The sequence below is a fragment of the Plecotus auritus genome (genome assembly GCF_963455305.1).
Source record: "Plecotus auritus genome assembly, chromosome: 7".
Taxonomy (NCBI): Eukaryota; Metazoa; Chordata; class Mammalia; order Chiroptera; family Vespertilionidae; genus Plecotus; species Plecotus auritus.
Window position 1 is genome coordinate 106,230,191 of NC_137774.1, and position 144,179 is coordinate 106,374,369.

Here is a 144,179-nt window from a genome sequence, read left to right on the forward strand (position 1 = left end):
GATGTAAGTGGAGTACTCCTACTCTACCACTTGGTGCCTGGACCCAGGTAGTCTACCTGTTGGAAACAGAGCACTATGTAAGGGTTGGTATCTGTTATATCCTGGAGAATGTTCCCCATCTTCACAGGGTATCTATCAACATGCGGGCCTTTTTAAAAGACCATTATATTGCTCTACCAGTCCAGCAGCTTCCGAGTTGGGAAGCAAATGACAAGATCACTTGATCTCTCTGTTCTGAATTCACTGCTGCACCTCTTTTGCTATGAGCCCTTTGTGATGCTATGTAGGATCCCAGGTAGGTGCTTGAATAGTGATGTTGGCTTGGCTATGCAGCCAGGAAAGAAAAGCTCATACCCAAATTGTATCAATTCCAGTAAGGATTAATTCATGACCCTTTCGAAGATGGAAGGGGTCCAAACTTACTTGCCACCAAGTGGCTGCTTGGTTTTCTCAAGGGAAGGTACTGTATCAGGGGCTCACCATTGATCTCTGTTATTGGTAGATAAAATACAAGGTGGAGCAAAAGTAGTTTAGAGTTGTAAGTACACAAAACAGTTTATTCTTGTATTATTATTTATTAATTGTGGAACTGAGGCTGCCACCCTGACTTTGCAGTTGGTTCATTAAGATAATTTACCTATACAAACAACTGTAAACCTACTTTTGCCCCACCCTGTATGACACAAGCAGTAGCTAAATCAGCTTTGATGAGTAGAAGACCCATGCCCTTACATATCTGGGCCTTGCCAATGCTATTTCCTCTGTCTGGATTACTCTTGCCCCACAAATCTCCACAACTCCCTCCTTACTTCCAGGTTTTTATTCATATATTACTTCATCAGCGATGCCTTCCCCTACCCACTCTATACATCACAGTAACAGACCAATTCACTCCCTACCTTGCTACTCCCTATGCCCTTTTCTCCAGCTTTATTTATCTCCACAGTACTTATCATCACCTGGCATATTATATATTTGTTTGTTTGTGGCCATTTAAATTTATGCTATAATATAAACTATTTTGTTCCCTGCTATATCCAAGTACCTAGAACAAGCCTGGCACATAGCTGATGCTCAGTAAGTATTTACTAAAGGAAAAAGGAAGGGGAAGAGGAGGAATATTGATTGGTTGTTTGAGCATTGTATTTCATAGAATATAATGGAAATAAAACCCTTTTGATTGTTTCTTTAAAGTATGATCTTGCCCAGAGGTTTCCCTAATTTGGGCACATCCGTAACAAACAAAACTTAATCTTTCCATAATTCCTTCCCCCCCCCCCCCCAAAAAAAAAAGACAAAGAAAAAAGAGAAAGGAGGAAATACTGCCAGGCTGCTAGGCACTGTGTGTGGTACTGTATATAGATCCATGAGAATGGGGACTTACTCACCTGGTACAGTAGGCACTTAAACATTTGTCAAATAATGAAGACCAGGGATCTCCCCAAATGTTGCTTTGTATAACTTTCCTTCTAAGACTTTTATACATCTTTGAATCGATGGAAATAATCACTGACTGAATTTCCTGTTGCCTCAACAGGAAGAGGCTTAGAGTCAGATTAATTTTATTTAGAAAAAAATAGTGACTTTGCTTACATCCCACAAATCTGACGAAATGTTTCAGAGAACATTTGGGAAGGGAAGAACTGTAAGGAAAAACTTGGTCTAATTGGAAAAGGAACCCCACCAATTGTTCACAAGGTAAGACCAAATAAGAAAATGTGGGCCAATTATGAGAAATCAAAATACGAGTGTTAGGACTTAGGAAAATAGTATAGCTTTGACTTTGGGATGGGCCAATCAAGAGGAGTTCCAAAGGGTTTTGCGTTCAAAAGAAACAAAGTATTTGCTAAAATTATTTTTCAACTGAGCAAGAAGAGATCAAATGCAAGGTTTAAACCTTTATGTATAAAATGGATTCTACAATTTTTAGAAAAAGATTTGTCATGTACCATTCCAAAACTCATCCTAGACAATGTGTTATGAGACACATTACTTTTGATTGTGAAATAATTGAGCTTTAGAATAATTCAGTGAGTTTCCCAATACATTGGAACTGCAGTTCTTGAACTTAATTCATGCCAGAAGGCTATTCGAGAAGCGATTTGTTTGAAAACCAAATCATTCCCCTCCCCCCAATTAGAAATAATGTAAATTGAATTCATTCATTCCAGACCCCCAAATGATTCCATTTTAACCTTTCTCAGTTGCATTGTTTTGTGAGCACTTCCATACTCTTAGCATTTTAAAATTGTGCTAATCGTAGATTTTGCCATGCCATATTCAGTAGCAAGATCAGACACCCAAACACCTCTATCATACCTTGCAATTATTTTTTTTAAGCTCTATTGTTGTACTCACAACTTTCCTTTTCACTTTGCTGCTATCACTAACCTCCTTAGGACCCATGGGGACTTACTGTAAGTATTTAATAATAATAAGCAGCAACAAAAGAAAACAAAAAATATTCTCAGCACAATTTCCTGAGATGTTAACAATGTGAGGTTTAGTGGTAAACTGACTCAGACTTGCACATTCTCTCCTTTGTTTGCCACCTGAGAAACACGTGACTGATTATACAGGTATCCGCATGAAAGGGTTGTCCAGTTGAGAATTAAAGTTTTGTTTGACAACCAAGACATTTTTTCTGTGAACAACTTGGTCAAGAATTGAATTGTTCGAGATGGGAGATGCTCGAGAACTGAGGTCTGAATGTATTAAAGACAGAAGTATAAATTTAACACATCGTCATTAACAACTGCTTAACAGTGATATAATACACTTTTATTTACTTTGTTGAGTAAGAGGGTCATAAAAAAATTATTGCTAAAGTAGATATCAGGCAAACAGAAAGGTGCTTTAAGAGTCCAGTTACCTTGGAGTTTATTTAAACTAAGAGGAAAAGGTCAAAATGTTTTCATGCAATACATACTTGATTCTTTAAATAACAGTTGTGACAAATAACAGAAAGAATTAAGGAATGCTATACTTGTGATCCATACAAAAAACACCACCAACACTTTGGGTTGTACATAATTTAAAGAAATGTTTCAAACACTTTCCAAAATACTGTTGTAGCCAATACATAGAAGCAAGCCTTAGGTGGGCATAGGAATGCAGTTTAGAAAAGAAATTTTTAAAAAATCATACTGAAACTACTCAATTTCTTTAAAATCACTGAACAAGAAAAACAACATTGAACCGCCATATTGATTTTACACAACTTCTATACAGTACCTTGACTTAAATCCAAGAGCAAAATGTAAGACTCTCCTCCTCTATTTTTGGTAAACAACTGCATGGTAAACTTAGATGACTTTTCCCCCTGGATTTTACCTGGGAGTGGCCTTTAAAATTTTTTTTTATTTAAAAGAGGGCAGGTTTGGCACTTTTATACTGATGTCACCAATGTTAATATTTCTTGGGATCTCAGGAAGATTCATATTCTTTACAGCTGAAACAGCACGGGCTGGAGCTCCTGCTAAGCCAGCCTGTATACAGAAGCAAATAAAAGAAAAAGATGAACAACTCAGGTGTAGCTCACCAAAAAACACTAAGAATGGAGGACAATAATAAAAGATTTTCATATAACAAGCTTAGAGACCAGATGGTAAGTTTGAATTGATATGGGATGGTTACATTGAAATACTAATCTAAAAAGAGAAAACAGTTGACACATTAAAAAATACAGTGAATACATGCGATGATAATGTAAAGATTTAAACACAAATTAAACTGTACCACTTGTATATTACACATCATATTCAAATGACTAAAAGCTAGATATCCATCTAGTATCTTGATATAACTGACATATGATATAAGCATGAAGCATATTTTACATTAGTTCTTTATTAAACATCTCATAACAATCATGATATATTTGGGGGTTTTGCTTTTAAAATGACATTTATTATCAATATATGCTGTGAAATAAAAACTAAAAGTAATAGATCATGCTTGTTTAGTTTTTTTACTTAGGGCTAATGCCTTAAAACAATAAAAAAATTAAAAAATTTTTTAAATTATGGAGGCTATTCTAAACTTTTAAATAAAGTTCTAGGACATTTAAAAAAAATCAGGCTTTTACAGTAAAGCCTAAATCCAAACAGAACAGGTCTGCCTAAAAATGAAACTGCAACAAGAGGATCATTCCAACCTTTGATGCATTAGTAAAGATATAGCAATTAAAAATATTCTGTCATATCAAGTAGATTCAACAACATATGTTTAGTTTACAAAATACAAATTTAAAAAATAGCATAAATGTAAAAGATAGCATATATATAATTTAAAATTTATAAATAAAATTTAAAATTCTCAGTACCATTATTGTATAATATTTGGCTTTTATCTTAGGAAAATTTATAATTTTTGTGAAGTAATTTTGAAAGAAAATATGCTTAAAAATAAAAGAAAAATTAACACATATCATTTTTCTCAAGTAGCTACATTAACAGAATTCATATTTTTTAAGGATTAATTTATATACCAATTTGATTTCATCAATTTTTAGTCATGCTATATAATAAAGCCAACAAACATCTCAATTATGTGGCATTATTGTCTTGCACAAAGATGACAATTAAGTAACACAAACAAATCTTCAACTTTGATTACATTACATATATACAGGGGTTGGCAAGAGTAGGTTTACAGTTGTCTGTATGGAAAATAATACAATAATTAATAAATAATAATACAAGAATAAACTCTGCTTTGCTTACAACTATAAACCTACTTTAGCCCACTCCTATATAAGAAACAATGCTCATGTTATTAGAGACACTAGTTTTAAAGTCCCATTTTGTAATTTTAGGTCATTTTTCTTATGTAATCCTACCTCTTTTGTTAATTAAAAAAATAATAATAAAGCTGTTACCTGAGAAAAATCTTGACTGATACAAAATAGGCCAGTGTAAACTATTTGCTGAATAAAGGATACAAACATTGTTAAGCAATGAAATAAAAGCCATGGATTATCAAGTCAGAATTGGAAATAATAGAAAAATCAGTAAACTAGTATTAATAGATGTGGTTCACACAGCAATGATAAGGGTGATATGGACGAAACACTACATACCCAATTAAAGACTTAATAGAGCTGGGACTTCAGTTTTTGTAATTAAATAGGGATTAGTTGTTTTGATGTATTATTAAAAATTTGATTGACCTCTACATTTATACCTACCTGAAGTAATGCAGTTTTTGTTACAACTTACTTCTCTCCCATTGCCCCCAAAGAAAAAGATATATATGAATATTACTTAGGGTAGCATAAATCATATTGAAAAGGGTCTTTAAGATGATCATTTCAAGAGAATCAAAGAATTAAGTCCAAATAATTTTACCATACTTTTAACAGAAGTATGTTGTCTGCCAAGGGAACAAAAATTATTTTATAAAATCACAGATATCCTGGAACCAGTATCATTTTTCCAGGTAGAATAAATTTTATAATTTTTCTAAATAACAAATCAATGTGCCACTATTTTTACTTTGAAATTTCTATACAGGGTACAAATGATGACTAGGCTATAGAAAAGTATTGATTAAGATATTTAAATATAAATATTTTAAAAGGTATAAATTATTAGAGGATTTTGTGAAAAAGAGAAAAGGTAGATATGTGTGTGTTTTACTGGATGCTATGATTTATATTATAAATAAAGTAATTGTTTTCAGTATTAAACTAAATATAATTGTCAAGAAGCCTTTTTTTCCATAATACCCTATACCATGAACAGCTAAACTGAACTTAAGCAAAGAAAATGAGAATAAAAGTGCAGTCTGTTAGGTTTCATTAGATTAAGTAATTTCTTTGTGACCAAAGATGGTGTCAACAGTTGGCTACTAATGAGAATATATAAAATCAATAGAGCAGTAGATTTAAATAGTATATATGTGCCAAGTTCTTATTATGTAAAACCAAAAGAAGTTTCTAAGTACAACAAATTACAATTCTTTTAAACATAAGCAGCAAGCCATAGACATGCAAAGGATGGTAACTACTCAGAACACGCAAATGGATTAAGAGAATCAAATTATTTCTCAAGCATGTTCAATACTTTCGTGTAGAATGTCATGAATTTATTAAATGTTATAAAATTTTAAAATTGTGATGTGTATGTCAATTAAGTTTTAATTAAAGAAACATTTTAAGAAAGCAGATTCTACAGAATATAAAATGTTAAGGAAAAATATAAGAAGGACTGTTGATTACTAAGTAGATGCTTATATGAGCTGTTAATGTTTATGTATAAAAACTTAGGGCTTAAAAAAAACACTTTATGTTATCAGGTAGTCAACATCCTAACTGAACTGCTATAAAATCAATTTCATTTTCAGACTTCCATGAAAGTGAAGTATGAAACATTTTATTAAAGAATAAATCATAATTTGTCATTAGAAAATCAATTTGCCAACACAGAAATGTAATTTTCATCTTAGTTTTCTTCTCAGTAAAGATATATTCAAAGCAACAAGACAAATTAAACTCAAATTTATAGAAATGAAGTTTACCTGACTTCTTAGTAATTTATACAATTTAAAATGTAAAATGACAGTACAACATAGTTCTTAAAGATTTAGGATAACATAGTTGACACAAGCAGAAAAAAAAGGAATGAAATCCTACTGGAGAAATAACTTGTTTCCATCTATGTTATTTTACTTGAGCACCACCATGGCACGTAAACTGCAGCAACTCCACTAACAAAAACAAATATATGAACCCAAAGCCGTTAGGAGTATGAATTAGATGAAGGAATGAAGTACAGTTTATAAAAGAATGGTCATGTTTTCTCTCCCATGAGATTAAATAAATTAACAGAATTAAGAGAAAGAAAACAAAATGAAGTCTGCAAGTATACCAAAATGAGGCCAAACAGATAGAAGACTTATACAGACATACTCTTGGAAATTTCAAGCACTGGAATCACAAAGATAATAATGGATGGATATGATTTTTTTTTAATTTTGTTTTTAAATTGCCAGACCCAAAAATAAACAAAATATGTGCAAGCAAAACTAAAAAAGCAGCATTACTAAAATATATTTTAAAAAATCTGAAAGCTCCCTTTTCCTCATGCAATAGCAATTAAATTTCTTGAAGGGAAAAGGAAAGAATCTAAATATTTATTTTATCTAAGATGTAAAATACCGACCTACCATCTTAAAATATTTTTTAAGCCTGAAATATAGCATAAGAAGATGGTAGTTGGAATAATTTGTACATACTAAAACCTTTACCCACCCTTCCTGCTGGAAGTTGGTATATGCACATTCAAAATTTTGACCTAACAGCAAAGTGAAAGAACATCAACATTAATAAACACAATATTAAATGGTTTCAGACACAAAATCATTGACAAATAATGGCAGATTTTTAAACATGTTTTGAATGAAATAGAAAATGCCAATATTTTAATTTCTGAATGTATGGTAAAATAACTTTTAATCTGGGAACTTATAAGAGGCTTGCTCTTTGCTTTAAAGGCAGTGCTTTAATACTGCAATTATAAACAAAGAGATGAGAAATACTAATGACAATCTTCTAGTGAGTAAGAATATAGTGTTTTATTTAAAATTTTATCAACATTAGAATATTTTATATAATCTTCATTTATAGTTTAATTTCTAGCACAGGAAGTGCCTGTGTGAAAATAATATAGTAGACTAATGCCATTCATGGATTTAATATAACTAGTCAGTTTTGACCTCAGGGGTCTCCACTGTAATTTTGTAGAACAGAATAACTGCATGTCAACATAGAGGGGCAGAACCAACTCACAGTCTGACTTCCCAACATCTGTTACTTAAGCCCCTTTTCTTATTCTGTACTCTTTAAAAATAGAAACTTGATTTGAAAAAGTAAAAAAGCTAATTACTAGTTCTAGGTATGGAAGTTAAAAGACCCCAGTGGTTGATGGTTCTTTGTTAGAAAATAGCAGTTTAACATAAATTAAAAACTAGAACATAGAAATTGGCAGTGATTTGGATCAATGGAATGATTTATTTACTTTCTATTGCTACGATAAAGTTATATGGATCTAGGGACCAAATGTGGTACACCCAGCTTCATGATATAGCTTATGAACCTGGGATAAGATCTCAGGAAATCACCTGTCTGATGCTGCTTCTCAAACACATCCAGAAAGCAATAATTTAGCGGCTAAATAGCTATGCCACATTCTCAGTGACATTTTCCTAATTATAAGGTAGATAATCTAACTTGTTAAGGTGATAGATTTTTTTTTCCTCCATAGGGCTCAAAGTATTTTTATTTTGAAGTTTTTAAATGGGGTCCTATAAACATTTTCATTTTTCCTGAAATGGCTTTGTACAAAAAAGTTGTTGCTCATCTACAGAGAAATGTTTAAAAAGTAATTCAAACAGTTTACTTATGGTGTAAAAAAATTTTTTTTTCAGAAAAATACCAGAGAAAATTTAGTTTTGTAAAGCTAGGAGTCTATTAAAAACATCTCTAATATTCGCCAATATGCTTCGCAAAAATACTCTAAGTTTATATTATTTTTTGTCTTATTACGACATGTTTGGATGTCAGAAGGTTCCTACAGTAGAAATCCATTTTATTTTGGTAAATATATTTAATTCCATTTTTTTAGAACATTTAATTCAATTTTAATAATTTCGGATCTTGTTTTTTATTGGCTACTTTTAATATGCACCTATTAGTCAAAACTAATAAGAGCAATTCTGTTAAGACTTTGGAACTGCAGTACTATTTAACAGTCACTGTTCTAAGCCTTCACTCCTTCCTACTTTGTATGCAAAACTTTGAAGGCTCAGCTTTTGGGTTTTAAATTTATAGTTTCCAAAACCTAGTAGGCAATTTTATGTTAGAATCCTAATTTAGAAAGATGAGGGAAAAAAATCTGTGAGTGTTAAAGTAAGATTGGTTCTGCCACATGATGCTCAAAATAAATTCTAAATTTAACATACAAAATAAATTGTCATTTCTACAAAATGTAATTTGTCAGTTAAATGACAATGTTCAAAAATAAGAACAAAAAACTTAACCTTTCCTTTCACAATGCAGGCAGACAAAACAGAACAAAGATGACATTGATGATATACTAGAAAAATACACTAAGTCCAATAAAAGATGAAGAAACTACAAGGAGAAACTAGAATGAAAAATAGGCTACAGGGACTATATGGGTTCATTAACACAAATAATTTTTGAGTCTGGCCTACATAATTAATTGCCTTTGACATCATTTTGCTTTCCCTTTTGTTAAAGTACATTTTTCTCAAAGTCAGCAATACCTTGTCTACCTGTCCTGTCTGGGAGATTGAAAGATAAAGGTCTGTAAAGAGAAGAATGGAAAGAGCTAGAAAGATCAGGATGTTCGGAAAAAAAGAGGACTAACTTTAAAAAAGTAGTAACTAAATTCAGAGTCATTTTTCATCTTAAAAATAACATGAAATACATAAAAACTACCAAGTCTCCCCAACCCATCCTCCTCCACCCACAGGGAGTCCTTTCATTCCTAGGCAGCTTCCTGGGTGCCTTTTAGATTTTCCCAAATCCCACCAACTTCCCAGCTTAACCCTCCTTTCACAAGATCCCAATGTTACAAGCAAACCATTTTTCTATCAAAGCAGGATAGCTGAAAATACACTGAAAGCATATCTTTGCTTCTTCTCTCTTTAACCAGTTAACTGCCACAATATTTTGAATTTAATTAAAAAGGTCCACTGCTTGCGTCTATAGAAGCTTATGGCGTACAAATGATTAAAGATCTGGGTGATCTTTGCTCCTACCTGTCTAGGTATTGGGAATTAAACTGGTTCACTTTTGATTGATACTACCATTAACCCAAAATAATAAAATCTTCGAAATCTGACAAAGTAAAGGCACCTAGATAGATCTATGTTATATTTTAAGAGCTGTATCTTACTTAATTAATCCCAGGCTGACTTTTAAAAGATAAATGTTTTCTAAATATCACTTAAATTAACTTTAAAAATAAGATAACCAGATCTTGTCATCAATTATGATACTATGGATTTTAATTAAGCCTTTCATGATAAGTTTTTGCTTACATAATAAATTGTAATTAAATTAGTAATTTGGGGGTTTTCTGCAGTCATGTATTTGGTAGATATAACCAATTTAAGTAACCTGGAAATAGAACTCACATGAAAATTTCTGACATTTCAGTGTGTCTAGAATAAAGCTGGTAGACTTCCAAACATACTTAAAATATATGAAAATTACTGAAAAATTATAAAAAGTCAACACAATTTCTTAAAATATGATCAGGACTAAATAGCCTCATTTTGACTTTTTTATAACTAAATATTAGCAGACATCACATATAGAGAAGCACTTACTAAACATATGTTGCGGTTTATCCCCAATCAGATTTAAAATATACTTTCTAGTAAAGGAGAAAAAGAAAAACTAATCTGGTAGCAGATAACAACTAACTGTATATTAAAAGATCATTAGTGGATGAAAAATGGGAGTATTCACTAATATTCAGAACCATTTAAAATAGTATTTATAGTATTCTTGTAACTTTCTATCAAAAATATAAATTCTGCATTTCACTGCTCTTTATAAATTAAAAAACTGCTTAACAAAATATCACTGAATAATCAAAAAACAAATATCCATTATGCAGTTATTATAGGTATTTTATGACTTTTGTCAATATTATATACATCACACTAAGGAGAAAAATAAAAAAAGAAAAAAAGGACACCACCAATGGAAAGGAATTTAAATACCTGGAAATTTTCAATGTGAAAATTCTAGGCAAGAAGTCTATATATTTTTACAGATGATTACACAGAATTGACAAATTAACACATCCATTCATTTTAGAGTGATTAATGGATTGTGTCACTGTCTGTCTCTTGGCATTTAAAATCTATAACCATCGTTTTGTAATGTAAAGTTTAACAGATTATATAAATTGGCGAGATGGATTAGAGGAGACATCTGCAATTTGAGTTGCGGCAGAGAGGGAGTGGAGGTATTTAGCCTCCTGCCCTATGGTGCCACTGAGAAGGGACAGGACCTTTTGGAGGTACCTGTGAAGAGAGGGGAGCAGGACCTCTCCCTCCTCCAGATTCCCACCCTCTAGTGCCAGCCCCCTGTGAACTTCATCCCAAAGTGGAGCCGGGATAGAGCACAGGTTTGGGTGCTAGACGAAAGACAAGGAGGTGATTTGTGAGTCTCATGTAAATTTGTACGTTGAAATATTTATGTTTGCATATATATTTGGTGTGCATGTATAATGAGCCAATAAACCTGATTGAATGTAAAAAGAAATTTTCAAATTATTATTTTAAGACTTTAAAAAACTACAGCTTAGAGTTTATAGAAAATCTTTTACTGTACATTATATATTGCAAACCAACCACACTAAATAATATTCTGAATTGTTTTCCTTGTCCTAGCTTAATCTAGTTTATATTTTCCCCTTTCAAAAACCAATACTTGAAAAATTGGCTATAGAACACAGAAAATACATACTTAAAAGAGCCATAATTTTAAGCTCTTCACTATTATAAGTCTCTCCTTTGGAAAACCAATAGGGATGGTAAATTGATAAGAAGAAATTTTAAATAAAACATTGGAAAATGTTTTTATCAGTTTCAACTGTTTCTAACCCTCAGATTTCATATTTATCCATCATCCTGTGTTTTACTCAGTTCTAATGAGCATAATATTTATTTGTATTAAACTGATCCTTTAAAGTACCAACAAAATAATAATTCTTCAGAACTCACCTGTTGTAAATTAATGCTAACATATTTTAGTATCTTGCTGCTTTTATAGTACTTTATACCAAACATCTGAACTTGTACTAATAATTATAAAATATATTTTCCTAATCTGAGTTATGACTATAAATACCAAAGGTAAGAGTATCCTCAAACAAGCATAGCACTGAATGAGATACTAAGACATTATCTATCTGAACTTCTGCTACAGTAATAAATAACCAAAATAATGTGAACTTGAGTTGCTCAGCTATAGCACCTGTCACTAATATTCAGCCTAGTACATGAGCGAGGAGTCACTAAATTCTAAAGTAGGGTTTTATACAATGCTAAAGTCCTGGCTGGTCCCCATTCACCCAATCTAACAGCACAAAGTTAGCACTGTATAACTAACCAAATCTTTCCCTTATAGAATGCAATAAAAGCCATGAATATATTTATCAACGAATAAAATATATGATTTAGCAAACTAGTCAGTGACCTTCGGGAAGGATCCAGAATTAAAAGATTAAGGCACTGAATTTCCTTTTTCAATATGTACTCAGGCTTGCTAAGCACCTACTATAACTTATTATTTCCTCATGAGAATTCCATTGCCTTTTCTCTCCTCTTCCAGAAATAGTTTTATAATGCTAAATTTATATATCTTTAAAATACAAGTTCTAAGATATCTTTGATAATTACTGACTAATGTTTTACAAAGCAAATATTTATTCCATTTTCAAGTAAATAATTTCTTTTTTAAGCAGTAAGAATCTGGAATTGTGTAATTACCCAAGGCAGGTATGACCATGGCTAAAAGAAGGATGCACAACTATTTGGTGAATAGTAGCCACAGAACATTTTGCATACTAAAATATGTATATTCCATTTAAAAACTGAATAAGCATACCAATTGTACCTAAAAGGTGATACTAAAGGACAAACAGTGAAAGCTACAAATCATGCATAATTTATGACCATGTTTACCACCTTCATTAACTAGAGCACTTTCCATTCTTACCTCAGATTTCTCCAGTTTATTTTGTGCATCAATTTGTGTAACGATCTCATTCATGTTGGTCTCCAATACCATTCCCCCCATCACCATTTCTGCAAGAATATTGTGAACCTAAAGAGAAAAAAATAATACATATTCATAAAGAAAATTCACTATAAAAACATTTCATAATTCCAGTAGTTTTTGGTTTAAATACTACTGTGTCTACTTTATAAGTATGAGCTGTATAATAAAACAATTTGGAATGAAGGCTTACAACCCACTTTCATCACTACTATAAAGCTTTAGGTAGTTATAAATAACCTTTTTAAGTTTTATTTTAATGGGCTATAAAACAGAGATAATAATAGTATCTCCTTCATAGATTGCTGAAAAAATTAAATGAGGTCATCCATGGAAGTACCCAAAACAAAGTAAATGATCAATAAATATTAGCTACCTAATGGTATTTTTAAGAGAGAGGAGAGAGATAGAAACATCAATGATGAGAGAGAATCATCGATCAGCTGTCTCCTGTACACCCCACAACCTGGTCATGTGCTCTGACCAGGAAACGAACTGCGACCTCTTGGTTCACAGGTCAATGCTCAACTGAGCCACACCAACCAGGCGAAAGGTAATTTTTTAAAATCACTTTTCTTGCTAAAAATTTATGCCACTTATTTTCAGACTATTTTATTCAATGGCTTAATAATTCAAAGCAATGTTAAATTACATGAACTTAATACAGAAAAAAATCTACATAGAGTAAAAATGGAATCTCTTCTAAATTCTGTATTACCAATACCCAATAATACTGATTAGAAAACTCAGTCATTCTTCCCTTCTCTCACCTCCAGCTTTTAACAGGCTAGCAGGGTCCTACTCTACTCTCTTTCATCCTTACTATACTGCCTTAGTTCATTTCTTTCTGGACTACTGCAACAGATTCCTAAATTGATTTCTCTGTCTTTAATCTCCCACCTAGCAATCCAACTTAAAAAAAAAATAGTCTTGCCCCCAAAATGTACAAACAAAGCAACAATGATGCCAATAAAAGCTTATTTAAAAAATTAAATTGATTCAGAACGAAGTCTAAAATCCATGGCACTAAAGGCACTTCAAAATTAGGCCTCTTGCCCAGCTGGGTGTGGCTCAGTGGTTGAGCATTGACCCAGGAACCAAGAGGTCACCGGTTCGATTCCCAGTCAGGGCATATGCCAGGGTTGCTGGCTCAATCCCCAGTGTGGGGCGTGCAGGAGGCAGCCAATCAATGCTTCTCTCTCACCATTGATGTTTCTATCTCTCTCTCCCTTCCTCTCTGAAATCAATAAGAATAAAAGAAAAAAATTAGGGCTCTTGATCAATAAAATCCCCCCTCACAAGAAGTGTGTATTTTATATCTATGCCTGTAAACCACCTCTCCTTTTCTGTCTGTGAAAATATCTACTAATCCTTAAAAATCCAGTTTAAATGTAATTTCCTCCATTCACACAATCCTAAGCAGAGAATAAAAATAGTATTCACTAAATCCATTTTTACTTTAACAACTAAAAATTAACATTTTTTCTCAGGTAAAAAGCTTAGAAGATTTGACAACATAGAAGTAGTACCTTGTCTACATGGAAAATTAAATCCAGTTCACAGACATTTTCAAAACACTTGTCTAATGTTTCCACAAATACCTAAGGAAAAAGAAAAGATAAAAAGTTAAAAGCTTTTGAGAACTGTGTAAGTTCATTCACATCTATTATTTACAAGGCAGACAATCTTGTGATAAAAACTTTTATAAATCTATTATTACATATCTCTTTTTTAATTAAAAATTATATTAAGTGCAAAAGGAGTAATTATAGACTATTCTTCATGTAAACTACTATTCAATACACTAATATATAAAACAAACTTTGCTGAAAATAAGAACTAGAAATTCTTAGCGCCTTTTACCTACAAAAGCACTGAAAAAATACTCAAATCAAGCTCCCTATCCTCATGTGAGGAAAAAGAAAGCTTATTAGTATTTTATCAGGCCTTGGTTGATGTGGCTCAGTTGGTTGAGCATCGTCCCATGCACCAAAAGGTCACTGTTTCGATTCCCAGACAGGGCACATGCCCAGGTTGCAGATTCAATCTCCAGTCAGGGTGTGTGCGGGAGGCAACCAATTGATATTTCTCCCTCACATTGAAGGCCAGCACTCCCTCCCTCCTTCCCTCCCTCATCAATAAAAACATATATATTTTTTTAATATATTTTATTGATTTTTTACAGAGAGGAAGGGAGGGAGATAGAGAGTTAGAAACATCAATGAGAGAGAAACATTGATCAGCTGCCTCCTGCACACCCCCTACTGGGGATGTGCCCGCAACCAAGATACGTGCCCTTGACTGGAATCGAACCTGCGACCTTTCAGTCTGCAGGCTGACGCTCTATCCACTGAGCCAAACCAGTTTCGGCAAAACATATATTTTTTTAAAGAAGTATTTTATCAGGATAGATGGGCATAGTACAAGTCGCTATCACATCTAATGTGGCCAGTAATTTCCAATTAGCAAATCAGTATAAAAGATCACTAAAAATTACTTATGGAAAGAACAGAGTCTTTGGAATCAGACTTCCTGGGTTCAAACTCTGGCTTGAACACCTTCTATGACCTTATATGAGAAAGGATTAACTCAGCCAACATGGCTTGCTGAAACCCTACACATTCCCCGAAATGGTCTGATTTCAGACCAGCCCTCAGCTAGCTCTTGGGAACTGAGCTCTTGGAAAGTTCTGTCTGACAAGAGTGTTTAATGTGCCTGTGGTCTTGGGCCACACTGTACCAGTATGAGCAGTTTATGCTACCAAAGTGATTTATGGCAAACATCTCTTTTTCTCTGAGGTTCAGGAACTTAAGTAATCAAGGTCAGTCACAGAGGTGCTACCTACCTATATGACTAACTCCCAATAAAAATTCTGGACACCCAGGCTAAGATGAGCTTCCCTGGTTGGGAACACTTTGCACATATCATCATTTATCACTTCTGGGGGAATTAAGCACATCTGTGTGACTCCAGGGGGAAGGGACACCTGGAAGCTTGCACCTCGTTCCATCAGACTTTCCCTCGGGTGTTTTTATGATTTTACTCTGTATCCTTTCACAATAAACCCTCACCATGAGCACAGCAACTTCTGAGTCCTGTGAATCCTAGTAAATCATTCAGATGACCCTGGGACCTCTGATATAAACAATCTCTAAAATTCCACCTATTTGTATTTCTATTCCCACTACCCTTCTGAATGGTAGCTTTCACTATTCAATTTATCATCCAAACTGAGGGGCGGGGGAGTATTAAGAGTAAAAAAGAGCAGCCATTAATTATTATTATCCTCTCTCTATATAAAGAACGAGGGTCGTAATATCCTCAACAACCGGAGGCTCGATCAAATGCCAGGCTACACGAGCAGCAGGAGAGCGAGCTGAACTGCTGACCTCTCAGAGAGAGAGAGAGGCGCAGCTGATCAGCAGTGGCAGCGGCTGCTGGCGAGGCTGGAGAGAGAAGCAGGATGATCAGATCCTGCTTCTCTCTCCCGGCCTCACCAGCAGCCAAGCCTCTCTCTCTCTCTCTCCCCCTCAGAGGTCAGCAGTTCAGCCCGCTCACCAGCAGCCTGAGGTGGCTGCTGATCAGCCCCACATCTATGATCAGGCCCAGAGATAGGCCCGGAGATGCTGACCGGCATAGAAACCAACCAATCATAACCAAATCTGGGTGAATTGCGAGGAGCCAATGGCTGCCTAGGAGGCGGACCTTTTGATGTTGACTGGCATAGAAACTGACCAATTAGAACCAAATCTGGGTGAATTGCGAGGAGCCAATGGCTTCCTAGGAGGAGGGGCTTTTGACGCTGACTGGCATAAAAACCAACCAATCAGAACCAAATCTGGGTGAATTGCGAGGAGCCAATGGCTGCCTAGGAGCTGGGGCTTTTGACACTGACTAGCATAGAAACAGACTAATCAGAACCAAATCTGGGTGAAGTGAGAAGAGCCAATGGCTGCCTAAGAGGCAGAGCTTTTGACACTGACTGGCATAGAAACCGACCAATCAGAACCTACTCTGAGTGAACTGTGAAGGCAGAACCTAAGGTGGGGGCTAAGGAGGGGTTTTAAGGGCAACAGCTATTTGGTGTAAGGTGTAAGAAAGTGATTCAATTTTTTAATGACCGGTTTGGCAGTATAGTGCACATGGCTGGCTATCAGTCCAGATACAGGAATTATGTGTTTTTGTCTGCCAAGAGCATCTCCTCCTGCTGAAAAAGGCTTCCCCACCCCCCATTTAAGTAATCCTATCCTATACAATCTATCTATACTAATAAAAGGGCAAGATGCTAATTAGACCGGGTCAACCAGCCATCTTCCAGACATCCGACTTCCTTCCGGACGAAGCCATAGTGGTGGGGGCCGAGGCAGAGGCAGTTAGGGGTGATCAGGCCGGCAGGGGAGTGCAGTTGGGGGCGAGATCAGGCTGGCAGGGGAGGGCAGTTGGGGGCGAGATCAGGCCAGCAGGGGAGGGCAGTTGGGGGTGACATCAGGCCTGCAGGGGAGGGCAGTTGGGGGCGAGATCAGGCTGGCAGGGGAGGGCAGTTAGGGGTGATCAGGCAGGCAGAGATAGTTAGGGGCAATCAGGCTGGCAGAGGAGAGCAGTTAGGGGCAAGATCAGGCCGACAGGGCAGGGCAGTTAGGGGCGATCAGGTAGGCAGGGGGGCAAGGTAGGGTCGATCAGGCCTGCAGGCAAAGGGGTTAGGGGTGGTCAGGCTGGCAGGCAGGTGAGTTGTTAGGAGCCAGTCATCCCGGATTGCGAGAGGGATGTCAGTTGGACATCCCCCGAGGGGTCCCAGATTGGAGAGGGTGCAGGCCAGGCTGAGAAACCCCCCTCCGTGCACAAATTTCATTCACCGGGTCTCTAGTATATAATAAAAGCCTAATATGCAAATTGTCCCCTTGGCGCCGAAACCGGTTTGGCTCGGTGGATAGAGCGTCGGCCTGCGGACTGAGAGGTCCCAGGTTCGATTCCGGTCAAGGGCATGTACCTTGGTTGCGGGCACATCCCCAGTGGGAGGTGTACAGGAGGCAGCTGATCGATGTTTCTCTCTCATCGATGTTTCTAACTCTCTATCCCTCTCCCTTCCTCTCTGTAAAAAATCAATAAAATATATTTTAAAAAAAAAAATTGTCCCCTTGGGCGGTCGTTTGGGAGTTCAGCCACTCACTATGACATGCACTGACTACCAAGGGGTGGTGCAGACATGGCGGCCGTCGGCAACGCGGTGCTGGCAGCGAGCGGCAGTAGAGGCACTGCCGGCACCGATAGGCCCCGACGAGAGTGGGACTGCAGCGGGATAGTGGAGCAGATGAGTGGGTGGTGCCAGGCCAAGGCAGGTGCGAGCGGGGGTCCAGGTGCTGCCCAGGGCCCAGAGGTCATCTGGAACCTGCCCTTCCACTCCAGATGCTTGTGCTTCGATCGCCGGCCAGGCATAGGAACTGTACCCATACAAGAATTTCGCACAATGGGCCTCTAGTTATCTATACTAATAATAGCCTAGGTGGTCGTCACGCCCTCATGCCATGATGCCCTCATGCCGTCACAATCTATCACCAGGAGGCTGTGTGTGCAGCAGGTGCACGCGGGTGGGCGGGGACTTGATGCTGCGTGCGCGGCGTGGAGACAGAGCCCGGCAGCTGCTCCACACAGCCAGGCCTGGGGGTCCCGTGGCCCCACATGATGCGGAGGCGGAACCACCGGCTCTGGCCTACCTCTTTGGGGCAATACATTGAGGAGCCCCGCATGGGTGGGTGGGGCCTACCATTTTGGGGCGATCGATTGTGGGGCTCCCACATTGTGAGAGGGCACAGGCCAGGCTGGGGGACCCCACCTGAGTGCATGAATTTCATGCACCAGGCCTCTAGTGTTATAATAATAGATGGGATGTTATCATAATAAAACAACAGCTTACAACAAGAGATATAAGCAGGACTGTTCAAAGCATAGTGAAATGTATGGTCACCCTATTCATAGGTGATCCAATGGGACAAAGAGTAAATTCTAAACAGCAGGTTTCTTGCTATAACTGCTCTTCAGTAAAATGTCATAATTACATGTTCTTAATTTTGGAAAATAATTCCTAAGACTTAATGCATTAAATGTTAAATTTGGCTTTAAAAAAATCAAAGACCCTCTTCAAAAAACTTTCTAATATGCATAACACGTGAACACAGACAGTAGGGTGGTGGAGGTATGGGTGGGAGGGAGGGGGCAGGCAATAAAGGGGTCAGTGGGAGAAAAAAGGGGACATATGTAATACTTTCAACAATAAATATTTTTAAAAAAACTTTCCATTACTTTTCATTTAGCAAAATTACTTAATATAATTAGAAATTGAGTGCCCCCCAAATAGCACACTGCCAATCTGTTACATGGACAAGGCCAATACAAAACTAATAATCTATAAACTGAAGTTAAAAAAAAAATAAGAAAATAAATTAATGGGTTCTAGCCAGAACCGATAAATAATAATAAAGTTGCTATTTCACAAGGAGAAATATTTTTTTAAAAGCAAAACACTAGTAGTGAATAGTAAATAGCACCCTCTTGTGTTTCATTTAAAAAATAATATAAAGTTTAAAGTCAATTTCAATATAACAATTATCTACTAAATAGCTACTCATTAATCTATGGCCTCAAGGAATTCAAAGACTGGTGGAAGAAAAATTATTTTTAATTTACTAAGAGAACTATGTTTTAAATTTTCCTTCATTTTAATAATATCTAGTTTAAAAAGTAAATAGCTATTTAACTCTAAGTCTCAGTTTCTTCATTTGGGCATATTCATGGCACCTATTCCATAGAGTTGTTTTAGTGATTAAATGAATAAATATAAACGGCTTCGAACAGTGTCTCACCAAAAAAAGCACTCCATATACATTAGCTAGTACTATAATACTATATACAATTTCTTTCTGTTTGGGGTCTTCCATTAAATTTCAGGAGGGCTTTATTCCTACTGTTTCTAAGCTATAATATTAAATGAAGTACATAAATGTAAAACTAACAAGTTATAATATAGAAAAGGTCTTAAGCCCAAGAATAGTAGGAATAAACTTAAGAATACTAATAGAATGGCAAATGGTCTAAAAAAATATTTTCTTAGCAGCAAAATATTCTAGAGAGATAACTGGTTTCACTCAAACCAAGAATAAAATATACCACTAAAAATATACCAATAATGCTAGGGAAGAGAGACTGAACTTAAAAATCAGATCAAGTACCTTTAAAGAAAAATTATGAATATAGCCTAGGTACACACTCCAATGTATACCACTGAATAATATTCATAACCTTAAAGGTATGACTGGATTCTACACTGGATTTGCACTAAACCCGACCTGGACATTAATGTGCCAATGATTATAATCCTAGTAAAAATAGAGACATTTATTGTGCATTTACTACAAGCAAGAGAGAGAGAGAGAGAGAGAGAGAGAGAGAGAGAGAGAGAGAGAGAGAGAGAGAGAGAAACAGTGATGTGAGAAACTTCAACCAGTTGCCTTCTCATATGCACCCCAACCAGAAATCAAATCCTCAACCTAGGTATGTGCCCTGACCAGAATTGAACCCACAACTTTTTGGTGTATAGGGCAATGCTCCAACCAACTGAGCCACACCAGCCAGGGCTAAATTTTCAATTTCAATTTCAATATGAAGGAATTAAGAGTTGATGAAGGGACCACCTGTATTTTATATTCATGTCATAATGATTCTGAAAGAGATCATATCAATGATTCTTTTTGTATGATTATTTCTCTTAGAAAAGGTTAGTAATGATAAACTAGCATTTATTCAGTCTATACTATTATGGCAGTGTTACTGTTCCAAGTGCTTTAAGTAGATTATTTTATTTAAACCTTCACAGTAATCCCATAAGGCAGGTACTTTTATTAACAACTATTTACTGAAGAGTAATCTAAAGCAAAAGTTAACTACTAACACAGTTATGTAGTAAAGTCTTTGTTAAATTCAGAAAGTCTCACTGCAGAACCAACATTCTTATTTACTAGGAATAATCCTTTCAACAACAATAAAAAACAGCACTTTGTTTTTAATGTAGTAGAAAGTAATTATTTAGAATATTTGGAAAATACAGAAGAGCATAAAGCAAATTTTTAAGTTTCCATATTTTTACCACCCACATTAACCTAGAATTGTGCAAAACTGCTTATACTACAGGAAATTACATTGTAGCTCCTGCATTAAAGTGATTTAATATGATTTGTATGTTGGATTTAGAAGTCTAAGGAAGAACTGGGGTTTTGAGTTTGTAAGGCTAATATATCAAATGTTAATTTTAAAAATGAAAGTAGCCTCTGATTATTTCTTTTTCTGCACAAAAGCCAATCATGAGAACATTTTAAAAAATATATTGATATAAATTATTAGAACTATATTTAAACTTCCAAGCAAAAGTTGATTTTAAAAATTATATATGGCCTTGAAAGATAGTCTACCTATAATTAAACATGCTACACTTGATGTTTTGAGCACTGATTTCAAACAAAATAAAATGAACAAAAATCTTAGAAAGTTTTCCACTATACAATTTCGACTAATAAGTACATAAGGCATGATGGGAAAAATCACTATTTGGCAAATACTACAATAATAATTCTTTCGGGCAAACGTTATCAATAGATGTTAAAATTAATGACCAAAAACATGATTAGGAAAAGAGTATTTATGTGGTCTCTAAATTATTCCCTAAAAAAATACTTTTAAGCACGAAGGGAAAATGAAAGATTACAGTAAACCTGACAGGTACTACCTTTAACCAAGAAATCAGAATAAATATCACAAGTAATAGGACAAAAATGATACCCTGTACCTCCTGATATGATGCATTAAAAAGGAAGTAACATCGCTTTTGTGGTATTCTTGCCAAAAATACGTAACCTGATTTAATTATTAAGAAATACCAAATAAATCCAAACTGAGGAATATTCTAAAAATAACTGGCCAGGACTCTTCAAAGAATCAAGGCATGAAAGACACAAATAAAAGTCAAAAATTGAAGAACTACTGCAGAGTAAAGGAGACATGAAAACTAAATGCAATATATGACCTGAATTAAAGTCTGAATGAAAAAAACATTATATTAATGGGACAATTGGCAAATTTTGTATAATGTCTTCAAGTTAGACAAGAATATTGTATCAGTGTTTACTTCCTGATTTTGATCACTGTGCTTTGGTTATATGGACAATGTTAAATTTGGGGAACCTGGATGAAGATAGAACAGGGAAGAATTATTTGTATTATATTTGCCATTCTTTTTTAAGTCTGAATTAATTTCTAAAAAAAATATTTAAGGAACCAAAAAACTTGAGGAACCAAGCTCAAAGGGAACTCTCCTGCTCTACATCTAATTCCTTCCCGAAAACCTACCATTCTACACTAGGAAATAAAGAATCCACCTTAAAGAGAAACACTATAAGCTCAGATGTTTCCTCTCTCTCAAACATATTTTGAAGGGAAAAATTAAATTTTAAGTTGCTTCCAGATCCAAAATTCAGACTTTAAGTACCTGAGTTCCAAAATACTTCCTTCACCACTATAAAGTGAATAATAACAATGTCTACTACATTCTAGGCTCAATGCCGTCAGCTATTATATATATATATATATATATATATATATATATATATATATATGTATGTATGTATTACCTCTAATTCTTACAATGCTGGCAAGGTAGGTATGAATATTAGCCCCTACAGATAAGAATATTTGGAATGGATAAGGTTAAGTAATTTATTCAAAGTCATATAACTGTTAGATGACAGAGCCAACAGTCAAATCTATACCATCTGATTCCAAACACCAATTTCACACTATGATGCCTCCCAAGAGAACTTTTGAGATGTCAACAAGACATGTAAATTACAATAGCAAGTATCATCAATTTGATTCCAGGATTTATCATGAAGTAGCAATGTAAATAACTGAAAATGTAAATTTTACATTTCTAATTATTGAAAATTAGACTTCTCAACAAGAAAAAAAGATTTAAAAAAATCTTAGAAATGCTGAATCAGTCTAACAGTCTCTAATTCAATTTTTTACACAAATATTATTTAGTTCCCCACATATATATATGAGAAAAATCTTACTGAAAATGAAAAGTTTTAATACTCTGGTAATACAGTATAGTGTAGCAAGCAGAATTTTCCTAAAATGATCTTGGGCACTCATTCTGGATTACCTGGAAAATAAACCAACTAGGCCAGGGCTCCCTCTTTCTCCAGCAGGAGGAACTGCACCAGAACTCACCTTCCCATGGGATTAGAGTTATATCCACCCTGCCCTCCCCGACAACAGCCCAATAAGAAAGCTGCAACCTCCCAAATGCTAGTCAGCTGAGTTTCCCAGATTACACTTAAAAACAGGTGGCAACTAAACCTATACAGCCTAAAGCTTAATTAGTATATATGTGTCACCCCACTGACAAGGGTGCTTTCAAGCCTACAGAATAATAATGTGGGGTGGGGTGGGGCAAGGCCTCCATTGGCACACCATTCTATGTTAGGTAGCACCTACCTCAGCACAATTTCCCATGCGATACTGGGAAGATTAGGTGATCTTTCTTCACCTAACTATTCTTGGCTTACAAACTAAGTCTATCTCTTATCATATAATTCTATCATCATGCAGAATTTGTCCAAAGCCATCACACACATATCCTATCTAATAAAAGAGTAATATGCAAATTAACTATCACTCTGTTACACCCACAAGCCACACCCACCAGCCAATCAGGAGCAAGTATGCAAATTAACCCAACCAAGATGGCTGCAGCAGGAGGCTTGGGTTTTCACACCAATGGAGGAAGCCAAGCTTTCCACACACCCTGGCCGGCCCAGGCCTCCACTCAAGGCTACAAAGTTTCAATGATAGAAGATAAATAAATCCCAACAAAAATGGCAGCAGCCATGGAGCTGGAGAGAGCAAGAGGCTTGGGTTGCCCCTGGTGATTGAGGAAGCCAAAGCTCCCACAGTCATGGCCTGCTTTGGCCTCCACTACAAAGTTTCAATTATAGAAGATAAATAAATCTCAACAAAAATGGCTGCAGCCTTGGAGCAAGCAGGAGGCTTGGCTCCGCTCAAGGCTACAAAGTTTCAATTGTAGAAGATAAATAAATCCTAGATACCAGGGCCTCCGCTTGGGTCGCCAGGGGGTGTAGCCGGCCTGCAAACCACCACAGGCCCCTTGCCCAGGCTGCCGCACGCCCCAAGGGAACCCCCACCCTGATCTGGGACACCCTTCAGGGCAAACCAGCTGGCCCCCACCCGTGCACCAGGCCTCTAGCCTATCTAATAAAAGAGTAATATGCAAATTGACCATCACTCCAACACACAAGATGGCGGCCCCTATGTGGTCAAAGATCCTGTCCCCATGTGGACACAAGATGACTGCCACAAGATGGCCAGCAGGGGAGGGCAGTTGGGAGGGAGCAGGCCTGCAAGGGAGGGCAGTTGGGGGTGATCAAGCCTGCAGGGGAGGGCAGTTAGGGGTGACCAGGCCGGCAGAAGAGGGAAGTTGGGGGCGACCGAGCCTGCAGGGAAGGACAGTTGGGGGGCACCCAGGCCTGCAGGGGAGAGCAGTTGGGGGGGACCAGGCCTGCAGGGGAGGGCAGTTAGGGGTGACCAGGCCTGCAGGTGAGAGCAGTTAGGGGTGACCAGGCCTGCAGGTGAGGGCAGTTAGGGGCAAACAGGCTGGCAGGGGAGCAGTTAGGCATCAATCAGACTGGCAGGGGAGTGGTTAGGGGGTGATCAGGCTGGCAGGCAGAAGCGGTTAGGGGCAATCAGGAAGGCAGGCAGGCGAGCAGTTGGGAGCCAGCAGTCCTGGATTGTGAGAGGGATGTCCGACTGCCCGTTTAGGCCCGATCCTACTGGGATCGGGCCTAAACAGGCAGTCGAACTGGAGAGGGTGCAGGCTGGGCTGAGGGACACACACCCCCATGCATGAATTTCGTGCACCGGGCCTCTAGTATAGAATAAAAAGATTCACAAATTCTTATAAAAGTGAAAAAAATAAAAGGACTTCTTATCCAATTCAATTTGTATACTAATAATACTTTATATGCCTTCCTTAAAAATATATGCTTTAATGATGTTAGCTAAAAATGACTGACAATTATGTCAGTCATTTATCCACAAGCTTCATGTACAATATCATTTTTTAAGTCCTCACCTGAAGACATGTTCTTTGATTTTTAGAGAAAGGAGACAGAGAAAGAGAAAGAGAAAAGAAGAGAGAAAGAAACATCGATGTGAGAAATAGTGATCACTTGCCTCCTGCATGCATGCTGATGGGAGCCAGGGATTAAACCAGCCGTGGGCAAACTACGGCCCGCGGGCCGGATTCGGCCCGTTCGGCTGTTCTATCCGGCCCGTGGAGCCGAAAGAGTGGAGGGTTCTCTTGCTCTCCCCTCCGCTCCTTTACTTTGAATTTATATTAGTTCACACAAACACTCCATCCATGCTTTTGTTCCGGCCCTCCGGTCCAGTTTAAGAACCCATTGTAGCCCTCAAGTCAAAAAGTTTGCCCACCCCTGGATTAAACCCACAACCTAGATATGTGCCCTGACTGGGAATTGAACTTGAGATTCGATGTACAGGACGACGGTCCTACTAACTGAACCACACCAGCCAGGGATACAATATCTTTTTTATACCTGTACCTATTCTATGAGTTGGTATTATCATTACCCCCATTTTGCAAATAAAAAAAATATGGTCAAAGAGGTTAAACAACTTGTCCAAAGTTATATACCAGTACAAAGTGGAGTCTGAATGATTTTAACCACTATTAGCTTGCTTTTATTCACTGATCTTTTAAACAATCTCATGAGGTCTGTAGACAGCAAATTGAAACAGGCATAGTTTACAGGTAAAAAAAAGTCAGGGTCTATAAAGATTAAATGATATGCTCAATCTCATACTAATTAGCAGCCATAACTAAAATAATTTCACAAAAGCTAGTCTAACACACTTGGTACCATAGTAATAACAAATGCTATACTTGGAGCTCTAGTTTGCATGTTTATTCTAACATAGCCAAAACTTATCTTTCTATATCTACAGAAAAGTTTAGCTGTTAGTTATCAATTATTTCTAAACTACAACTGAACAAGACTGATGGTAATTTAATTGCTACATGGGGTCCAGAAAACAATGACAGAATTTGGAATCATCTAGTGAATTTTTATGCCTCCATTATCAGCTTGGCATAACAAATTAATTGAGGACAATATGACTGCTTATAAATAACTCAAACAACCAAAATTAATATTTAATGAGCTTCTATTCTCACTCTGTAAATATTTTAACATTCTCAATGAAGATATGCTACAATAGAAAGGACTCTAAAAAAAGCTATCAACTCTGAAATTTGCTTATTTGGCAGTCAATATCACACTAAAATAGTACACATCAGATACAAATAAGATAACCTTTCTCCCCAACTTATAAAGAATTAAAAAAGGAATAAGAGAAAACAGAAGGTGATTATTCAATTTCAATTCAATTCAATGCCTTTCTCAGATTTTATATAGATATAAAGTCAAATCTGGGACAGCATGCATGTCTTAGAAGCATGAAATCTTTGCATAAAAATATGCTTCTACGATCATTTGAATGGTCATTTTTAATATTCAAAATACCAAAACTAAACATATATTTAGTAATTATATGTTGATGTTTAATAAGTTTTCTCAATCCGCTTTCTAAAGAACATGCAAAACCAAGAGATTTTGACCTAAACTCCCTTGGTTTATAATTTTCCACACTTTTTACATATCACTTGCCTTTCTCAAAACTAGAGGTTGGACAAAGCAAGAAAATCAGTTCTAAATAAGTTCTGAATAGCTGATTCATGAAAGAAGCAGAAACAATAAGCTACTTCTTTCCATCTTTGTTCCTCAATGTTTTTAAAGTGACCGACTCAGGCATGAGCATTCCCTCATGATAATCTTAACTCAATAAAATTATTTGTAGCAACTACATTTTTTTTACTGTTAGTTAATACGTTACATAGCAACCACTATATTTTATCTTTCTAACTAACTTTTCTCCTAATTAACCTTGGGTTTTGCTGTCACTTATTTTACAAAAAATTGTAAATATTAAGCATTAAATATTATATGCATTCATTCAACAATTACCTATTGAGGATCTACTATGTGCCTGGACCTTTGTACACACTAGGGATAAATAAGTGAACAAAATAAACAAAAATCCTGACCATCACAGAGCTTATATTCTTGTAAGGATAAATGACAATAAACAAGATAAAGTCAGTCAAATATATGGTATACTAAATAGTGGTAGGTACTAAGGAAAATAATACAGCAGAAAGGGGGTTAGAAAATATGAAAGAAAAGGGCTATGGAATACACAGAGAAGGTAACATCTGGGTCAAGACGTGAAAGAATGGAGCTAACCATGTAAATATCAAAAGGAAGAACAATCTAGGTAGAAAGATCAGCAAGCACAAATGCTCTGATGTAGAAGCATGCCAGTATGTTTGAGGAACAGCAAGGAGGTCAGTGTGGGTAGAGAAAAAGGAAAAGGAGTAGAAGACGAAGTAAGATAAGTAGCAGGGTATGGGGAGGGTAGTCTAATTATGTGGGGCCTCATAGGTCATTTGTAAGAAATTTGGCTTTTCCTTTACTCTAAGAAAGAAGAAAAGCCATTGAAGAATTCAGAATGGAAGAGTGTAAGATGTGACATATTTCAATAGTATCACTTTGGCTCTTTTACTGAGATAAGACCAAAAGGAAAAGACAGTGGAAGCAGAAAGACCAGTCAGGAAACTACTGTTATAATCCAGCAAGAGCTAGTGGTGGCTTGGATCAATGTAGTGGCAATGCAGAGTGTAGTAAGTGGTTATATTCTGTATATCCAACAGGATTTGCCAAAGAGATGGGAGAGGTCATAAAACCAAAACAAAGCAACTACAGACGTAGGATGAAAACCAGGCAAGTAAGGTGTCCTACAAGCCAAGTGAAGAAAAATTTCATGAAGAAGAGAGTGATCAACAATCTTAATCAAATAAAGGACTGATGAGACTGATCAGCAACTATAGAGCTTAAAACCTGATTGAAGTGTGTTCCAGACAAAAAGAAAAAGAAAAAATTGAGACATTTTATACAGACATCTTAAAAGTGTTTTTGCTGTAATGGATGGGGGGAGAAATGAGGCATTGGCTGGAGAAGGAAGTAGAGAGAGGACTTTTTTTTTTTTTTTTAAGATGGGAGAAAATATTATGGGCTAGTGGGAGTGATCTAAAAATAGAGGAAAAATGGAAGCAAGTTCAGTTGCACCAATATGGAAACCTAGGCGCAGATGGGGCATGTCCTTGGACTTAGAAAGCAGGACGTCTGGCTTGTGAGTGGGAACCTCTGTGTAACATGCGACCAAAGAGCAATTTAAAAATGAATGATGTTGAGAAGGGCAAGAAGATTTTTGTTCAAAAGTGTGCCTGGTGCCATACTATGGGAAAGGGAGGCAAGCACAAGACTGGGCCAAATCCCCATGGTCTATATGGGTGAAAGAAAGGTCGGATCCCTGGATTTTCTGCCAATAAGAACAAAGGCATCACCTGGGGAGAGATGGAGTATTTGGAGAATCGCAAGAAGTATATCCCTGGAACAAAAAATGATCTTCGCTGGCATTAAGAGGAGTGCAGAAAGGGCAGACTTGGTAGCTTATCTCAAAAAAAGCTACTAACGAATAATAGGTGGCCACTGCCTTATTACAACAAACGTCTTATGACATTTTTATTTGTACCATATTTAAATTGATCTCATACACCAGAATTCAGATCATGAACAGCTGGTAAAACATTTCTTTTGGGCAGTTCTGATTTAAATAAGATTAGCTTGGGGTTAAATTAATATAATCAGCATTTTGAACTTTGATGGTAATTTCGGTTCAGCAAGTGCTATCATTGTTTTCCCCTTCTAAAAATGTGATTGGCCTTGATTCATAATGTTTAATTTTTCATAGAGATGGTGAATGGCATTCTAAACCCTGTAGGAGATTGGTTTTATACTTAGATTTATATAACTGGTGTATTAATATGTTTAAATACTGAGGAAATCCCTTTACTATTTCTTAGAGCAGCAAGACTCACTTGTATTTCAAGTTGTGCTCATTAGCAAGGTCTGAAGATAAGCTGGCAGTGTCCACTTTATCATTTTGGTCCTAACTATGCCAATTCAATTAAAATTCCCTATCTAAACTGTTGCCTTTTTCTAAATAGTTGCCTTTTATTTAATAAAAGGCATTTCAGTGTGGTTTATGTATATCAAATAAAGAACACAACACTTCTCACATTTTATAGATGATCTATAGGGTCAGATGCTTTTAAAATTCAGCATGAGCCCTAGCCAATTTGGCTCAGTGGAATGAGTGTCAGCCCTCAGACTGAAGGGTCCCTGGTCCAAATCCAGTCAAGGGCATGTACCTCAGTTCCAGGCTTGATCCTCCGCTTGGGGAGGGCATGTACAGGAGGCAACCAATCGATGTGTCTCTTTCACATAGATGTTTCTTTCTCTCTGTCTCTCCCCCTCCCTTCCACTGTCTCTAAAAAGAAAAAAAAAGTCAATGGAAAAATATCCTCGGGTGAGGATTAACATAAAAAAAATTTCAGCCCTAACTGGTCTGGCTCAGTGGATAGAGTGTCAGCCTGCGGACTGAAGGGTCCCTGGTTCGATTCCGGTCAAGGGCATGTACCTTGGTTGCGGGCACATACCCGGTGGGGAGTGTGCAGGAGGCAGCTGATCGATGTTTCTCTCTCATCGATGTTTCTAACTCTCTATCCCTCTCCCTTCCTCTCTGTAAAAAATCAATAAAATGTTTAAAAAAAAAATTTCAGCATGACAATATATAGTAGCAAACTTTGCTTGTGAATTCTTTAAGTCAGACTAAGTCATAATTCAGGAATGCGTTGAACAGTTATTCAAAAACAACTATAAAATTACTGTATATATTTGTGATTGGGAATGGTACTTTTGCCAACTTACTAGAAGGATTAAAGTAGAGAATAGATTAGCAACACAAAATTGTGAATTATGTGATCATAAGGCTTAAGATAATTAAAAAAAAATCACAGACCAAGACATAAATAAAAGAGAGGAAAGATGACACAGAAGAGGGAGAACTGTTACAGCAATGAGGAGAAAACTAGTATATAAGTGGGTGAATTGGCCTTAGCTAGGAGTATAGTGAGTCCACCTCTCATAGAAGAGAGAATAGAGCACATGGACACAGATGTTCTCCTCTGATTGCTTCAATTTTCTCAGTGAACTAGAAAGCAAGATGCTAGAAGTGCTAGAGGTTTAAGGAGAAAGGAGAATGTATCAGTAGTTTAACCTAGAGTATGGACCAGTGAATGGACTGGATAGCATTAAGGACTCTTGGAGGTTAGGGATTATGAATTTAAAGTAAAGCCAATAAGTATGGTTATGTTTTTTTCCTCTCTATGTATGTTCACATGTATAGGTACAAGGAAGGAATTGAGTACTATATACAAGGCTATGATTATCATGATGACTATAGACTTTAAGCTGGGTAAGGAAAGTTAGACATCAGGAGGATCAGGGACAGTGAAAATAAAATAGGTTTAAAAGACTTAAGAACCCAACAGGCTCAAAGATTTGTAGGAGTAATAGAAATTGTGATATGAAAGGTAAGAGGTGGCAGAGAGTGCAAACTGTGAAGTTGAAATGATGGAGGAATTGAAGTTTGAATAAAGACAAGATCAAGAAGTAAGTAGTGAGGTAGGGTAGAGGGCAAAATTTATTGGAGAAGAGGAATTCCAATGTTTGAAGACACCAGTGTACTGAAAGAATTATCCACATGAACACTGAAATCACAAGCAGTATTGAAGTGAAGGCACTGAATAATTCTTCATGAGTCTCCCATATCTGGACATAATGTGAGCAGAGTTACTGACTGTCTTTATTGTGGACTATCTTTTCAAGCAAGCTTGTCTAACAAATAGCCTTAGAAAGTAGTGTCTCTCTCCAAAGCAAAGGGTAGGTTTACCCTTAGAAAATATTATCTTCCTCCACTTCAAGGGCAGACATGCTTAGTGTCCACTATCAAAGATTCAAGTTCCCTAAGCTTGTGGTTCCTCTGCTATCATTCAATCTACTGTGTATGCAGGTATCACATGGCTCTTTTCAAGTCACACTTTGGAAATTGGGACTTGAGGACCCAGTGTAAGCAAATGCTTTTACTTTGGCTACTGCTTTTGTTGTTAGTAATAAAGTCCTTTGTTTCTGGCCCAGAAAATCTCTCCTCTTCTGCCAACATCCATGAAACTGTGATAGTTAACTTGTTAGCTTGCAAGTAGGATAAAATCTCAGACCCTTGAAAGTTTTTCATAGAATCTTCAATGAATGGAAGGTGGGAATGAAAGATTACTGCAACAGGATGGGTAAAAGGTGGTATAGTTTAATAACGTGAGATAAAGTTTGGAGATGTTTTAGAAGAGATGATGATCTGGAAAAAGCAATGAGAAGAGAAGCAAGGAAAGATCTCCAGGATCAATGTTATAAAGAAAGCATGAGAGGCAATGTTACAGAAGAGGTTGAAGATAAAGAGAAATTTCCTAATGACTGACCTTGAGCTCCAGGGACATTATAAAAGATTTTCAGGAGTCAGAGAGGAGTGGGTTTTGGGGTCAAATCTGGATACACATGGTAAGTGACTCATGACTCTTGGGCTTCTTATGGTGACTTACATGAACAAGAAAAAAGGAGTGTGATGAAATTAGTTGTGGTTAGTCTTACTCAGATTAAGTGAGTCTATGTGTTTTTATATCCTTCCTCCCTCTTTTACCCACCCAATACTACTATGGAATGCTTCATTTCTTACCAAAAGAAACATCATTTTAGAAAATTTGCAACATACACATTTTTTTTAAATGTAAATGGCAAAATTGTTATTTAAGATAGAGGCAAATGTTAACTTACTTGAATTAGATCTAAAATGCCAAGTTCACTTTCTGAAGAATCCACACAGAAGACAAAATATAACGTTGCATAATGTCTATAAATTAGTTTGTTGTCAGATCCTCCAATTAATCTAAATGACAAAACAAAACAATTGGAAAATTATAAGAACAAAATGAAAAACATTTTCATTACCTCAAGCAAACTGATAATTTACTTAAAAACATTTTATAAAATAAAAGGTAACATTTACTGGCATAGCATTCAAGTGAACTTGTATTAGAGACTGAGTAAATTAAGGTGGTTGTTTCCTTAAAAAATGTCAAGTAAAAGACGTTGCTGCTTCATTTTAATTCATTCATTCACTAAACTATCTACTGAGTATATACTATGTGTCAGACACTGATAGTGGATAAGGAGCAATAAACAAACATTATCAGAATAGAAAGCACTACATAGAGAATTAAAATAGGATGATACCATATTGATGGGTTCATTAATTCAGATTAGATGTTAAGAGTGATATTTAGGCCAAGATCTAATAATAATGAGGCAGCAATGACAATTTAGAGACAAGCATTTCAGGCAGAGGTAACAACTAATAAAAAGACCACTTCATCAAGAACAAAGTATGGATGTTCAGGGAAGAGAAAGACGGTCTGTAGACAAAGAAAGATTAGTAAGAAATGAGGTCAGAAAGAGGGCAGAAATCAAGATGCCAGGGCATTTGAAAGTGCTTACTAAGTTTAATTACATAAGCCACAAGCTTAAGACTGATTAGAATCGAGGGGAGAAAAGAAAAAGAATGACATTTCTACTTAAGTTGGACAGATTTCCCAACAGAATCACCAAGAACACATTTTGTTTTGAAATATAAATACAAAACAACAACAAAAACTGAACTAGGAGATACTCAATTCTTTAATCAAATGTTTTTATTTATATTTGTTAGAATTACACCATTTTAAAAATAGTATTTTCAAACATCTTACATTTTTCTAAATATAGTTTAGCTATCATAGTTAAGTTTACAATAATTAGTTTGTTCATCTTCTCAACACTAACATAAAATCAAGACTAAATGTAATTAAAGCTAACTGAACACTCAAAAAAGGGAAAATGGCATATATTACTTACTCAGTAAAAGTAACACTGAAGCCCTAGCCAGTTTGGCTCAGCCCGTGGATAGAGTGTCAGCCCGTGAACTGAAGGGTCATGGGTTCAATTTTGGTCAAGGGCACATACCTCAGTTGCAGGCTTGATCCCTGGTCCCGGTCAGGCAACCAATGGATGTGACTCTCCCACATCAATGTCTCTCTCTCTGTGTCTCTCCCCCTCCCTTCCACTCTCTCTAAAAATTCAATGAAAAAATATCCTTGGGATAAGGATTAACAAAAAAAATAAAATGGGTAAATAAATTTAAAAAAAGTAATACTGAATTTATAAGTTCTATAGAAATAATTCCTCAATCTTATGTTCTCTGATAGCAAAACGAGGAATAATCTTTGACAAAAATTTTTAACTGTGCTAGATATGTTTACAGAAAAGATTCAGTTAGAAAATATATACACTTTAAAGATTCTCTAAGATTATTTTTATAGGTTATTATTGCAATTGTTCTGTGAAAGACACAAAAAGAGCACAAGCAGCAGGTTAAGAGAAGACCAAACTTTTGGCGTTATTAAGTGACTATTAATGTTGTTAAAAATGGCTATATTATTAAAAGAAAGCAAAGATATTAATATGGCAAGTATACATTTACCTTTAAAAATATAATTTCATCTTTAAACTACAGTACAATACTGATACAAATTCTTATATGGAATGCAATACACCATATAAAACCACAGAATTTTAGAAATCTTCTTAGTCCAAATATCAGATAAAAACTGAGGTAGAAGATTTTAAGTTACCTGACCAAAAAAGCCAGCATGTTAGTGACAAAACTAGGACTAAACCAGATGTGTATTCTCATCTCTTATGCAATATTTGATATCTTTTTATAAGGTTGGAAAAGAATAATCACAAAGTAAAGCCATAATTTATAGTTGAAACAGTGCCTGATCAGATCAATCAGGTTTTTGCATGTCTACCACATGCAGTGCACTATGGTGGGTGGTAAGTTTCTTATGAGATAAGAGATTAAGAGACTGATTTGACAGAAAGTAATAGTGATGGCAAAGACATTAAATTATAAAGATGTAAGAGAAATAAGAAAATACAATTAAAATGTAAAAACAGAAACCAGGTGTACCTGTCTCAATTATTAAATTGATAAGCCTTAAGCTAATAGCAAAATTTACAAATATTTATCAATTTAAGTACAGCATGATATAACCTTTTATGAAAGTAAACTTTCTACGAGGTAAAAGTAATTATGTTCAGATAAGAGTGACTTCTCTATTATCCTATTTTTCATAATATGCATTATATACCTTAAAATAAAAAAGTGTAGGCTTCTCTGACTAACTTGTGATTATTCATAATGGGACTCAGTTAAAGTTTAGTTTTCAAATTGTCAATGAGGAAATATCTTATTAAGAAATCAATGATATAAATATGGGGGAACATTTATAAAACTATTTGAGAGCACATTATTTTCATGAAACCCATTAATTTAAAAGTATTTATAATAGTTGGCAAGTTTATTATAAGTAATTTTATTTTTGTTGCAATATGTGTGACATATAACACTACAAAGTATAAGTAATTCTTATTTTTCATTTAAAATAGAAAAATATATTAGCTGAATTCTAATCTATATACAGAAATGCCTATACAAATACACATACACACACATAGACATAGATTTGAAAAGCAGACTTCAGTCTTGTTTGTAATAATAAAATAAAGTATGTAATCTAAAATTTAATGAACAGATCTATTCACTCTAAGGAATAGCCTGTAGTCATTACAAAGAATAAAGTTGCTCTAGATGTGTTTAAATAGCAAAGCTTTTCAAATTACTAAGTGAAAACAAGAAATATGCAAACTAGCATACATGGTTTGATCTTAAGATCACACTTTTATATGTTAGTCAATGCAAAATTAATTTTCTAGAAAGACACACAAGAAATTAGGAAGGAGGACTAAAATTCGGAGAGAGAGAGAGAGAGAGAGAGAGAGAGAGAGAGAGAGACTCTTGATTTACATTTTACATTTTATACTTCCTTATAATGTTCGAATTTTCACCATATGAATATATTGCCTTATATAAAATACTTTTATAAAATTCTTAAAAAGAACAAATAAGATTGTATATCTTTAAAAATTACTTTTTAAAATATATTTTTATTGATTTCAGAGAGAAAGAGAGAGAGAGAAACATCAATGATGAGAGAAAATCATTGATCAGCTGCCTCCTGCATACCCCACATGGGGGACTAAGTCCGCAAACCAGGCAGCAAGTGCCCTGACTGGGAATTCAACTGTGACCTCCTGGTTCATAGGCTGACGCTCAATCACTAAGCCATGCCAGTTAGGCTAAAAAATTCTTTAAGTTAGATTTATAGGTGGCAATTAATTCACCTGATCAAATTAATTAAAATTTAAAAACTTTTACCATAAACAGATTAAACAGTATATATTCTAAACATACAAAGATTAGAATTGTCTATGAAATGCTTTACTTACAATCCTCCTTCTAAGAAATTACAAACATTTTCATCTCTCTTAGATACCAAATGGAATGTCTCCCTGATGATTTGCTGTTGTGTATCTTCACTCTGAGAAAGAATAATTCATATATGTTAGGATTGGATTTGTAGGTATAACAGCATTTAAAATGTTTAAAAGTAGGTTTCTGGTTAAAATGGTGGAGTAGTAAACGCTGTGCCCACCTCCTCCCACGACCACATCAAAATTACAAAGAAACTACTATAAGAAAACCATCATTGAGAATCTCCTGAAGACTAGCTGAACAGAAGTCCCATAACTAAGGATATACTGAAGAAGTCACGTACAGTCAAGGGGGGTGGACAGTGAAGATGATGAATGGGCTGGTCCCACACCCACATGTGGTGGCTAAAAATTGAGAGGGATATCTTGGCTGCTTAGGTGCCTCCTGAGGAGCAAGGAATCCCAGCCCCACACTAGGCTACCCAGACCAGGATTCCAGGGTTGGGAAGAGAAGTCCCCGTAACTTCTGACTATAAAAACCAGAGGGATTGTGGCTGAGTGAGATGGAGGGTTGCTGTAGTCCCAAGCATTTGTCTTAAAGGGCTGGCACACAGACTTACTTGCTGACAGATTCACTCGCTCTGGGGAGGCAGCTCAAAAGGTTCCAGGAACATGTGAAGCAGAACTGATTTATCTGGCTTCAGGATGAGGCCTGGAGGGGCAGCTTTTGCCTAGATAGAAGTGCTGGCAGAGAACACTGTTCTTTTGTTGATCCCTCCCTCAACCCAGCCTGCACTCACAGGTGGGTGCTGTATCTGAACCTCCATCCACCTAGCTAACACAGTTAACCCAACCCTGATGATTCCCTGAGACCCCACCTCCCCCAACTTGCAAGTACACCCAAGCTGCTTCCAGTGGTTTTTCCATACAAACAGCCTGTCTTGGCTCATGCTTCAGATTTTCCCAAAATCTCTTAAAGGTTCACAAACTCCAAAGAAGCAGCATCTGTCCTTACTGTGCCCCGTATCTCTTGCAAAGTAGCCCCAAGCCTGACAATACTGGTAGCCAGCCTCAGTCACCTTAGCCTCTCCCAGGCACCTCCAAATTCAGTCAAGAGGCAACTATCTGTAGATCACTTTGCAGCTCATAGCAAGTAGCCCAGATAGGGCAAAGGCAACAGCTAACTTTGGCCTGCACCAGAATCCTTCCCAACAACTTCAAAGGTTGGGACACACTCAAAGTGCAGACTTTGCAGGTGTCAGAACCCTACAGCAAATCCTGCTCTGTAGGGCCAACCCCTGCACAACAGCTCCTCCACTGTGGTCAGAGCCAGTCCTCACAACCAATCAGCCTGAGGGTCAATCTCTCCTACTGATGTGCCAACAGTAATCAAGGCTCAACTACAACAGGAGGGACACACAACCCACACAACTGGCTCACTGGGCCCCTCATGACACTTAGTCCATAAGGCCACTCTATCAAGACCAAGAAACATGGCAGCTCTACCTAATACACAGAAACAAACATAGGGGAATAAAGAAACATGTCCCAAATAAAAGAACAGAACACAACTCCAGAAAAAGAACTAAACAAAATGGCGACAAACAATCTACCAGATGCAGAGTTCAAACCACTGGTTATAAGTATGCTCAATTATCTCAGTGAGATCAACAAAGAGACAGGAAACATAAAAATGGAGAAAGAAAACATAAAAAAGAACAGTCAGAAATGAACAATACAATAAATGAAATGAAGAATACATTAAAGAAAATCAACAGTATATTAGATGAATCAAAGGACTGAATCAGCAATTTGGAAGATAAGGTAGGAGAAAACACCTAATCAGTACAGCAGAAAGAAACCAAAAACAAAACAAAACAAAAAAACAAGTATTGTTTCAGGGGCCTTGGGGACAACTTCAAGCACACCATCATTTGCATCATAGGAGTACCAGGAGGAGAAGAGAGAGAGCCAGGGATTGAAAACCTATCTGAAGAACTAATGACTGAAAACTTCCATAACCTGGCAAAGGAAATAAACATATAAGTCCAGGAAGCACAGAGTCCTAAAGAAGATGAACCCAAAGAGGCCCACACCAAGATACATCATAATTAAAATGCCAAATGTTAAAGACAAAGAGAGACTCTAAATAGCAGCAAGAGAAAGACAGATGGTTACCTACCTATAAGACTGTCAGCTGATTTCTTAACAGAAACATTTCAGGCCAGAAAGGATAAGCATAATGTATTCAAAGTGATGAAAAGCAAGGGACTACAACCAATATTACTCTACCCAGAAAAGCTATCATTTAGAATCAAAGGACAGATAAAGAGCTTCCCAAACAAGAAAAAGCTGAAGAAATTCATCACTACCAAACCAGTATTACAAGAATGTTAAAGGGATGTCTTTAAGAAGAAAGAAAAAAGACCAAAATTATGAATATCTACCAACAATTACTTTAAAAGTAAATGAATTAAATGCTCCAATCAAAAGACATAGGGTAGCTGAATGGATAAGTAACCAAGACCCTTACATACGCTGCCTAAAGAGACTCACTTCAGATGGAAAGACACACAGAGACTGAAAATAAAGAGATGGAAAAAGAAATTTTTTGAAAATGGAAATTAAAAAAAAAACGAACAGCCAGAGTAGCAATACTTATACCAGACAAAATAGACTTTAAAACAAAGGCTATAACAAGAGACAAAGAAAAACCCAGCCATTTCACTTTTTGGTATTTATCCAAAGAAATTCAAAGCACTAATTCAAAAGGGCAGAAGAATCCATATGCTCACTGCAGCATTATTTACAGTAGCCAAGATATGGAAACAACTTAAGTATTCACCAATAGATGAATGGATAAAAAAGAAGGGGTACATATATACAATGAAATATTACTCAGCCATAAAAATGAATGAAATCTTGGCATCTGCCACAACATGGATGGACCTAGAGCATATTATGCTAAATGAAATAAGTCAGCCACAGAATGACAAATACCATATAATTTTACTTATATGTGAAATTTAAAAAAAACAAAATAAATGAACAAATGAAACAAGCAAATTCATAGATACAGAGAACATTTTGATGGCTATCAGATGGAGGGAGGTTAGAAGAATGGGTAAAAAAGGGGAAGAGATTCAGAAGTACAAATTGCTAGTTACAAAACAGTCGATAAAAAGCATATCCTTGGGTGAGGATTTAAAATAATAATAATAATAAATGATATTGTAATAACTATGTATGATGTCAGATGGGTACTAGATTTATTGGGGTGATCACTTTGTAAGTTATATAAATAAAACTAACAATATTTTATGTCAACTGTAATTGAGAGATAAAAAAAATTATCAATAAAAATAATTTTTAAAATGAAAGATAGTGATATCTGTTGGGAAATTCACCTGATAGTTCCTTGAAGAACTAACATATCACATCTTACAGAAACAGAACCCAACGTTTTCTATGGAAAACAAAACAAAAGTCTATGCTTTATAGTTTACCACTACAATATAACTAGGTTATTTCTAAGTTTCGTGACCAGTAAGAAAAATATTAGACAAGGGAATTATAGACATTAGTAAAAGGGACACTAGATATTAAATAGTCAAAGCCCACTGTTTTACAAATGAGTAAACTGAAATAGAGAAGTTATAAATAATTCATATAGCTTATCTATTTTTTAATGGAACAAAGTCTGGAGCTTCTAATTAAGTAAGCTTAAGTAAATGCAAATTGAGGGAAGAGGCCATCCATCTTACTCAACTTTTTATGTTATCAGAAAATGGATTCTTGAGGATCCAAGATGGCGGCGTAGGTAAACACCTAAACTGCTGCCTCGCACAACAATTTCAAACCTACAACTAAAAGACAAAACGTCTATCACCCAGAACCACGGGAATGCTGGCTGAGTGGAAGTTCTACAACTAGAAGGAAAGAGCAAACAGCATTGAGGGGTGCACAAGCGCTGAAAAGCTGAGGTACGGAGACTCGCGAATCGGGCTGGCGACGGGCATCTGGGAGCGCTGCTGTTTTCAACCCGAAGGGAGATAAGCTCCCGATTACTCCAAAATCCAGTTTCTGGGAAGAATCAGGGGACCCAAACTCCTACGGGGAGAAGCTGGACTGTCTGCCGTGGGGTCGGAAAGTGAGGGAGGCTTGCTTGCAGGGCTGCGCGCAGGAATAATTGTTTATTGTGCTGGGGCGCAGGACGCAGGGACACGGTCGGAGACGCAGAGCCAGCTTACTGGCAGCCATCGCTGTTTGCCACACCCTAGCCTGGTCACGCCCTGAGACCCCGCCCTGCACAATCTACGAACCCACCCAAGCTCCAAGCAGCAGCTTTAGCATATGAATGGCCTGCCCTTTCGCAGCTTAACCTAGCAAACTTGCAGCCCGGGTCAGACAGCTCCAAAACCTCCAAACCCCAAGCAAAGAGGAGAAAACTGTAGTTCTCGCTGTATCTCCTGCTGGGTGGCCTCAGACAGTAGCTAACCTGCACCCCATTGGAGATCCAGAAGCCAGTGTACCTAGTGGTCAGTGTGAGACACCAGATTTCAACTCCTCACATCCATAAGTGACACATTCAAGAGGCAGACTCAGTGAGCACCAAAGCCCCACTGAAACAAGTCCTGCACCATAAGCGTGTCTCTAGCGCAGCAGCTCTTCCATTATAGACAGCGGGTCCTCACAGCCAATTGGCCTGGAGGTCAGTTCCTCCCAGTGTACCAACAGCAATCAAGGCTTAACTACACCAAGACTTTGCACTCAGCCCACAAAGGGGTGTACCAAAGGCGTCCACCTCAAGTGATTGGGGAGGCTGAGCTACTGGCCCCTATAGGTCACCTACCACTCAAAGCCACTCCATCAACACAAGGAAGCAGCAAAATGCGGAGACAAAGAAACATGTCACGAATGACAGAAATGGAGGAAAGCAAACTAATGGACGACACAGAGTTCAGAACCACATTTATAAGGTTACTCAAGAATCTTCTAAAAACCGCTGAGGAACTTAGTGAGACCTTTAAGGATCTTAATGAGAATGCCAAAAAAATAGAAAAGGACCAGTCAGAAATTAAGCATACACTGTCTGAAATAAAGAATATACAGAAACTCAACTGTAGATCAAAGGACCCCAAGAATCAAACCAAAGATTTGAAACATGAGGAAACAAAAAACACCCAACCAGAAAAACAAAAAGAAAAAAGAATCCAAAAATATGAAGATAGTGTAAGGAGCCTCTGGGACAACTTTAAGCGTGCCAACATCCGAATTTTTGGGGTGCCAGAAGAAGAGAGAGAGCAAAATATTGAAAACCTATTAGAAGAAATAATGACAGAAAACTTTCCCTACCTGGTGAAAGAAATAGACTTACAAGTTCAGGAAGCACACAGAACCCCATACAAGAGGAATCCAAAGAGGACCACACCAAGACACATCATAATTAAAATACCAAGGGCAAAAGACAAAGAGAGAATCTTGAAAGCAGCAAGAGAAAAACGGTTAGTTACCTACAAGGGAGTACCCATACGACTGTCAGCTGATTTCTCGGCAGAAACTATGCAGGCCAGAAGGGAGTGGCAAGAAATATTCAAAGTGATGAACAGCAAGAACCTACAACCAAGATTACTCTACCCAGCAAAGCTATCATTCAAAGTTGAAGGTCAGATAAAGAGCTTCACAGACAAGAAAAAGCTAAAGGAGTTCATCACCACCAAACCAGGATTACATGAAATGCTGAAGGGTGTTCTTTAAGAAGAGAAAGAAGAAGAAAAAGGTAAAGATAAAAATTATGAACAACAAAATGACATCAAATACATACCTACCAACAAGTGAATCTAAAAATCAAGTGAATAAAAAAATCTGAAGAACAGAATGGACTGGTGAATATAATAGAATCAGGGACATAGAAAGGGAGTGGACTGACAATTCTCTGAGGGGTGCGGGAAGAGATTGGACAAAAATCTTACACCTATGGATGAAGACAGTGGCGGGGGCTAAGTGCATGGGGTGGGGTGGGGAATCAGGTGGAGGGGAGCTATGGGGGGAAAAAAGAGGAACACCTGTAATAATCTGAACAATAAAGATTTATTAAAAAAAAAAAAAAAAGAAAATGGATTCTTGTATGTGCCCTGACTGGGGATCAGACCTGCAACCTTGGCATATTGGGACGATGCTCTGACCAACTAAGCTATCGAGCCATGGTGCAATATACAAATCATGTATCATAAAAATGTACATTTGAAACTTGTATGATCCTATTAACTAATGTTGTCCCAATAAATGTAATTTAAAAAGAAAAATGGAAACCAGAATGAGGAATAAACTATGTAAGATGCTCATATTCTCACAGGAACAAAAGAGAAAGGGGGTGGGGTGGGGAAATCCCCTGCTAATTTAAACTACAATCACATCATCAAGTACCCATACTATTGATGAAGACATGTAAATATGTCCAATAATATCAAGTATTGTCAAGAATGTATAACAACAAAGCACTTATACAGTACTAGAAGAACTGTAAATTGGTACGACCACTTCTGAAAAGAGAACAGCATTGCCTAGTAAAGCTAAACATGCAAGTACCCTGCCTAGGACAATGTTATTCAACTCCTAGTTATGTCCTAGAGAAATTATAAAAGATGTTTGCAAGACTGCTTATAGCAGCACTGTTTGTAACAGTAAGAAAACCACAATGTAAACGTCCATTAATCCCAGAATGTATAAACTGTGGTTTATTTGTGCATGGAATTACACAGCAATGAAAATTAATGACTACAGTAGATATAATGCCAATGGTGACCTTAGAAATGTTGAGTTTTTAAATTAAGTCACAGAAGACTATAAACACCATGATTTTATTTTTAGTCCAAAAACATTCAAGACTAAACAATAAATTATTTAAAGACAAAAATATGTATCAAAACAAAAATATATTATTATTTTTAAAATTCAAAATGATAGTTATAGAGAGGAAACAGGATGAAATACAAGAGAAATACAGAAAGATTTCAAAGATATTGGTAACTGAAAAAAGGGTGGTGAACGCATAGTAATTAGGGCACTACTTACCATATTTTACAGATATTTAATATATCAATATTCTTTTGTACCTATTAAATATTTCATTAAAAAGTTGAAAGGGGGGGGAGCACTGTATAAGACAGTTGTCCTTTTCCTTCATCATGTTTGCTTCATTGTCACCTCCTTCTAGTCTTCATCTAGAGCTAAATGGAGGCCCTGGGATGACCTTATCTACTCTTGTGGTTTCAACCATGTTACTATCTCCCTAATCTTTAATTGTCCCATATCTCTAGTACCGAAAAGAAGGCAACATTCTTTTCTGAGTTGGGATAGTACTTCCAGCTTCCAACTATACATCTCCACTTGTAGCTATAAAGTCATATTAAAACCCACATTTTGAAGACTAAAAACATTACATTTTTCTAAAACCGATTTTTCTTACTATATTCTAATCTCAGTTAATAACATCACCATTCACCAGACTCTCAAGGTAAAAATCTTTAACGTTCCTTTCCTTTCAATTCACATGTCTATTCCGGCACCAAGTCCTGATAATTCTATTTCAGAAATAGTCAAAGACATTTCTCAACTCAGATTCTTTTTCTTACTCAGAATACTGTAAGAACAACCTAAATGTTCACTCTGTCATCTCTCTCTACTCCATCCTACAAGCCACCAGAATTACTTCCTAAAAAAATAGCATTTTTTACCTCCTTTCTTAAAGCCCTGCAGTTTCCATTTGATCTAAAATAAAGTCCAAAGTCCCTACCATGCCATAAAACACCCTCCAAAATCTAACTGAGACCCATGTCTCAAAATTCATCTATTTCTTCTTCCCTATACAATCTTCTCCAACCATATTCAAGTTCTTGCCATTTACACCCTTCACATTTTCCTACTTCCTCAATCCATTCTCTAACAACATCCTTTTAAGACTTAGCTGAAACATGATAACTCTATAAAGTCCTTTTTTACTTTCTCAGGAAAAATTAGTTCCTTCTTCTTCATTGCTTCCTTGGCACTGTTTCTATTCCTGTTATACGCTTATAACAAAGTGCTCAAATTTCTTTTGTGCATATCTGAATTCTACCAGACTCTGAGTTCCTCCAGATATTCTTTGAATCTGAAATTCTCAACAAGTGGCTGGCATAGAGTAACCAATAAAAGTGTACTGAATAAGTGAATATGTAATCTAAAAGATGGGATCCAGGACGAGAAATCAAGATGGCGGCATAATAAACTGAACTGCTGCCTCGCACAACTACTTCAAAACTACAACTAAAAGACAAAACGGACATCATCCAGAACCATAGGAAGGCTGAATGAGTGGAAATTCTACAACTAGAAGGAAAGAGAAAAGCACACTGAGACTCAGAGGAGCTGCGGAAGTAAAGGTGGAGGCGCGCGCGCGGAGAGGGCTGGCAACTGAGTATGCAGTTATCTTTTTCAAGTGGGAGGGAGACAAAAGCTCCCGACTGCTCTGAACTCCAGTTTCGGGTGAGACTCTGGGGACCCAGACTCATATGGGGAGAAACTGGACTGTATGGCAGTGGGCGGAACTCGAGGGCGGCTTTCTCTCAGAGGTGCTTGCACCAATTACTGGGGACACTGACACCCAGGTGCCTCTTAGGGCAGGGCTGACGGGAAGCCATTGCTGTTTGCTCTGCCCTGAGACTCCACCCCATCCAAGCTGTTCGCAGATGCTTTTGCATATATGAAAGGCCTGGTCCTTTGAAAACTAAACTTACCTAACAAACTGCAGATGAGTCAGTAAGACCCAGAATATCCAAAAGAAGGCCCAAGGCCCTACAGCAGCTTGCACTGCTTCACAGCTGGGTGGGCCTCATCTGGGCACGTCCAAAACCCAAATAAAGAAGAGGAATCTGCAGATCTCTCCATAGCTCCTGCTGGGTGGCCTCAGGCAGAGGCTAAATTAGCACCGCCTTGGAGATCCAAGAGCCAGTGTACCCGGGGGTCAGAGTAGGACCATCCAGATTACAATTCCTCAGATCCATAAGGGACACACTCAGGGGGCAGACTCAGTGAGCACCAAAGCACCACTGAAGCAAGTCTTGCCTCATAAGGGTGTCTCCAGCTCAGAAGTTCTCCCAGCGTAGACACAGCTGATCCTCACTGCCAAATGGCCTGGAGGTCAATTCCTCCCAGTGATACAAACAACAACAATCAAGGCTTAACTACAAGACTATGCACACAGCCCACAAAGGGGTGCACCAAGAGTGTCCACCTCAGGTAACTAGGGAGGCTGAGCCACTGGGCCCTATAGGACACCTACCACACAAAGCCACTCTATCAACTCAGGGAAGCAGCCAAAATGCGGAGACAAAGAAACAGGTCACAAATAAAAGAAATGGAGGAAAGCAAATGACTGGATATAGAGTTCAAAATCACGGTTATAAGGTTTTTCAAGAACTTTCTAGAAACTGCCGATAAATTTAGTGAGACCTTTGAGGATATGAAAAAGGACCAACTAGAAATTAAGCATACACTGACTGAAATAAAAAGTAATATACAGAGATCCAACAGCAGATTAGAGGATCACAAGAATCAATTTGAAATATGAAGGAGCAAAAAAAACACCCAACCAGAAAAGCAAAAAGCAAAAAGAATCCAAAAATATGAAGATAGTGTAAGGACCCTCTGCGACAACTTCAAGCATACCAATGTCCGAATTATGGGGGTGCCAGAAGAAGAGAGAGAGCAAGATACTGAAAACCTATTTGAAGAAATAGTGACAGAAAACTCCCCCCACCTGGTGAAAGAAATAGACTTACAAGTCCAGGAAGCACACAGAACCACAAACAAAAGGAATCCAAAGAGGACCACACCAAGACACATCATAATTAAAATGCCAAGAGCAAAAGACAAAGAGAGAATCTTAAAAGCAGCAAGAGAAAAGCAGTTAGTTACCTACAAGGGAGTACCCATACGATTGTCAGCTGATTTCTCAACAGAAACTATGCAGGCCAGATGGGAGAGGCAAGAAATATTCAAAGTGATGAATAGCAAGAACCTACAACCAAGATTACTCTACCCAGCAAAGCTATCATTCAGAATTGAAGGTCAGATAAAGAGCTTCACAGATAAGAAAAAGTGAAAGGAGTTCATCACTGCCAAACCAGTATTATATGAAATGCTGAAAGGTATTCTTTAAGAAGAGGAAAAAGAAGAAAAAGGTAAAGATAAAAATTATGAACAACAAATACATATCTATCAACAAGTGAATCTAAAAATCAAGTGAATAAAAAAATCTGATGAACAGAATAAACTGGTGAATATAATAGAATCAGGGGCATAGAAAGGGAGTGGACTGACAATTCTCGGGGGGAAATGGGTGTGGGGGGTGCGGGAAGAGACTGGACAAAAATCGTACACCTATGGATGAGGACAGTGCGGGGGGTAAGGGCAGTGGGTTGGGTGGGAACTGGGTGGAGGGGAGCTATGGGGGGAAAAAAGAGGAACAATTGTAATAATCTGAACAATAAAGATTTATTGAAATAAAAAATAAAATAAATAAAAGATGGGATCCACATCCCTTTATTTTATCAAATATCTAGGTTAACTTACACACACACACACAGAGGTAATGAAGTAAGAACAATACGATGCAGTAGTTAAAAGCATGAGCCTCATTCATAAAAATTCCTGCACAATCTTTCATGTTGGCTAGATGCAGAAGTTCTCTTGATCCTTTCTCAAGAATGACAAACAAATGCTCACATGGAAGGTTCTATCTGATCAGGATGACCAATACTGGACTTTATGTGAGTAAGAAATAAACTTTTATTGTGTTAAACCTCTAAGATTTGGGGGATTGTTGTCACACCAATTGCAATTCTTACACTAGCTAAAACTGCCTGATCAACTCAAGTAAAGCTCATATAGACAACTTCTAATCATGTATTCAGAGCTTCCAATTAGCTTTTAGTATCCTAGCCTTAGATAAGAGCAGACAACCAAGGATTGGACATCTAACATAAAAACTAAGGATAAAATAGAGGGGAGGAGGGAAGCAACTCAGAGGAAACAAACCAAGTAGGGAGAAGAAAATTTTAAAATATATACCATTAATATCAGAAAGATAAGAAACAAGAAGGGAAAGGCATACTAGAAAACAGTAACATTCAGAGATTAAAAAGGAGCTCGTGAAAATTAAAAATATAAGGAGAAATTTTAATACTCATGAGAAAGACTGAAAAATAAAGTTGAGAAAAACATCAAGAAAATAGAGTCAAAGGGTAAAAAGATAGAAAACAGAAGAGAAAGGATTAAAAAAGTAGGACAGAGCAGAGGAATGCTGAATAAAAGATTCAAAAAGAGAACACAGAAAACTGATAAATTTTTCAAGCAAGGAGAAGAGTTTTCAGAATAAAAGGGCCCATCAAGTTCCCAGCACAATTGATGAAAATTGACTGATAGCAAGGGTCTGTGAAACTTTAGAAACTACAAACAAGAGTTTACATGTATTCTGGACAGTAAAAACAGATCACATGCAAAGAATAAGTACTCAGAATTATTACAGGCTATTTGATAGCAATACTGGAAACTAAAAGGTATGGAGCAATGCTATAAAACTGGTAATCAAAATGCAGGGTGATCTGATTTCCTAACACGGTTTCATAACTGAAGTCAAAAGAGATATATTTCAGTTAGTCACAATTCCTAGATTACATCAGTCTAAAGACTAGAGTTACAGAAGGCTATATTATAAATACTTCTTAATGCATTAATGAAAAATAAATTTTAAAAATTCAGTAACCCACTAATAAAACTTTCTCTTTTCCTATGTTCCTTTCCTGTCCTTATCTATATAGATAAAAGCCTAAGCGACTGGCCGAGCAGCAATGACCACCAGGGGGCAAACGCTCTGACTGGCAGCTATGACACACACTGACCACCAGGGGGCAGACGCTCAATGCAGGAGCTGCTGAGCTGCGGTGACTTGGCAGCAGCAGTTCTCGGGTGACTCACCCAGAACCAGAGAGGAGGGAGCCCGATTTTGGGGTACGTCACCTGAGAAGCACCCTCTCCCAATCTGGGACCCCTCGGGGGATGTCGGAGATCTGGTTTCAGCCCGATCCCCACAGGCCAGGCCGAGGGACCCCACCAGTGCACGAATCCGTGCACTGGGCCTCTAGTGCAGCAGTCGCCAACTGGTGGTCTGTGAGGTCCGAAAGGTTGGCGACTGCTGGTTTAAGGAAACCTTTGGAGCAGCGGTCCCCAACCAGTGGTCCGCGGATCACTGATGGTCTGTGAGGTCTGAAAGATTGTCGAACGCTGCTCTATGGCATGTCATAGAAGGCAACGTCAGAACCAAAACTTCCCTCTTAATCCAACAGTAAATACATCATTATCCTTATCCCTCCCTCCCATGTACACTCAGAGGATAATATTTTTAGAATATAAAGGATTACCAAGATGAAAAAAAACAGATCCTTTCTCAAAGCTTTAATACAAAAAATAAAACATGAATATAACTATTTTTTAAACTTTTATTTAATGTTCTATATCTTGCTTTCTTATATTCCAAAAAAGAAATAGATGTCTTTATTATCAAAATTAGAGGGCAATCCCTGACATATGAATAGTACAAATAATGTCATAAGAACTAAAGGGGTACAAAGACTTTCAGCAGCAAGATTATCATCTTTAAAAGTGACAGACATTTAGGAAGGTCCATAAAGAATAGGTAGAATTCAGAAATACAAAGAATAGAAAGAGTAAAGTTGCATGACATTTGAGGCATAAAGAAAAACTTGAGCAAAAGATTAAAATCAGGAAAACAAAAATTACCTGGGAAATAATTAGTTCTTTGTGCATTAAAAATAAGAGAAGTCTGAAGATTAAGCCTCAAAGCACTCCAACAATGAGGAATCAGGAAAAATCCACAAATGTGATTTTTTTGCCAGGCCTTTCCCAAGTAGGAAGTCTGGCTAGAGACTTGGTGTATGTGGGTAGGCCTCATTTCAGGTGATCAGCATGGGGCTATCCTTAAATCCCAAAAGTTGAAGTAAGGTTCCAAGACAATTCAATGGGGAAAAGAAAAGTCTTTTCAACAAATGGTGCTGGGAAAACTGGATATCCACATACAAAAGAATGAAGTTAGATCCCTACCTCTTACCATACAAAAACTCAAAATGGATCATAGACCTAAATGTAAAAACTAAAACTAACAGTTATTAATCTTTATGACCCTGTATAAGACAAAGATTTCTTAGATATAATACCAAAAGCACAAGCAAAGAAAAAAAGAGATAAATTAGAAGACATCAAAATTTAAAATCTTTGTGCTGCAAATGCTATCAACAGGAGAGTGAAAACAACCCACAGAATGGGAACAAAATATTTGCAAATCATATCTGATAAGAGATTTGCATCCAGAATACATAAAGAACTCTTACAACTCAATAATAATAAAAACACACCTTAAAAATAGACAAAGGATTTGAATAGACTTTTCTTCAAAGAAGATATGCAAAGAGCCAATAATCACTTGAAAAGATGCTCAACATCACCTGTCATTAAAAAAATACAAATCAAATTCACAATGACATGTTACTTGACATCCAACAGGATGGCTAGAATAAAAAAGACAGACAATAGCAAGAATTAATGAGAATATGGAGAAATTGAAATTCTCATACATGACAGATGGTAATATAAAATGGTACAGTCACTTTGGAAAATAATCCAGCAGTTCTTCAAACAATTAAACATAGAGTTACCATATGGCCTAGCAATTGCACTTCTAGATATATACCCAAGAGAAATAAAAACATATGTTCACAAAAAAATTTCATATGAGTTCACATGAATGTCATAGCAGAATTATTCATAGTATCCAAATAGTAGAAACAACCCAAACATCCATCAACAAAATGTGGTATATCTATATAATGAAATATTTGGCCATAAAAAGAAATGAAGTATTGGTATATGCTACAACATGGATGAATCCTGAAAGTATCATGCCTAAGAAGCCAGCCACAAAAGACTACATATTTCATGATTCCATTTATATGAAATGTCTAGAATAGGCAAATCTATAGGCACAGAAAATAGATTAATGGTTGCCAGCGGCTGTGGGGAGTGGGGGTTGGAGATTGACTGTTAATAGGTACTACGTTTTAGTTATTTTTTATTTTTAATATACTTTTATTGGTTTCAGAGAAGAAGGGAGAGGGAGAGAGAGATAGAAACATCAATAATGAGAATCATTGACCGGCTGCCTCCTAAATGCCCCCTACTGGGGATTGAACCTGCAACCCAGACATGTGCCCTGAATGGGAATCCAATTGGGACCTCCTGGTTCACAGATTGAAGCTCAACCACTTAGCAACACCGGCCAGGCTAGGTTTTATTTGGATTGATGAAAATGTCCTAAACTTAAATTATGGTAATGGCTGCACAATGGTGAATACAATAAAATTCGGTAATTCTTTAAAAAAAAAAAAAAAAAAAAGCTGGGGCAAATTTTATAGCTACACTCTTTCCTAAAAAAGTCTCCCTATAGATATATTCTCGGAAATAATAGTAGAGGATATTCCATTTTGTAATAAGAAGGAAGTTCATTCCTAAATAAGACTCAGATAATTTAAACATTGGAGTATTTGAGAATAAAAATACAAGAGGCAATTCAGTCTGAGGAAATACAGAGAATAGCTAATCTCTGAAATGTTCTACAGTTCCTTTAGCTACATACTCTTCAAATTTTCAATTGGGGAAGATGAAAAAGATCTGGAGATAGATGATGGTGATATTTCACACAATGTGAATGTACTTATTGCCACAGGACTGTACACTTAAAATGGTAAATTGTATTATATAAATTTTACCTCTGCAAAATATTATTTGAAACAATCATACTAACATACATTAATGACAAGAAATAGGAAGACATATATATGGTGGGATGAACAAGCAATTTTTCCCACTTAGGTAGCACACAGGAATCAAAATGATCAATGGCAGACTGGTGAAGAGCCCTTTCCTCCTGGGCAACAAAGAGAACAATGACTGATAGCTACTAATTCCTGTAATTACACCAGATTTCAACCAAGGCAGGTTAGTAATAATAGGAGTGGTCTAGTGGGCTTCACATAACCTTTCCATCCCTCTAATTAAGGATGTGAGATGTCTGAGAAAAATAAATTATTTTCCTCTTGACTTGTATTATTTACAAGTGTCTTAGAAAATGGAACCAGCTTGAGAAAGCAAGATAGCGGCATAGGTGAACACCTAAACTGCTGCCTCGCACAACAATTTCAAAACCACAGCTAAAAGACGGAATGGACATCATCCAGAACCACAGGAAAGCTGGCTGAATGGAAATTCTACAACTAGAAGGAAAGAGAGGGGCACTCGGTGACTCAGAGGAGCTGCAAAAGGCTGAAGTACAGAGACACGCGAGCGGAGAGGACGGGCGGCTGAGGCCTGGCTAGTTTCTCTAGCAGGAGGGAGACGGAAGCTCCCGACTGCACTGAACCCCAGTTCTGGGCGAGACCCTGGGGTCCCAGATTCATACGGGGGGAGTCTGGATTGTCGGGAAAAAAGAGGAGCACACGGAAATTCAGGGAAGCCGCGAAAGGCAGAGGTCTGGAGGCGCGGGCGCAAGTACAGCGCAGAGAGGACTGACTGCTGAGTGTGCTGCTGGCATTCTCTAGCGGGGGGAAGACGGAAGCTTCCGACTGTGCTGAACTCCAGTTCCGGGAGAGAATCTGGGAATCCAGATTCATTGGGGGAGAAACAGGACTGTCTGGCAGTGGGTGAAACTCAAGGGTGGCTTTCTCTCGAAGTGCGTGCAACAATTACCGAGGGACACTGAGACCCAGAGGCCTCATAGGGCAGGGCTGACGGGAAGCCAAGGATGTCTGCTCAGCCCTGAGATTCTGCCCCATCCAAGCTGAGCACAGAGGCTTTTGCAATTTTGCAAGTCTTGTCTAATAAGGCTGTCTCCAGCACAGAAGTTCTCCCGGCGTAGACACAGCTGATCCTGTACAGCCAATTGGCCTGGAGGTCAATTCCTCCCAGTGATACCAACAACAATCAAGGCTTAACTACAACATAGCTGTACACACAGTCCACAAAGGGGTGGACCAAGAGTGTCCACCTCAGGTAACTGGGGAGGCTGAGCCACTGGGCCATATAGGACACCTAGCACACAAAGCTACTCTACCAACTAAGGGAAGCAGCTAAAATGCAGAGACAAAGAAACAGATCACAAACGAAAAAAATGAAGGAAAGCAAACGACTGGATATAGAGTTCAAAACCACGGTTAAAAGGTTTTTCGAGAATATCCTAGAAAAGGCTGATAAATTTAGTGAGACCCTCGAGGATATGAAAAAGGACCAACTATAAATTAAACATACACTGACTGAAATAAAAAATATTATACAGAGACCTAACAGCAGACTAGAGGATCACAAGAATCAAGTCAAAGATTTGAAATACAAAGAAGCAAAAAACACTCAACAGGAAAAGCAAAAAGAAAAAAGAATCCAAAAATATGAAGATAGTGTAAGGAGCCTCTGGGACAACTTCAAGCGTACCAACATCCGAATTATGGGGGTGCCAGAAGAAGAGAGAGAGCAAGATACTGAAAACCTATTTGAAGAAATAATGACCAAAAACTTTCCCCACCTGGTGAAAGAAATAGACTTACAAGTCCAGGAAGCGCACAGAACTCCAAACAAAAGGAATCCAAAGAGGACCACACCAAGACACATCATAATTAAAAGGCCAAGAGCAAAAGACAAAGAGAGAATATTAAAGCAGCAAGAGAAAAACAGTTAATTACCCACAAGGGAGCACCCATACGATTGTCAGCTGATTTCTCAACAGAAACTATGCAGGCCAAATGGGAGTGGCAAGAAATATTCAAAGTGATGAACAGCAAGAACTTACAACCAAGATTACTCTACCCAACAAAGCTATCATTCAGAATTGAAGGTCAGATAAAGAGCTTCACAGATAAGAAAAAGCTAAAGGAGTTCATCAACACAAAACCAGTATTATATGAAACTAGAGGCCCGGTGCACAAAATTCGTGCATGGGGGGGTGTCCCTCAGCCCAGCCTGCACCCTCTCCAATCTGGGACCCCTCGAGGGATGTCCGACTGCCCACTGGGATCGGGCCTAAACGGGCAGTCAGACATCCCTCTCACAATCCAGGACTGCTGGCTCCCAACTGCTTGCCTGCCTGCCTTCCTGATTGTCCCTAACCACTTCTGCCTCCCAGTCTGATCACCCGCTAACCACTCCCCTGCCAGCCTGATTGATGCCTAACTGCTCCCCTGCCAGCCTGTTTGCCCCTAACTGCCTTCTCCTGCAGGCCTAGTCACCCCTAAATGCCCTCCCCTGCAGGCCTGGTCACCCCTAACTGCCCTCACCAGCAGGCCTGGTACCCCACAACTGCTCTCCCCTGTAGGCCTGGGTTCCCCCCAACTGCCTTTCCCTGAAGGCCCTGTCACCCCCAACTTCCCTCCTCTGCCAGCTGGGTCATCCCTAACTGCCCTCCCCAGCAGGCTTGATCACCCTCAATTGCCCTCCCTTGCAGGCCTGGTCCCTCCCAACTGCCCTCCCCTGCTGGCCTGATCGCCCACAACTGCCCTCCCTTGCAGGCCTGGTTCCTCCCAACTGCCCTCTATTGCTGGCCATCTTGTGGTGGCCATCTTGTGTCCACATGGGGCAGGATCTTTGACCACATGGGGGCAGCCATCTTGTGTGTTGGAGTGATGGTCAATCTGCATATTACTCTTTTATTACATAGGATAGAGGCCTGGTGCACGGGTGGGGGCCAGCTGGTTTGCCCTGAAGGGTGCCCCAGATCAAGGTGGGGGCTCCCTTGAGGTGTGGGGCGGCCTGGGCAAGGGGCCTGTGGTGGTTTGCAGGCCAGCCACACCTCCCAGCGACCCAAGCAGAGGCCCTGTTATCTGGGATTTATTTATCTTCTGCAATTGAAACTTTGTAGCCTGGAGTGGAGCCAAGTCTTCTGCTTGCTCCGTGGTGGCAGCCATTTCTGTTGAGATTTATGTATCTTCTATAATTGAAACTTTGTAGCCTTAAGCGGAGGCCAAAGCAGGCCAAGGCTGCAGAAGCTTGGCTTCCTCTATCGCCACGGGCAACCCTAGCCTCCTGCTGTCTCCAGCTCCATGGCTGCTGCCATTTCTGTTGGGATTTATTTATCTTCTATAATTGAAACTTTGTAGCACTGAGTGGAGGCCTGGGCCGACAAGGGCAGGCAGAAAGCTTGGCTTCGTGCATTGCCATGGAAACGCAAGCCTCCCTCCTGCTCTCTGTGGCTGCAGCCATCTTGGTTGGGTTTATTTGCATATTCCCTCCTGATTGGCTGGTGGGCGTGGCTTGTGGGTGTAGTGGAGGTACGGTCAATTTGCATATTACTCTTATATTAGATAGGATGCTGAAAGGTACTCTTTAAGAAGAGGAAGAAGAAGAAAAAGGTAAAGATAAAAATTATGAACAACAAATACATATGTATCAACAAGTGAATCTAAAAATCAAGTGATTTAAAATCTGATAAACAGAATAAACTGGTAAATATAATAGAATCAGGGGCATAGAAAGGGAGTGGACTGAAAATTATCGGGGGAAAAGGGTGTGGGGGGTGTGGGAAGAGACTGGACAAAAATTGTACACCTATGGATGAGGACAGTGGGAGGGAGGTAAAGGCAGAGGGTGGGGTGGGAACCGGGTGGAGGGGAGCTATGGGGGGAAAAAAGAGGAACAATTGTAATAATCTGAACAATAAAGATTTCTTAAATTTTTTAAAAAATGTGAGAGTTTTATATAACTAGAGGCCCTGTGCACGAAATTTGTGCATGGGTGGGTCCGTAGGCCTGGCCGGTGATCAGGGCCAATTGGGGCCTTCCTCTGCCAGCCAGGGCCTTCCTGCCTGCTGCTGGCTGCCAGCCGGGGCCTTCCTGCCAGCTGCTGGCCGGGGCCTGCCGGCAGGGGAGAGGGATCAGTGGAGGTAGGCCTGTCATGGGGAGGGACCAGGGGAGGTTGGGTGGCTGCAGGAGGTTGGCTGTGGGAGCTCCTGCATTGAACGTCTGCCCCCTGGTGGTCAGTGCTCTCATAGCGACCGGTCATTCCAGTCGTTCCGGTCGCTTAGGCTTACATACATATATATATATATATATTAGAGGCCCAGTGCATGAATTCGTGCACGGGTGGGGTCCCTCAGTTTGGCCAGAGATTGGGGCTGATCTGGGCCATCTTACCCAGTCCTGGGGGAGGGACCATGGGAGGTTGGCCGGCCAGGAGGAGGGACCACTGCCCCCTGGTGGTCAGTGTGCATCATAGCTACCAGCCGGTCTTCTGGTCATAAGGATTGCTTAAGCTTTTAGATGATAGATAGATAGATAGATAGATAGATAGATAGATAGATAGATAGATGATAGATAGATATGCTTGAAAGAGACTGGTTCCTCTTTGGTCTACAACTCAGAATCACCTTGGCTTATCAGTAGCAGTTAAGAATTCAATAACCCACAAGTACAAAAACAACCACAAGAGCTAAAGACAAGAATAAATTCTGACTTTCCAACAAAAATTAGCAAATACTTCCCTTCAGGATCAGAAAAGGGTAGGGCCCTGATAGACTCAGTTTACATATATGTGTTCAATTTTGTACAAAAGAAAGATATACACAGATAAAAAACATAAGCAAATTATTAAAGTGCTATTAACATATATGAAAGTATTTTTTTAAATTATTTTAAAAAAATATTTTTATTGATTTCAGAGAAGAAGGGAGAAGAAGCGAGATATAGAAACATCAATGATGAGAGAGAATCATTGATTAGCTGCCTCTTGCACACCCCCTACTGGGGACTGATCCTACAACTTGGGCATGTGACCTTGACCAAAATCGAACCTGGGACCCTTCAGTCCGCAGGCCAGTGCTCTCTCCACTGAGCCAAACTGGCTAGGGCTATATTAAAGTATTTTTAAAAATATATTTTATTGATTTTTTTACAGAGAGGAAGGGAGGGGATAGAGTTAGAAACATCGATGAGAGAGAAACATCGATCAGCTGCCTCCTGCACACTCTCCACTGGGGATGTGCCCACAACCAAGGCACATGCCCGTGACTGGAACCGAACCCGGGACCCCTCAGTCCACAGGCCGACGCTCTATCCACTGAGCCAAACTGGCTATATTAAAGTATTTTTAAACATTTTAACAATAGAGTACCCAGACATTAACAGATCTGGTTATGTTAAAGCCACAAATGTTTAATAAATCCAGAAACAGCTTTGATGCATTCATTTTGTGTTACTAATGTCTAAAAAGCATATACTCTTCATTAGGACATTCTGAAAGGAAATCTACAGAGTGGAGAAAATATAACTAAATGTTAATAGCTATCTGTAGAAATGAAATCAAGGATGACCTTTCTGATCATAATACTTCAACATTTTCCACATTATCACAAAAAAGAACACACTTAAAAATTAAAACAAATGCTCATGGAAGGAGCCTTGACTTGGGGTGGAGAACACAACAATACAATATACAGATGATGAATTATAGAATTGTACACTTGAAACCTATATAATTTTATTAGCCAATAAATTCAATAAAAACTTAAAATACTTTAACAATCAACAACTTTGCTAAAGAAACATAAATATAACCATCCTAAATAAGGCCTTCCTCTGTTTATAAAGTCTAAGGAATGAGCTATCACACTGCCCAATTTATAATCCTCCCCCTAAAGCCAAGAATCACTGTAATTTTAAATATTTTAATTCTTCCTTTAATTTTCCACAGGTTTAATCTTAATTTTTTTTAAAAGCAAGTCTTCAAGCATACTACCTACAAAAACTGTGATCATATTAGAATGGAAAATTTCAATGATCCTTTAAGAATACCTCAAACTAAGGTATTTTGTGTGACATGTTCAGAATCACAAATTTCAAGGACCATTCCTGATATTAACAACCTCAGAAGCAATATAAAATTACAGAGAAGAAAAATTAATATCTATTCAAAAGAAATAACGTGAGTTAATACAGAGGGAATAGTGGACACCTGTTTGCCTACCCAATGTCCATTCTTTCCAACATAACACCAATTTTATTCATGTTTCCATCCTCATCCACAGTTCCAAGGGTAGATCCTGATTAGTGTAAGCCAGTGGTCGGCACACTCATTGTCAACAGAGCCAAATATCAACAGTACAACGATTGAAATTTCTTTTGAGAGCCAAATTTTTTAAACTTAAACTTCTAACGCCACTTCTTCAAAATAGACTCACCCAGGCCGTGGTATTTTGTGGAAGAGCCACACTCAAGGGGCCAAAGAGCCGCATGTGGCTCGCGAGCCGCAGTTTGCCGACCACTGGTAAGCTATTATTGGTCTTGGGTAGGACTAACCAGACTGAAAGGAAAGATATATTCTAGCACTGCAGGAACCATCACTCCTATGGACTGAATTGATTAGCACTGACTTCAAGGAGGAAATCAGCTTTTGGATATCAACTTTGTGAAGGGCAAGGTAGAGTAAGAAATTGGATCTATAGTGAAGTCACTAATTTGCTAAATCAAGTAATTTTGGAATCTGTCTACTACTCTGCACTTCCTATTATATATACTAACAGTTCTTTTTAAGCAAAAATTGAGTCAGACTACGTAAAACCAAATTTATGTATCCAAAGCATCCTAACTAATGTGAAAAGAAACCAAATCACTTAGAATTATCTTCTTAATAAAACAACTCAAATATTATGTGTTAATATAATATATGTTGCCTTGGCCAGTGTGGCTCAGCTGGTTGGGTCATACAAAGGTGGCCGGTTTGTTTCCAGGTCAGGGCACATGCTCAGGTTTCGGGCTCGATCCCCTCCCCTCTGTATCTGTAAGTCTGTGTCTACTAAAAAAAAATTATAATAAAAATATATAATATGTGTTAACACCTTAATTAATACTTAGAACTGCTGACAATTCTATCTTGATCATAAAAGTAATTTTAACCATCCCATCTGAAACATTGTCTTAACAATCACTAAAAAAAGACATCAGTAAATATGGATGCATGTTTCTTAATAATTTTTTAAAAGAAAAAAAAAGTTATACATACTTTCAATACTTTATATATCTGTTATGTAAACAAATTCAAAAATGAAAAGAACAATCTTAGAGCTCCTTTTAGGACCTGCATATGGTTGCCAAACAACTGAATAATCAGATACAGTTTATATGAAAATTGAGGCAACTTGTATATGTAACCATTTGAAAACTTTCCTGTCTGTACTTATATATGTGTATATAAGCTTGACCATGAGTATACATATGCAAACATATACAATCTTTTTTTTCAATCCTTACCCAAGGATATGTTTTTATTAATTTGAGAGAGAAAGGGAGGCAGAGAGGGAGGGAGGAAGGGAGGGAGGGAGAAGGAAAGGGAGGGAAGAAGAAAGAGAGAGACCAGAAACCTAGGTATGTGCCCTGACCAGGAATTGAAACCAACAACCTTTGGTGTACTGGATGACGCTCAAACCAACTGAGCCACCCAGCCAGGGCTACATATACAATCTTTTAAATCTGTGGAAACAATTAAGATAATTCATATAGCCCTGACTGGTTTGGCTCAGTAGATAGAGTGTCGGTCTGCGGACTCAGGGGTCTCGAGTTCGATTTTGGTCAAGGGCATGTATCTTGATTGCGGACACATCCCCAGTGGGGGATGTGCAAGAGGCAGCTGATTGATGTTTCTCTCTTATTGAGGTTGCTAACTCTCTTCCCCTCTCCCTTCCTCTCTGTAAAAAAATCATTAAAATATACTAAAAAAAGATAATTCATATAAAAGGAAAACATTTTTTACTTTATTAATGTGATTCACCGAAGGATATACCATGTTTCATTAATAACACAGGAATCATAAACAAGGTGTGTTTTTTTCTTGTTTGATGGCTATGTAAAAATATATCTGCTTTAAGAAATATTAGTCTCTGCCCTAGCCAGTTTGGCTCAGTGGATAGAGCGTCGGCCTGTGGACTGAAGGGTCCCAAGTTCGATTCCGGTCAAGGACATGTACTTGGTTGCGGGCACATCCCCAATAGGGGGTGTGCAGGAGGCATCCGATCAATGATTCTCTCTCATTGATGTTTCTAACTCTCTATCCTTCTCCCTTCCTCTCTGTAAAAATCAATAAAATATATTTAAAAAAAAGAAGTATTAGTCTCATTAGTCATTTATAGTAACACACAACTATTGCCAGGCAAAGACTAAAAACATTTGAACTTGTACAGTCATAGCTTAAGGATATAAAAGGCAAAAACAAAAGAGAATTTATTCTGAGTCTACCCTTGACTTCTTAATGTCTGACTCTTGCAGAATGAACCAAAAACTTCAGTTTAGTCAAATATGCATGTGACTTCATGTGTCTCACACATAATAGCAGCTTGGAGGCACAATCAAATCTAAAAATTTATTACAGCAGGAATGGAAATCTGCACTATTAAAGGGTAAAGATGAACATATAAATAGTTATATGAGAGGAAAAGTGAGGAATGAAAATCCAATGCAGTAGGGGAAGTGGATTAGCAAATGGTTAAGCACTTTTCAAATTGCTCAGTGTTAAACCATTATTACTGAATTCAAATCTCAGTATTCAATTAGGATATGAAACTGTTAACCTGCCACACCCCTAAATATTGCTTAATAAATTAAACACAAACTGTCAATCTTATTGGACGTGCACTTAGAAATTTCTTTCAACTTAAAACAGAAACAGTTCACGTAACAGCTATTCCATCATTACTTTTGTTGTAAAGGCATGGATTTTGAGAGCCTCTCATCAATGAAGGACTAAATTTTAAGAACTGGAAAGAAATTTAGGAGGTCACTTTTAACCCAAATTCCAGCCCAAACTAGGAAACATTTAGCAAAGATTTATTGAGAGGTCTCTACTAGTATATTCAAGACTCACTATTGATTGCTGGGGGTGACACAATAAACCTAAAACCTGAAACCTTCCCTCAGGGAATCTATAGAATGCCCCAGAGGAATTCTAGGCTGGGAAACAGAGTATTAGACTGTAATAAATATAATGTAAAATCCTAAGAACAAAGAGGCTTCAGGGAATGGTTAAGTGATATTTGAGTTAGGCCTGGAACAAAGGGTCTAATCTAGACATTTGGCAATGGAAGAAACGAATATTTCAAGCAGTGAGGATAGAATAAACACTGACTCCCTATACAAATACACCCATTTTCAACTACTCTTCCCTTACTGGTACATATTCTCCCCTTGCCATGCCAGGTTTCCTGGTGTTCCTTAACATTTAGGGCAGGTTCTTCAAATAGGTATTGCCTTCTCAGGGCCATTGCATCTCCTGCTTCCTCGGCTTGGAATGATCTTTCCCAGATATCTCCGCAAGCGGACTTTCTTACCTCCTTCAAGTCTTTGCCCAAATGTCACCTTCTCAGTGAGAACTTACCTGCCCAACCTATTTTTTTTTCTTTTTAAATAGTTTATTGATTTTTAGAGAGAAGAAGGAAGAGAGAAACATCGATGTGAGTATATAACATCGATCGACTGCCTCCTGCACACCATCTTCTGGGGATTGAGTCTGCCACCTGGGTTTGTGCCCTGCCCAGGAATTGAACCAGCAACCTGTAGGTGCACGGGAATACCGCCCAACCAACTGAGCTATACAGGCCAGGGCCTGCCTATCCTATTGCAAATTATCATCCTTGCACTCCCGGTCACCCTGCCCTGCTTTATTTTTTCCACATCACTTATAACTACTTACTAGTTTTGTGTAGCCACAACCCCAGAAAGAAGAGAAGTTATGTTAGTTCATCTTCAGATTTTAAAACACTGCCTGCACTTGGTAGGCATGAAATAAATATTTGTTGATGAACTGATTGAAATGAGTGAAAAAGATTTCTGTCCTCAAATAGGTTATGGTCTAATGAAGGAAGCAAATATATAAACAAATAAATAACCTTCCATTATTTCTCAATGACAAAATACAGTTGGCAAAACTCAATTTATAAAAAGACTAATACACAAAAACAGCTCTGGCATCCCTACTTCTACATGGCCACTGATCACTAGATTCGTCTTTATACTAGTACACCTCTCAGCCCCCTGCCCGCATGAACACTGTCATTTACCCAATGGCCAAAACTGACACCAGAGCTGCCACTGCTGCCAGAATCTCCTCTTCCCACATTAACCTTCACTGCTACCAACTTGGTTAAAGGTAAAACATATTCTATTCTCATTGTTAGACAAGAGAAAGAGGTATTCCTGCATTTCCAGATGAAATTCATTTTTCTGTAGATGGTTAAATTATAAACTGCAAGAACAGTTACACTGATATTATGGATTAGGCATGAAACCTATTTTTAATATTGCTTAATTACTAAGTGTAGATATGGAAAAACAAATGTTTGAATTCTCTTTCATCACTGGAACATACTTTTTTATACTGCGAATGAATGGCACAAGCAAAATGGTTAAGAGAAAGTTCCTTCAATAAAGACTAGTACTATATTTTAGGCAAATGGGTAACACTGTAAAGTTAATGGCATGTTTTTTAAACCCAGAAGGATCAACTAGAATTTTATCCTGGATTAAGGAATGATGTAGAATTCTTAAATAAAGCATTAGCATTTAAGTTACATTCTACTCAAGCCAAACAGTAGTAGAAAATATTCTTTATCGCTAGCAACAGCAAAACTACTTAAGGAAATAAGAAATAAGCTCAAGATTTCTCATGTCAACTAACACCTCCACAGACTGCATTATCATTTTAGGCAAAGTGACATTTTCACATTTAATGGCAGGAATGATTTCTATCTGAGACTAACCTGCATAAAAGTGTGAGCCTTGGGCCCTAGCTGGTTTGGCTCAGTGGATAGAGCGTCAGCCTGTGGACTGAAGGGTCCCAGGTTCCATTCCGGTCAAGGGCATGTACCTTGGTTGCGGGCACATCCCCAGTAGGAGGTGTGCAGAAGGCAGCTGAATCGGTGTCTCTCTCATTGATGTTTCTAACTCTCTATCCCTCTCCCTTCCTCTCTGTAAAAAATCAATAAAATATATTAAAAAAAAAAAAAAAGTGTGAGCCTTGGCCCTGGCCGGTTTGGCTCAGTGGATAGAGCGTCGGCGTGGGGACTGAAGGGTCCCGGGTTCGATTCCGATCAAGGGCATGTACCTTGGTTGCAGGCACATCCCCATTAGGGGGCGTGCATGAGGCAGCTGATAGATGCTTCTCTCTCATCGATGTTTTATTGTAAAAAAATCAATAAAATATATTAAAAAGTGTGAGCCTTGGCTCAATTTAAATGGTTAATTGAAGGTTCATTTCTGGCTATAAGCAAAAAGCCCCAACACTGCACAATATTTATATCTTTACATAAACCATACCCATAGCCCAACGTTATGTGTTTTATCTAACAGCGAATTTTGCCCTCAGACAGGCACTGAACCCTCACTCAATCGTTACTAAATTACTAATATTTCCTACCTTAAGATCTCCTGCATTTTAAAACAATATTTACACTTCTAAAAGAGTTTTATAAATATTACTCTTCTTCATAAGTGGAAGAAAAACTATAAATTAGGACAAATTCTCTTACGTAGAGAGACACCAAACCAGCAGCTAAAATTAAAATCCTAACTTTCAAGAATAGAATCACAGTTCTGGCCGGTCAACAAACGTCAATAATAATTAATTTAAATAATAATTAAACAATTTACAGCCACTAAGAGAAAAGCCCGATAAAAATGTTAGTTCCTCACTTATCTTTTTCTTTAATAAAGAGACACATGAAAGTCAGACTGGGCAGTGGACCACGTATCACAACATACAGGAGAGAGAGAGACTGTACAAAGCGTGCGGTTATCGAAGCGCAGGAAGCTGAAGTTCTGCGCGATGAGAGGGTTAAGAGAAAAACACTAGCCCATCTGCCCATAGGAGAGAAAGAAGTCCACCAGGAAAGGCTGCGAGTCAGAGCGGTGGGACTGCGAGACCAGCGAGCTCCGCGGTCTTCCTCGGAGGCTAACACAAGGCACGGGTGTCACCGAGACAGGAGCGCAGGTGGACTCGCGGGCGCAGGTGGGCGCAGCCCCGACCCGTGAGGGCCCGCACCGGGAAGTCTCCCGGGCCTCGCCCGCGCAGCCGGGAACCACTCAGGCAACAGACGGGCAGAGGAGCCACCTAGGCAGAGCCACGTCGGAGGAAGGGAGCGCGCAGGAGGTGGGCACCTGCTCACACCCACCCGGAGGCTGACAACCCAGGAGCTGGAGGCAGCCGGGGCGCGAGAAGGGCCGCGCGTGCCTGAGGGAGTAGCCCTGAGGGCGCTGCCTGCAGCCCACAACTCCCCCTCGCCCGCATCGGCGGCGGCGGGATACTCACGTAAGGCTGGTAGAACTTGGAGAGCCGCGGCTTCCCGTGGTTGTTGAAGATGAGGATCGCCTTGATCATGGCTGAGCCGGGCAGACCGGGTGGGCGCTGGGGGCCAGGGCGGGGGCTGGCGCGCGAGCCTCGCCTCGGGATCTCGCCGGCGATCCTTCCCAACCCGCCCCCTCCCGCACGCGCGCGCGCCCCCGAGCCGCGGGGCGGGCCCTGGATGGTGGGGGCGGGGCCGGGGCGGGGCTGGCGCGGAGGGAAGCGGAAACACTTCAGGCCACGCCCACTGGCCAGAGGGGCTCCTGCGGGCTCCAAGGTCTGTTGCGACGCAGACTCTCGCCCCCTGTCCGAGGCGTGTTGCTGTGGAAAAACAGTAGTCGCAGTATTAATGGTCAGGGTTCTAAGACGGGCTCGACAAAGAAGGTATCCGGCGATTTCAACTCTCACTGTAGAGTTGGGTCCCCTTTCGCCGTCGCCAACCTAGCGACTTCCTGGCGCAAAGCCCGCCCACTGCACGCTGAGCCCCCCACTTCCTCTCTTGCCTCCCACCTTGGAACAAGATGGCTGAGGAGCCGGAGGCCATGCTCCCCCTCCCTCCTTCAGGTGCGGCGGACGGCGAAGGGCCTACGGACGTCTCCCCAGGAACAGCCACGCCGGAGCCCCCTTCTTCCGCTGCAGTCTCCCCGGGAACAGAGGAACCTGCCGGCGACACCAAGAAAAAAAGTAATTTTGAGAGTGGTTTCTGGGCAGAGGCGGGAGGTTTAGATCGCTTCACACTAAGGATGGCGGCCAATGAAGAAGCAAAATTTAGAGGAAGGCCCGTGCCAGGCGTGGTTTTTGACTAGTTAGGAAGGGAAGTGTACTTGTCAGCTTTGAAGACCGTAGTATTGAGTGCCTTTCCAGAAAGCCGTTGCTGGACGCATCTTGGCAATGTGGTGCGGTCCTTGGCTGCCCCAGCACCTAGGGCACCGGCTGCACTCTACTCTGCCTTGCCGTTGGCCTGACCTCAAACTTTTTAAAGGTGGGAGCGGAGTGGGATCTCGGCAGCTCCAGGTACTTAACCCGGTAGCTAATTATTTGAATAATGATTGAAGATGCTAGGGATAGTAGGTGGCAAGTCTGAATTAGAATTCACGCCTTCCAACTAGTTAGTTAGCAGGATTGTTGTTGTTGTTTTTTAATACCAATTGCGTATGAATTCACTTCTTGAACAAAAAAAAACTGAAATTTTACCCCAAATGAAGAATGTTAAAGGAAAACTAAAGGCACAGGCATCGTCTTTTTAAAAACAAACAAAACACACAAACCCTTTTGGAACCTTTGTGAATCATGTCATTGTTCGAACTGGCTGTCATCTACCCTGTCATTGCTTGAGAATTCGTTTGCCATTGTAAAATACAGGAATTCCTAAATTTACTTGTCCTGGAGCATTCTCCGTAGAGTTGCTTATGACAAAAGCAGCAAATCAGCACCTGTAATTCAAAAAGGTTGACCCTGGGCCTCAGACACGTTTTGCCAGTCCAGAGTCTTAGTCTAGGTATCGGCACGTTTTCTGCTCAGTGAATCTCACAGCCTCGCATCGAACTTCGTTTTCTTCTGCCATTGGAAGATAATTGTTTCTTCCAGCACTGTTCCCCTTTAAAGTTTACTGCTTCTACGTTTGGGGGAAATCGATTGTTGTTCCCACAGGATGCACTACTAGAGAAACAAACCTTTGATTATTTTTATAGATAACTACTCTTTCTTGAGAAGAATTCCATGAGTTTTACAGATTTTTGTTCCTTTTTTCTTCCATTTTATTGTAAGCAGGAATAGACTTTCAAAGGGCTTGTTTTAAGCACCAACAGTCTTAGTCAAAAGTGTACTACTACTCCCTGAAGATAGCTTTGTAAAACAGTGGCTAAAGGTTAATGACCTGCAACAGGGATATAGCCTGGGGTTATATGGCATTATTTAATATGGCATTATTTCTTTGTTTCTGGCTGCCATGAGCATTTGAGTTTGCCTCTCTGATGATATAAAACTTAGTTTCTAGCTATTGAATTTCTACCCTGAAATTGTCATCCTTTTTTGAAGACCTCTTCTGATGAAAGAAGCTTAGCTATTACATATGCTTCACTTCTGGTTTAATCCACAGAAGAAAGATTGTTAAAGCAAACCGAGGTTGTTGGTCCTGGCCTCACATTAGGACCACCTCAGGGAGCTTTAGAACATACCTGTGCCAAGACCCTACTTCCAAAAATTCTGATTTAATTGATGTGGACTCCTGTATTCTTGTAAATTAAATTTGTTGCTCCTAATGCATAGCTAGGATTGAGAACTGTAAAGCAAATCACCTTTAGAAATTAAAAGAAAAAGTAGTTATAATTTAAATAAATGTGTCCTCTAGCTCCTAGCCCTTCCCATTTTTTCCCTGCAGTAGTACAGCTCATAATATTTTCTCCTTCACTTTCTTGAAATGCTCAGTTGCAACTGAGTTATTGATAGCCTAGAGAGATTGAAGGGAGCATAGAAGGTGAGTTACTCAAAATCCCCTCATTTATCTTTCAGTTCATCTCTGTTTCCTGGATAACTGAAGCTAGAGTATTAAGTGGAGGAAGGAAGGTAAACTTTTCCAGGAAGAATACAGTATGCATTATGTGTTCCAGGTGTCTTCATTCCAAGGGTAAACTTGAATAAATTGACCTCTGACTCCATTTTTAACACCAAATACTGGGACAAGAGAGATGAAATATATTAGAATTAACTTTAGGGGGCAGCAGTACACTAGTTTGCTTTCAGTGTTGCTTTTGATTGTACTAGTAGACGTCTTTTTTTCCCCTTTTTATTGAATATATTGGGGTGACATTGGTTAATAAAATAATACAGGTTTCATGTGTACAGTTCTATACTACATCATCTGTATATTGTATTGTGTGTTCACACACATCCTTTTTTTAAGTATAGTGACTTCAGGAGGCAGATTCATAGTTTGTGTTTGTATTTTGGATTATTGAAACCTTTAATTTCTCTAACTGAAACTTTTTGGCCCCTAGTTGCTGTTTATTCCCTAATAATTATTATGTTCCTTTATTAGAAATGTTATTATAGAAAACTTGGTGGTTACAAAAAGTACCGGTAAAAACCAAATAACAATCACCTATAACAGTGGTCGGCAAACCGCGGCTTGCGAGCCACATGCGGCTCTTTGGCCCCTTGAGTGTGGCTCTTCCACAAAATACCACGGCCTGGGCGAGTTTATTTTGAAGAAGTGGTGTTAGAAGAAGTTTAAGTTTAAAAAATTTGGCTCTCAAAAGAAATTTCAATCGTTGTACTGTTGATATTTGGCTCTGTTGACTAATGAGTTTGCTGACCACTGACCTATAATGTCACTACTGAGAAATAGCATTTTGGTGCACATTCCACATTTACATGAATATGTGTTTGTGATGGTTTTAATGAAATTGAGATCTTATTATATATGCTGTACATTTTATATTAGTACATTTTGATAACTTTTTCACGCTGCTGAATATGCTTTTATAGCATGTTTTCTTTAATGGCAATTTATAATCTTAAGGTTCAATAAGTATGAGTTATGAGCTGATACTGTTCTAAGTGCTTTACATGTATTAATTTATTTAATCCTCAAAACAACCTTATGAGGTAGGTGCTGTTGTCTTCATTTTACAAAAGGAAAAACTGTGGCACAGAGAGATTAAAGAGTTTATCCAGGTATATATACTTAGCAAGTAGCAGAGCCAGGATTTGGAACCCAGGGACTTCAGAGTGTATATTCTTTACGGAATTATATAAATTCTATCATAGACTATAATATCGTTTATTCAACCAATCCCCTTTAAATACCGTTGTTGGATATTTAGATTTGCCAGGTTTTTGTTTTTTCTATAAAAATAAATGTTTCAACAAAGATGAAATCCTTCTAAGTGAATTTTTTTACATCTCATATTTTATGAGACTAGATTCCTAGTACTATTATTATTAGTACTAGTAGCCCTGTGCATGAATCCATGCGTCACTAGCTTTCTGCCCCCCTCCACCCCTCTCTGCCACCTGCTTGTAGTTCGCTACCCTACCCTCCTGCAAATCTGTGATCTGGTCGTTATGTGGTTGGTCATTACGCCTCAGGGTGTAATGGATAATTAGCATATTCCTCTCCTATTATATAGGATTATTGGACCAAAGCATATCTTAAGTATTTGGTAATGTATTACCATATTGTTCTCCAGAAAGGGTGTGCCATTTTTTATTCCCAACAGTAGTGTCATCTACAGTATTATTATTCTAATCTTTGCTAATTTGGTTGGTTGTAAAAAGCCATGACATTATATATGTGCGTATGTGTGTATGTGTGTGTGTGTGCTTGTGTGTGTGTGTCTATATATATATATATATATATATATATATATATATATATATAAATACGTTTTTATTGATTTTAGAGAGAGAATAAGGGAGAGGGAGCAAGAGATAGAAACATCAATGAAAGAGAAATATCAAACATCATTGACTGCTTCCTACATGCCCCCCACTGGGGATTGAGCCCACAATCCCAGCATGTGCCCTCACCAGGAATTGAACCAGTGATATTTTGGAGCATGGGTTTACGCTCAGTCACTGAGCTACACCGGCCCAGCGACATCTTCTTAACATATTTTTACATATTTATTGACCATTTCTATTTTTTTTATTGTTAAAATGAAATTTAAAGATACATTTCATGGAGAATCCTTTCTGAGACTGTAGAATTGGGGGGCGGGGGGAGAAAAATGATGAAAAAGAATCTTACAACCTAACATTTGTATATCTTAGACATACCTCCAGTATTTTCAATATATATACTATGTGTAGATTAAAGGTTTAACTTTTCTAAAATCGTTATATGTTGTAGTGTAATTGTCAATTTTTTTCCCCCTTTACAGTTGATATCCTGCTAAAGGCTGTGGGAGACACCCCTATAATGAAAACAAAGAAGTGGGCTGTAGAGCGAACCCGAACCATCCAAGGACTCATTGACTTCATCAAAAAGTTCCTTAAACTTGTGGCTTCAGAACAGTTGGTATGAAACCAGTGCTGACTATTTCCCTACAATTATCTATAATGGTTACTAGGCAATAATGAATAACTTGTATATGGAAATACATATGGAGCCATATATTTTTACTTCAGTAATGTTCTTTTCTTTTGTTGGTGAGATTTCTGTACTTTATTGAAGGATTCTCTGGGGAACTTGAGTGAAATGAATTTTAGAGTTATGTTTACAATGTGAACTGATTTTTTTTTTTACCACTGAGGTGGTTTTTCTCAAAAAGCCACTGAATGCCCACGCAGAAAGATCTATCAGAGAACATATGGAAATGTTTAGGTTTTATAATTTTTTTGATATTAATGTTGTTTCCTTTGTGTTCCTCTTGAGGTAAGCAATATGTCCTTGCCATATGTTATGGAAGAACTAAGAGATATTCTTATTTCATATTAGTACATGTTAAACACTTCAAGGTAGCAGTTGGAAAGATTAATATTTTAAATGCCACTGGATTTTAACTTGGTATTCAGCTACAGAAATTTAAATGTCTACTTGTATTTGGAATATTGTTGCATGTTAATTAATATAGCAGACACCTTTATTGGCATATCACATCTTGGCCAGTAATAATACTGATCTAGTAGTTTGGCTTTAAGTACCTCTCACAAAATGAACATAGTTGCAAGAGTAAGTAAGTATAAGATAGATCAATCACTAGAAGTAATTTGAGGAAGAATAGCATAGAGCCTGGGATTCCTCCAAAGGAAGGTGTTTAGAAAAAGTATGGGAATATTTGAGTTTTGCAGCTGAACATCTTCTGTGATCAGAGTGAGAAAAGCATCTATGCTATTACAGTGCCATATAGAATTTAATTAAATGTCAGAGATGGGCAGGAAGATTATAGTGTCATCATTCACATGCATATGGGAGCTAAAACCTCAGGAGCAGAAGACCTTGCCTAGATAGAGTTGCTCAGTGGTTAGAGCATCAGCCCATGGACTGAAGGATGTCTGGTTTGATTTCCAGTCAAGGGCATGTACCTAGGTTGCAGGTTTCTATCCCTGGGACAGTGCAGGAGGCAACCAATCAATGTGTCTCTCTCACAGCGATGTTTCTCTCTCCCCCACCCCCTTCCACTCTCTAAAAACCAAAGGTAAAAGTATCCTTGGTGAGGATTAAAAACAAAGTCATTATTCTTTAAAACTAAAATAACTTTATCTTCCTAAGTTCTAGCATTTAGCAAGATTACATTTTGAAATTGTTACTTCCATGGATTTTAAGCTAGCTGAATTACTTTTTTTTTTTTTTTGTAAATTAAAGTCACTTTCAGTTCCTGACTCCTGTTATAAATCGCAATGAGTTCTTATAGTTCTGGTACATTTATTCTACTGTCCCCTTAACACTAAAACCATCTTACTTTTGCCTATAAAGTCCTAACTATTCTTTCACCTAGTTAAATCCTATTTATTATCTCTTAGAGAAGGCTTTCCCTGATGTTTTTGCTAGGTTAAAGTAATGCCACATCTCTTGTGTACTACACACCTTGTCAGATGCACTTTTCTCATATAGTCTTATCTGCATGTGTCTGCCTCTCCAGTAGATTGAAAACTCATTAATGGGAGACATATTAATCTTCACGGTTCCACACCTTGGAAAATTCCTGCCACATAATAAATAGTGAATGTTTGCTGAACTAAAAACTGTCATCAAGAGCCCTTCTCATTTAAAATGTACCAGAAGAATAAAATATCTCTGTTCACTCACAGTTAAACTTCCAGGAACTAAAGACAGATTCTTATATCTGTACTAGAGGCCCGGTGCACGAATTTGTGCATGGGTGGGGTCCCTCGGCCTGGCCTGTAATCGAAATCGATTGGGGCCAGGAGGTTGGCCGGGGGAAGGGGCTTCAGAAGCTCCTGCATGGAGCGTCTGCCCCCTGGTCAGTGCATGTCATAGCACCAGTTGTTCAGTCGTTCGGTCACTTAGGCTTTTTAAAGTATTTGTATTTAGAGCCAGAATTCAAACCTGGATCTGTCTCAATAGAGGCTCTGTTTTTAATTACCACACTGAATCACTTAAGGGAGAAATGTAGGCATTATTTGTTTTTATTACAGTTGGTGACCCAAATAGTGTCCATCAACCAACTGTTTATTCTGATATTATTGGGTTTTAAAGGCTATATTAAGTCCAGGAAATTTTAGTCTTAGAATTTGACTATAGACAAAGGCAAATTGATATGTTACCTGCAAATAATGTTTTATTTTCTAAAAGGAAAATTATCAAAAGCTACTAAGACAACTTTTGTATCTGCAGGAAATTTTTTAAGTATAGCTTTCCCCCACTATACAAAAGAAGAACATTCCTATGAAACCTTTCCTAAGCCAAAATGGCATAAAACAAAGAAACAATTACCATTAATTTATGTGAAAAAATTTTGTGCATACCAAGATCCCCTCAAATAACCTACCAAACCATAATACACTTAATTATATCTAGTTTTATGCTAAGCATAACACCCTTATGAACTCTCTTAGGCATTCTGATATTTTAGGTCACATCTTGCTAACAGATGTATAAAATTGAGATAAAACACAGATGCTTACAGACACAATCCAAAGCTATGGTGGCTTAATGGCAAGATGCAGAATGTAGTTCCCAGTGAAAGAGATTGGCAGGGCTAATCTCACCGTTTCTATAATGGCTCACTGCAAAACATGCTGAACGTTATTTTTGCTTTTTTCATAGAAGTGAAAATCAAAATCCTCTTAGGATTTCTCAGTTAAAACAGGTACTAATGTAGGTCATTCATAACATGAACTTTCAAAAAGCAGAGGATACATGTATTAGAGTGTTTTAATGAAAACAGACTAAACTGAAACATTGAACAATGAATCCTTTAAAGAACAAGGTTATAAGGACATTAGGTTTCATTATGTTACCATCTTAGTTAGCTACTAGTGACGTTACAGTAGTGGCACCTGGCCTGGAGTTCAGTACTTTACAAGTTTTCAATGGTGGTAAAGGTAAAAAAATAAAATCCAACTGTGTTATTACCCAAGAAAAATGTTCACACTATCTCAAATATTAGATTTCCTGATTTTATACTGTATGTGAAGTTTTGTTAGGAAAAATTCTGTCTCTAATAAATAAGTAGTTGGAAAAAGTAATACTTTTAGTAATTTCTTGAATAAACCTTCAAAAGCTATTTGTAAAAACATTATTTAAAAATTTTCAGTTTTAATAAGTAGAAACCACTGCTCTAGGAGCAAAAAAATTACATCCAGGAAGGATGTAATCTTCATAAAGATCGCATTAGTTGACTAATTTTATGAGAAGTTGGAAAAGGAGTTTAAGGAAATTTCCTTCAATTCTGAAGATAAAGAATATGAAAGAACTGGTTGATTGAACCCCAGAAAAAATGCAAAATAATCAGGATACCATTAAAAATGAATCACCTTTTTTTTTTTTTTTTGCAGTTTATTTATGTGAATCAGTCATTTGCCCCTTCCCCTGACCAGGAAGTTGGAACCCTCTATGAGGTAAAATATAACTGCTTTATTTTTTTAATGGAAGATGCACATCTGTGAATAGTATGATTATTAATTCACATCATTATTTTAAGAGATGCTATTCTTAATTGCCTCTCAGGAAAAAAGGTTACTTTCTTGTTTTCTGTTATATCTCTAACACCTTGAACATTTACTACCTCAATAAATTACTCAGTGATTAAAGAACTAATGAATAATACAAACAGAAGATGAATTTGAATGAATAATACAAACAGAAGATGTCCAGAAAATAATGCCTTCTTTTTTACCTAATAAGTTTCTTTTACATTGTTTATATAATGAGTAATCCAGATTTGCTTCCAAGAAATATAAAAGAAGACTACATAAGAATGATTTCATTCAACATTCTAACAGCTTCATGACAAAAATTACTATAGTATATACTAGCACCGCTAATGTCTATACTATAAGTAGAAAACAGTATATACATTACAGTTAAGAGATACAGAGAAAGGGCAAGATAAAAATATGTAAGCCCATCCATGCCTATGATGTTTAAAGGACAGGTTTTATTAAACACTAGAGGCCTGGTGCATGGATTCTGCACCGGTGGGTTCCCTTGGTCTGGCCTGCAGGGATTGAGCTAAAACCAGCTCTCCAACATCTCCCGAGTGTCCTAGCAGCAACCTCTAACCCACAGTCGATTCCGTGAGGAATTGGGCTCCCTCCTCTACTGGTTGGAGCATCTGCCCCCCGAGTGGTCATTGAGAATCATAGCTACCAGGTGAACGGTTGGACGGTCACTTAGGCTCTTACATATATAGATTGATTACTGACGTGTTACAATAGCAACTTGCATCTTTTGAAAGAAATAGCTTTGTAGATAATTTATACCTACATGTATAAGGATATTTATGATACATATAACATTTTTTCTTAGTTTCATCAAAGAATAGCAAAAATTAAGTTTTGCTTTTTTTCTTTTTGTAGTGTTTTGGCAGTGATGGTAAATTGGTCCTGCATTACTGCAAATCTCAGGCATGGGGATGAACGACAGAGAAAAAGATCTTGGTAACTAAAAATGAATCTTCACAAAGGACACAGCTCTGAAAAGTTTGATACTTATGGCAAGACACTTGTGGATATGATCTCCTTAGCATGTTACCTGCTAAGACCAAAAAATCCATAGAGTTGACTCACAAAAATGTGATTCGCATTAATACAGAAATCATCGTAAAAAATTGACATTAGAGTATATTCAGTACTACAACTATTGCTCCAGATACGCCTCCAGGATATTGAAAAGGAGATTAAGATTGTATATAAAGCCTCTTTTTTGTTTGTTGTGTGTTTGTTTAACTTATCTTTATTAAAAGTATTACAGATGTCCCCTCTTTTTCCCCATTGACCCCTTTTTGGCTGCACAGGCCTTCACTACACTATTGTCTGTGTCCATGGGTTATGCATATAAGTTCTTGGTTAATCTCTTCCTACCCACCCCACCTTCCCTCTGAGATTTGACTTATTTGTTCCATGCTTCTGTGTCTCTGGAACTATTTTGTTCACTAGTTTATTTTGTTCTCTAGATTCCACATATGAATGAGATCATGTGATACTTGTCTTTCTCTGACTGACTTATTTTGCTTAGCATAATACTCTCCAGGTCCCTCCGTGGTGTGTCAAAGGGTAAGAGATCCTTCTTTACTGCTATGTAGTATGCCATGGTATAAATGTACCACAGCTTTTTTTATTCACTCATCTACTGATGGGCACTTGGGCTGTTTCCAGATCTTAGCTATTGTAAATTGTGCTGCTATGAACATAGGGGTGCATATATCCTTTCTGATTGGGTTTTTATGTTTCTTAGAGTATATTTCAAAAGTGGGATCACTGGGTCAAATGGCAGTTCCATATTTAATTTTTGAGGAAACTCCATACTGTTTTCCATAATGACTGCACCAATCTTCATTCCCACCAGCAGTGTACAAGTGTTCCCTTTTCTCTACATCCTCACCAGCACTTGTCATTTGTTGACAAAGGAAGCAAGAGCATATAGTGGAGTCAAGATAGTCTATTCAGTAAGTGGTGTTCGGAAAATTAGACAGGTACATGAGAAAAAATGAAGTTAGATCACCAACTTACACCATACACAAGAACAAACTCACAATGGTTAAAAGACCTAAATGTAAGTCTTGAAAGCATAAAAATTCTAGAAGAAACCATAGATAGCAAAATCTCAGACATCTCCTATAGCAATATGTTTGCTGATACATCTCCTAGGACAGGGAAAACAAAGGAGAAAATAAACAAATGGGACTACATCAAAATAAAAAGCTCTGCACAGCAAAAGGAACCATCAACAAAATGGAGCCCACTATAGGAGAATAAATTTGGCAATGATGCATCTGATGGGTTAATATATGTAAGGAACTCATACGACTTAACAAAAGGAAGACAAACCAATTAAAAAATGGGCAAAGGACCTAAATAGACACTTCTCCCGAGTGGACATACAGATGGTCAAGAGACATATGAAAAAATGCCATTAATCATCAGATGCAAATTAAAACAACAGATCACCTCACACCTATCAGATCAACAAAACCCCTTTTTATCAGTTCTCAAAATGACAAATTGTTTACTTGTAGAATTAGCACTGTAAAAGTCAGTTTAGTTTACTAAAAGATCATTTTTGTGCTGCTTCTGGGAAGTTCAGTTTGAGGTATGGGATATACTTTTTCTCGTATACATTTAGATCTACAGTATTATGAAAGAAAATCTCATTGACATGCTGGCTTTATACCTTACATACTCCAGTAGAGGGCAGCCCAGATGGCAGAAATAGGCAGTTTGGTTTCACATTTGCCAGATGATAATGGAGGGGAAAACTGTTTCTAGCAAACATCTAGCCAAGAGAGCATGTATGTTGACCCACTGGAAGACTGCTTTGGAGAATATGCAAGGTTTAGATTTAATTGTTTTATTGTGAAAAGAAATTTTGACAAATGAATCAAGCACCTCTTTCAGTCCTAACATTTGATGATTCTGGAGTCCCAATGTTTATAGCTATGGTGGTCTTCTGTCTCTTTTACAGTGTCAAAAGCACTCAAGTGAACGTGGCAACATCTGAGTTTTTATAATATATTTTTCAACTTGAAAATGCTCAAAGAAAAACTGAACAAATGCCTTAGTTTTACACGTATTTCATGCCATAACTAAAAGTACCTTTTTTTCTAATGCCATTAGACTGGTAATTGCTTGAGGTGAGATTTAACTTTTTAAAAATTTTGTATTATATTTGTAGTACAGCATTAAAAAAGCATTCCAATAAATTGAATGGAATGTCCAAACAGGATCTAAAGTATGTACAAGAATTCTCTTAAATGTTTGTTTTCAAAACTAATGTACTTTATGATTAACTAGAGGCCCGGTGCATGAAATTCATGCAGGGGGGGGGTGTCCCTCAGCCCAGCCTGCACCCTCTCCAATCTGGGACCCCTCAAGGGATGTCGGACTGCCTGTTTAGGCCCAATCCTACCGGGATCAGGCCTAAACGGGCAGTTGGACATCCCTCTCACAATCCAGGACTGCTGGCTCCCAACTGCTCGCCTGCCTACCTTCCTGATTGCCCCTAACTGCTTCTGCTTGCCAGCCTGACCACCCCCTAACCACTCCCCTGCCAGCCTGATTGATGCCTAACTGCTCCCCTGCAGGCCTGGTCACTCCTAACTGCCCTCCCCTGTAGGCTTGATCACCCCCAACAGCCCTCCCTTGCAGGCCTGGTCCCTCCCAACTGCCTTCCCCTGCTGGCTTGATCGCCCACAACTGCCCTCCCTCACAGGCCTGGTCCCTTCCAACTACCCTCCCCTGCTGGCCATCTTGTGTGTTGGAGTGATGGTCAGTTTGCATATTACTCTTATATTAGATAGGTTACAGGCCTTGTGCACGGGTGGCGGCCAGCTGGTTTGCCCTGAAGGGTGTCTCGGATCAGGGTGGGGGTTCCCTTGGGGCATGGGGCGGCCTGGGCAAGGGGCTGTTGGTGGTTTGCAGGCCGGCCATGCTCCCCGGCAACCCAAGCAGAGGCCCTGGTATCTGGGATTTATTTGTCTTCTATAATTGAAACTTTGTAGCCTTGAACAGAGCCAAGCCTCCTGCTCTCTCCAGCTCCGTGGCTGCCACCATTTTTGTTGGGATTTATTTATCTTCTATAGTTGAAACTTTGTAGCCTTGAGTGGAGGCCTGGGCCCGCCAGGCTGTGTGGAAAGGTTGGCTTCCTCCATTTCCTGGGAAACCCAAGCCTCCTGCTCGCTCAGTGGCTGAAGCCATCTTGGTTGGGTTAATTTGCATACTGGCTCCTGATTGGCTGGTAGGCGTGGCTGGTGTAGCAGAGTGGTTAATTTGCATATTACTCTTTTATTAGGATAATCTGCCATACATTAGCATTAGGGGGTGCTAAGGAAGAATTCCATTCATAGTGATGAAATTGCTGTTCAGTTCTTATTTTCTGCCCAAGAATAAATTCTTAAGTACCCTTATACCAGTGTTCCGGTGTAATAAATTAATACAGTTAGTAGTTAGCATTGGAATAGTGCAGGCTGAATTGTGCAAATTTATCTTGTAAGATTAGGTAAGAAATTTATATATATGTTGGAAGCTGGAAAGTGTATTTTTAAGTCAAATAGGTTGGATATAGGAAAGATCTGTTCTCTAGCTTCATCCATTTATAGTTACTGAAGGATGTGAATGTATTTATATACATATATATTTAACAAATAGCAAAAATGTGTTTAACTTAATATTTACCACTAAGGTTTTAAGTGATGGGATATTTACTACAATAATCAAAGCTATTTGAGTTTGAATTTGTGACATCAATTTAATTGTTCCTTTTTGATCTAAAGAACTTGTTAATTAAATCTAAGGTTAGCTAAATATGTATATACGTTGGGTTTTTTTTCTTAATAACCTTGAAGAATATAGTACAGGGCTTTACACTATTACAAACCATATTTACACTATAATCTCTTAATCCTTAGCCAAAGAATTAATTATTCTGTGCTAACTTTGAAACACTTACTTGTAAGTCTGGATCCCCTAAGTTACTGGGTGATGGAATTCACAAATCCTTTTGCAGATGTCTGGTTTAAACTGTTGATTGTAATTGAACTTGGGTGGGAGGGGGCTGAACCCTCAGATTATATTTTGATTTTTATGTTCATGAGAAAATCATTGTCAGTAATGTCATGCTTTATCTTACTGTGCAAAGATGATTCACAACACAAAGAGGGCATGTAATTATTAGAATATTGTGCTTCTGTCTTTGAAGGTATCTACACCAAGAACTTCATAATGAGTTCCTCATATTTAGGGTATAAGGTAAGCTAAGAATATCTATAATCAAAATAAGATTGGATACCTGACCAGCTGGTGTGGCTTAGTCAGCCTGCTCGCTCCGTGGCCGCAACCATTTTTGTTGAGATTTATTTATCTTCTATAATTGAAACTTTGTAGCCTTGAGTGGAGGCCTGGGCCTGCCAGGGTGTGCGGAAAGCTTAGTGGTTGAACCAGGAGGTCTCAGTTCGATTCCTGGTCAGGGCACATGCATGGGTTGCAGGCTCCATCCCCAGTGTGGTGCGTGCAGGGAGTAGCCGATCAATAATTCTCTCTCATCAATGTTTCACTCCCTCTCCCTCTCTGAAATCAATAAAAATATATTTTTTAAAAAAGAGTGGATACTTCCTGGAATCTGAATTTCCAGAAGGGATCTTAAATATTATCTGCTCTAAGCAGGTTAAAAAACTGAAAAGTGCGGACTATGCCTTCGATTATATGGCAGTTTAGTTGTGTATAACCCAAAGTGGAAAAGTGTATTGTTCAAGGGAAGGGGTATGACAGTCATCTTTCATACAGCTTCATTTTTCAAGAATTATACTGGGTAAGCTTCTGGCACCAAGTAAGTCAGCTACAGACCACATAATGGGAGGAAAAGTCTTCAGAAAGCAGTACAGCACGTTTAGTCTTACAAGTACTATTTCCCTAATCATTATTCAACCCACACTCGATTACTCACTATTCTCTGAATGTGCCTTGTTTTTTCTGTTTCTTAACCCATTGTATGCCATAGCATCTGTAGACACAAGCATTGGACCTTCCCCACAAGTCACTTGCATCTATAAAAAAAAAATGTTTTCCCTAAGTGGCAGCCCTGCCCAACTTTAAAATCATTTTTCATGAGAATTTTCAGCTGAAAATATTAACACCTGAATTGCAATATATTTTTATGATCATTGCAAATTGATTTTTTAAATTAAAAATATCGTGGTGTGTGGGGATGGTTTCCGTTTTGACACGTAGCACTTAACTGGTTAAATCTGCTCATATAATTCAGTTATGGAAGTGCACTGACTTTCCCCCTGTCATATCCTGCCTCTTCCTAATATTTTAACGCTTCCTTAAAGCTTGTCTGAATCAGTCAAGGGGGAGGTACTCTCTGTCTTGTTAGAACAGTTACAGTGCACTACCACTATTACAGCACTGCTGCATACTACCTTATAAATATTGTATCCAACACCCTTTCATGATTGTAATGTCCCTAAAAATCGGATTTTGGGCTTTTTATTTGGTACCCCCACAATACTTTGTGATTTGCCTTACACATACCTAATCAGTAATTCATTATATATTAAGTGAATGAAATTAAGTGTGGCTTTAAAGTATAATTTAACTTTGAAAAGCAATAATAAAGCAAATTTGTGTAGAGTAGTTGCCATCTTACTCCTGACCTCCATTAGATTTCTAAAACCCTGTATAGAACTGAACCCTATGGATATTGTTTTTTCCTATACATACATACTTACGATAAAAGTTTCCCATACATAGATACCTACGCATACATATAAATTAAATACAGTAAGATTTAACAATAAAATAGAACAATTATAACAATATGATGTAATAAAATATGTGAATGCTGTCTCAAAATACAGTTTTCACCCTTCCTGTGATGATGTGAGATGATACAATGTCTGCATGATGAGGTGGCCTCCCATATCGGCAAAAGCTGAAGACCTAGCAAGGTCTTCTGTGATCAGTCCCCACTTGCAAAACCTGCCATGCATATCCATGTTCATCCGTGTTGTTATTCAAAAACTAAGCTTGCTCCCATCTTAGGGCTTTTGCACTTACTGTTTCCTCTACTTGGAAACTTCCCTCAGGAAACTGGGTCTCACATCTTTCAGTCCCTGATCAAATATCATCAAGAGTGTTCCCTAGGCAGGGGTGGGCAAACTTTTTGACTCGAGGGCCACAATGGGTTCTTAAACTGGACCGGAGGGCCGGAACAAAAGCATGGATGGAGTGTTTGTGTGAACTAATATAAATTCAAAGTAAAGGAGCGGAGGGGAGAGCAAGAGAACCCTCCGCTCTTTCAGCTCCACGGGCCGGATAGAACAGCCGAATGGGCCGGATCCGGCCCGCGGGCCGTAGTTTGCCCACGGCTGGTTTAGGGCCTAGGGGCCCTCTCTAAAATAACACCACCCTCAACTGTCCTCCCTCTGCTTTAGTTTTCCTCCATTGTAAATTGTATACAGTATTTGTGTCCACTTCATGTATACTGTATGTAATATTTCTTGGTGTGTCTACTTGTGCCCTCCCCCGCCCCCCATTAGAACATAAACCCTCTGAGGGCAGAGACTTAGTTATGTGAGCAGTGCTTGGCATGTAGTGCATGATTTTAAAAATGAATAGGTAGGTGTATATTTACAGTACAGACCTCTATTCTGGTTCCCTCCATTGGATACCCACCCTATGTCAATGACTGTCTTAAAATGTGTAAATCATTGCCCTGAGCAATGCAGAGTACAGTAAAACTACCTCTCTGGATCTAGGTATTAAGTTACTAGATCCTCTAGTTGCAACACATCACAAAAGGTTGGCTTCTGGCATGCTTTCTACCCAAAGTCCTTTCTGAACAATGGTGATTGAGCTGTCGTTTGTACTTCCGAAGAACATTGTTAGCACAAGCAAATTTGTACGTAATATATACACGCATAAATACAGCGGTGGGCAAAAATAGGTTAAATTACCAGCCATCACTACCTAAAAGAGAAATCATAAGTAATAATAAATCATTCTATAGTAATAATGCCAATGAATAGAATAATCAAGAATAATTTTCTGTGTACTCACAACTGTAAACCTACTTTTGTCCACTCCTGTATATACATATATTAAAGCAAAGTCTAAAAGAAGAAAAAAAGACTAGTCTTCCAGAAGTTTAGACCTTTAATAATCTTGAATCCAAATTATTTCCTGAGCCCATTAATGAAAAAAAAGGAATCTATACTTGAATTTCTTCTGTCCCTCACATTTTTCTTATTTTCATTCATACTTAATTTGCCTTGTTCTCCAAGCACTTCTTCTAGAAATAATGTATTTAGATAATCGTAGAACCCTTTAAATACTGGGAGGAAAAAAAAATACCACACACACACACACACACACACACACAGCATTTCCTTTCGCCATGAATTGAAACATCAGGTCTTTCCAATGAATAATTTTTAGGTAATGTTTGATTTTAAAATCAAAGAGGGATACCTTGCTAATCTAGCAGGACAGCCGACTTTCCTTTGTCGAAATGTACTTTGAATAGAGTACACAATACAATATACAAATGATGTACTATAGAATTGTACACCTAAATCCAATGTCATGCCAATAAATTCAATAAAAGGGATTTTTTAATTGTTAAAGGAAGACTTCGACTCATTTTCACCTAGCCTGAAGCATATTATCTAGAGAGTTTCAATCGTTGAAAACAGATCTCCATCTTGGAAGGGGAATCCATCCTCAACCTTCACAAGCTCTTCATAGTTCCTCAGCTCTCTGACAGGTAGGGCCCCCTACCTTCTTCAGCATCTACCCCCAGACGTTCTCTCCCGAACCCAGTGGTCTGCGTCCCAGGGTGTGGAACCCTGCTGGCCGAAAGGAACCGCTGGGAACGCCGGCGGAGGGGCGTGTGGAAAGGGGTGGGGATGGGAGGCCAAAATGAGCCTGTTAATGTGGGGGAGGGATTGCGCGCAGCCCGCCGAGAGTGCGGGCATTCGCGAGAGAAGGGCTCGCGGGAGGGCTGCATTGCTAGGAGGGCGGACGATAAGTGCATGAGCCTGGCCCGCATGCTCTCGCAGTTGCCACCACCTTCCTCAGGTCGCACCCCGCCTCTCCCCACCCTCCGAGGGCCATTGGTACATTCCCGCTGACTCCGAGAGCTTAAAAAGGGCCCGGGAGGCTAAACCGAACGGATTCGGTCCTGATTTGTGTACTCCGCACATTCTAGAGATCGCAGATCCACGCCGCCCCGGTGGGGGTGTCTCTTGATATCTTGGCCAGGGCTTCTTTTAGCTGTGGCTCTCAAGTGTTTGGGGTTTGTGTGTGTGTAGCTGTCTGGCTGGCAGCTGGGGTCCCTCGTCCCCGGTTCCTAGGCTCGCTCAGCTCCTTCGCTGAAGCCCAGCAGTGAGAAAGGCGTGCCGCCAATTCTGCAAAGGATGGAGCAGACCGAGGTGCTAAAGCCACGGACGCTAGCCGATCTGATCCGCATCCTGCACCAGCTCTTCGCCAGCGAGGAGGTCAACGTGGAGGAGGTGCAGGCCGTCATGGAAGCCTACGAGAGCGACCCCGCCGAGTGGTCAGTGTACGCCAAGTACGACCAGTACAGGTGAGTGCGCTCTAGCCCTGCCCGCTGAGGATCGCGGGCGCGGGCCTCCAAGCCCGGCCGTGCGACTCTCGGAGTCCGCGGAGAAGCGGGCGTGGTGGGAAGGGAGGGGGTCTTGCTTCGGCAGAGTGCGGGCCGCATCGCGCCCACGCTCCCAGCGCCCCAGGGCCGTCGCCAAGCTGGAGCGCTGCGCGCCTCCTCCGTCCGCCAGCCTGGCTCGCCCTCCGCGCTTTGGGCCGAAGGTGGAGCCTGCGTAGGGGAGGCAGCCGCGTATCTCCAGTTTTCTATCCTTTCTCACGTGTCAACCTCTCAGCTTCCAAACCGCCACTCCTTCCGCCCCCGGCCTCGGATGCAGTGCCCTGGGGAACCGACTGGCTGGACTGACGGAGGCTGATGCTCCCAGGGGAGAACTACATCAGCCATTCGGAGAAAAGGGTAACGGTGGAGGCACAATTCCCCGCCGCTGGTTCTCCATCACTTCGCCCTCTGTCGCCTGCAAGCAAGCACCTGCCAACAGGCATTTTTTGTGTGTGTCTTGGAGTTGTCAACTGCTCGTTTTCAGTTTGTGGTGACCCCTCTCCCAAACCAGTTTAACTTCCCAGACTACGGCTTTATTTAAACACACTATTGATTCGCGGATTAAAGGACTGTCTCTCGCTTCTCCCCACACCCCCTCCCCCAGCAATATGCTTTCTCTTATCCTTAATTCTGAGAATCTGGAATGTAAATTGAAGACCGCTGCTTCCCAGCTGTGCTGGAGTGAGATGCCCTGGGAGGCCTGGTCCTTTGCAGAGGTGGCTTGGTGATTAAGTAAAAATGAATCTCTACCAGTCCTCTGGGGCCACGAATGAAATTTAGTCACTCCGAAGAGAGTTCTTTTCTGAAAGGTAGCTAGCGCTTCAGTCGTTATGGTTAGTTGGGTTGGAGGGGATAGTTGAAAGAAAAGAATAAGGAAAGACTAAGCTTTCCTTGGGAGCAGATTCTGTTAGTCGTTTCACAAAACATACTTAGGGCTTTTAGTGAAGTTTTGTCGGCAATGTCTCTAGGAAATTCCTTTTGTTCCTATCAACTCAGTTCTTCTGTGGCTACCAATAAAGTTACCAGAGTCTAGTGTGTTTTGTTTTTGTTGTTAATCCTCACCTGAGGATATTTTTCCATTTTTATTTATTTATATATTTATTTTCAGAGAGAGTGGAAGAGAGGGGAGAGACAGAAACATGGGACACTTCAGTTTGAGGGCCAATGCTTTATCCACTGAACCAAATCGGCCAGGGCAGAGTCTAGTTTTTTTAATTTTGCCATTAGCTCCAAGTAATTGAGGGGTTATTATGGGCCAGATGCTATTGCAGTCACTTTACATGTGTGTTAACTCATTTACCTCAACAGCCCTATGAGATTGGTACCATTCTTATGCCCATTTTACAGGTGAGAAATGATAAGCAACAAAAAGTGTGGATTACCTGTGCAAGGTCATACTTATGTCGAGAAGTGGCACCAGGATCCAAATTAGCGTTATTGTTCCAGAGCCCACATTCTAAACCACTATTAAACTTTTGCAGACATATGGTGTATAATAGTAGTTTTCTTGTTCTGCCTTGTTCTGATTCTTGATCAAGTGAAATTAATTAACCAGGCTTTAAGTGCACTTAATCTTCCAGGGGCCTTGAATTTATATTGATTGACAAGCTCTAAACCATTTATAATGCAACTGCTTGGATTGATTATTCCACAGATATCTGAGATACAGCTCACTAAGATAGCAGGTGGGTGGGTGTTTGGGGGAGGAGAGAGGGAGGGAGAAGGGAGAGCAGAAATCAGTTCCATCGTATTTTCTGCCTATGCATGTCCAAACACTGAGGAATTCTGATCTCTGACCTTGGGAAAGCCAAAGCAGAAGAACCAAGACAGAGTGTGTTCCAGTGTCGACCAGACAGTGAATTCTCTGTTAGAAACAAGAGGGATGACCCTAAGACCGGCGGAGAGAGAAGTAGGATCTTGGTACAGGAACCAGATTTACTGTGAATTAAAGGCACAGCTCCTTGCTAGGTCATACAAGTTGATGGTTGACATCTAAAGAGCATTTACTAATCACCTCCCTTTACTAATCCTACTCTGCCAGCACCTGGCCTTCAGCTGGGGGGAGGATGGGGCATGTAGGACTTAAGTCAACAGATGACCATATGAACAAACACTACCCCAGAAATGGGGTAAAGATTGCTTTCCTTAATGAATGTCATAAAACTTTGCTAATTAGATGACATCATCAGTACCTCTTGGACCAATAGAAACTTTAAAGTTGAGTTTTATTTTCTGATGGTGTGGTTGTGGTTGTTTTTGGTCAGGATTTATTAATTATTGTTATTATTATTATTATTTTGCTTATTACTGCCTTCTCATCATCGTAAAAGATTTAGTGTTACTTTCCTAATATAGTGTCCTACATTCTAGTACTTAGATCAACCCCCTCCCGCCCCCCCCCCCACACACACACACCCTGTTTGTGGAGGACTTTTCATTAAGGGTACTTTTGAATGTGGTGTGTATCTGGGCTATAGTAACACTAAGGAGAATTCTAGAACAGCTATTTAATAAAACCTTGTTTCTCAAATTCAGGTTTATCTACCCCAGAGAAAACACATGACAATACAATAGCAACATATTTGCCTAGCACACTAATGCACTTTGCAGTTACCTTCTGTGAGAAACCTTTTTTCAATCTGAGGCAGTCCCATGGAGAATAAAGAAATTTACTTTATTTCCTGTTAACTTTTCCATGACATTAATTAAAACTGAGCAGCTGTAAATGCAGCGATTCAAAATATAAAAATGTCCAAAATGAACTGGGAAAAAATACTTTTCATTTGTGCTAAATTAAAAAAACCACATTCAGCCTGGCTGGCGTTGCTCATGGTTGAGTGTTTACCTATGAACCAGGAGGTTATGGTTCCATTCCCAGTCAGGGCACATGCCCGGGTTTCGGGCTCTGTCCCCAGTTGGGGACACGCAGGAGGCAGCCAATCAATGATTTTCTCTCATCATTGATGTTTCTGTCTCTCCCTCTCCCTTCCTCTCTGAAATCAATAAAAATACATTAAAAAAAAAAAAAGAAAACCACATTCTTAGTTGCTTAGAGGTAGAAATAGTAGCATCTGTAAATGAATGATACTTTATGACACACTTATTTTTACCAGTGCTTGTTTCATCAACCAAATTCAAACTTCTGAATACATTCTTTTCAGGTACACCCGAAATCTTGTGGATCAAGGAAATGGAAAATTTAATCTGATGATTCTATGTTGGGGTGAAGGACATGGCAGGTAATACAACTATTCACAGATTTTTATTAGAGTGTCTATTCCAGAATATGCAGTATACAGTGCCAGGCTGGCCACAAGTCTTGAGAGAACTAACAAATCTCATTTTATAATTATTTGTCCCCTAATCCTACCAACAAATCTCATGGGAATTAGCCTGAGGGGTTTAGGCATACACCACGAATATCAAAACCAGCCCCCAAAATAAGTAGGTGGTAACCAGTTTAACTTATTCTCTCTCCAAACTTTTATGGGATTGTGCTAAAACTTGACTTTTGTATTTTGAAGTGTGTAAATAATTTTGGGACTAAAGACCTAAATGTCCAAATTTGGAGCTAGAAAAGCAATACACAAATTGGGACAATTTCTTTTCACTTCAAGTTTATGGTTTACTTTCTTTATATAGAGAGTAAGGCAACTTAAACTAATACCAATTCTTTGAAATTTGGTTCCTTAATTGTCCTTAGTTTAAACATTTGCCAGCATTATTGCCAATTGAGTATTAGTATCTCTTTAAACATATCCTTCTCAGTCTTTTGAGAATGGTGAGACAATAATCCAGACCCATTTTGATGGGAGAAAGGAAACAGGAATTCATAAAGTTTTGGAAAATTAAGTTTATAGAATACATTTATATACTCATGTAGAGTGGAGCAGTTTTCCCTTATTCAATATTTTTTCAAAGTAGATTACATATAAAGAATAGGACTAGGCTCTGTGAATTTTAGGAAACAAGTTCTTCCTATGGTACATATGCATATATTTTAATCAACCCTATAGCTAATCTTACTTAATAAACTTAAATACTATTTACTATAAGCTTGTATGAATATATTATTTTCCCAAATCAAATTTACTTTATTTCCCCCACAAATATTGGGATGTAATCACAGGTAGGGTGCTCTAAATCTACAGAATGTTAACATTATATGTATATTACAGTATAATAGGATGGTGGCAATAGATACATATACCTTTTGTCCCCCAAAGGAAGGATAAAAGAGAGAAAGCCTGGGAAAAAATCATCAAATGTTAAGGGATCTTCTCAGTGTGATGCAATGATTATAGATGATTATTTTTGTCCTTCCTAAAAATTCTCCAATGCAGTTTTATAATCAAGTTTTAGTGCAGCTTAACTGAGTTATTAAAATTTGCATTTGGAGAAGATAAAAGGTTGCTGGTTTTGTGTTTCTCTTACAAAAGTAGTATTATAACAGGGTTTGAAAAAATTAACTGTTCTTTAGTAGGGGGTATGTATGAAAACTGCTCCTCTTATATGCATTGATATGGAAGACATTTTCTCTATATTACACAATATTGAATTATAAATTGATGACATTTCAAAATTCAGCTGAAATGGATTTTGTCCTGGGAGATGTCCTATTGACAGTGTGCCGCTTTCAGCTCTGGGCTGAACGTTACTGCAGGTCTGGGTACTGGACCATCTACTGAGTTCAGTTGTCCTTTTGTGTCTATCTAGCAGTATCCATGACCACACCAACTCCCACTGCTTTCTGAAGATGCTGCAGGGAAATCTAAAGGAGACATTATTTGCCTGGCCTGACAAAAAGTCCAATGAGATGATCAAGAAGTCTGAAAGAATCTTGAGGGAAAACCAGTGTGCCTACATCAACGGTAACATCCAATAGCTTTTTCTAAGGGCAAGTGGGAAAAACCTTTAACTCCCATCAGAAATATTGGTTACTTACACATGTGCAGTAGAACTTGGATCATGAAGTCACTAATTTCAAATGCTTGGAAAAGGACCTGAGAGCAATGGGTTTTGCTTTTTAAAGTTTTGCATGTGGACTAGAATCACTTATTGGAAACACATGCTTGTAGATTAGTGCTGACTGAAACGTCATTTATGTGCCAAATCTTAGGACAGTTAGAACTGAATATGAATTTATGTATGTAGAGTCTTCTAATGAAGGAGTGAGGCCAAGGTGTCAATAAATAAATAGAACAACAAATTGATGTCTCTCTCTCTCTCTCTCTCTCTCTCTCTCTCTCTCTCTCTCTCTCTCTCTCTCTCTCTCCCCCTCCCTCCCTCTCTTTCTCTGTCCCCTCCCCTTCCTCTGTCTCTCTAAAATCAATGAATAAAGAAAATTTAAAAAAAGAAAATGTAAAGCAATGTTCTGGAAGTAGTTATGAATGCTAGCTAGTCCTTATTTTTCTAAAATGCATATACTTAAAGGCATATTCTCAAGGGAAACTTTACAAAGCACATTATTCAGCAGTAATTTATAGATCTCTCACTAAGAATTCATTCTTTCCCCTAACTGTGATATGGAAAACCAAATGCTTTTTAGGGGAGGCAGTGATTAACATCTGTATTCTTAAAAGGGATAATAACTTTCCAGAAAGCTTGTTATGCTTATATGAGATCATTTATTCCCATTTACGGATGAAATTCCAACACACAGGAAGATTAAATAACTTGTCCACATTACTCAACTTTTAAGTGGCAGCCAGGATTCTAACCTAAGCAATTTGATTCCAAAGGCCATACTCTTATTGGATGCTATTTCACTTACATATAATAAGATACTATAGAGATTTTTCTGGCAAAGAAGGATCTTCTTTAAAGACAGATATTGGCCTTGGTACTGGCTTAAATTTGTTCATTAGTTTCAGAGTACATTTAGAAAGGTCAGATTACAAAGTAGTTCCCCGTTATCTGAGGGGTAAACGTTCTAAGACACCCCTCCCCCTCAGTGGATACCTGAAACTGTAGTTAGTACTGAACCCTATATATACTATGTTTTTTTCCTATACATGCATACCTGGGATTAAGTTTAATTTATAAATAAGGCACAGTAAGAGTAAAAGCAATGATTAATGATAATGTAGAACAATTATAGCAATATACTGTAATAAAAGTTATGTAAATGTGGCCTGTGTGTGTGTGTGTGTATCTGATAACTAAGATAGCTACTAAGTGACTAAAGGGCAAGGAGCCTGTACAGCAGGTTGGACAAAGGGATAATTCACATCTGGGTGGGATGGAGCGGGAGATTTTTACCACACTACTCAGAACAACAGAAATTTAAATCTTATGAATTGTTTATTTTCAGAATTTTCCATTTAATATATTCAGATCGTGATTGACTGCAAGTAACTGAAACTGCAGCAAGTGAAACTGCAGATAAAGGGGGACTACTGTATGGGAAGTTTTTCTTCTCATTCACATAACACAAGGTGTTAGTTTCTTAAGTAGCAGAAAACTCTTGAGGGTTGCTATATATACGAGGCACACCAGATTTTCAAGAACAAGTTTGTTGCCCATATAACTCACAAGAAAAGCAAAAAGCCTTTCAGAGTAATTACTTTCTGCAAGTCGCAGAGTCTTTGTGAACCTAGATAGGTCTTGAAGAATAGGCAAAGAGTCTACAATGCCAAGAGTATAGGAGCCAAACAGATAAGATAAATGAGCGCTGCAGGCCGGGAATAAGGCTTGGGGACTGGTGTGTGCAAGCCACGGGGCAGCAACAGGCACCCAGCTCCAGCGAGAGCATCCTGACTTCTTTATCCATAGATGTTTATGGGAAATTTTGCCAATTGGTAAAATATTGGGTGGAATAAGCTAAATATTTCTGTAGACTAATTACTCATATGATTAAAAACCACATATTTACAACCTTTTATTTTTACCGGTGCAGGAGGAGTGCAGATAGATACTGATCAGTGGGAAGGATGTTTTAAGTACAGGGAAGAGCACGAATGAAGGCATAGTCACTGCAAAAAAAAATAAAAACTCGTCAGGAATGGTCTACCTGGAGGAAAGAAGGAAGAATGGGCTTGGACAGGAGTAGTGCAAGAGTAAAGTGAGATCAGGTCCTAGGCCTCCAAGGCCAGCTTAAAATAAGAGCTTGCTTTGGTGAGCAGAATTTTATTTGGGAATATCTTGATCAATATGGTAGCAGTGTGCAACATAGGGTGGAGGAAAGGGAGAATTGGGGCAAGCAGACGAAGTTACCTATTGTAATAGAAAAAAGATGGACATGGCCAGGATCAAACCAGTATCCATAAGTGTCACCAAGTGCAGAATTACTATGACAGAGGGGGCAAAGAAAAGGAGGCAAAGACAAAAATAATAATGCTGGAATTCTTAACAATTGGGATCAGACATGAGCCTTAGGAACTTCTCTAACGGACAGGCAACTAGTTTTTGCAGGGCCTTTGTGTACAGATTGCCCAGCATGCATTGGATGGTGTATGTATTTGTAATTGGAGAAACAAATAATTTGTGTAAGGGCCGTCACTTCTTAAGAATATTGAACTTTTGTTCAAGATTGTGCTTCAGCCAGTATCTTATGAAAGAAGTAAGCTTTAGAATTAAAGAATTTACGGATCTGAGAATCAGGCCCCATTTTTAGAAGTGAGGAAAACCGAGGGTTCTAGAAGTTGTGAGTTGTTTCAGGGAGTAGAACCTAAGTCTTCTGCTTCTAGGCTTTGCTCTTTATCACGCACCCTCATGGAGCTAGATCATAAAGCATAAGGCCAAATTGGGTGCCTACATTAGCTCCACTAATTATACTGAATTCCTCCCTTGACTAATCCTCAAATCCTCTCCTAACTATAAATTTCCTCTCAGCATATTTTTTCAAAATCATGTATTTTTTCATTATTTCTTTATTTTAATCTTCTTTGAGACATCTCCTCCAGGGCCTTTTGACCAGCTTCATTGTGGATTGGTTGATCTCAAGGCCAGGGCTCCACTGTCATCCTGGGGTCCCCTCACATCATCCAGGCTTTTCCTTTGCCATCTTCTTTTGCTAATCCCCTTGTTTCCTGATCTCATTTCTGTCTAGTTCTTGGTCCAGGCCTTTGTTTTAGTGGAGCATGTCCTCCAGTTGCTCTATGAGAAAGGGTTCCAGAAAGGAATTTTTTGAGACCTTATATATCTAAAATCTCTATATTCAACCCTTGCAATGTGACTGCTAATTTAGCTGGCTATGGAATTCTGACCTGACAATCACATTCTCTCAGAACAATGGAGGTAATGCCTTATCGTTTAGTTTTTGGTCTTAAAAAAATTATTATTATTGATTTGAGAAAGAGAGAAACATTCATTTGTTGTTCCACATATTTATGCATTCACTGGTTGATTCTTGTCTGTACCCTGACCTGGGGGTTGAACCTGCAACATTGGCATATCAGAACAGCGCTCTAACCAACTGTGATACCCAGCCAACGCTTTCAGTCTTCTTGTTGAAAATCTACTGTCATTCTGATTCTTGAATCTTTCTATGAAACCTATTTTTCCTTTCTAGAAACTTTTGAGATATCTTTTGTTATATTTTCTCTGTCTCCAATATTATAGTGATTTATACCATGTTGCATGATTTTCATTCATTGTGCTGAGTACTCAGTGGGTTCTTTAAATCTGGAAATTCATGTCCCTCTATTCAATCAAATATTGTCTAGTTATTTCTTTGACTTCATTTTTTTTTCTCTGTTTATGAAATTCCCATTGCTCAGATATTAAACTTCCTCTTGATTTACTTTATCTTTCTTTCCTATTTTCTATCTTTGTTATTTTGTTCTTTGAGTCTTCCTCTGCTTCCTTAGTTTTTCTTCCAACCTTTCTATTCAGGTTTTTATTTCTAAAAGCTCCTTTTAGTCTCTAGTTCTGTTACAGTATTTTGTCTTATCTCTTTAAGGATATTAATGATACATTTGTTTTTTAAGCCTTCTCTCGAATTATGTCTGTCTCTAGCTGCTCTTTTTAGGTTGCTCTGGCCTCTGTGTTTCATACTAGAGGACTTGCTCAAATGTCTGGTGACCTTGGCTGTGTGCTAATATTTAAAAACCAGGGACAAAAAATATCAGTTGGTAGCTCTAAACACTGGACTTCGTTCTAGGATAATCTGGCAGAGCTTTTTTCTTGATGAACAACCAATGGCAGTTGTTCTTTGTTCTTGAGCCAATCAGATTCCCTGGGAAACTGCTTCCCATCTCCTTCCTGGAGAAGAAAATTCCTGTCTGGAAGCATTCTGGCAGCTATGTGGTGAAGAAAGGGGGACTCTTCTCATTCAATATGTAAATTTTCACTTTGGTCACCTCTTTTTCACCTTTCCTGATCTATTATATTCTTTCTAGAGACCAGACCTCAGACTTCTACCAGAAGGAAGGAGAGGGAGAAGTGGTAAAAGGGATGTAAGTCTCTAAACTGAAATAGGCTTTTAACCAGTTCTTGTACTTTTAGAGTACATCTTCCCCATATTCAGAAATACCCATGCTCCCAATTCCTGAGCTGTTTGGGTGGGGAGAGGGAGTTTCATAATATAAATCACTTTATTTCTTGGCTATCTCTATGTATGAATGAATATTTAGCTTTCTTTCTCCTGCAGAGCTATTCATTTATAGTTAATGATGAACAACTCAGGTTTGAACTGAACGGGTCCATGTATACCCAAATTTTTTTTTCCAATAAATACCTGTAATGTTTTCAATTTGAGGTTGGAGGTCCAAGGATGTGGAGTGCTGACTGTATGCTTTGATGAATGCTATTTTATACATGGGGGCGGGGGACTAGAGCATCCTCAGATTTTTATATCCATAGGTGCCTGGAACCAATTCCCCCATCGATACTTGGGGACAACTTAAGTTTTGAGAGAGTCAAAAGTTATATGTGGATTTTTGACTATAGGGTGTGGGAGTTGGCATCCCTAATGTCCATGTTGTTCAAGAGTCAACTGTACATTCAAGCTTTTAAATTTTTATTAATGTTTTCTCTTTTTTATGTATGTTGATGCCTTTTTTAGTCTTTTACTGATGTTGTAGGATGTTTTCAGGAAATAACAGAATGCATGTGTCTTATTATCTTTAACAAGAAATTTTATTCCTAATGTACCCAATTGATTTATGATCTTACGTGACTGACAAAATTTTTACTTACAGCAATCCTCTAAAACCCTTCATCTGTTCTTCTTGGTTGTTGTTTAGATTCCATTGGCTTACATCGAGTAGAAAATATTAGCCATACAGAACCTGCTGTGAGCCTTCACTTGTACAGCCCACCTTTTGATACATGCCAAGCCTTTGATCAAAGAACAGGATATAGAAACAAAGTCACCATGACATTCTATAGCAAATTTGGAATCAGGACCCCATTTGTAAGTATAATTTCTCTCCCTCTTTTAGTGTTTTGTGGGTTGGTAACATTACACTGTATTCATTGCTTTTTTTGTTCTAGATATTACTTAAATATTTTAAATATTCTCAAATTAAAGTTTAAATGAACCTTAACTTAGGGGAAAGGCTCCTTATATCCTAATTCATTAACTTTGGAGACTATATTTTCAATATATAAATAAATCTAAATTAGATGCAAAGATTTATTAAGTTCAAAAGTATGCTCATTTCTAAAGAAAATGTTTTCATTTATTAGAGAAATAAGAGTGCAATATATTTGATATAACTTCAGCTGTGACTTATTATTAATCGGTCTAATTTGCTGAGACAACACAAATAACTTGCAGAGTTAACCTTTCCAAAGTTTGAGACCCTATTCCGATTACCCAAATAAAGAAACATGCCTATTTTGATTGCCAAATTACTTTTTCTTTCAGTAGTGCTGCTATTCAGACCACAAATAAATGACAGTAGACAATCATGTAGACTAGCATGTTCCCCTTGAGGAACAGGTGTTTCCACCTAAAAATAATGGTAATATGTTGTGGCAATCTTCTACCTCTGGCGAAATAAGTTGGCTATTTAGAGGAATGTAAAGACTGAAAATAATTCTCATGAATCTTACAGAAGTACAGCCTTTGAGAAAAGCCAGAGCACAATTTCCACAAGTGATTGCCCTGCTTTGTTTTCAGCATTTTGATTCCTAAGAGCTACTCTTAAGACAGGAACAAAACAATAGGGCTCCATTGCATAGCTGAGTTTCCATACACTGATAAGAAAGAAGGACTACTTAGAACAAGCTGAAATGTCTGGTATGAAGATTCTTACACAGCTTTCTTTTTTTCCTTCTTACAGGCAACTTCAGGATCACTGGAGAACAACTAAGGAGCACCCAGCCCTCTATGAGCTGTGCAAAGTTTCGCCTTCAATAGGAAGGCCTCCCACCATTTGCTGTTCAGTCATACACTCTACAAAGCCAATACTTAGATCTCCTGTAAGGCAGATGCTAATTATAAGGCATTAAGGAAGCAAATAGTGCCCTAAGCAACTACAGAAGAAAAATATCACTAAAGAAAAAAAAAAGGCTTGTGATTTTAAAGGCCAAATCAAGTACTCTCCTGGTCTTATTCTCTAAATCAGGGGTGCGAACCTTTTTTCTGCCAAGGGCCATTTGGAAATTTATAACATCATTCTCTGGCCATACAAATATCAACTTAAAAATTAGACTGCTATATTTGGTCAAACATTTAATTAATTCACCTCTAATGCCTTGGCAGGGCTAGACCAAATGATTTTGCGGGCCTTATACGGCCCGCTGACCAACGTTTCTCACCCCTGTTCTAAATCTATTGGAACCATACTGGGAATGTCAGTGAAGGGTTTTACAGCTTTTGGGAACGCTTTGGTCTCTGAACTATAATTAGCAATATATAAAAACTATGGACATCAAATGCCTGCTTTGTGACTTGGATAACTAAATGTAGATGTCTTTAGTATACTTTGTATGTTCTTAATATTTGAAGAGAATTTTCAGAATCTGTGGATTTTATTTTTTCAATCATATTTTACAAATTCCTGTTCTATAAACAATAGGGTTTTGTAGATAGAGAAACTTAAAGTACTTTGACATTTGGTAATGAAATGAAGGGCAAAGGATTTAGAAAAGTAGATGTATTCAAACCCACAACAAACCAAAAACATAAACTCATGTCTGGTATGTCCAGTGGTCATAGTGAAAGACTTTGTACTAGTCTCAAATTCTAATAAAACTGGATTTGAACACATTTGAAGTTATCTTCTGTTTAATTTCATAAAATTCATAGTTTTTTAGATTTGGGTAAACTACCAAAAGCAGTGCAAAGTATGATTTTATGATGTAAGACTATGAGAGAGCCCACAAAAATGCATTAAAAAATAGCTTACCTTGCCCTAGCCTGTTTGGCTTAGTGGATAGAGTGCCGGCCCTCAAACTGAAGGGTCTCAAGTTCAATTGCTGGTCAAGGGTGTGAACTTTGGTTGCAGGCTGGATCCCTGGCCCCGTCAGTGTGCATGCAGGAGGCAACCAATGGACGTGTCTCTCTCACATCGATGTTTGTCTCTCTGTCTCTCCCCTGGGTGATGATAAACAAACAAAAAGTAGCTTACTTTTTTGGGTTTTACATGTGTTCACTAATTGGCTAGAGATACTAACCTGAGGGACTAAATGTAGACCTAACCAAAATTTTGCCTAAAAATTGTGTGCGGGGTCTATAAAGGCATACCTCGTTTTATTGTACTTTGCTTTATTGCACCACACAGATGTTGCATCTTTTACAAATTGAATGCAAGACCTCCACCGGCAAAAAGATTACAATTCGCTTTATATCGGTAGTCTGGGACCAAACCTGTAATAAGGTATGCTTGTCTGATTAAATGTGAATTGTTTTCCAATATGTAAACACTGGGGATTTCATAGCAGAAGATGTGGATTTCTGCTTCTTGAAAATTTGAAGTATCTCAGAATACTGGACCTGCATTGCATTTTCTTTGCCATCAGTCAGCTAGGCTAGGGTCTGTTCCTTAAATGGGGCCACTCCTCCAATCTGCAGCAGCATCCAACTTGCCTGCCTGTTTCCCTTATGTATGTTACCAGCAGAGCCCACATATGCATTTGAGTTTGCTATCCCTACTTTAGGCAATTTTCTTAGGTCTATCTGTCAAAATCTTGGAATTTTATTATCTCTAGAAACTTAAAAAAGTCCTTTGAGCCAAAACCGGTTTGGCTCAGTGGATAGAGCGTCAGCCTGCGGACTGAAATGTCCCAGGTTCGATTCCGGTCAAGGGCATGTACCTTGGTTGTGGGCCCATCCCCAGTGGGAGGTGTGCAGGAGGCAGCTGATTGATGTTTCTCTCTCATCGATGTTTCTAGCTCTCTATCCCTCTCCCTTCCTCTCTGTAAAAACTCAATAAAATATATTAAAAAAAAAAAAAAAGAAATAGGTGAAGTTAATTTAAAAAAAAAAAGTCCTTTGAAGATAGTTCCACATAGGTCATTGGTTGCATTTATACCATCTCAGAATTATTTACCTCTTTACATATTTTTTTGTTAATAAAAACAAACCTCCTTATAAATTAGGTACTGTAATGGTTTTCTACTGCTGTTGTAACATCATCACAAACTTAGTGGCTTAAAGCAGTGGTCGGCAAACTGCGGCTTACGAGCCGCGGTTTGCCGCTCTGTTGACTAATGAGTTTGCCGACCACTGGGATAGGGGCTTAATCACAAGGAACAACAACAGCCTGTAATTACTGGAATCGAGAGTCTAGGTCAGTGGTCGGCAAACTCATTAGTCAACAGAGCGGCAAACGGCGGCTCGCGAGCCGCATGTGGCTCGTAAGCCGCAGTTTGCCGACCACTGGCTTAAAGCAACCCAAGTTTTATTTTCCTACAGTTCTATAGCTCAGAAGTCAAGCAGCTTTACTGTACTAAAATCAAGACATCAGCAGGGCTGTTTCTTTCTGTAAGTTCTCGATAGGTAGGACTTATTTTACTGGATTTTCCTTCTAGATACTGCTGTGGTTTGATATCTCTTTCCTCCATCTTCAAACCCAGCAATGGCAGCCTTAGTTTTTCTATCTCTTAGTTAGCACTCTGACCTATTCTCTTTCTCTTGTACGTTGAAGGACTCAAGTGATTAGTAATGTCTCCATTTCTAGGTTATATCCTTAGGACTTAATCTATCTGTAAAGTCTCTTTTGCCATGTAGTCATAGGTTCTGGGGATTAGGATGAGGACCTCTGAGAGGTCATCCTTCCTACCACAGTTTGCCCACTTGCTCCAAATGAGCCATGCCTATCCCACATGCAAAGTAGGTTCACCCCATCCCCAAGTCCCCAAAGTCTCATCCCATCACAATGTCAACTGAAATTCCAAAAATCTTATCTAAATTATATCTCATCATTTAAATTCAGTATGTGTAAGGCTTTATTATAATCCATCCTGAACACAATTATTCCCCATATTTACACCTGTTCAACATAGTTTAAAAACCTGCCCAAAGTTATCTAGCCAAGAAATTACAGAGCTAGAATTTGATTCCAAGCCACCTTCCTTTAAAACTCATTCTCTTTATACTCAAGCCTTTCAGGGTAAGAGAAACCTAGGCCACTTCCAATTTTTGTTTCCTATTTTTAAACAACAAAATTATGATATATTTATATGTTTTGTATGTGTGGTATATTTAAATGTTTAATATATTGCACTTTTAACACACAAATGTGGTCATACCCTATGTGTGACAAGTAATGGCCAAATCTGATTTGAGGATCCTTGTGCCTGTGGGCTCAACCTAAATGGCTGCACTGGTGGTCCTGGCTGTCCTGCCCACCTTGACCTCACGACTGGCCCTGTTCTCTGCTGTCCATGACAATGTTCACAGAGAAGCAGGCATCCTTCTCCTCAAGGAGCTCAGCACATGCTTGGGTTGATGAAATGTATGCACACACGGCAAGGCAGTGGAGCCATCAAGGGCTCAAAGGGATGATGTAGGAGGGAGAAGGAGCATTGAGGGCTGGAATCATGCTTGTTGCTGAAGGTGAATGGATGTAAAAGAGGAGGATAAGGAGCTGAGTCTAGATGAGGAGGAATGAGCCCTGTGTGAGGAAACAGCGAAGAGTGGTGGTGAGCCCTTAGCACTCAAGGACCTCCCATCTTACTTACAGCTCAAGCTTCAGCACTTCTGTTCCCTCTGCCTGGCATGCCCTTCTCCCAGCTCTTTCCATGGCTGGTTCTTCTTGCCCTTTAGATGTCAGCTCAGATGCCATCTCCCCAGAAAGGGGTTCCCCAACCACTCTACCTGAACATAAAATCTCCAGGCTATCTTCATCCAATTTCACTGACACACTTATGGTTATCTGAACACTGTCATTTCTTTTTTCACATTCTACTAGTAGGATGCAAGCCCCGTGGAAGTAGAAGCAGTGTTTCATTTACTGCTATATCCTGAGCACTGAGACCATATTTGACACAAAGGGGGTATTCAATGGATATTTATGAAATGAATGGAAAAACCCTCAATATCCTTACATAAGAGTTGTATTAACAAACCCTTGATGCTATGTTCTCTTCTACATACTATCAAATTGTGTACCATGTTATTTTTATTAAGTATAGGAATTCTATACTTAAATTTTCAGTCACAGACTTATTTCTTCTTTGGCCTATGTCAGAGGCTTATCGTTTGGTGTGGGTTCATTAATCATATACTTAGACAAGCTAGTTGATGATTTGGGCTTTTATGTGTATTTCGTAGGAAGGCACAACATTACCTCATTTAGCAATGGTGTTTAGCTTTTTTTTTCTGACTAACAATCTCTGGATGCTAAAGAAATTCTCTCCAAAAGACTAGCATACAACAAATGTGCATACAGTTTCAGAAGAGATTTCTGGACCCTCTAAAATCCTCTAGGGGCCCCATTTAAGGAACCCTGTCATATGTGAGTCAAGATGTATGGGAAGTAGCTGGTGGCTATTTCACTTCATTTTCTGAAATAGGAGGGCATTAGCAAGCTGGGCAACTAGTTAATCTTTTAAATGTTACAACAGGGTTTCTAGGAAACACCAGAGACCATTGCTACTTTGTCCAAGGCACGTCCACACATTGCACAAGATCTGTTTTCTGTCTTCCTAAAAACATTTCAGGAAAAAAATGTTTCATAATATTATTTATCCACTTAGTAGATGCTTTTTTAAAAAAGTGTATGTGGAATAGTGAAATAAGCCATATACAGAGGACAAATATTATATGATTCCACTTATATGAGGTACCTAGAATAGTCTGATTCATAGAGACAGAAAGTAGACTAGCGATTACTGAGGCAGGGGGAGGAGTTTTGTTTAATGGCTGCAGAGTTTCTTTTGGAGATGATTAAAATAATTTGGGTATAGATAGTTGTAATGGGTCCACAGCATTGTGAATGTATTTGATACACCAGATTGTACATTTATGAATGGTTAAAATGATAAAGATGTTATATATATTTTCCCACCATAAAAAGGTTATTTCCTTTAAAAAGGTACATGTGGGAGAGAGTGTACCTATGATGTGTGGGTGGATTGTGTTGGAATAGGTAAGACCTGTCATAGAAAATGGAATAGGTAAGAGGGCATATGGTGAAGTTTCCTCTCCTCAGGCTCTCAGTTTCCCTCTCTAGAGGAAACCTGTTTTACCAGTTTCTTGTTTCCTCATTTATCTCTCCCATTGTTTATACGAAGTGTAGCATCCTAAACTCCATGCTCGTAAGGAGACCTTTCCATATCAGAATACAAACAGTTTTTGCATTCTTTTGTACTGCTGGCTGCGTGGTATGAACATACCATAGTTTAGTTCACCAGTCCTCTCCTGATGGACTTTGATGTGATTTCCAACCTTTTCCAATTGCAAACAATTCCGCAATGAATAACCACATACATAATGTCATTTCACAAATGTCAGTTGATCATTTCTTTATTATGAAACCACCAAGATAACTAAGCCCCAGGAAATGAGGTAATGGGAGAAGGTCATGGCAAGCCACCCTGGCTGAAGAGTAACCCTTCTGTGCAGAATCTATCACCTGATGCCATCGCTATTCAAATTCAACCATTTCCACTCGGTTCATTAGTTAAGCGTGTTCGTGTGAGCCCTCCAGCACTGTCAGAAACTTAATGCTCACAGAGATTAGTTATTACTAGCAAGAAAGCCCAGGGAAAGTCCATGTGTTTGTGACGAAACTAATGATATAGTCATGGTCACTTTACAGTTCTGCCCGTGCTCAGTAGAAAAGTTATGCATTCCTGTTTTTGTTTTCATCACTGAGCTTTTTGAGTGGTTGAAGAAGATGTGATAGACAACTTCATGTGCTATTTGAAAACATATCTCAGAGGTTGCTTAGTAAGGGGCATTTTGTTTATTTTTTTAATAACTCACAGAGACATAAAGAAGCTGTGAGACACAGAGATCTACTGAATATTGTTCTGAGCACTGATTTAAACCTGTATCAGTCTCAGAGATATCCATATATAAGCTCAAGGAAATGGTCATCTACTTAAAATACTTATATCTACATACTATAGTGATATGTATAATGTTTACCTAAAAGCACAACCAGAAAAATTCCTTGCACATGACGGGTAGAAATATTATAGAACCTGTATTACCAGTTTAATCTAATGAAACTGAAGATTGATTAGCCTTCAATGCCAAGAGCCCTCCTAGGCATTATCATAGCAAGAAGAAGTGTCATTACAAAAATAGATCACTGTGATGTACCTTTCAGCGAAAGCTGTAGGATAATCATGAGTTTATGCAGGATTCGTCTAACTGATAAACATAAAATAATCATATTATGGAATCATGAAGATGAAATGTACTTGAACAAGCCTTTTGATAAATGAAGAAACTGAGGCAGGTAAGGTTAAGGTAAACCAACATACCTGAGCAACGTTGTGTTAGTGCAGGTTCATACAACCTCATGGTAGGTGATGTTCAGGAATTTTGCAAGCTGGTTGGCAGGTTAAAATTGGCCCTATTGGGAGGGCTTACACTGTGGAAATCTGTCATTGCTACAGATCAGGGTCATTCTCTTTCCCCCGGGAGTCTGTTGTCAAACATTTGCCAGCACACCATTTTAGCTAAGGCTATTCAACCAATTCAAAATAAAGACAAGGTTTGCCTGGTCTATTTAAATATACATTTTTTATTTTTAAATTTTTATTGGACTTCTGAATTTTTAAGTCACTTTTGTATATATAGATATACATTATTGTCACCTCAGAGAAATCCTTTGAGGTAAGACAGGAATATTATTTCTCCCTGCCTCATTTCAGAGATGAGAACATTTAGGCACATGTAGATGAACTATTTTACCCTAGGACACACAAGTAGGAAATAGAAAAACCCAAATAGATGTTGCCCAGGACACATTGTACCTTTGGCAAAAGAGAAAAAATTATTAAGCAGGAACAGAAAGTCAGCAATGTTACTAATGCAATGGTTCCTCTATGGCTTTTCTATCTGAAATTTGTCATTTGGTTCCTGACTTCATACTTTAAAAAACCCTCAAGAAGTACTTAGGCTGAATGGAATAGTGAAGAGTCTTATTTTTCCTGAGTGGATCCAATTAATTATTGTGTCATAGCAGAGCTTGGGTCTGGCCTATGTTTTTATTTGACAAGGCACAGGTTATAAACTTAGGGACTATGTTCATAGTTATACCCCATGGCACCAGTTCATTATTTCAATTAGGACTCACTCAACTGCAAGTACAAAATGTGACTCAAACTAACTTGACCAAAACAAGTTCATATAACTATAAAGTTCAGGAGATTCTCAGGCAAGGGTGGCTTGAGGAGTTCAAACATTTTTTTAGGACTCTTGTCTTGCTCTCCACCTTTCCTTTTTTTTTTTTTTAAATAAATCATCATGGTTTATTTAATGAGGTTATTTCTACATCAGATTATGGTTTAAAAGCAGTGTGATATTAACAGAATGATGTACAATCAATAAGACTCTAAAATCCTTCTTCTATGGACCTTCCTGATCTTTCTGCTTAGCAATGGAAGGCATTTTTAGGTTTATATAAACATATTCTTTACAACTGCCTCAACAGGAAATTAGCATATAAATAGCACTGGGCATTTAGTAAATAGGTCACAAGCCAATAGGTTCACTTGTGCAGTTGTGAAGTGTAACATGAAAGAGTTTTCAAAACATTAAGATGGGGTAATCTGCCGTGTTTCCAACATGTCTTCGACTGTCTTAGAAGAGTATGTGGTTTCCTTCTTACTTCGACCTGCAAACTGATAAGCTGTTTATTTGACTAGCGGCCCAACTAGCTTATTTCACGTTGTCCTTTTTTGCACTTGCACTTGCTCTTGCATTAGAAGCAATATGACTTGCCGACATGTAAAGTCCAAACAAAGCTCTCATACTTCTGTTGTTCAGTTTCAACGCCTCTACACAATACTTTCTTGAAAGTTCAAGGTTTTCAAGTCCACCTTGGGTATATTTAACTTCAGCATATTGCTGGCAGTATAAGTGGTTATGTGGATTAATCATCATAAGCTCCTCTAAACACACCATTGGCTGCTTTAGCGTAGTCCTGTTCATCGATATAAAGTTCTGCAAGTTCATGCCAGGCTTCTAGATCTCCAACAAATTGTTCCAGATATTCATTCAGTTCCCGAATGGCCTCCACATTTTTCCCTGGGCTTTTCGAATGGCAATCTTATGCTTTCTTGCAGCAGTGTTAGTTGGATCTTCATGTAGAATTCGATCATACAGCTGTATTGCACCATCGTATCTTTCCATGGCTTCCAATCTCATGCCAGTTAGTTGCTTGACTCTGTGACTGCCAGGGAACTGTCTTCTCAACTCCTGAAGACAAAACAACGCCAAGTCATCCCGACCATAGTCTGGAGCTGCAATCATGACCTGTTCGTATATGATCCAAATATCATCTCCAAGCTTAGAAGCATATTCATTAATTAATTCCTCTCCAGCCTCCACAATTTGCTCACTATTTCTTGAGTTTTCATCTCTCCATTTTCTCATTTTATCTTGCATTTCTTCCCAAGTGACATCATAAAGCTCTGACACTGTCGCCATCTTCTCAGAACCTAGAGGCAGCTATCTCCACCTTTCTTGACTCTCAGGGGTGGGCAAACTTTTTGACTCAAGGGCCACAATGGGTTCTTAAACTGGACCAGAGGGCCAGAACAAAAGCATGGATGGAGTGTTTGTGTGAACTAATATAAATTCAAAGTAAAGGAGCGGAGGGGAGATCAAGAGAACCCTCCGCTCTTTCGGCTCTGAGGGCTGGATAGAACAGCTGAACGGGCCGGATCTGGCCCGCGGGCCGTAGTTTGCCCACGGCTGCTCTAAAGTCTACCCTTGTGGTGTTAAGATGATTCCCAGTATCTTCAGGCTTACAACTTTAGTTTCAATTTTGGTACAATAAGGGGCTATATCTTCACAGTATTTTCATAGAAGTTAGGAATTTAGCAATAAGGGCTCTGATTATATCACATTCCCATCCCTGAGGCATTCACTATGGCCAACAGGGTATGATCTTTACCCTGGCCCAAGTCATGTGTTTGCCTCTGGAGTCAGAAGTGGAAACAGCCTACTAAATCAGATGGGTTAGTGAGGGGTAGGGTCACCAAGGAAAATCAGAATTCTCTTATGAGAAGAAATGGGGAAGGGCAGACTAGATGCTAGGCAGACAAAATCAGTAGATTTCTACTACATAGGAACTGAATAGCTCAATAGATATTTGTTAAATTAATGAGTGAAGAAATGAATCAAAGATCATAAAAACTAAATCACCATCACCTTTGTAGGGAGCAGCTCTAAGGTCAAGCCTCAGGCTGACCTGTGGCAGGGCCACAAACAAGTCCCAGCCTGGAGGGCAAAGCTCTCCTAGAATCATTGAGCCTGACCTTGTAGCCCTCCCTAATTCCTTCCTAAGTAGCTAATGGCCTGTGGGAGGTGTAGCAAGTGTTGCCAAAACAAGAACATTTGTATACATGTTAATCTACCCTTGTTTTAATCAGACTATAAAATAAAGCATCAGCTTGAAGGCTGGGTCTTTTGTGTCCTCATCCAGGCATGGGAGATCCACCGAGCCCCAGCTGTATTCTCTTGTCTGTCTTTTCTTCAGTCCTTCACTGCCCCTCCTCAGGTTCACCCTTGGCTGTGCTGGCACGGCACAACCTTTTTACTCCTGATAACACTATTTCAAACAATTCAAGGGTAGTTTTTCTTTCTCTTACTGGTGAAACTTACAGAACACCCTATCACTCCAAAAACAGAGGACTTTACAGATAGACTCATGAGTGTGCCCCAAGGAAACCACCATCAGTTCTAACCCATGTCAAGATTCTTCCACTAGAATTATAGCTCTGTGCAATAGGAGGCAAGTGGGCCTTTTCAATTGTCCCAGAATCTAGCTAAATCATAAGGTTAAAAATAAAAGATGTCAAATACTCCCATATTGTAAAGAGAATAGACACAGTGCGGAAGAGGTTGGAGTAAGGATTTACCTTCAGGGTTTATTAGGAGCTGGTAGACCTATTGTCCTAGTAGCAACCCTATTCCATCACTCCTCCCCAGCCTGCATAATATATGACTGAGGAGTTGGAGTTTGCATTGCCATTGTGAGTTACTCAAATCCCTCTCCTAATGTTCATTCCTAAATCTATATGACTGCATTTAGCCTTTTAGAACCACATTCCAGCTCCTGCTATGACCACACCTCTTATGTCTCCTGACTACTACTCCTCCCTCCCCCCCCACCCCCCCCCCACCCACAATCCAATCTTCCCTCCCCCTCCCCAGCTGAGCCAGATTTTCCATTCAGATATTAGGCCTCCCTGTGCTTTGGCCAAATAACACTTTCCTACTTCACTGGTTTTGTTCTCCTGTCTCCTGCCTAAAATACACTCTGCCCCAGTACCCTGCCTTCTGAGAGTAATAGCAACTCCTCTCTTAGGCCCAGCTCAAAAATTCTTTCAGAAGTTTTCCCAGTGGGAGGGAATCTCTTCATTTTGGGGCTTCCATGAAATTTAACTTTCCTGTAGCACTTGCCACATTCTGCTCTAGGTTATAGAATTTTGTGTTTGATCTACCACCATATAACAGATGCCCCAGGTGCTGGACAGCCCCCAAAACAGAGCCCATTCAATGAGCCACAGCTACTAGTAATTCTTGTTGTATTGTGTTGTAGCAAGACTTTTTTTTTTTTTTTAAAGAATACTAATTTGTGTCTTTTTTTTTTTTTTTCTTTTGCTACTTTAGAGAAATCAGAAAGAATACTGGCCATTGGGAAAAAAAAATTCTGATTATATTTCCCTCTCTGATTTCAGGGGCTTCTGGACAATCTCTTCTACCCCAACTCCCCTTATTTTGTTTTTCAAGAGCTTAAACTGAAGAGATTATAGTGGGTGTTCAGGGGTTGGGTAGGGTGGGAGGCAGGCTCCTAGAAGCCTTTTGGATGGTAACTGGATGGAAAGGACATGGAAGTATTTGGAAAAGAGTGAACTTGCGGTACACCTAGGAAGGCTGTACTGAGAACTAGTGTCTCAGCTTTGGCACAAAGCAGGATCTTTTCAAGGACCACGCAGATTTAAGCAATAAGCTTATCGGTATCTACAAGGTGAACTGACCTAGAGGTATTTACTTTCTCAGCATCACATAAGCTTCTCAGATGTTTGTGTAACCCTGAGAGGGGGAAGAAAGCCCCTCCAATAAAGACTAAAATTGAGTTTCCCGCCAGGTAGGATATTGGCCAAGACTTTGAATTAATCTGATTCACAGAGAAATAAAATAATACAGCTTCCAGTCCTGCATAAGATCCTGGCTATTGTGTTGATTCAAAAGGGATTTTCTTTCAAGTTTAGTTCTGATCCATAGACTTATACTCCACTGAACAACAGGGCAAGAATCTGCTGGGAGAAACTGGGTTTCTAACTCAAAAAGGTTTGAATCTTGAGTAAGAGCACAGACAAATAATATAAAAACAGAGGATGATGTCATCCAGGAGTCAGCTGAGTCCCTGCAGGCTATGGAGCTGAGAGGTGTACTTTGCCTTGCCTTCTTCTGAAAATGTACAATTCTGCATTATGGCAGCTTATAAAATAGACATTTTTGGTTCCTGGTGGGCAAGAGACACTTATCAGAGGTTCAAATTTTACACCATCATCAACAAATACAATAGGTGTATACCTCCTATAAACATATGTTAAATATAGAAGCCTTTAAATCTTTATCAGGTAAGGAGATGAATAAGTGTTATGGGATGCCTTAGTGTTTTTAGAAACTTTGATGACATTTTAAAAATTGAGAAAATAATATGATTTTTAAAAATGTAGGCACTTTGTGAATTTACTTTTGCAAAAAAAATAATTCTTTATTTTGGAAAATATTTTCAGACAGTCTTTTAATAACATGAGTGACAATCAAGGGACCCTCCCCCCTCCCCATGCTTTTGGGGAAACTGGGATGCTATCATTTATTTCTATACAGATGTTGAGATAAATAAGCTAAATGCTCTGGGTGATCATGTGAATTGAATTTATATCTGCAGACTTGGTTGTTACTTTGGAATAAATGGATCTCTTCTCTGGATGGATGGCGTGCATGGTCAAGCTGGGGCCCATTGGAGATTAGCTACAGAGACTATAGGAGAGACAAGACAGCCTCAGAGTCACCTCCCTCTGCAGAAGAAATGGTGGGAGGTAACTGGCCTGGCTTGAAACGACCTTGTAGGCATTCCTCTCTCAGTGTTGTTCAAGACAGAGTATGCCACGCTTCTGGTAATGCAGTTGGACTGTGTTTCTTTGTGAGTGTCCTGCTGGAGGCAGAGGCCAGATCACATCAGGAGATAGAGCGAGGGATGGGGTCGGCAGGCTTTCGCTGAAGGGACTTATGTTTCCTCTCAGTCACTCTGAGAAGAGGCAGGTTCTGGCTGAGGGAAAGACAAGGTGGGGCACAGACTAGAAGGGGGTGAAAAATCTCTTCTTCTTCCCCAGCAGAAGGTGTAAAATGAGGAGCAAGTCTGAGCATTTCTGTAGGGGAGTAGAGCTGCTTCCTCCAGGTAGAAGCAGGATGCAGCCTAAGGGACCGCAGAGCAGGTCTGAGTTTGGAGTTTCCGTGGAGCCATATGTAGCAGTACTATGAGGCACTGTACTATATACAGTCCATTTCACTGTGCCCAAACCCTCAATGATGTCTTGTTCATTTCCACTTAGTTTTTGCAGGGCTGTGAGGGATCAAGGAAAGGTTTGGGTTGGGCCTGCAAAGAGACTGTGGAGTCCTCTCCCTGAGGTCAGGGTTGGGGATGCAGTGATGGGGCCAAGGGTCAGTAATCTCCAAGAACCATGGGCAGCAGCATTAGGCTAGGCAGCAAAGAAGAACCAAGGGGACTTGTACCCACAGAAGACAGTATCCTGCATGTTCTCAAAAATACCTAGGGGTTTCTTTGCAAGGACTGGGGTCCAAAATCTTACTAGTGGGGTCTGGAAGCTTCATCATGAAGGTATTTAATAGAAATGTGATGATCTAAGATTCCAGTTGCAGGCTGTTGAGAAGTTATTTGGATTTATTATAGGCAGTATCTCCAGGTGAGATGGCAGGAGACCAGGCCAAGCAGCACTCATTCTGTGCCCCCAAGTCCATCCTACTTTCCAGTGAGACTCTTCCACTCCACTTCCTGCTGCCATCACCCAGCCTGGCCCCAGGAAATGCTGCTTCTTCTTCAACACTTTGGTCTTATCAAGGATAAAGCTACTGTCCTTAAATCTCTTGAGCATAGTGTTATCTCAATATTAAAAAAAAAAAGAAAGAACTTGTACTAAAATAAATACATTTTATATTTTACCTCAAAAAATATCTGTAAGCAAATATTGAATTCTAATTAATCATAAACAGGTTGAATTGTTTTAGGCTATGTTTGAAATTTTTCCTAATAAAGTATTGGCAAAAAATACATTGTTTAAAAACATTATAGACAACTAGAGGCCTGATGCACAGAATTCGTACAAGAGAAGGCCTTCGCAGTCCCGGCTGCATTGGCCCTCACAGCCCGGGCTTTGTTCGGAAGGTCATCCGGATGGTCATTCCACTGTTTGGCCATTCGGTCGATTTGCATTTTATGCTTTTATTATTATAGATACAAAGTTTTTCCATATGTAGCACTTCACTCCAGTGCTAGAGCAATTTCACTGGCATCTCTGAGTTCCTTTTCTATGCTCCAGCCTGTCTGCAGGTTGGAAATGTAGGACTCTTTCACTTTATAATTTTCACATATTTTTTCAGAATAGTCATAAAATGATCTCATTTTTGTTCCTTTACCCTCTCTTCACTTCACAAAATGCAAAGAAACTGATAATAAATTTATCTAAGGCTATTTCAAAGATTCAAGTAAAAGAGGTCCAAGAAGCCAGTCCAATCTCCCTCCAGGCAGGAGGTGAAATCCCAGGAAAGTCTCAGCATAAGAGGGTGGTTTTGGAATTACAGACCGAAGTCATCTAGGGAAGAGCTAAAAAAGGGATCAACGGGTGGAAACCAAAGCCCTGGGTGACCAGCTGAGCCCAGCTGGCCCCTGGCACTGCTGCTTATGCCAGGCGCTGCAGTGCATGTCACATAGTATTACACCCCATTTCACAACGACCTTGTGAGGGTGTGTTTTTAATCTTCATTTTACAGATAAAGATATCAAAGGCCCAGAGCAATCTGCAAAGTGGCAGACTTCTGATTGGAACCAAGTTCTGTCTGACTCCATAGTTGGTGCTCAGGCACACTGCTGCTCTGCCTCTCCAGCAGGTTTTTCTCACACATGAGCAGACCCGATGAGTATCCTGACTTCACGCTGATCTGTTCAGATGCTGAGAGCCAGCAAACTGAGCCCTTGGGCATAAAGCTGAGACTTCAAATTCCCCTGGCAAATGGCCCTTATTTGATAAGTTTTTATTTTTCCATTCTGCTCACGGTTATTTTGGAACTTCTCCTCCTTCTAATAAAACAGATATTTTTGTATTATTATTTAAAACAAGATACAAAGGGTTATTATTGCCTTTCTACTTAACCTGATGGCGTTTTTATTTCCTCACTCTCTAAATGACAGCTTTAGAATGCAATTTCCTTTCTTATCTCCCACCCTCTCCCCATTCCTGTTTTTCGAGATATGTCTAGGAATAGACATAGTACTTATTTTTCTAAGATGGCCTGGAACTCAGCAAACCTTTTCAAGGTGATGACTTCAGTCTTTATTTACACCAGACTGTTGTCCTTTGATTTGAAATACCTCTTCCACTTGACTATCATACCATTAATTAGATTATTAGTTTCATTTTTCCTCTTTTTCCATTTTTTTTCACTGAATTACTGAGCTTCAAAATAATCCCTTCTAGGCCCAGAAAGTCCTCTTGATGGTGTAATAGAATCTCTTTGAGTGTTGATTTATTTATTATTAAATTTATTTGTCTTCTGTCTCCTCTAGCAATTACTACTATAGAAGCTAACCCAATCTGGGTGCTCTGGTTGCTATTCATTTTTTTTTTTCCTGCTAGGTTGACTAAGGCCACTTCTTTGTCCACTCTTGGCTTTGTCTGCCCCTGAGGTTTTAGTCAAAATGATAGTGTGAGTGACACTGCAGATGCAGTGGTCTCTGCTCTGGTGGCCCTGTGATGGACAAGCAGGCAGACTGTGACCCTTCCTTGATCTGGGACCAGAGAGGGGTTTCTGTTTCCATCCTTCTCCCCAGTAAAGGCTGTGTTCTTCAGGGAAAGAGAGCAGGCTGTATCCCTGGTTAGCTGAGTGCCCCGGGTGCCCAGCAGTTTTTCCTGGGCCACGTAGAAGCAGATTGGCATAGTCTGTCCTCTCAGGTCCTGGTGCCATAACCACAGAATGAACCCAGGTGCATTGCAAGAAAAAGGTCTCTCTTTTCTTGGTCTCTGGCTCTGTTTCATATTTGCTTCCACTTCCAATTTTAAAATTTTCATCTCACTGAAATGTGCTTCAGTTTTTTAAAATACCCAAGCTTTTTATTTATTTTTTTGCTCTAGAACCATTTTTCTCAAGCAATCCACCATGAATTATTATGACCTGGGGGTGGAGGAACTAGAGCCTGGACTTGCTAAAAGCATTCCCAAATCCTAGCTGAACTTCAGTGCATCAACAACTAATGGGGGATGGAAGCCTGGAATCAGCATCTTAAATATGCCTTCCAAATGATTTTTAAGTACATGCACTAAAAGTTGGGGAGCGCTGCTATAGGAATATGAAAATACATACATTTTTAGAATAAAAACTCAAAACATAGTGTCATTTAATTTCCTTGTGGGGTTTTAAATATAAATTTATGGCTCTTGAAACCAGCAGTTTTCTTTTTTTGTTGATGTCAGAGAGGAAAGGAGAGGGAGAGAGAAATAGAAACATCAATGATCAGAGAGAATCATTGATCGGCTGCCTCCTGCATGCCTGGGCATATGCCCTGACCGGGAATCGAACCATGACCTCCATGATTCATGGTCGACACTCGACTACTGAGTTACACTGGCTGGGTGAAATTAGCAGTTTTCAAAGTTCTCAAGACCTTTCATGGAGTCCACAAATCAAACATTTTTTTTAAAGAAATTATATGATTTTCTCTGTTGCTTCTTCATTCACTATGAGTAATTTCACAATAAAACACTTTCAGGCAGTTTCTCTGCTACTTTCTTTGGTTTCCACTTCTTTAGGCAACAATGGCTCCATCTTTAGTAACAAACCTTTGCTTGTTGAACTATAAGGAAAGCTCATACCACAAAGGGTCCTCGGGAAGGAATGAGTGGCACGTATGCAATGATAGGGGCACTGGACGTGTGCCCAGTTTACTGCACAGCCACCACACCTTGATCACGTTTCACTGTTCTCATGACATGATTAAACTCTTGTTTCTTTCCCAAATTCTGCCGTCTGTGCCTATAAACTTCATTGATAACAGCCTGCAGATTGGCAGCTATCTGATCACTTGACATATCTAGAGTTGCTATTTTGGTCTCGAGAAAGTTCTCCCTTTCTTCATCTACCTTAATTTCAATTCCAGTTTTAAATAACTCAAGCATTTTGGGATGTCATGGCCAATAGAATTGTTGAGTAAGCTTTGGAAATCTGTTTTCTTTTTCTTCTTTAATGGATTAAGCTCAGGCATTATTTCTGATACAGCTACATAAAAGCCTGGTTTAATTTTATCACCAAAAATCTTCTGAATCAGATTAGTTCCTCCTGCAAACCCAGCTCCAGGTTTTTATGCTATTTTACTCTCTGATGCCTTCCCTGTAAATACAGCAACTTTATTGATTTCTGAAAGAAAGGGTATGGCAAACTAATGACACTGGCAAATAGCTCCACTTGTTTCTTCTTCCCCAGTGCCATATCTGGTGTCAAATCAAGATAAAAAGCTGTGCTTTGGATATGTAAAGTCCAGAATTTGAAATTTCTTAAGTAATTGAATAGCTTTCTCCACTTCATATATCTGCCTTGGGTATAAGTGTTCTAAGTAAACATCGTCTTCAGGTTTGCTTTCCATAAACTGATATGACTTTATTTTTTTCTATCTCATCTTGTTTTTCATTTGATGCTTTTTCTTTGGCACCTTCTCTTTGTTTTCTTTTCAGACTTCCTAGCAGCATCAGCAAAATGTCTTTTAGGCACATGAACACATGCAGAACAAGGATAAAGAGGTGTTGATAAGCCATCTTGGGAAGACTTTGTCTTTGAGGTATCAAGACCCTACCAAGGGATCTGAGGGCTGCTGCCATGTTGACCATTCTGGATTGTGTTCCAAACTACTTATTTTTATAATAGGGAGATGGAGATGTCATTTGACTCTTTTTATACTCATTCTCTTATGAATATGCAGTGGCATTTTCCAGAGGCTAAATGATGAGTGATATCACAACAAACTGAATGCAGAAACAAACAGGAGGATCTAGCTTTCTTCTATTAAGCTAGACATTAAAAAGAATCTCAAAAATGTAAAACAATGCCACTCTTCTCATTATATATATTCTGTTTTGAAAAATATAGTTATTTTTTCATAAAAAAGATATTTATGTTAACATATTGTTGTTTTAAAATAAAGTAAGCATTAACATATTTTAATTACTTAGTTTTAATACCCAATATCAATGAATATAATACACATATCAATAGATATAATTTGCATAAATGAAAGCTGTTTGGGATGTTAAATAATTTGTAAGACAGTAAAGTTGTCCTGAGTCAAAAAGTTTGAGAACTATTGCCTCAAATGTATTTTTTCAATATAAAAGAATCCTAGAGGATTGCAATGAAAACTCTCTCCTCATCCTTGATCCACTGTACGTTCTGATCTTTGTGATTTATGACCAACCAACTCTTTGACCAGGTAAACAAATATACTATTGGGACTTTGGTGAAGCCCCTTGTCTACTCATAGTTTCTATGAAGACTAAATAAAAAATTTAAAAAAACTAGAAAAACAAGCTCTCAGAATTTCATTCAAGTAGCCAAGTTTAGTCAACACTGAAAGAAGAACAGATGGAACATTATTAAAATAAAGATGTCTTAGGCATGCAAAATATGACAGTAAAAATAGCATTGTCCCTGAAGCAAGCATTTTTAGAGATAAGATTTTTATTTCTTGCTCTCTGATCTTGGGAAAATCAAACTTCTCTGGGTCTGTTTTCTCATCTGGGGTTTATATTGAAATCTAACATTTACTCATTCATTCATTCTTTTACTCAACAAATATTAAACATCTTGGCTTCAGACACATTAAGTACTAAAGATATAGAGGTAAATGATCTTATATCTGACTCTGAGGTATTCACAGGCTATAAGGAAGATAAATATATTTAAATTATTTAAGTTATTCTGACTAAAATATCACACCTTTTTATCTCTTTACCTGCTAATTTTTCTTCATAGCAGTCATCATCACATGATGTATTATATATTTAGGTATTTATTTGGGATGGGGAAGAAACTTATGTCTATCCTCCTCACTAAACTATAAGTTTCAGGAGTACAGGGACTTTAAGACAATGTTTCTCCTGACACATGACTGACATTCAGTAAATATTTGCTGAATGAATGAAATAAAAGGGGTGTGGGGGGGCTAAATACATATATTAGGGGACGAAAGAGGAAAAAGAAGAAAAGAGAGAAAGATAATGCATAGGAAAACAAATCAATGTATTTATTGAGAAAAGAAAAATCAGTTGAAGTTAGGTAAAGTATTGAAGAGACAGAAAGAGTATTCCAGGAAGAGGGAAGAGCATGTACAAAGATTTAAAAGTGTGGAATAACTCTGTTAAGTACAGAGAGCTGAAATGTGTTATCCGTAGGGCAGGAAAGGGATGCAAGAGATGGGCAGCTCTATCATTCTATGAATATAAGAAGGAATGAGTAGCTTTGTGCTGTGAGAGGTCAGAACTGGATGTGCTGCTGTGGTTTGTGGATTGTTTTGAGCAAAGGGCAATTTGAGCTGTGGGCTCAGGAGAAGCTTCTGCCCCTTCCTTGACTACCTAGAAGACCTCGAATTGTCCATAATGGGAGATTATCAGAAATCACCTCTTTGACCTGTCTGTAGGCCAGGACAAATTTCTATTTATTAAACATCTGCTTTTCTTAGCATACTGTAATGACCCTTTGAAGTCCCCAAGGCACCTTCCCTCATCCTAGTTCAGAATGTCTTATATACCATGTTCCCTTTCTGTCTCTGAACCTCTGGTGCATGTGGTGTCTCTGACTGTCTCAAGTATGCAGAGTTCCCAAAGACATGTATGTATTAAACTTGGTTATTTTCTCTTGTTAATCTGTCTCATGTCTATATGATTATTAGACCAGCCGGAAGATACTTTGGGGTAAAGTTCCTTCTCCCCGCACAGTGCACCTTTCACTTTGCTACCTGAGTGAGCAATGTGGACTTCCCTGCGAACTGTACTGATATACAGTAGGAATGTTTGTAGCTGCTGAAAGGGAAAACGATTGTTTTCCTTCTCTACACACACACCACTCTCAATACCTCACTTCTGGTCACAAAAGGTGTGGGTTTTTTCTCACACTGACCAATTCTCCCAAACTAGCTGGTGTCCTACAATTTAACTCAGTCCTGACACTGTCTATGCAGTGGGCCTCAGGTTCCGTAGCTTAAAGGCATCAGTCCTACAAGACTGCCCCCTCACTTCAGACATCAATTGCAAGTCCAGTTCCTTACCTGAGCCTCTGAATGATTGGCTATCTATTGGAGGTTCCTACAGTCCACTCCTCAGCTTTGATAATTTGCTAGACTGACTCACAGAACTCAGTAAAATGTTGACTCCTTAGGTTAGCAGTTTATTATGAAAGGGTAGAACTCAGAAACAGCTGACTGTGAAAATGCAAAAGGTAGGCAAGTGGAGAGGGGCACAGAGCTTCCATATTCTCTCCAGGCTCATCATCCATATATTCATTAACCTGGATGCTCGGTGACCCTGAGCTCCATACTGTTTATGGATGTTTATGGAGGCTTCATTCCAAAGGCATGATTGATTAAATCACTGGCCTGTGGTAATTCTACCTCTAGCCCCAGCCCCCTCCCCGGAGGTTGGAGGGTAGAGTTGAGAGCTCAAACCCTCCAATCTCAAGTTGGTTTCCCTGGCTATCAGTCCCCACCTAGGGGCTTTCCAAAATTCACCTTATTGACATAAACTCAGCTGTGGTGGAGGGGCTCTTTATGAATAACAAAAGACACTCCTTTCACTTCTAGAACTAGACCAAAAGCACAAAAGATGCTCCCACTTCTCAGTTAGGAAATTACCATGGTTTTAGGAGCTGTGTATGGGGCAGGAAGACCAAATTCATATATCTATACTAATAAAAGGGTAATATGCTAATTAGGGTGGACACCTTCCTGACATCCATATGGACAAAGGCCCGGTGGGTGTGAGGCCTGGGGCTCACGGCAGCCATGGCTCAGGCAGCTGCAAGGCCCAGGGCTCAGGCAGCCGTGGGCCCGGTGGCTGTGAGGCCCAGGGCTCAGGCCTCGCAGCTGCCGCCATGGCCAAGAGTGGCAGCAGTGGTGGGGTGATGGGGGCGGTGCCTTCGCCTGATCAGCCGGGTCACCTCCCGCAGAGGGAGGCCAGACTGTGGCTTAGGCCTGCTCCCCTAGGACATCTCCTGAGGGCTCCCAGACTGTGAGAAGGGGCAGGCTGGGCTGAGGGACCCCTCCTCCAGTGCATGAATTTTTGTGCACCAGGCCTCTAAGGTTATTATAAATCACAATATCACAGCCATCATCTAACAATGTTGATGATAGTATTATTATGATTGTGGTTAATATATACTGAGTTCTTACTACGTGAAAAGCAACATCAATCACTTTTGACAAAAATGAAAGGCCAAAAAGCTTTATTTGGAAATCTTTTTAGGAATTGCAAATCTGGGAGACACAGATTTTGGCAGAAACCCAACTGTAATCCAAGGGGAGAGGAAGGGAACCAAATTTATAAAGACAGAAAAGGGGGCTTCCAAAAGCATTATGTAAGTTGTTTTGAAAGAGCTGTATTTGGTGCTGGCAAGCAGACTTACACTATGCTCTATACATGGTTAATTGCTTATGCCTTTTGCTAAGTAAAAATGTATTTTTTGATAGAGAGCTCAGTGATGCAGAGCCAGTTCCAGGAACTGGATCAGAATGTAGCCATTTGGTTTATCTCAGTTCAAAAGTTCAGGCTCATATGAAGGGGGGTGAGTTAGCTCGATGCTTCCCAGAGGCCTCTCAGCTCCATTTTACATTGCTCTCTTGACAATACCAACTCTATTGAGCTGTGTGGTTTTTTTTCCCATAGCACTTAACATATATTATCTCATCTTCAAATAACTTCATCATGGGTTAGAGACAGTTATTGATTCCCATTTTATATAAGGATATTGGTGCTCAGAGGGGTTATGAGACTTTCCCAAAGTAAGTGACAGAGTGTTTTAATAAGATCCCCAGTCGATTGGTGTGCACATTAAAGTTTGAGATGCACTGGTCTACAGAAGTGTCTTGTAATCACTAGTGTCGTCTATTTTCCAGAATACATCGTGGAGGAAAAAGGGGCCACATAACAAATTTGACAAGCTCAGGGGAGGCCAGCATGGTGGCCTTACAAACTTAGAGGCCTCCCAATAAAACCTACATAGGATGGTCTGAAATTAAAACTTTCTAACTAAAAGTGAGTCATGGCAGGTAGTCATGTCCTAGGGCAGTATCTGCCCTGACAAAGGTCAATCTTTACCTTAACTGAGCCTGACTATTATCTTTTTGCATCTACTGGTAAGATGACATATCTTTGGAATGTCAGGGTAATTTTCTTTTACCAGACCCTTCATGGCACAATCACTGCATCAGAACTTGAGACCACAGAACCTCTCATTATTGTTGTTATTGGGTTAATTATTAACTGTTGACTATCCTATACCCAATTATGTAAAAGAAATAAATAGGTTTCTATTCTTTTTACTTTTTATCCAATTCCAGAGATTTCCTTGTTTTGATGTCTCCTGCCTTCCTTATCTATCACAAATGCACTCAACCATTGAGATTTTGCTTCCTAGCAGTTGTTGTTAGTTTTGCTCAAATAAACTCATAAGAATTCTCTACAGATATGGATGTTTGTCACACCGACAGCATAATTTTTACTTCCATGAGTAAAAATGAGAGGTAAGCAGAAGTTGCTGGATGAGGGCTTTAGGAAAAATTCTTCATAAAAGGAACGCTCGGCTTGCTTGCACTTTTTTTACTTTTGTCATCGTGTCCTAACCTTTTTACTTCTGCCTGGAATGTGGACAAGAAGCTGTGGACAAGTGCAGCTGCCTTCCTATAACCAGGAGAACTAAAACCACATCAAGAGGATAGTGAAGGGAAAGTAAAAAGAAGTTGGTATTCCTAATGGGATTGTTGAATTGTCATACAAATGGGATTGCTTATATCCAAACTCCATGCTGTGTGAGAAGAATTGAGTCTGTTCTGACGAAGCCATTGTAGCCAGGCTTCTATTACATGCAGCTGAACATATTCCTGAAGCAAGCCACAAATACACATTCACATCACAGCAGGCCGATGTTGGTTTTCATTCCTTCTGTAGGTGTGTATTTCCCTGATTGCCAAAATTTAACCACGTACTGTATGGCTTTTAAAAGTAAATTTTAAAAGGCTTGTTTACAACAACGTTTAGTCATAACTGTGTAGTCATATGACCAGGAATAATGACTAAATCTATGTTAGATTTTGGGTTTTTTTTCTTTGTTTTTAACTAAGCCCATCAAGTGACTTCTATAAGCAGCCAAAATTAGTATTGATAGAGTGCTTACCCAAATGGTATTTTGTTTTAAAAAATGAAATAACTGAGATAGAACCTTATAATAGAAACACTTAAAATGTCAGACGTCAGGCAACTGGCATTTCTGATACTCCTTAAATTTTATTTAGGCATTTATAGGCATCAGAATGAATCTGTATCCAGCATTATGAATCTACGTACAGAGCCAATAGCAAGCAGATTGGCCCTGGCCAATTTTCTCAGTGGTTAGAGCTTCAGCCCGAGGACCAAAGGGTCACAGGTTCAATTCCCTGTCAAGGGTTTATACCTCGATTCAAAGGCTCATACCTTGGTTGCAGGTTCAATCCCACTGCCCCGGTTAGGGCACAAGTGGGAGGCAGCCAATCAATGTGTTTCTTTCACATTGATGTTTCTCTCCTCCTCCTCCTCCTCCCTTTCTTCCACTCTCTCTAAAAATCAATGGAAAAATATCATTGGATGAGGATTAAAAAAAAAAAGAAAAACGGAGCAGGCTGGCCTGAGAGGGCTTCTCTCCTTCTAGGCAGCGTGATTTTTCTGGAGTCAGGCATTAAAGGTAGGGTAAGGAATGGAAAGACACTCCTGGAATTTGGGATAAGAATTCCAATAGAGAGGCAGTTTTCTAGAGAAGCAGCAGAATTCATTTTAAGGTCACAACAGCCCTAAAGAGTGTGCTTTGGGGGATGATGGAGAAGAGGCTGCATTCACATCGTGGCATAAAGAGCTGAACAGAGATCTAGTAGGAGAATGGGAGTTTCCTCCCAGAGACTCTGGGTTTGGAGCTTCCAGAGTAATATGAGATGGGACTATAATGTTTTATTTGGATGTTAATAAACAGTTTGATACTAGGAGTTGGGAGGATTTCAGAGGGATTGGGGTTGCATCTGTAAAATCTCGTAGCTCATGTGTCTGGCAGATGGTAAATATCCACTATAGGCTTGTCAAATGTGAATATGGTCATTTGGTCTGTGCCCAAGGCAAGCCTAAGTATAATACAAAAGCTTATTGAGAATGTAAATCAAAACAGCAGTTCTGTCAAGCCAAACTGTTGAAATTAAAGATTCAGAATGAACAAACACATCGGAGCACCTGCTTTGTGCTGAGCTCTGCTAGGTACTTTTACAGGCATTTTCACCTGTGCCTTGTTAACAGTCCCCTCCATGGGGGCGGGGGCACTTTGCTTATCTGGCCAAACTTGAAGCCCATTGCTGCTCCTTCTGAGGACCTCCCTGCCACCATGCCCCGGATGTTCTACCCTGCGGAGGAGCCCAAGAGCTGACCAGCTGGCTCTGAGCGTGTATTTCATTGTCTTGCCTTCACTCCCCACAGGGCTTCCTGGGTAAGAATGACTTTTTTTCTTCTTATCTGTGTAGTGCTTTGCATTCCTACTCAAGAGCTATATTTATGCCTGAAACATTTAATGCCCTCCTACTGGGTGTCTTTCCACTGAGAGAGTTACAGCATATTCATTCCACAAGATTTGACATCTCATTTAAGGGAATGAGTGGGAGGAAGCCATGCAACAGAGAAACTGAGGTAAATACAGACTCATCCCGAATTATACGGTAGTTAGGTATTGTAGTGGGTTTTTTTCCAATTATGGTTGACCTATATTAGCTTCAGGTGTATGATATAGTGATTAGACATTCATATAATTTACAATGTGATCACTCCAATAAATTTAGTACCCCTCTGATAGGTGTTATAGTTTTAATTTTGTTTAATGTACCAGACCAATGTTTCTCTAATTTGAGAACTATTTTAACCTTTTCAAGAGAAAGAAAATTCTCATAAAGTCCCCAAAATATGTCCATTTCTTCAGTGGGAGAAATACTATTTTAAGAAACAAAAGTCTTATTTTACAAAAAATCTTTTCCAGATGTGAATTATCAGTACAAATGACTTAACTTTTTATAACAAGGTGATTTATATACCATCTTTAAAATGAAAACTCAACATTTAAAATTCCTCACAAAACTTCTAAGCCTCTAAGAATGTAGCTAGTCCCTCTCACCCCCTGCCCAGTTAGAGAAAACCTATACCAGCCACAATTTTATTTCTAAAGAAAACAATTCCCAATCACATATGGAGTCTTTCGAGGCCCTGACAATGTAGAGCACCACCCTACTGGTATTTCCTCCTGTGTGAGCTTATGGGGGAAAAAAACCCAGCATAAAGCTTTCAGCTTGTTCCTGTAAAATACAGTTAATCTGCATTCCATTTGTCTGGGTTTGCTGGGTGTGTGTGTATGTGTGTGGATGGCTGATGTCATAGCCACAGGCAAGGAGTTCAACTTTGTTTTCCACAAGCTTTTAAGCCCCACTTGCATTTCTAAGTGCCAGGCATCTTCTGGGTTGGGTCCTCTGACCTGGAGATGCCCATTCCAACTAGTCACTGGTGTCGCAAGGGCTCCAAGGGCCTTAGAAGAGCTTTGTCCTCTGAGATTGCTGGCTGCCCAGAAATCTGAGTCATGCTTTTGTGATGACATTTGGTTGCTTGCCATATGGTGTCTCAAAGGGTCTGGTATCATTTTCTGTAAGAAATCATTAGAATCCGGTTACAGTGTCCAGGGTCTAAGAGTGGCACTTGACACTGACAGGAGAAACACACTACTGGGTTTCTATATGGAAATGGGACAAACCGTGGGAAGGTTTGGATTAACCCATTACAGGGCAAAGCAAGGAGAGGATTGGCTGGGACTCCCAACAAAAACTTTGTAAATCAAAAGACTCATTGTAGGCTTAGCCGCCATGGCTCAGTGATTGAGCCTCAACCTATGAACCAAGTCACGGTTCAATTCCCAGTCAGGGCACATGCCCAGGTTGTGGGCTCTATCCCCAGTAGGGGCCATGCAGGAGGCAGCCAATCAATGATTCTCTCTCATTATTGATGTTTCTATCTCTCTATCCCTCCCCATTCCTCTCTCTTTCTAAAAAAAAAAAAAATCAATAAAAATATATATTTCTTTAAAAGACTCATTGTAGGACTATTCTAAAATGCTGGACAGAAATTTCAGGGTGATATTTATTAATAGTTCCATTTGGTGCCTATAAAAACTGTAGCTTCAAAAATACTGATCATTAAAAATATCAGAAAATTTTTGTCTTTAAAAATTTTGGTAGGACAACAAATGACCTTTTTTCTGCTTCTATATATTTTTAACAAGTTACCTTTTCCTGCTTCTATATACTTTCTGCAATTTCCAAATGACTTACAATGGTGCAAGGGTAGGGATTTAGATTCAGACAAATTGGCTCCACTGTTTAATAGCTATATGGCCTTGGTTAAGTACTAATCTTATGCCATTTGGATTTCCTTCTATAAAATGGGGAAAATGGTATTAATAATAACTGCCTTCATGAGGCTCTTGTGAGGATTAAATGAGACCTTTCAAGTAAAGAGCTTACAGTGCCTGGTACACAGTAACTCTCCTCAAATTTTAGTTATTATTGTGGTTACTACTACTATATTTCATTAATTCTAAGTCTCACTTTTTTTCTCTCTTTAATTTTGAACTTTTTAAAAATTGGGATATATCTTACATTAGATTGTAGACATGCTTAATGGACAGCGTCTTCTTTCTGTCTTGGTAATACATGAAACAGAAATGTCTACAATGGCATTACTTGGTGTTGGGTGAGCAGTTATTTCCCATTCTTATACTTCCTGTGGAGGATGTGAAGCGATAGCATTTAGTCCTGATGCTTCTGGCCTCTCTCTATCCCTCTATTATCCTCCCAGTTAGAGGAGTACCTCCCCAGATGTAGAGTATGGCAGGTACTGGGCTGCAGAAACTCAACCCTTCCTTGCCTAGTCTTCTTGGGATTGCAGTATGGAAGGGGTGAGTTAAAGCCAGGCGAGTGCTGGGCATTGGGGTATTTGCAGCAAACCTGGAGAAATAGATAAGGAGTAGAATTAATTTGGGTACCCAAATGGCAGTCTTTGATGGAACTTTAGGTGGGGCCAGGTCTCCCCAATTTTTGACCGTGGAGGTTTGATGCAGTCAGTCTGAACAGCTGTACAATTAACTTTTAACTGATGCAACCTGGGCCAAAGTTTCTTTCCCTCAGGCCATACAGGATTTTTGACTTGCTGGTTACTTCTGATTAGGAGTCTGTATTCACAGGCCAGTGGATATGGAGGAGGACCCAGCAAATGCATGGGGCCCATGGTTCATCTCAGCAAACAGCCATGAGGGGCTGGTGAGCAGGCAGACATTGGCCTTGTCCTCAGCAAAGATACTGTCCCCCAGGGGTGGCTTTGCTGTGCAGGCTGCAGCTTGTCCTTGGATTACACAGGCAAGTATACTCTGGCCTCCTGGGCTTCTTGGAACACCAGTGGGCCCTAAAGGGATTAATAGCTGAAGGAGCTGAGGCAGTCATCCAGTTTTAGGAAAAAAATGACATGCTTTTAAAGCAGCATACTTTTACGGTTTGTATAATGCAATGCATCTGAGGTGTGTGTGTGTGTGTGTGTGTGTGTGTGTGTGTGTGTGTGTGTATGTGTGTTACAGAGGTTTCAATTATTAATGCCCGACCTTGGTAGGGAACACTAGCTGATCTGCATCCAGGATGAACTGTGAACTGTGAAGTGTGAAGCAGATAACCCTACATTCATGTGCTTGTGCAGTCAAGAATCACTCCCCACCACATGATCTACATATAGCTCAGATTAGAAGGCTGGGTTCTCAGGACGAGTGAACCAGCAGCAAGAGGTAGTAAAAATAGTCTCCATGGGCAAAGGCAGCAAAGATGCATAAGAATGTGAATGCTGTGTAACTAACTGGGGCCTACATTCAACTCAATATTGGGGGGCTAGTGAGGGAAAATGTGTGGGAAATTATGTAACTAGGTCACATCTAGACTAGCACACACCCTTCATAGTTACCTGATTCTGATTCTATGGGAGCTATTTTACAACTCTGTAAGTTGAAAACAACTGATAGCAATGCAAAGACATTCTTGTGTGAAAACGACTGATAGCAATGCGAAGTAATTCATTGAAAATATTCCTTCTGTGAGGGACAACCCTCACACCGCTATCCTGTGCAAAAGCCTGTTTTGCATTTATTGGCACATTCATTTCAACATTCCTTACTCCAAAAAATTTGTGCTTCTTTGATTTTTCCTTTGAGCCAGTTGCCTGGTTCTTCCATTGAATCAATTAGTTAAATAAAATCACCAGCACATGTTTATTTTATATATGTATATGTGTCATAATTTTGCTCCTTTTTAAAAATATATTTTTTATTGATTTCAGAGAGGAAGGGAGAGATAAGAAACCTCAATGATTAGAGAATCATTGATCAGCAGTCTCCTGCATACTCCCCAATAGGGATCAATCCACAACCTGGGTATGTGCCCTGACCTGGAATCGAACCACAACCTCCTGGTTCATAGGTCAATGCTCAACCACTGAATCACACCAGCCAGGCTGATTTTGCCACTTTTGAAAATATTTTTTAGCACTAGAAAGGTGGAGTTCAAAGGGGAATTGGAAATTTAGAAGGTTTTTAATATACTTGATTGGAAAGAATGGAACCTCAAATAAGACTGGGATGCCACCAGGTCAAATTACTAGACTCTGTTCAAGCAGCAATATCTTTTTTTTTCAAATGCATTATATTTTAATCTTTTCTTAATCCTCACCTGAGGATACGTTTATTGATTTTAGAGAGGAAAGGGGAGAGAGAGGGAGAGAGAGAGCAAGAGAAAGAGACATGTGGGAGAGAAACATGCCTGCCTCTTGTATGTGCCCTGACCAGGAATCAAGCCTACAACCTTTTTCATGTGTATATGGAACAATGCTTCAATCAACTGAGCCACCCAGCCAGGGCAGATCTTAATCTTTAATATCCAGCATTATTGCTTTAGGAATTTTTCCCTGAACCAGGAATAGAGCACTACTTACATAGAAATATACATACATAAAAAGTAGTTCTCCATTTCCCCAGGGACAAAAAACAATAACTTCTTTAGTATTCAAGTATTTTGTTGTAATTATAACTAAAGTCTTAGTCATCTCATTTATTAGTTTTGTAACTTATATATTTGAATTAAATGTTATTAGACAACCATTACAATTTATAAATGTAAGATGCCATTATTGAGTAAATGGTTTTGTCCCTGAGTGGATGTGTCCCTTCTCCCACCCACTAATGAAGCAGCTGTGTGGTTAGTGCAATTTTATGAGTAGATGATCCATTGGTGCAAATGCTAATTCTCTCCACCTTGTGTGTATGTATGAGTTGGTTAAAAGGCTCAAGCAGCCTCTATAATGATAAACAGCGAGATGAGCTAGGCTTGAGCTTTAGGAGCAGATGACCATATCTGTCTGAATCAGGTGGTCTGACCCATCCTCAGTAGCAAGCAGTCTTCCAACTGCTTCCTCAAAGGCAGATGTGACATTCGTGGCATCTTTTGCACTTGTTTCAAAGTAAAGGTAGTCCCCATTATCCCTTCATCAGGCTTAGGGTTCTTCTGCAGATACTTGCCAATCACTTATGTCACTCTTGCTACCCAAATCACAAAAGGAAAGCTTTCAGACTCTTTTACATCTGATAATATAAAAATTCTTTCTTCCAGTTACTCAAGTTCTGAAAGCTTTGAGAATCATTGACACTAAAAGTGAGCAGGCAACAGTCAGAACCTCTATAAAATGGTGTCCTCGGGTTTCTAACCTGCTCTTGACCAGCCGTGTCCCAAACCCACATGGTAACAAAATGTCCATCTAACTCCAAATCTTTATTTAAAAATTCCACACCTATTGTATAGAAGAGCTGGGTACCAAATTTATTATTCATTAGAGAACTCTTCCCAACTTCGACCATTTCCCAAGAAGAATTATTTTTAAAAGTGGTGATTCTCCTGCCATTATTAACCTCAAGATCTTTGATTTCAGAACCTTTAATTGTTCAGTTCAAGCATCAACATTATCTTTAGGGCTCTTGGGAAGATTTACTGAGACACAGAGGTAAGTGGTTCCCTATTGTGCCACCCTCATTATGGGAGTGCAGGAAGTTTCTCTCAGCCACACAGAGGACGTCTGGGAGTTCCCAGCTGGCCTGTCCAGGTGCAATGAGAAAAGTGAGAGGGTTGGGGACCCAGCAGGCTGGACAAGGTGGCAGGGTTGCCCAGGTCCAAATTCCAGGTGCTCCCACCCAATGCCCAGGGAACAATGTCAAGCCACAATATCGTCAATGTCCTTTTCTGAGAGGAGACAGTATGCGTAGATGGATTTCTCCCCCCATCTAGAAAACTCATAGTCCAAAAAAATCGCTTTCCAATAACTATTTCCCAATTGATTTGAAGTTCATAGGTCATGGCCTCTAGACAACTGGCATAAACACTGGCAAACTGATACAGCTCAAACCAAGGAGGTATCTACCTTTCTTCAATGCCGCTGAGTCTCTGCATTGTCTTTGCCAACTCTTTTTTGGTTTAGACTAAGTATCACATTCTGAGAATATAATTTTGTTCTGGGCTAACTGCCCTAGGGACTGAAGATCGAGTCATTTTCTACATTTGGTAGCTGTGGGGCCAGTGCTATGATAATCTTTTATGTCCTTGGGCCAAGCGATGGATGCAATACCAGCATTTTGTCAATGTTGTACCCACCTTTGACAAGAGGAAGGACCCCAATGCCAACTCTTAAACTAATAATTAACTCTGGACATCTCCAAGGGTGGTTTGTGAAAGAGTTACCATTAAGTAATACCACTGCTTGTGAACTGTGTTAATTATGGTATGAGGCAACCTAAGCTATAGCTATGGAAAAAAATGGGGAATCCTTATATAAAAACTGAACAAGATAAGAAGTTGGGAAGGGTACATTTTGAACATTCATGTCTTTGTACTTTAATACTAAAAGGTAAGAGAAAATGATTCTGGATTTTTCACTTCTTTGGGCCACATGGTTTTAGATTCACTTTGTAAGTCGGGTTTAATTTATGAACTTCAGTTGCTCTATCAAAACTATTAGTGGAAGAGAGTTTATATTCATATTTCTATGTTGGCCATTTTCTGATGGACTATCTTAATGTTGTCACTTGCTGTCATTGTGAACTTTATTTAAAATCATTTCTTATTTTCAATTACAGTTGACATACATTATTATATTGGTTTCAGGTGTACACTCTAGTGATTAGACATTGTGTAACTTAATAAGTGATCATCTCAATAAATCTCATACCTACCTGACACCATACACAGTTATTAGAATATTATTTATTATATTTCCTATGCTGTACTTTACATCCCCATGACTATTCTGTAACAACCAATTTGTACTTCTTAATCCCTTCACCTTTTTTGCCCCTCACCCAAAACCCTTCACATTTGGCAACCATCAAAACATTCTCTGTATCTATGAATCTGTTTCTGTTCTGCTTATTTGCTATTTTGTTTTTGGGTTCAATTGTTGATAGATGTGTACATATTAACATATGTGAACATTTTATTGTTCATATTTTTTATCTTCTTAAAAAAAGACGCTTTAACATTTCATATAATACTGGTTTGCTGATGATGAACCCCTTTTAACTTTTTCTTGTATGGGAAGCTCTTTATCTGTCCTTTGATTCTAAATGACAGCTTTGCAGGGTAGACTAATCTTGATTGTAGGTCCTTGCTTTTCATCACTTTGAATATTTCTCGCCAAGATCTTCTGGCCTGCAAAGTTTCCTTTAAGAAATCAGCTGACAATCTATGGGAACTCCCTTAGAAGTAACTGTTTTCTCTTGCTGCTTTTAAGATTCTCTCTTTGTCTTTAACCTTTTGCATTTTAATTATGATGTATCTTGGTGAGGGCCTCTTTGGGTTCATCTTGTTTAGGAATCTCTGTGCTTCCTGCACTTGTAAGTCTATTTCCTTCATCAGGTTAGGTAAGTTTTCTGTCATTAATTTTTCAAATATGTTTTCAATTTCTTGCTCTCTCTCTTTTCCTTCTGGCACCCCCATGATGTGAATGTTGGTATATTTGAAGTTGTCCCAGAGGCTCCTTATACTACCGTGAGCCAGGTTGATGGAGACTCAGATGTGACACCCTTCTGCTGGCTCTATAGGGGAGAGCTCAGAAAAGGAGCAATGGCTGCTGCCAGCACTTTTGTCTGGAAGAAAGCTGACCCCCCAAGCTCTCACTCTGATGCCAAACAATTCAGTTCTTCCCCATATGCCTCTGGCATCTTTCAAGTTGTTGCCCCTGTGCTGGAGGTCAGAGAGTAAGTTCAATTAAGTCCTTTAAGAGGAACTTCCAGGGACTCCAGCAGCCTCAATCCTTCTCAGCATCAATTCCTGCTGGTTTTTATAACCAGAAGTTATGGGAACTTCTCTACCTGGCACTGGAACTCTGGTTTTGGGGGGGGGGGGGGATCTTCACAACTGAGATACCCCTCCTGATTTGTATCTGCAACACTTGGGTGTGAGATCAGCTCATTCCACATCTTCATCCCTCCTACCAGTATCAATGTGACTTCTTCATTAATTCCATAGTTGTAGGACTTCCATTCAACTCCATTCCAGGTTGTTGTGAATGATGGTTGTCCTGTAGTTCAATTTTGATGTGGTTGTGGAAGAAGGTGAGTACCACATTTACCTATACTGCCATCCTTACTGGAAGTCTGTCATTGTGAACTTCTAACAAACTATGTTGGACAATGAAGCTGCTTAGGATTTGTGATGGGAAACAGGATAGTCAAATTTTATAATTGGTTAGAAAGTGGCCTTGGCCTTAATTTATCTAATGTATTGTTCTGGTGTATTTATGAGATTTTTGGAGGCAAAATCAAAACTGTTCAGTAGTGGTTCCAGGATGCTATCCAATGAGGAAGCATTCATAATGGGGGATCTCAAAACTGCACCCTAGGATTAATAGTTAATAGAACACAAAACTAAAGAATGTGTTTGGGAAACACTCCTGATGTTTTCTCCCATCTGAAGGACATGCATTAGATAACACGTTCCTCTCCTTTACTTATCAGACCCATGAGTTGAGAAGGAGAAAATGGGCATGAAGAGCATAGATTCTTCATTTTCCCTGCCTTCTGAGAGTGAGCTGCCCAAAAGAAAACATGCGCCTTCCTCCTCACATGCAGAGGACAGCCCTGCCCAGGTGGGAGAGGGACTGTTTAATTCTGGTTCCAATATTAGGAAGCTCATCCACAGATACAAACCCCCTTCTCCAAAATCACATTACACTGCAACTTGCATAATAATTTCTTTTTTTAAAGAAAGCACATTATACAATACAACAATGTGTATAATTTCTTTAAAAATTATATAATTATACTATACACTAATATATATTAATACTGTGGGTGAACTGGATTTAGATCTGATGAGGCCTGAATAAGATTAATACCAATCCAAAAGCCTTTGAGAGTTCAACACCCTCCCTGAGGTTTACTTCTTAATGTATCTATCTGCCTCTGTACTTCTATACCCTTGTACACTGATTTGTTTCACCTTATAAAACTCATATGTAAAATAGTCCTTTCTCAAGAAATCTGTTCTCTGTAAGCCTTTTGTGAGTTTTTGCTGACTATTGAAAGTTTAAGAGTGTGTTGATTACTTATACTCCTATCTCAATAGGTCTTCAGACTTTATCCTGCCTGATTCTGGAAGCTTTGGTGCCAGCCAACATCTGGCCCCAAGAGAAAGGTGATAGAATAAAATTTTATCTTTATCATTAGATATGTATATATTATATAAGTATATATACATAAACATGAATATGCCTGTGTTTATAATAGCATGTTTATGTATAAAATATCCCCTGGATCCCTGGATATTTAAAAATGTAGAAAGCTGAATGGAAAAACCAAGATGGCGGCATAGGTAAACACCTGAACTTGCTGCCTCGCACAATCATTTCAAAACTACAACTAAAGACAAAACAGGCATCATCCAGAACCACAGGAAGGCTGGCTGAGTAGAAATTCTACAACTAGAAGGAAAGAGAAAAGCACACTGAGACTCAGAGGAGCTGCGGAAGTAAAGTGCAGAGGTACGGAGGCGTGCACACACAGATAGGGCTGGCAACTGAGGATGTGGCTGTCTTTTTCATTCGGGAGGGAGACACAAGCTCCCAACTGCTCTGAACTCCAGTTCCGGGTGAGACTCTGGGGACCCAGACTCAAACGGGGAGAAACTGGACTGTCTGGCATCGGGTGGAACTCGAGGGCGGCTTTCTGTCAGAGGTGCTTGCAGCAATTACCGAGGGACACTGAGACCTGGGGGCCTCTTAGGGCAGGGCTGACAGTCAGCCATTGCTGTTTGCTCAGCCTGAGATCCTGCCCCATGAAGCCATTGCTGTTTGCTCAGCCCTGAGACCCCGCCCCACCCAAGCTGTGTGCAGAGGCTTTTGCATATGAATGGCCTGGTTCTTTGAAATTTAAAATTACCTAAAAAACTGAAACTGAGTCAGAGAAACAAAGAACATCCAAAAGAACGCCCAAGGCCCCACAGCAGCTTTCATTGCTTCACAGGTGGGCCTCAGCTGGGCACCTCCAAAACCCAAACAAAGAAGAGGAATCTGTAAATCTCTCTGTAGCTCCCGCTGGGTGGCCTCAGGCAGAGGCTAAATTAGCACCGCCTTGGAGATCCAAGAGCCAGTGTACCCAGTGGTCAGAGTGGGACCATCCAGATTACAACTCCTCAGATCCATAAGGGACACACTCAGGGGGCAGATTCAGTAAGCACCAAAGCCCCACTGAAGGAAGTCTTGCCTCATAAGGGTGTCTCCAGCACAGAAGTTCTGCTATCATAGACACAGCTGATCCTCACTGCCAATTGGCCTGGAGGTCAATTCCTCCCAGTGATACAAACAACAATCAAGGCTTAACTACAACAAGACTGTGCACACAAGAGTGTCACAAGGGGTGCACCAAGAGTGTCCACCTCAGGTAACTGGGGAGGCTGAGCCACTGGGCCCTATAGGACACCTAGCACACAAAGCCACTCTGCCAACTCAGGGAAGCTGCCAAAATGCGGAGACAAAGAAACAGGTCACAAATGAAAGAAATGGAGGATATAGAGTTCAAAACCACGGTTATAAGGTTTTTCAAGAATTTTCTAGAAAAGGCCGATAAATTTAGTGAGACCCTCGAGGATATGAAAAAGGACCAACTAGAAATTAAGCATACACTGACTGAAATAAAAAATAATATACAGAGATCCAACAGCAGACTAGAGGATTGCAAAAATCAAGTCAAAGATTTGAAATACAAAGAAGCAAAAAACAACCAACCAGAAAATCAAAAAGCAAAAAGAATAAAAAAATATGAAGATAGTGTAAGGAGCCTCTGGGACAACCTCAAGCATAGCAACATCCGAATTATGGGGGTGCCGGAAGAAAAGAGAGAGCAAGATATTGAAAACCTATGTGAAGAAATAATGACAGAAAACTTCCCCCACCTGGTGAAAGAAATAGACTTACAAGTCCAGGAAGTGCAGAGAACCCCAAACAAAAGGAATCCAAAGAGGACCACACCAAGACACATCATAATCAAAATGCTAAGAGCAAAAGACAAAGAGAGAATCTTAAAAGCAGCAAGAGAAAAGCAGTTAGTTACCTACAAGGGAGTACCCATACGATTGTCAGCTGATTTCTCAACAGAAACTATGCAGGCCAGACAGGAGTGGCAAGAAATATTCAAAGTGATGAATAATAAGAACCTGCAACCAAGATTACTCTACCCAGCAAAGCTATCATTCAGAATGGAAGGTCAGATAAAGAGCTTCACAGATAAGAAAAAGCTAAAGGAGTTCATCACTGCCAAACCAGTATTATATGAAATACTGAAAGGTATTCTTTAAGAAGAGGAAGAAGAAGAAAAAGGTAAAGATAAAAATTATGAACAACAGCCCTAACCGGTTTGGCTCAGTGGATAGAGCATCGGCCTGCGGACTCAAGGGTCCCAGGTTCAATTCCGGTCAAGGGCATGTACCTTGGTTGCGGGCACATCCCCAGTAGGAGGTGTGCAGGAGGCAGCTGATCAATGTTTCTCTCTCATCGATGTTTCTAACTCTCTATCCCTCTCCCTTCCTCTCTGTAAAAAATCAATAAAATATATTTAAAAAAATTATGAACAACAAATACATATCTATCAACAAGTGAATCTAAAAATCAAGTGAATAAAAAATCTGATGAACAGAATAAACTGGTGAATACAATAGAATCAGGGGCATAGAACGGGAGTGGACTGACAGTCCTTGGGGGGAAAGGGGTGTGGGGGATGCAGGAAGAAACTGGACAAAAATCATACACCTATGGATGAGACAGTGGCGGGGGGTGGGTAAGGGCATGGGGTGGGGTGGGAATCGGGTGGAGGGGAGCTATGGGGGGAAAAAAGAGGAACAACTGTAATAATCTGAACAATAAAGATTTATTTTAAAAAAATAAAATAAAATAAAAATTTAGAAAGCTATTTTTCAAGTTAACAATGGCTATCTGTGCATAGCAGAAGCACAAATGGCTTTTACATTCTTCTTCAAAATTTTCTGAAATTTTTACAAGCATGTACTACTATTTTAATAAGAAAAAATACAGTTATTTCAGTTTTGAAGATAGAGGCATAATACTAATGACAAAGCAGTATTTCTCTGGATCTGTCTGCACCAGCTCTGCAAAAGCCCACTGCCTTCAAATTCACCCCAAAATGTTCAAGGAGCTGTAGTGGTATTAGGAAGCATTTGTGATGGGAGATCTCAGAACTGCTAATATTAGCTACCACGTTGGTCTCCCATTTGCTGTTGCCTCTGTGGGGATATCTCCTGCCAGCATGCCTAAGGGCATCCCTCCTCACATGGTTCTCAAAGATCCCTACACTATTGCTGATGGATGCCCACCAGTATCTCAGCCAAGGGACTGAAGGTCTCACAAGGCCACCAACCCCTATCTTTGCCCAAAATGACCTTCTTCTATTGTCTTTCCCTTTTGCAACTACCACAGAGCACCCTGCTATTTTCCAGAGCCAGTAATGACCTCTTTCTCCCTTTCTCTACTTTTGATAGAAAGGAAAGATAAAAAAATAAACGAGGCTTAATGTCCAAACCAGTCCTGCAGTTTTCCTTCCATCTCAGGTCAAAGAGAACAAAGAATCCCTGTATTCCTCCCTTCCTGGAACTATCACCGCAAGGCGCTGTCAGGAGGCTGCCTGGAGCAGCGAACAGCCTGCCTGGACCACCCACACAGAAATAACAGAAGCCTGTCTGACTCCCACTCTGCTTGTTTGGTGGATGGTGAGAAGCCAGACAGAAGTCCCCCAAGCAAGCACTGCAAGTAGACTTATGACAACTGCACTGTCAATTCCAGTACATCAGAGAGGATGTGCCAATATACCCTCTCAACATCCGGAGAACCCAATGGAAGGGTCACCCGCTTACAGTCAACCCCTGCAGAGGATCCCTGGGTAGGGGAGCACTACCAAGCTCATAAATTATGGCCTCTTATTATGATCTCCACAACCTCAGGATGGTGAATACACAAAATCTGGCATCAAATCTCAAAGGGCCAGTCTAGCCAAAGAACCACACTGCTTCCAAAGAGAAAAACATAGAATCTCAGGATCTATGAAAAACTGGCTGGCCATAGGCTGAATCTGGCCTGCAGGTATACTAGTATTTTACTTCAGTCCACTCACCTGAAGGGGTGAGAGAGTAAATACATACACTTTTAAAAATACATACAGGATGGGGCAAAAGTAGGTTTACAGTTGTTCCTATGGAAAAGAACACAATAATTAACAAATAATAATCAAGAATAAACTGTGTTATATGTACTCACAACTGTAACCTACTTTTGCCTCACCTTGTATAGACTTCCCAGGGAATAGCATTCTAGCCAGAAGCAACATTCCAGAGGAAGACTTAAGGAAGTTTGTGTAGTGTCTTCAATCAAAAGTTAGTCTTTTTTAGGCCCTAGCTGGGTAGTTCAGTTGGTTAGAGTGTCATCCTAATACACCAAAGTTGTGGGTTTAATCCCTGGTCAGGAAGCAACCACTGAATGCATAAACAAGTGGAATAATAAATTGATCTCTCTCTCTCTCTGTCTCAAATTCAATTTTAAAAGTTAATCTGCTTTAGAGGAGGGTACATAAGATAAAAGGTCAGAGAGATTATAGGGTATAGATGTTGTGAGGTCCTGTAAACTAACTGAAGGGTGTCTGTCACTTACTGGGTGAGATGGGAAGCCATTAGAAGCTTTTATTAATTAGTAGAGGCCCAGTGCATGAATTCGTGCACAGATGGGGTCTGGCCGGCCAGGCCCCAATAGGGGCGGATTAGGGCTGAGCCTGTCGGGAGGAGGAGATGGTAGGATGTTGGCTGGTGGGCCTGCCCTGATTGGGGCCCGATCAGGGCTGGCTGGCTGCGGGGGGAGGCAAGGGCAATTGTCCGGCAGGCCCCGCCCGTGAATCCGGTGCGGGGGCCGATCAGGGGTCAGCGGCCAGGGAAGGGGCCGTGGGAGGTTGGCCAGCCAGCCCCACCCCTGATTGGAGTGGGCGGGGGGCGATCAGGGGTGGAGCTGGCTGGGGGGAGGGGCTGTGGGCCTATCAGGGTGGTGGGGGCCCATCGGGGGGCGGGACCAGCTGGGGGGAGGGGCTGAAGGTGGTTGGCCGGCCAGCCCCACCCCCTATTCATGTAGAGGGGGTGATCAGGGGCAGGGCTGGCCAAGGTGTGGGGGGGGGGGGCTGTGGGCCGATCGGGGTGGTGGGGGCCCATTGGGGGTGGGGCTAGCTGGGGGGAGAGGCCGCAGGAGGTTAGCTATCCAGCCCCGCCCTCTATTGAGGTGGGGGTGCAATCAGGGGCAGAGCCGGCTGGAGGAGGGGCTGCAGGCCAATTGGGGTAGGGTGGGCCCATCGGGGGCAGGGCTGGTTGGGGGGAAGGGCCAGCCGACCCCACCCTGCCATCAGGCCAGTTTGCTGGCTGCAGTGGTGTCATAGCGACCGATTGTTCTGGTTGTTATGGTGTTCTAGTCGCTGGCTTTTTATATATATAGATAATTATGCTAGAGTTATTTATTTTATTATAGTAAACCTAAGAAGAAAGGTAAATATTTTTTATAACCATGTCATCAACCTGGTTCCTGTAGACATCAGAGTTTGCAGTCATAGTTCATCAGAATATCATAATACAGGACAAAATATCTGGCTTTCTCCACCCTGTTAGACAAAGTCAGTCACATTGACTCACCTTCAAAAATATGCCACTTTTGGTTGCCACCTTTCTCTAGCTTTTGAGGCTTTGACTGCACTACTCTGCTCTCTCACCCCATAGCACACCTTTCCTTGTCATCTGCTAGCACCCTCATCACCTGGGGTTTCTCTGATTCCCTTTGCCAAAGCCATCTCCCTGGAGACCTCACCCAGGCACATATTCTAGGTCTTCAGCCTGAGTTGCCTTACTTCAGGACCCACATCACTGATAGCAAGATTTATGATCTCCGGAAAAGGAACTTGTAACACCCTGAAATTTACTCAGCAGCCACACCTCACAGGTAAACTCTATAAATGGAGCTCATATTTGAAATGAGATTTGAGATTAGAGGAAGCAGTTTCACTTCTAAACCCAAAGCAAGCTTTTCTGAAATTATTTCACCAGTTAGGATAAAAGTTAATATATATTCAGGAGATTAAAGACTAGGGATTTAGCCTGAAGAGTTACATATGTTTTGGGAAAAGAAGGAAATCAGGCCATAAGTAACTTGGCAGAATGCAATTTGTAAAAGCAAATTAGACGAAGGTAAGTCAGTCGATGTCAGTTTGCTTCTCAAAATCCCCACTCACAAATATCAACTCAAATATATGTGAATGGTTGATGGAACCAGCTGACATGGGAATCCACATATCCACCTTGGTTGTAGAACTTTCTGGAGCTCAGTTATTTCAAAATATTTGTACACTGAGGGTATATAAAAAAGGTTAAAAGATTTTGACTGGAAGATAGAGCATTTCTCTCTATTCCTTCCTCTAGGTATAGCCAAATCCCTGTATACTGTATATCAAACAAACGTAAAAATATTCTAAAAGGTTCAGAGAAGAAGACAGACCAAGGGACCTTGGAACCTTGGAAACAACATGACTCATTAAGTGATTGAAACCTTAGTAACTAGAGAAGTAATTCGTCAGGTAGAGTTTACAGTTAACTAAAGCTATGGTATAGTATTCAGCACTTCCTCCAAACCAAGGCTTTCTAAATATTTTAGAATTAAATTTAGCCTCCCCCTGCCCATCGTATTTCTGCCCCTTAACCAAGTATAAAGGCAATGTTAGAATGTTAGCAGGAAGAGGTACTCTAGTTGGCTGTATGAACCAACATACAATGTGGTTGGAAATAGGATAAAAGAATCTGACGTAAGATTATCTGTGGTATAAAACTTATCTTTTCTCCTTTATGTCATCCCTGATGTTTGCTAATTCTTGGAAACTCTTTTTACATAAAATGAAATTTTATCTATCTTAAGGATTAAACAAGTTTGGTAAATGTGAATATGTCTAACATAGAGCGCAGTAAACAATAGGTACTTAATATTAGTTTTCTTCCTTCATCTCAGTTTTCTGTTGGACAGAAAAATCTAGAAATATTTAGAATGAACTCTACTATTCACATATTTTTATGTTTTCTTTAAAAAAATTGTGAACCTGAGTATAATCCTGATGTCATTTGAGAAGAAATTACTACAGTGTTTAATCATGCTATCACTCATCTTTAGGGTGACCATTTAATCTATGACTCTATCTGGGACACTTTTGAGAATAAAAGAGGACACGATTAATATATTTCTTTAGTACATCAGAACTATCATGGAAAATAATCAGGATATAAAGTCACAGGTAAGCGATTCAGCTATAACCTAAGAGCTGAATCACAAAGGTATCAGAGCAGCCAAAATGAGGACCCCAAAATGAAGACCCCCCCTCCAAGTTCACTTAGACCAGGCATTGTATTTCTGGAAAGGCTCCAACAGGTCTCAGCAGAGCCCATTTACTCTTTTTTGTTGGTTTGTTTGTTTAAAGTATTACATATGTCTCCTTTTTCCCCTGATTGATGTCCTTCCCCCACCCTGCAGGACAAGCCCCACCGCCCCAGTGCATTTATTCTTATTTTACACCTAGTTTGTCAAGATTTCTTTTCTAGTTTCTAATTCATAAAAGATGTTGACTATAAGACATGACAACGAATGGAAAGGCAGCAAGGGAGATACTACAACAATGAATAGAAAACAGAGATACCCAAAATATAGCAGTTTAGGAGTGGGGGCAAACAGTTATACACCTCAATGTATGAAATAGCTGTATTCTAGAACAATGCCTGCAATCATGTTCATAATGCTGACCTGGAGTCATTTAGGAAAGTGTGACTCATGTTCAGATTATAATTTAAGGCGTTAGTAAAGACTGAACTGCATTTCTATCCAAAACTTTTTTGAAATTTTGTTTTTCAGTGAATAAATGTTTAACTATTTGAAACTCAGCCAACTAGTAAATGCAATGGGGACCTTAGCTTGAACCCCAGCTGGGCCTGACCTGGTACTCAGAGGTGTGTGATCATGACAAGAAGGCCTATGGACTACGGTGGGGGGTGGAGGCAGGCTAGAAGAGGTCAATGGGGCGGGGGAGGGAGAGGGGGACATATGTAATACTTTCAACAACAAAGATTAAAAATAAAAAAAAAGAAGGCCTATGGAGAGAACTACAGGGCTCCTTGAGAAGAACTCACCTTAAGGAAAAGGCAGTCCTTCCAAGAGAAGGTGCCATTTCTTAGAAATGAGAGTGGGTCATTTCTGAGAAACTGTGGTTCTTATTGCTTTCTGGTCCACTTCCTCCAACTCCTCTTATTCTCTCCCCACCCCCCCACCCACCCCCCCACTGCTGCCCTATCTGCAGCTCTGTGAAGAGCTGTAGAGAGTGGAGTACTAACAAACATTCGTTAGGTGGTAGCTGAAAGCACTGTGTATGAACTACACACGGGACACCCCAGGGATTTGAAAAGGGCTAGCAAGCCCACAATAGTCGTAGAACCCAGAACCATGAAATCATAGGCTACCTTCAGGTTGGCACAGACTGATGGGCCTGAGGCACACAGATCTCAGACTCATTTGGGGATCTGGATAGCTGAGATATTTACTGTGCATTTTTAATGAATCTTCCCCTATGCTACTGATTTTCACATATGCAACACTTGAAGATTTTACTCATAAACTGTTTTCTGATGATAAAAGAAATATATGTACTGTATAACTACCTGATATAAAGGTAAAATCAATATTAATTGCAAAGAAAAAGGATATAAATATATATTATATTTGAATGTATAGTATAGGCAATTGTATATATGTGCATGTACGTATAATGTATATTCTTTAAATAATGTAGAGAAATGTAGGATGATAAAAATAGAGCAAATAGCTGAAAGAAACAAAAATCATAGCAATAATAGGGCCTGAAAAACTTTACAGTGTTCTAAATCTAGAACTGAATTTTCTCATACATGCATTTGCATGATGTATGTACATGTTCAGTTTTTTGCACCTCACTATAGGGAAGTTGTTTGGTAGGTAATGTCTTTGGAGACCTAGACTCTAACAAAATAGTTATAATGTAGATAAATTTTTCTTAAATCATTATCCTGGGGACTTAAACAAGGTTTATTTTTCTACATGGCTGTGATCTTTCTTGAATAAATTATTCAAATATCTCCTTAGGTAAAGAGCACTCATTCAAATATTGAAAATGAATGTATGGTGTATGTGTGTATTTATGTATGACCACACACTGGTTCTGGGATTGATTTTAGATATAAGACTGATTTAGAATGTGACTGATTATTTCAAATAATTAAGAGATGATTTTAAATAAAATACATTTCTCATTAAAAATAGGAATGCATTTTAAACAATAAAAAAATGATTGAAAAAAAATAGGAATGCACACTATTGGGATTTGATGACAGTCCAAAAATGACACCCTCCTTTCCCTTAAGTTTTGAAATAAGATTTTAAAAGTTAAAAATAACTTTCTGTGTCAACAAAAATTTAATCAAATCCTGATTTTTTTAATAGTAGCATGATTTTCTACTATATAATTAAATCGTAACATATTTAACTCTTCCGTGATTGAACATATATTATTTCAGTTTTTCACTATTTTACAATAAATGTTTTGCAATATATTGATTTATCTTTTTTTCTTTTTTAAATATATTTTTACTGATTTCAGAGAGAGGAATAGAGACGAAGCGAGAGATAGAAATAGCAATGATGAAAGAGAATCACTGATCGGCTGCCTCCTGCACACCCCACACTGGTGACCGAGCCTGTAACCTGGGCATGTGCTCTGACTGGGAATCAAACCGTGACCTCCTGGTTCATAGGCCAATGCTCAACCACTGAGCTATGCTGGCTGGGTGATTTATATTTTTTTAATAATTTCCTAGGATAAATTCCTAGAAGTAGGATTTCTGTGTCATAGACAATGTCCATTTTGAAGGATTTGTGGTACAATTTAACAAAGTGCCCTTTACAATAATGGTAGCAACTATTCTCCCATTAATCCTGTAGGATGGCTCATTTTCCCATGTACTTGCTGTCACTGGATATGATTGTTATATATATTTAGCAGTCTGTTGGCTGAGAAATTGTAGGTCTTTTTAAAAATTATTTTACTTATCTGATTATATATAGCAAGGATGTATTTTCTTCTTTTTTTAATTGAACAACTATAGAAATGTAAATTCTTCATTACAGTATTTTAAATGTTTGTCCAGTTTTTTGTTTTAATTCTGATGTTGCTTTATTGTATTTTTTCAACATAAAAGTTTTATATTTTCCTTTTTAAACATATTTACATATCTTGTGCTTTATGGCTCTGCCTTTGGTGTCATGCCAAAGACCTTTATTTACCTAAAGTATAAAATTATTCACCTAATTCACATTTTTCTACTATTTTTATTGTTTGATTTTTACTTAAAATTTTAAACATACCGAATACTTTTTTTTTTTCTTAGAAGGTTAAGGCAATGATTGAACTGTTAGGGTTGTTTTATTTGTTGGGTTTTTTTGTTCTTTTGTATCTTAGTTTTGCAAAAGGCTAGCAAGTTATCCCAACACTATGACTCCCTCTGATTTGAAATGTCTGACTTATGACTATCTTAACTTGACCCTTGGCTGGGAGAGACTGAGAAATATAAGAAAAATGTATGGAACCTACCTGTCCATGACATTAAAGTTTTGCATTTCAGGAGCTGCGCTGACCCCACTATAAAACTTGCTTGTTATTTTTATTATACCCTGGTAGCTTTCCATAATTTTGGGCTTACTACCCAGATAGTCTGTTTACCAACCAGCCAGAAGTTCATGCTCCTTTTTCTTCTGAAGACTATTTGAAAATGAAAAATTATAAGAGAGACCTACATTGTTTGTCTACCCTAGGCTTAAAAAAAAAAAAAAAAAAAAAAAAAGATTCACTTTCTGTCCCTTCCAAGTCGTAGATAAGTTTTTTTTTTTTTTTTTTTTTCTTTTGTAGCAACATATAAAGACAATACACTGGCATAGCACCTTTTAACGACACTGTTTCTGCTCTCTCTAACCAGCAGGTCAGAATTGCTCCTAAGCACCTTGGTTCTGATTTTAGACAGAGAACTATATTGAAATCTCCATTAACCTGGCCTCTGGGTCTGGCATGTGATGGAGAGTCTTCTTTGCTTGGATTTCAAGATTCTTGTTCTTAGTAATGTCGACCACAAGGCTCCAGGGAAAAGGAGGGCCCTCCATCTGAACACTGTTTATTACCTTGTTTTATTCTGCCATACACTATAATTACCCAGAAATTAGGTACTGAACAAATCTTTTTAGAAAATGTGAACTCATGATTATACCCTACTTTTATTACAGTTATGTGTGTCTTTTAGCTTCCTTACTAAATTATATACTTCTTTAGGGTAGAGCTTTTGTCTTCTACATATTTGTCTCCTCCTAGGGTACCTAGAGCAGATCTGAGAACACAGAAAGGCAGTGTCCTTAACACAGGCTTCTACTTTAGACAAAATGGGTGTAGAAACCCTACTCGATCACCACTTAACTGTGTGACTGTAGGCAAGTTGCTTAATCTCTTGCAGGGGTCCTCAAACTTTTTAAACAGGGGGCCAGTTCACTGTCCCTCAGACCATTGGAGGGCCGGACTACAGCTTAAAAAAAAAAAAAACTATGAACAAATTCCTATGCGCACTGCGGGCCTGGGACGCGTCGGCTGCTAAGCAGGACAGGCAGCGGCACCCGGGAGGCCGGATAAATGTCCTCGGCGGGCCGCATGTGGCCCTCGGGCCATAGTTTGAGGACCCCTGTCTTAGAGCCTTAGTAACTTAGCTGCAAAATGGGGACCATTTTCCCTCTCTTCCCTCTTCCCTTTCCTTCCTTCCTTTGTTCCTTTAAAAATCACTTACTGAGCACCTGCTCCATGCTAGATACCAGCGGATACAAAATAAAATAATAAGCAACAGAGAAATCTTTGTTCTCCCTGAGCTGTTTTAAGATGAAAAAGGCTGACAAGAGCCCTGCCAGCATGGCTCAGTGGTTGAGCGTCATCCTGTGAACCAGGAAGTCACGTAGGAAATGTGCGGGAGGCAGCTGAACAGTGATTTTTCTCTCATCATGGATGTTTCCATCTCCCTCTTCCCTCCTCTCTGAAATCAATAAATATATAGATATTTTTAAAGTCTATGTTTATTCAGGACACCACAAGAAAACATTTGCAAAGTGCCTTTATTGATGCAGTGGATGTAACAGGAAGGTATGGGAGTTAATAGAACAATCTGCAGGCCAGATGCTGCTGCTTAATGTTTGATTTCCAAATGAAAACAACACAAAGCTTTCATTGTAAAAATGATTGACGTATTTTGAAAAGTTGGCTCAAGAGAAGAAGCATGTTGTATTAGAACTTGCAAAGCAGACAAAGTCTCTTACTTCTATTGACCTTCTTTTTTCTCATGCCCTTAAAATAAGAAGCAATCTTCTGAATTAGAGCTTTTTTAAAAAAAATGTTTAAAACGTGTTTGTTATACCCTTCCTTTGGCCCATATTTTGATACAGGGAGGCAGGCAAAAGTGTGGGCGAGAGGACGCCTGGGGAACTGTGTGGTGAGCACAGGGAGGGGAGCCTGTTAAAAGGGAAGGAAATGTACAGAAAAGAGAGATGTTGCACATCTCTTCTGTTTCACAAATTCTCTCAGTTCATGTGAATTTAGTATTCACATGTGTGAATAGCCCAATAATTATTTGCAAACTTGTTTTAAAAATAGCTCTAATTTTTTTTAATCCATGGTTTTTATTTTTACTAACATGAAAGTTAAACTTTCCAATACCCCACTTGGAATTAAAACTGAAAATCTCCTCCCCCCTTCCCTTTTTGTTTAAGTGATTGTGAAATAAAGCAGGCATAATGTACTCTGTACTCTAGGCAAAGTTTGAGGTTTTTTCATCCAATGCAAATACTGTAAGTTGATTGAAATAAAACCAGAATCTCTCACCATCTGTCAAACACTTAATGCCATGTCCGCTTCAAAGTCATAGCACTCCCAGCTATTTTTCCTTTGACAACAAAACCACATTCATGCAATCTCACAGTTGAGATTTTAACGGAAGTTGAAGTTGAGAAATCTTAACTCATTCTCACCTACTGGGCTTCAGTTTAAAATCTTCTTATAGCTCTTAGGCAGATAGCTGCAGAAATAAAAATCCACCTAAGCATGGAAAGGATAAGTGATAGTTGCTATGGCGATGTGCCTTTGCCTCTCCAGGCTATGTTGGGAATGGCTCTCTGTCACACAGAAGTCTCTGCCTGTGCTATCTGCCACCACAAATCTCTTCCTCAGGGTGGTTTCCACAGATGGGCATCTCACCCAAGTGGAAAATTCCTGTCCTTGATATGTGCCAGCAGGTAGGTGGGGTTTCAAAGGCCTGTGACTGCTGGTTGTATTGAAACTCTGCTGAGACAGGACATCATGTCTTGCACACCCCAATGTTTTGTTTTTTTTTGCTCCGAGAAAAGACTAGTTGAAAGTTATAACAGGTGTAGACTAAGATAGCAAGCAGGATTTTAACAAAGTTCTGGTAATGTCAGCCACTGTGCAAGAGAACCGTCCAATGATATCTGTGTCCCTTAGTTTCAAGCAACTAGGTAAACGCACTCATCTCTGGAGTCCAGAGTTCAGGCCTTCCCGGCCTCACTAGTAAAGTGACTTCACTGTGGTCTGGTGAGCAGACCACCTCATTGCAATTGCCACCAAACTTCTGAGTTACCACTTGGAAGGAGAGCGGCAGCATTTGTTGGCTCTCGGCTTCTAGCCAAAGTTTGCAAAATCAAGTGCTTACAGGGGACAGACAGGTGATATAATTGAGCAAGGCAGGCAGGTGGAAACTTGAAAAATCAGAGTACTCTTGCCCAATATAAAGGCCCTGACAGTTTAAAGTGGCCAGCCCTTCCCAACAACATGTAGTTGTCATACAGCAGTGTGGCTCCGTGTTGCCAGATCTTAGGATTTGTCAAGAGAAGTCAGATATACATGTGAAATTTATTCATTATAAATATTGGCAACAGATTTTTTTTTTAATATATTTTATTGATATTTTACAGAGAGGAAAGGAGAGGGATAGAAAGCCAGAAACATCGATGAGAGAGAAACATCGATCAGCTGCCTCCTGCACACCTCCCACTGGGGATGTGCCCGCAACCAAGGTACATGCCTTTGACCGGAATCGAACCCGGGACCCTTCAGTCCGCAGGCCGACGCTCTATCCACTGAGCCAAACCGGTTTCGGCTGGCAACAGATTTATAAAATATGTTGAACACTTCGTTCTTCTCAAAAACATTTCACCCCCATCAGGTCTTTGCTTTAATGTCATCTTCACAGAAAGGATTTCCCTGACCAGCCTGTTTTATTTATTTGTTTATTTTTATCCCCACCCAAGGATATTTTTCCATTGATATTTAGAGAGAGTGGAAGAGAGAGGGAAAGACAGAGAGAAATATTGATGTGAGGGTAACACATCGATTGGTTGCCTCCTGCATGAGCCCCCGACCAGGGCCCAGGCCGGGGAGGAGCCTGCAACCAAGGTACATGCCTGTGACTGGAATCAAATCAGGGACTCTTTAGTCCACAGTCCGAAGCTCTATCCACTGAGCAAAACCAGCTAGGGAGCTTTATTCATTTTATTATTACTTTTTTAAATTTTATTTTACCTGACCACCCTGTTTTAAATTACACCCTATTTCCTACCCTGGCCCATCCTTATTCTTTTTCTCTGCTTCATATTTCTCCATAGCACTTATTGCTGCCCAACACTGAGGACAGAAACTCTTACTTGATTGCTTCTGTTAAGAACATTAAGAACAGTGTTTGACTCAGAGAAGGTACTTGAGAATATTAGCGAATAAATGACAGTCCGATACTCAGAGACAGGACTAGGGCAGTGGTCGGCAAACTGCGGCTCGCGAGCCACATGCAGCTCTTTGGACCCTTGAGTGTGGCTCTTCCACAAAATACCACAGCCTGGGCGAGTCTATTTTGAAGAAGTGGCATTAGAAGAAGTTTAAGTTTAAAAAATTTGGCTCTCAAAAGAAATTTCAATCGTTGTATTGTTGATATTTGGCTCTGTTGACTAATGAGTTTGCCGACCACTGCCTAGGGTAAGGAGGGTGAGTCACCTAGGGTGCAAAATTTAAGGAGGCACTGAGCTGGCATGACCACAGGAGTGAGTGCCTCCTTAAATTTTGTATAGTAGCAGTCTCTGATATAATTCGTGAGTGGGGTGAGAGAGAGGGAAAGGGATTAGCGTGTTTAAAAATTAACATGCTACTGTTATTTAAGCATTTATGACTCCAACGAATCTCTAATGGGCCCATCAACAGCACAGATGGTATTGACCAAGAGTGGTGTACTGGTCTTGAGTGAGAAAGCAAATCTTCTGGGGATTGGGAATTCGAGTTTATGATCTCCTCTGCATTTTTACGTAGAAAACATAGAACAGGATGAACTCATATGAAAATTTCCCATCAGCAGGAGACACAGAATTGATTTCAAGTTTAGGCACAAGATGACCAGAGCTGAGAGTGCCCTTTACTGAAAACCACCAAAACAGAGGGGGCAGGGGCAAAAACTGGAAAAAGAGTTAATGTCTGTGGAAGAGGTATTATAACCCATTTTCAAATTTAAGTCAAAGCAAAACTTTAACTGAAAGGTAATAAATAGAATTCCCAGGTACTGTAGTGAGGGCCAGCCAACATTTTTCACATACAGCTTTACTGGCTTGGAAGGAATATCATTCTGCACTCATACCTACCAAAGGGACAATGAGCCATGATATGCAGGGTTAATGTAATGGCAAATGTTAAAGATTTTAAGTAGGAAATCTGTCTGAGGCTCTGAGATATGATAGCTATCAGGTACCAAAGAGGTTAATGAGGTAGATCAAAATGAAAATTGTTAAAGGAATGGTGGGAGAGCTGCTTTCTCAAGCCAGAGTTGCAGTGGGAGGGACCTATCAAGGGAAAATCAGCTTTAAGTATCTGCCACGCCAAATAGTGCAAAGCCCTTTAGAATGACAATAGTCAAGGAACCTGTCTGTACTCCTTTTCCCACTTCCCTCCATCCGCCAGGCCCTAAGGGCCTTGCTTAGCAGGTTGAGAGAGAGAAAAGGCAGCAACCATCATTTCTCCTTGAAGCCTGTCCTGGCTAGGAGAGGAAAAAGGTTTAAACTAAATCAAAGAAAGAGTCCTGCATATCATATGGGATTGGGCATCCTTATACTGAACGGAGAATATTTTGTGACATAGGATGATCTGTTTCCTAAGAGTGAACAGAAAAATCATGGAACATGCTGGATTTTATTCAGGGAAGGGGAAACTAAACCACTTTTTAAATTTTATTTTTTAATTTATATTTTAGTTTTAGTTGATATACAAAATTATATTAGTTTTAGGTATACAAGATAGTGATTAGATATTTATATAACTTATAAAGTGATCACCCTGAGAAGTCTAGTACCCGTCTGACACCATACACAATTATTACAATACTAGAGGCCAGGTGCAAGAAATTCATGCATGGAGGGGGGTGTCCCTCAGCCCGGCCTGCACACTCTCCAATCTGGGACCCCTTGGGGGATGTCTGACTGCCAGTTTAGGCCCGATCCCTGTGATATCAGGCCTAAACCAGCAGTCAGACATCCCTCTCACAATCCAGGACCGCTGGCTCCTAACCGCTTGCCTGCCTGATTGCCCCTAACCACTTCTGCCTGCCAGCCTGATCGCCCCCTAACTGCTCTCCTGCCAGCCTGATTGATGCCTAACTGCTCCCCTGCCAGCCTGATCGCCCCCAACTGCCCTCCCCTGCAGGCCTAGTTGCCCCCAACTACCCTCCCCTGCTGGCCCAATTGCCCCCAACTGCCCTTCCCAGCCGGCCTGATCACCCACAACTGACCTCCCCTGCCAGCCATCTTGTGGCGGCCATCTTGTGACTACATCACTCAAGGGTGTCGCGCCACCTAGGCTTTTATTATATAGGATTATTGACTGTATTCCCTATGCTGTACTTTATATCCTTGTGACTGTTTTTATAACTGAAAATTATACTTAATCCCTTTCACTTTTTTCACTTATCCTCTTACCTGCTCCACCCCCAACCGGGTAACTATCAATATGATTTTTGTATTGATGGGTTTGGAAACTAAACATATTTTAAAGAGACAAAGGGAGACAAAGCTCAAATTTTCTTTCACTCACATCTCATGAATGTGCTTATTAATGTATTAATTACTGAGAGCTAAAGCAGACCTTGCATTAATCCTATGACCAGTCTCTACAATGATTGTTAAATTATCTAGAAAACTTGCTCTTATGAAGAATAACTAACAAGAATAGTTTAGTAAGAGTGAAAAGAAAATATGATCAAGTATAATGTTAGGTGCATTTGTATGACTGTGTAATAACTGGGATTTAAAGAAGTTTCTTAGTTCAAACATTTATTTCTCACAGTTCTGAAGGCTGGGAAGCCCCAAATCAAGGCAGTGCAGATGTGATGTTTGGTGAGGGCATCCTTTTTGGTTTGTGGATGGCTGCCTGTTAGTTGTATCCTCACATGGCAGAAAGAACAGAGAAGAAGCAAGCTCTCTCCTAGCTTTCTTAAATGGGCACTAATCCCATCATACAGCTCCACCCTCATGATCTAATCACCTCCCAAAAGCCCTGATCCAAATGCCACTACATTGGGGATTAGGGCTTGGGGGGACACAGACATTCAGTCTATAGAGAAGGAGCTCAGAGTAAAGGTCTTAGAAGGAAGAATGGAGCCAACTAGGCCTGGGAAGTTTGGCAGCGGGGCTTATCCCCTTTTTGAGAATTTACCCCTTACTAGTTATAAAAGAAGAGATCATCCCTTGAAAAATAGAACCTATAACCCTTAGTTCATACCTTTTAATCCAGATATTGTAAAATGAGGAATTGAAACACAACTAACAAATCCTAGTAAGTGAATAACTTGCAATACATTGCTGACTAAAGCGAGGAAGTGGAAGAAATACAATCTTGGAAGACAGAGTCAGATCTGTCACTTACGGCTTTATACTTCTTAGTTTCTTCATCTGTAAAAATATATGCTCTTAATATCACTTTTAGGATTGTTGGGTGGATTAAATTATATATGTGTGTGTGTGTGTGTGTGTGTGTGTGTGTGTGTGTGTGTATAAAATGTCATAAAATTTTGGACCACAGGCAACATTCAAT

General features: G+C 39.2%; 3 protein-coding genes and 4 pseudogenes across 11 annotated transcripts; 3 read left to right on the top strand and 4 right to left on the bottom strand.

Annotated features, from left to right (window-relative positions):
• Nucleotides 1-2,855: 2,855 nt before the first annotated feature.
• AP3S1 (adaptor related protein complex 3 subunit sigma 1) lies at nt 2,856-63,539 on the bottom strand. 4 transcript variants are annotated; one of them, XR_013961186.1, is made up of 8 exons: nt 62,851-63,035; nt 35,428-35,519; nt 31,816-31,927; nt 14,353-14,424; nt 12,764-12,871; nt 9,289-9,329; nt 4,880-4,927; nt 2,856-3,488 (listed from the first exon to the last, which is right to left on the bottom strand). XR_013961186.1 is itself a non-coding variant. In XM_080679829.1 (7 exons), the coding sequence occupies exons 2-7, from the start codon at nt 62,917-62,919 to the stop codon at nt 3,360-3,362; spliced, it is 582 nt and encodes a 193-aa protein (XP_080535955.1). In that variant the 5' UTR covers nt 62,920-63,204; nt 63,394-63,539; the 3' UTR covers nt 2,856-3,359. The 4 variants fall into 4 exon arrangements, 3 of the variants coding, with proteins under 3 accessions (XP_080535955.1, XP_080535956.1, XP_080535957.1); XM_080679829.1 differs by lacking the exons at nt 4,880-4,927; nt 9,289-9,329 and adding an exon at nt 63,394-63,539 and having other exon boundaries at nt 62,851-63,204; XM_080679830.1 differs by lacking the exon at nt 4,880-4,927.
• Nucleotides 28,267-28,568, top strand: LOC308255341 (cytochrome c-like; annotated as a pseudogene). Its single transcript has one exon. The product of its transcript is annotated as a cytochrome c-like (transcript).
• Nucleotides 63,092-73,493, top strand: ATG12 (autophagy related 12). Its single transcript, XM_080679832.1, has 4 exons — nt 63,092-63,567; nt 67,767-67,903; nt 71,347-71,409; nt 72,370-73,493. The coding sequence occupies exons 1-4, from the start codon at nt 63,405-63,407 to the stop codon at nt 72,427-72,429; spliced, it is 423 nt and encodes a 140-aa protein (XP_080535958.1). The 5' UTR covers nt 63,092-63,404; the 3' UTR covers nt 72,430-73,493.
• CDO1 (cysteine dioxygenase type 1) lies at nt 72,504-94,503 on the top strand. Of its 2 annotated transcripts, XM_080679828.1 has the most exons (8): nt 72,504-73,065; nt 76,706-76,755; nt 80,134-80,272; nt 80,862-81,094; nt 84,331-84,408; nt 85,886-86,040; nt 91,357-91,526; nt 92,401-94,503. In XM_080679828.1, the coding sequence occupies exons 4-8, from the start codon at nt 80,925-80,927 to the stop codon at nt 92,428-92,430; spliced, it is 603 nt and encodes a 200-aa protein (XP_080535954.1). In that variant the 5' UTR covers nt 72,504-73,065; nt 76,706-76,755; nt 80,134-80,272; nt 80,862-80,924; the 3' UTR covers nt 92,431-94,503. The 2 variants fall into 2 exon arrangements, with proteins under 2 accessions (XP_080535954.1, XP_080535953.1); XM_080679827.1 differs by lacking the exons at nt 72,504-73,065; nt 76,706-76,755; nt 80,134-80,272 and having other exon boundaries at nt 80,456-81,094.
• A 5,773-nt stretch (nt 94,504-100,276) lies between these two features.
• LOC308253109 (ER membrane protein complex subunit 2-like) lies at nt 100,277-101,171 on the bottom strand (annotated as a pseudogene). Its single transcript has 2 exons — nt 100,460-101,171; nt 100,277-100,356 (listed from the first exon to the last, which is right to left on the bottom strand). The product of its transcript is annotated as an ER membrane protein complex subunit 2-like (transcript).
• Nucleotides 101,172-108,758: 7,587 nt separating this feature from the next.
• LOC308253364 (large ribosomal subunit protein uL1m-like) lies at nt 108,759-109,873 on the bottom strand (annotated as a pseudogene). Its single transcript has 2 exons — nt 108,939-109,873; nt 108,759-108,846 (listed from the first exon to the last, which is right to left on the bottom strand). The product of its transcript is annotated as a large ribosomal subunit protein uL1m-like (transcript).
• An 11,809-nt stretch (nt 109,874-121,682) lies between these two features.
• LOC308252736 (ras-related protein Rab-9A-like) lies at nt 121,683-122,284 on the bottom strand (annotated as a pseudogene). The gene has a single exon. The product of its transcript is annotated as a ras-related protein Rab-9A-like (transcript).
• Nucleotides 122,285-144,179: the final 21,895 nt, after the last annotated feature.

What these genes read in the sequence shown, in the direction of transcription:
- CDO1 (XM_080679828.1), top strand. Translation starts at nt 80,925, where the DNA reads ATGGAGCAGACCGAGGTGCTAAAGCCACGGACGCTAGCCGATCTGATC. An exon ending in CCAGTGTGCCTACATCAACG is followed by an intron (nt 86,041 to 91,356) that starts GTAACATCCAAT and finishes GTTGTTGTTTAG; the next exon opens with ATTCCATTGGCTTACATCGA. An exon ending in TTGGAATCAGGACCCCATTT is followed by an intron (nt 91,527 to 92,400) that starts GTAAGTATAATT and finishes TCCTTCTTACAG; the next exon opens with GCAACTTCAGGATCACTGGA.
- ATG12 (XM_080679832.1), top strand. Translation starts at nt 63,405, where the DNA reads ATGGCTGAGGAGCCGGAGGCCATGCTCCCCCTCCCTCCTTCAGGTGCG. An exon ending in TTGTGGCTTCAGAACAGTTG is followed by an intron (nt 67,904 to 71,346) that starts GTATGAAACCAG and finishes TTTTTTTTGCAG; the next exon opens with TTTATTTATGTGAATCAGTC. An exon ending in AAGTTGGAACCCTCTATGAG is followed by an intron (nt 71,410 to 72,369) that starts GTAAAATATAAC and finishes TTCTTTTTGTAG; the next exon opens with TGTTTTGGCAGTGATGGTAA.
- AP3S1 (XM_080679831.1), bottom strand. Translation starts at nt 62,919, where the DNA reads ATGATCAAGGCGATCCTCATCTTCAACAACCACGGGAAGCCGCGGCTC. An exon ending in CCAAGTTCTACCAGCCTTAC is followed by an intron (nt 35,520 to 62,850) that starts GTGAGTATCCCG and finishes ATTCTTTCTCAG; the next exon opens with AGTGAAGATACACAACAGCA. An exon ending in TCAGTCAAGATTTTTCTCAG is followed by an intron (nt 3,489 to 4,879) that starts GTAACAGCTTTA and finishes TTCTGTATACAG; the next exon opens with GCTGGCTTAGCAGGAGCTCC.